Source organism: Pieris brassicae, chromosome 4 (genome assembly GCF_905147105.1).
Source record: "Pieris brassicae chromosome 4, ilPieBrab1.1, whole genome shotgun sequence".
Taxonomy (NCBI): domain Eukaryota; kingdom Metazoa; phylum Arthropoda; class Insecta; order Lepidoptera; family Pieridae; genus Pieris; species Pieris brassicae.
In genome coordinates, this window is record NC_059668.1 from 6,230,737 (window position 1) to 6,351,259 (window position 120,523).

Here is a 120,523-nt window from a genome sequence, read left to right on the forward strand (position 1 = left end):
ACTCTATTTTATTCCACTGAAAACCAGGCTTTTTAAAATTAATTTTTCATCATATATAACAACGAATTCAAACAAAACTATATTCACATTTTATAATAAAATGAAAATTTTATTATAAAATGTGGTAAACAAAAATTAAATACAATTATTTAAATTAAATTTTAATTACCCCAACTATTACATACTTAGAAATAATATAATTTTTTAATAAATAAAAGGTTAAATTTTATTCGCGCATATTTTAAGACCTTTTAATCCACTCGTGAAAAACGAGTCGTAACATTTTTTAATAACGATAAACATTAATAAAACATCACTGCTAATTGTAATGTATAAAAGATTCTGATCGTAATAAAAAAGCTTCAATAAAGCTCAACTGAAGCTGAGACATAATTTCCTGTGTAATAACGAAAAGACCTTGAACGAGACTTTTCTTTCGATAACAGCGAAATTAGTGCGTGAGCGAATCGTAAGGGGATCAATTCGTAGTGGCCATCAATAGCTTCTGAATACCTGCTACAGGTATGGATACATGGAGGCTGCCGCGGGGCGGGCGGTTAAGGGATCAGTGCAAACGCAGTTGTACAGTGGGCAGGACGTTCGCTCGCATTGACGCAAGCGCGAACGAACTTGTGAACAATCCATATACTGTGTTTTGTGTAGTGTATCGAGCTTAATAAGGATTTGTGTGAAGTATGCATTTTTTTTATTCTTAATATAAATATCTTCTAGCGTCTGCTTATTCGCGCTATTTTAAAGGTAATCTGCTAACCGTTTATAATTAAGATGTAGGATGGTAATTTACTGTCGCTTTTAGAATAGGATGCTGGAATGTTTTTTACATTAGAGTAGGTGGGCATCAACCGATATTTTACTTGTTGCGTTCGGGGTGTATTTTAACAAAAGCGTTTAATTTTCTTTCAATACCTGTTGATGTAACCTTTTATGATTTTGTTAATTTACCACAGTATGACCCATGTAAAAATTTGCTCACCAATAATATAGATTTTTGGTTAAAAATCACGTACAATAATGTGTGTGCGGCTTATATATGAATGCAGTCTTAATAAAATTATATAACACTTTTTGTTCGGATTTATGTTAGTTGTGTTAGCAAAAAAATTATTATATTAAACACAATATTTCATTTTAGATAGGAAGTTTAATAACTAGTCTCCGATGATAGAATTCAGTGTCATGTTCTCGCCCACTAAAAACATAATTTTTGACAGTATTTTAAAATAACCTGTCAAAATTTGCTTTTAACATTATAAAAATTGTGTTGGTATCTTTATAGTATGAATAGTGACTGGGAGGACTTTGTTGGGCAGAATTTTACAACTAATCACTAAATATAAAAATTATAGAATCATTCCGTGAATATAAAGAGATTGTCAGCAAAAATTATGATAAACAAAAAATAAAAAAATTCAGACTTAAGAATAGGTGCTTAAACCCATAAATACTATTACATACATGTGACATACTTCGGTTCACCCTTCAAAGTTATACAATAGTGCGTATGCCATTGTTTGGCGGAACCGGGTCAGGGGTGGGAAGGGAGTTAGAATAATATATACCTATTGAATCTTGACTTAATCTTGGAATTCTATAGTATTGTGTCTTTTGTCCAGCCATTCCATAGAATTTACACAAGTTGAAATTGTATCAATTGAAATAGCTTTTATAAGATAACTATATGTACTAATGAACAGATACGTTTAAACTTCTCTAAAAATCTTACTAATGAGCAAGTAAAGAATACTTTACCTAGAGTTAGAAGAGTTTACCTTTTTAATGAAAACATCGCGGATATTAATAGAATTCACGAAATGAAACGAAATATTTAGTGATGTTAAATATTTACGTAAATAAAACCAATTTTTTTTTATCAGTTCAGTTTCATTCCAGTTTTTATTCATCAGTTCAGTTTCATTTCAGTTTTTATTAATCATTACGTAAATATGCCATTAAAGGTCTATTTTGCAAATATGTTGTCAAAGTTATTTATTAATTGCCTCGCTACGACGTTTATGGGATTACAAAGTTTGCCATGACCTAAGTTCCGGGATATTGGGCAGTATGCCATGTGGAACTTATATAAGGTGGTGCGTAGAGCGACGTCGCCGTAGAGGTCTCGTAGACTCGTAGACACTATCGTTATGTTAATGTAGACAATTTTACGATTTTTCATTTATAGAAAAAAATAAGACATGTCCAAACTTACACGTTTATATCAATATTAATTTAAACAAACAATATTAATTAAAACCTACTTGATATAATAAATAATTTCTAACGGGACTTCAACAGTTTAATTAATTGTGATTGAACTGAATCGGACGAAATTTAAGAATAAAAATAATGATACCTTTAAGAAATTTATTTTCGCAGGTTAAAAAAATATTTATATAAGTTATTAAAATTAGCGAACGCCTGTGGCCATTTAACTGAAACTTGTTATATAAAGCTTTATCATTCTAAGAAATTGTCTTAAAATATCCTACAGTTTCGGTAACAATGAGACGCGTCTACGAATTTTTATTACCAAACTTACTTTATCTCGGAATTCAGTTTCGAAACAGAAAGATCTCCTTAAGATTGAAATCTTAAAATACCCAGTAACCCAAATTGAATACGTTTTTGGAATCTTTAAACTATACAGCTCCAATTCTAAGTATAGCATTAATCAATTATTATGTTATCTGCTAATTTAATTTAATGGAATATTAAGTAAAAAACATAAACCATTAATAAACTGAGTATCAGTAATCAGTAGTAGTTTTGTGAATCGAATTATTACGATTTTAAACGAACAGACCTTATATACAAACCTTTGTTTAGCCTTTGTTAACTATTGAGGTAACATGTTGTAATCGATAATCAGTACTTTAAATGCAACGAAATAAAAATGTACAAGCAATACTGATCAGTAAATAAACAAATGTTTGTATTTCAATCGTTATTTTAACATTTAAATAGAAGAAATCGATCAAAGTTCACAATTGTGTGAAAATGCTTAGAAACATTCTATTAATTTCTTTTTATAAAAGGTCCTGCAGAGCACTTTGTTAAGTGACCATTGTTCACCAACAAAGAGAGACCAAGTCATTTTGTATTCGTAAACATTTCTTTATCATCCCTTGATTATAAATAATTTTGTGTGTTTATCATGAAATTTCAGAGTTCAAAGCTATTGAACGCTAAGTTTAGCTTATCGAAACTTACGCTTTGACAAAACTTGTTCTTCAAAATTAAACCGAGAAAGACTAGGCGATTAGATATTATAATGTCTCAAATATGCTTGCGACCTAAAGATGTGTTTTGTATGTTGCAATATATAATAATAATAAAGGTTATATATATATTTTTTATAAAACAGGGGGCAAACGGGCAGGAGGCTCACCTGATACTATATATATAGGTCATCAGTGCTATTCATATTACACTATCGAATCCGATAGACATTCTCCTGTACACACGTCTTACATACTAAAAGAATCTAATAATATAAATTATTCTCGTTCCACTTGAACACACAAATACAATTTCATCAAAATCTGTCCAGCCGTTTAGGAGTTTTCGAACATATGCGCAGATGATTGTATATATCCCAGCTGTTTATTTGCTATATAGATAAATAACCTAGATACCGACTAAAGCGCCATTTGCCGAGCTGATTAATGAATCTAAACCATCCAGGGTACCACCCAAACGCTTACAAATAATTCAAATCATTCAAATCGGTCCAGCCGTTTAAGTTCAGTTCACAGATATTGTTGTTTGAAATTCATACTTCTATATGAATGATGTCTCAACAAACTTACTCAACGTACTCAAAAAAAACTCACGAAATATAGTTTTTAACCAGCCCAAAAATATTTATTTATCTACTTCTTAACAATTATTCTTATTTTTTAATTTACATACACTGCTAAGTTTTACTACTATTATTATTATTTGTTTCTACTAAGTAATAGTATTATTGGATTATTATTCTTTTTTGCGACTGAGGAGCAAACTAGCTGCTGTGGTCTCTGGCAGAATAACCAGCGCTGTGGAACAACTCTGCTCCTCAGCATAATGTTGAGCCAGGGCCAATTACAACCACAGCACACACGCATTACACATTTAAAAAGTACCTTTTTCTTAAAAGAATAATTGTTATCTCTCATTCTTTTTTTTCTTCTTTGTTAGTAATAAATTTTATGTCTATGTCTTAACTAAAACTTATCCTGATAAACATACTTGCGAGTGCACGTTCGCTTACCACTGAGCCACGTAGTCTTCAATTTATGTAGTAAAGACGTGTTCGGTCAAATACAAAATAATCAATAAATAACAGCTATTAAGTTTTGGATAACCAAACTTTGTTTATCACAAAGGGACTTCTAAGACTAATCTGAGTTGGCTTCTTATCAAACGAGACTGTACATTTAACGCGGTTTTAGCAAAAAGTCAATCTGTTAGTTATCTATTTGTTATACTTAGAGTATTTTTCACAATGTATGGATAAAGTTCCAAATAGCTATGCAACACATAAATTATTTGGATGATAAAAGTTCCGAATAAGAAACTTCGCGTTTTATCGGACTCATAACTTATGATGGACTTTATGTGACGAATAGCGCTATGACTGTCGTGAAACGCAAAAATAGTGTTTTTCCTACCAATAACTAATAATTAGCTTATTTGGAAATTATATAGAACTTATCCGTACATTATGAAACAGATCCTTAAACTGTCAGAACTCGCTAAGTTAAACCGTAATTGCAAATTGTTTCTCATTTGAATTATTTTATTAAATTTTGAAATTTTCTAGTAATTTAACATAATCAATAAAACTATTTTCTGTTCCCACCCTCGGTTTTTTAAGCCTCTATGTGTATCCTGGTACACTTTTTATAGGTAGTAAATATCTTTTCAGTTGGTATACTGTCGATGATAGAAATTGTTAATTCAATCGTACGATACATTAATCTATAGATGAAACTTACGTTAGTCAAGATTTTTCTGATTCATCAGTGGTATTTATAAGTAATGTCATTGTTTTATTGAAGATTGCTTAGTTTGATCTTTAACTCAAGTATTTTTATTCATGTGATTACTATTTACAGTTTTTATAGTGAAGCACTGTATGAATTGGAAATAGTAAGTAGTATACACATACAATAATTAATTTAGTATCCATCACGTATACAAACACAAATTATGGTGAACGTAGGTTTTTTCTTATTATGACTGCATTTGTCTATCTATTATAAATAATATACAGAGAAAGTGATAAAAGTATCTAGATAGTTTAGACTGCAAACAAAAATCAGTAGACTTAATATTAGATTAATGCAATTATCAACGCTTTGTTTAATCGTTAATTTCCTATTTGTTTTAATTATACCAAACCTCATTATGAAAAATCTAATTAATTACAGCGGGTATTCCGTTACATTCATTATAAAGATTAAACGAAATAGCTGCTCTTGAAAATGTCCACAGATATTCTGTAATTTGAGTCTGCAACGCAATTAAATTACTATTGTACTATGTAGTACCTTTTTCTTTTTAAAACAAGCCTTCTAGTAGCATTTTGTTAGTCATTCTATACAGATTAAAATTTAAAAACTGCCTTTTAATAAAGAGATATAACGTGATTTAACTGTATTAATTGTAAAAACTAAATGTGTATATACTCACTTCATTCACACTGTTATATAAATGTATCTCCAGTAAATAAATTTTTTAAATGTTTATTGATTGGAAATATAAAATGTTTTTAGTATATTTGTGTGCTTAAAAGTAAACTTGACGATTTAATATAAAAATAATGATAACGATCGCAGCTTCAATTCTTTCACAAAAAAAGAATCACACAATTCGTTCCAAATTGAAATGCTCTTCTCTATTTTTGTTGCCCCGGTACCAAAACAAGCTATGAATATATAAAATTGTCTTTGGTCTTTGAAAAACATATTTGTCGTTATAATTATTTAATATATGTTAGAAATAGTAGCTTAGTCAACTATCTCCGTACCTCTACTGTTGTATATCAGGAGGTTTTATAATTACCAGCGGGAATGTTGGCCACCTAAGGAGGATATTCGGCAATAGTCCACCACATTGTTGAAATACGGGTGAGCGAATGACGAACGATTTTTTGAACAAAACATACGAATTACAATATTTTTGTTTCATCAAAGTAAAACTTAATTGTGTGTTAATAAAAATATATTCGTTGAGAATCGAACATACTGGCATTGGTATCATTACTCAATCAATGTCTTTTATAATAACAATCTCATTACATTATCACATCACTCACACAACTTTGTGAACATTATATGTTAAGATGTTTTCGAGTATATTTTATAATATTTCCGTCCTATTATGTTGCTAGGCAACCAGCTCGTTGTTTTCTAATTATTAATATTTTTAAGAAGCTTCGTGCGTTAAGATTTCAACACATCACATATTAAGTAATGCTCGACTTGAAATACAGTGGCATATGTATTATAATTATTAATGAAAATCGGCTTATGTTCCATTCTACACAGTCTATTCAATTTAAGCATAATTATTATAGTTATTACATACAGGCCTAAGCCGACATTTAGGGCTAAAGTTAATCTTTTAGTCGTTGAATTATAAATGAAGCCTCAAGAAAATGCACTCAAAGCCTTCGATTCTAACCCTCGGGACAAACCCAATTAGTTATTTAACACCGATCCTGAGAAAGATTTTGGAGTGCGTTATGAAATATTGTCAGCGTCGATTTGAAATGTTTTCTACTATCTTCTCTAAAGGCTCACGGATAATATGTGGCTTCTTAATGCTGCTACAAAATCATAAATAAATATAATCTATATTTATTTATTATATTTTTGTTAACGATTGGAAATCATTCTTAATATGGATTTTATTATTGATTAATGTGTCGTTCTCAATCATTCTCAAATTGTGTATAATGAAAAGAATAGTGTTTCTCTTATAACCCTGTAGTAAGAATTTATTCTTTTTATGTATTTGTACACAGGGGGGTTGTGTTCACCTAACAATTATGTAGAAGTAAGCATGTCCAACTTCATAAATAACAGTATTTTGACAAGGTACAAAGTATGTTCCGGCTACGTACTTGGGAGCGTTACATTAGGGATACATATTTTGGAGAAGGCCTAATGCCAGGAGTAGTGTTTTTGACCTCTGGAGGTAATCAACATCTGGAAGGAAGTCCTTCGACGGTAAATTTTGATAGAATGGAGGGACGAGTTAAGTGTTAAGCTTCGGGCTTTCGCCATTGAGCTTGATAGAAGTAAATTATTTTTTAACTTCTATACTAACTTAACTTATATACGGTAACTGCCGAATTACCCGAAATAAGTATTATTTTACTGGGTATGGGTTGTCATACCTTAATTTTCGATTTAATTATATATTAAATATACATCATATATAAGCTATGAAACGTTTTATGTAAACAAAAGACGAATGCTTCTATTGTCACAAAAAAATTGCCGGGACATCTCGTAACACATAAAAGTCGCAGAAAACACGGTAATAATTGTAAAATACGTGGGTACCCTGAAACTCGTTATCAGAGCCATTACTGAGGTTCTCGAAGAAAATAGCCGGTTAATGTGGAAACAGTGGACTTCAAGGACTTGTTTAGTTCATGGTTTCTTGGGTTGGAGCAAATTAGAAAACAATTTTTCAGTTTAACTTTTGATCTTTCTGAAAATAAAGATTTACAATTGTTTACAACCACCACACATACTTGTGTTACATTGATCATTTTTGAAGGTATTTATTGTTTATCTATAGAGAATAGAGGAATTATAGAAATCATAGAGACGGATGCAAATATAAAATTATCGTATGTGGTAGTTGCTAATTTTAAATATAAATTCTTTTTTATATCTGCATGAAATTTAATCCACGTGAAGAGTTTGTTGAATGAATTCAGCCGATTATGTTTTTTTTCAATTTATTCCAAAAATAGATTGGTTTGGACTGATTTAAGCTAGTCTTAACGAGAATGTAGCTTTTAAAACTCGTATATTCATACAGATTTTAGGTAAAGCTCCTAATTTTAAATATAAATTCTTTTTATATCTGCATGAAATTTAATCCACGTGAAGAGTTTGTTGAATGAATTCAGCCGATTATGTTTTTTTCAATTTATTCCAAAAATAGATTGGTTTGGACTGATTTAAGCTAGTCTTAACGAGAATGTAGCTTTTAAAATTCGTATATTCATACAGATCTTAGGCTCGATGGTGTTTTGTTAACCAAAATTATAATACTTTTAAAATGATATGAACTGCATGTCTTTAAAACGCATTAAACATATTTATTTTATATAGAAAGCGCAAAGTATCGCAGCTATGATATAGTGATTATGACAATAAAATATCACCACAAAATTCAACTCACTTTTTTGTCACACCGAGCTTTTGTTATCCCACGCGTCAAAACCTGAGAAATACGACGCCTTTACTTCCGCTATAGATATAATAAAATACCCAAGATACGCCGATTTATACGTCATTTGTCGTCGACATGGTATTCAGGGGCTATCAGCCTGATCTATAGAGCCATCCCGTTCGAAGGGTTTCGTATAAGTGAATATATTTTTCCAATTTCGCCCGAAGTCACGCTTAGAAAAATGGCCTGAAGCACTCGTTCCCGCTTGATGTTGGGCGCTTTACAAATATCTAGGTGCTTTTATATAAGATTATTTAAATACTTATTTATTTAACAACAAGGTACGATTTTGCTTTCAAGCAATAATAGTGAAGACGCTACGACGTAGACAGATGTTTGGAAATAGTGAAAATATTCATTTTAAAACAAAATTCTTCCGATATTTATTATGCGCTAACGCTGAATTTTAGTGAGAAACTTGCGTAAATCCTTCTGAAGGCTTTGTGTTCACTTACGGGCAATAATTGTGTTTGGCTTAAGACTCTTTGATTAAAAATCAACGGAAATATTCTGGATATTTAATGGGTCTAAATCGATTGTAGTGGTACAATATTAAAAATAATAACATAATAAAATATTGAAAAATCCATGGCACTACAACCTTTTAGGTCTGGGGCTCAGATTTGTGTACCTATATATTTCGTGACCATTTGTTATGTATGTGGTATACGCCGTCGACTGCTTTCGGCCTAAGGCTTGTCGGTTTCCTCACTAAGCGTTACTTCAAGTCCATACGACAGTAGTGCATAGTCGGGGGTTCGAAACTATGACCTCCGGGATAGTCACACACTGAAGCAGCTAGGTCAACACTGCCTGTTCGTATTATATGTGGTTAGTATAATTATCCTTTTATCTATTAGGATAAAATATACTCATATAACTCAATTGTAGTACGCCTTTGGATGTTGTCCAGAATATACATTTCCTTATTAATAGATAACTCTGAATTGACTAGATAAATGTTTCGTACTTGGAAATTATTTACAGTATACATATTATTCTAATTAACAGTAAAATATTAGCAGCATTTTGTCTGCCCTGTCACCCTTTGACAGTTTTTGTATTTTTACACTCTTTGTAATTAGAAACCTAAACAACCTAAAATTATGTTTTATTCCTTATTTTCTTTTTTAACAGTGTTGGTTGCTAAACCCGTATATCTTGACATATGTCAGGCACAGAAGCCTGAAAATATACATAAAAGAAAAGAAAGAAATCTGAGATCAAAACTTATATAGGATTGTAGCCCCACTTGTTGATTATTGTATTATAGTCAATGTCAATTAATGAGCAGTGTTTTCAGGGTGCCATTCTCATCCCTGAGGTTGTAGGTTCGAACCCCGGCTGTGCACCAATGAACATAATATTCTATGTGCGCATTTAAAGTTCATTCGTATATGCCTTAGGTCCAAAACGTCGATGACGTGTGTCAGGCATGGAGGGCTACTTGTCTATTAAAATTATCATGAAAATAAAAGCAATCTGACGCCATGACCCATATAGGGTTGTAGCGCCACTGGATTATTAATTTCGTTTACTATATTAAATAATAACTCGACGAAATGAATAAACTAAAAATATATGTAACGTCGTTGTAATACTTATAGTTCATAATACGTAAGTGGCGGAAACAGTGTTAATTAACATTACTTTGTAGAGCAACATTAATTTTCATAAAATTGTGCCATTGTCTCAAAGAGTAAGTTTCTGCTACGGTAAGAATATTAATTAAGCATTTCTTACCTATTTTTATTAAGAACCTGCAATATTTTTTACAAATACAAATAAGTGAAACAACATCTGTCTATTTTGTCAGTTCACGCTTCATAGGCTACGCCGCTTATAGGATCAAACTTATTGATTTCGTGACTCGATCGTACGACGCGTCGACGCGTCACCACTTCACGATAAAGAAATAGAAGTGATGAAATCGAAAACTGTAAAAACAAAACTGCCCTTAGAGGCGTAATAAATAGTCGTATGTAGTTTTGACTTATTCTAGGACATTAAATACAGATCAGAAAGTAATGACTGATAGTGAGAAGGTTTAGGCCAAAGTGAGCAAAGCTCTCGAGGAAGCGTGGGACGTTGGCTATGTTACCCGTTTTAACTGTTCATTTTAATATACAGCTATTTTATCAAATAGATAGGCAATCCGGACTGTGATAACAACGTAACTCACAACAAGGTGACTAACACTATAAATCGACAATCACTTGTAGAATTTCAGATATATCATTAATTCGAAAAAGTCTTAGATATTATTGTTCTTCTAAAACTTGCTATGTAAATACTTGCTTGCTAAGTTTTTAATCTCACACCATTCTAACATCTTTTTTCATAATTACAATTAGATCTTTATTTGTTAACCCTAATGTCAATATACATACTTATGCCAATTCTTGCAGATATTTTAATTTAGATTCTTTGGTTTAGCGAGATTTATTATTTTTCTTACAATGTCCTCCCCCGTATGCGGCACCATATTCACAATTGTTCCATGTGCCTCGTGAACATGAATTATCTGCCTAATTCGTCAATCTATCAGGATTTCGCTAACTACAATACAATTTATGAAGATATAGACATTTTCCACCTTACCATAGAGGGTGTGGGTTTATATTTTGGGAAACGGAAGACTTTGGCTATATTTAGTAGTGGTAATAATTTCTTTTTTATTTAAAGTTGTAGTTTGTTTAATGTCTAATTTCAGTTTTCTTTTTCATAACATAATAATGTACTTAATTGACTTGTTTCGTACATTTTCTTTATCAATGCAATCTATTTTGGCTTTGTATATTTTTTTAGTGTTTTCTTTTATAATATGGATATGTGTATCTAATAAATACGACATACTAAATAAAAGACCAAGAGACATTTTTGTCTCCAATATAATGTGAGTAAAACAATGGCTTAATTTCAACAAGTAATGACCTATTTTCAACCGTAGCCAAAGTCATGACCAGACCTAGTTATAAAATATAAGTATGAATGTTTATTAAAACGAAACACGTACAGTTGAGAATATTCAAATTGCAAACTCGTTGAGATTTGCAATTCCGTCTACAAAGACTTAGCGCTTGTTACAGCATCTGTTCTACTTGTTGCATCATGTTGTATTTTGGATTCAACTTGTAGGTTATGGTCACGATATATCCGAGACGGGAATAAAAAGTACTATAACCATTTTGTATTAAAATTAATGTTTTCAATTCTATCCTACCATTTCACACGTACACAACAACTTGTCGCTTATGTTATTACAAAATGGCTGGTTTCTATACAATAAGGAGTATTAATGCTCCTTTTTAAAAGTCTATATGAATTCAGTGAATAAAAAGTCTTTCCAATAAAAGCGCATTTTGATATATATGTTGTTCTGCATTATTTACGAAGTACTTTACTTTGGAAAAAATCGAAACGGAAATTGTTTGTGAATAAATCTGTCCCGTCAATAATTGTTTTATTCTGTTGCACGTTTGTAAACCGTTCATTTCACTCAGTTGATTTTATCGTTTCGCTGTCATCGCTGTGACCGCATCGCTAGAGTAAAAACATTTGCTGATTAAGCTTATCAAACAGATTTGAATCGCAATAGATTGATTTAAAACATTTACGAAACAAGTTACACATTCACCAAGGTAAGGCAAGATATACTTCACTCCGGGCCATCGCTTGCAACTGTATAAAGCACAAATTCCGCCACACGGAGTACAGTTCACATGTCTGAGTGGAAGCTTCCAGTAGCAGCCCACTTGAGCAGCCGTATTCAATGAAGAGCTTTTCTAATTGTCGACGACCAGTGACTTTCCGAGCAAGTTGATCCCTTTCCGCTGTGTAGAGATGTTGGGTCTCTTTGCATCATCATCTTCTCTGGCATTTTTTTGCCGCGCGAGTACAAATTCTTAAAGGCCGGCAAGTCACTCGCGAGCCCTTTGCCATTGAGTGTTCATGGTTGGCGGTATCACATAAAAGGTGAGCCCTCTCCCTGCCCGTTTACCCCCTGTTATAAATAAAATCTCAATAGTAGAAGACTAAGTATTTTGTACAAGTGTTTTCACTCAATCAAGATATAGTTATCTAATGACGTATAATGGTTATTAACACACTGACATGCTTATAAATACTAATGTTATTTTTTTAAATTGTCATGAATTTAGAATTAAAAAACGACATAATTACAGTGGTATGTATAAAGACCTTTTAAAATCTTTCGACATTCAACACAATAGATTCGGAGTGCGCTTCTAGTAGCCATAGTTGGTTGAAGTAGCTATAGGCACTGCGTAGTATTGATTGTCTGAGCAGCAGGGGATCTGAAGTAAGTTGAAGACATTTTATCTGAAATAAAATAATTATCCTCTACTTTCCAATTAAACTGAAGGACCGAGGGACATATAACTTCTCATTCCATATAAATAAATCAATAACGATTTCAATATTTTAATTATATTATATAAACGAATTGACTGATTTCAAACTCAAAAAAACCTATTATTTATTACATGGAGCTTTTATTTTAAAGTTACATTTTCCTAGTTAGCAGCCTTAAAAAAAATTATTTAGTCATTTATTAGAAAGAAAATAAATGCTTGTACTAAGTTGTAAAATAATGATTTTTACAAAAAAATGTATTTCAGTGAAATTTGTAACGTCTTAACCCTGCCAAAATATTTTTTTACTTAAAAGAATCCACAAAGTAACAATTGTACCGGTATTGTATATAAAGCTAAATGAAATTGTTATTTATTTAATGTAAGCAAAGATTAAGTAACTAAATAGCAGATTCTATATATTAAGTAAAACAGATATGAGGCAGCGGATTCTAGAAAAGCAATCTCACGTTATTAGCAGAATACTGACCTTTGTTGTGACTAAGCTACCATATCTATTATACTCTAACATCTGGCTAATGATTCAGCAATATTCGTGATATTCATGTTCACGTTTAATGCTTTCCTGTTGGAATTCTTAGAAGTTCCTTTCTTCTGATATTGTTCAATGTTTGCAAATGTGTCGGTTTTTGCTAAAAGTCTGTGTATAAAAGAATATTGTGTTTATACCTACTAGGAATGTGCTCTCTTTCCGTTCATGTTGTTTACTAAATTAATGCGAAAATTGGCAATGGTATGTCAACAATTTCTTCAGCCGCATTCTTCATTTCTGGAGGTCGTGTTAGCGGCGCCGCTATCAAAAGTTTCGTAATCAGATACATTTGTGCCTAGGTTGAGAGCTTTTTAAGCAAGCTCATGATCAGTTTAGCTTTACTACTTAAAACAAATGGAAATACACCCATGACCTCCGTAAGCCAGATCTGATACTTACTAAAGACTGTGACTTATTATATTTGCTTTTCATACTTTTACAAACAATACCGAACATAATATAGTGATTACGAGTAAAGTTCTAAATTTAACAACAAGGCAAGACTAAATAGATAGTAAGATTACAATGGATTTACTTTTTACCAATTTCCGATACTTGACTGGAATTTGCACACAATAAGGAAGTGCCGATTCCAATAAATATGACATCTTCGGACAAAAGATAGCTTCGATCTGGTTATTTATGGAAGCGTAGCTCTGATAAGGCAAACTAGATATAAATAAAATACAATGACAAATTAAACAAATATATTCCCTATTTCTTTATTTACTATTCTGGAACTATCACTTCGCTTGTTTCTTAAGCTAAAAAAGCAAACTTCACTACTGCAGACTTAGTTTCACGAAGATTAAATTACTTACATTTAATAGCATGAACGGCCATTGTAATTCCATCTTCACTTTAGTAATTGATTCGCCTAGGAAGCTTTTTGTAATAACGTTATGAAATAGCTTAAAGCTCTTTCAGTTTCATAACATGGTATTCACTACAAGTGTATCGAAAGCGATTTTACTTGTTACGTTTTAAATTTTTCTAAAACTTTATGGATTCAGTTTGTCCGTAAATATGTGCAAAAGGATGAGCGTCGTTTGTATATAAAATTGACCAATCATAACCAACAGGGTTACTCTATCATATCAGTATTAATTATTATAATAAAGAAACCCTGTTGACTTAACACTGATATTAACGAAGTGCCTATTCCTAGAATGAAAGATACCTTCGATGTGGTTAATTTTGTGAAGCTCGCAATAGCTGAACTGAAAAACTCAATATTAAAATCGAACACGGGTTTGCCGGCGTCATAAAAATTATAGGACAAAGCCTTATTAAGAATTACTTTGAAATATTATTTCACTCATATCTCACCTTCATAATTAGTACATATACATATAGTTAGTTTTCGTTAATATTGATGGTTCCTTCAATAACGGTTTTTATTATCACACATCCGTATCTAACAAGTAGATAAGGTTTTATTAATATTATGATTAAATTTTAACTTTTTATATGATGACCTATATTACAAATGGATATGAAGTAATAAGTGGTTTCAAGGTTAATAATGAAATATTCTAATATTTACACGCGTATAATTTAAATAATTTACAAAGAGTCCTTTTAAAAAAGTACCACTTCTTAAAATGTGTTACACACTTGCGTGCCCTCTGGCAGTGTGTGTATCTATCGGCAGATCACTTAACATCAGATAAGCCTCCTGCCCGTTTGCCTCTGGTCGAAAATCAATAATTTGACATTTCACAACTATACAATCCTCTCCAATATTAGATTTATCGCACTGTATCAAGTCCACAACCCAATTGAACGTCCAAACAATATGTACAAATCGAGTTGAGTTCGGAGTTGTTCATATTGATTCTATCTGCAAACTAAAATGATTACGTGCCACCCTGAATTCATTTAGCTTTGATAGACTCACCGTACACTGCGTAAAATTAGTCATACGTTTCTCATTCAATCACCGGTAATGGTAGCTTTGAAATTTTGCGTATGTATTGTCGGAATGCACAACAAAAATCTATATATAAATATACCTGTTTCAGGCTTTTTAATATTAATTAAAATTTGATACTTGTATACACTAAGGTCTTAAAAACTTCCATTACGCCTTCAATCAAAGGGGTAAATAAGAAAAAGTATAGTACATATAAGTAATTTTCATTTATCCTTATTTGTAAGGCGACGTCAACAGCAAACTTATAAAACGTATATTTACGTTAAATACTGATTCTAATTACAAAAGAGCGTAACAAGACTCTCATACTGAAGATTTGTCAATTTAAATTACACCATCTAACCTAAAAATCCCGCCCTTTTATCCATTTAAATAATGAGTACAGAGTAATAAGCCGTCACAATTCAAAAATGTATGTACAACTAGACTTAGTATGTGCATAATAGTCCTCAATGTTTTCGACCTTTAGCTTTGAGTTCTACCTCGTTCCATGCCTCATAAGCGACTGTATGCTACCAGGTCTGTGTAGGACAGCTACACTCCCTTCCTTGTGCATTCATGGACCACTTTAATTGCGAAACTTGATCACGACATATTGATAGCTACACGTAATATTGTAACTAGACTGTATGCTCGGTGGACCTAAAACAAAGCGCATGAAGCTCTTAGATTGAAAATGCAGTGATAAATCTCCACTATGAAATACAAATACACGTTCGATAAACTAAATACGAGTGCTACTAATGCTTGATAACTAAAAGCATCGTTGTACGTCACTACGTAAGCCGAATGAAGGCCTCGATATAATTCGTGTAACCTTTTGAATGTATTGTTTCATTTTAGTGATTTGCTGCTCATATTAGTATAAATGTTACACGTATCAAGACACGTGTTTTATATATAGTATTAACTAATTAATCCGTATTGAGCCTTGACCACAGGTTTTAGCTTTGTCATTGCTTGTTCTTTATAGGCAAGTAACATTTATCTTTGGTTAAGGAAGCTTATATAATTCACCGTAAGTATTGCGTGCATAGTATTACGAGCTAAGGGATCGGATAGAAAATGCCGTAGATTTATTCAAGGGTTTATTTCTTGGTAAATCAATGAGGAATTTATGGGCACAAATTAACCGCAGAGATGCACTAATTACACACACAAAAAAAATACCTAATTACTTCACTTATGCACACTTCACACTGTAATTTATCACTTGTATTCACTTTGTTCGCACTTTATCGCTTCGGTGTTTTGCTCTTGTTATCGCATTCCAAACTAAAGGCGACTAGTCGCGTTTCGGCTCGCTTATATATCCCTGGGAATAATTCTAAACAATATTCGAGAACTTTCTAGGCGGGCTTGCTACTGAGTAGCGATTGCACAATTCTAGAACGTCCGCACTCTTTGTCTCTTTTGCACGTTGCTCCGTCCTTGTCGTACGGTGGTCTAGAGTGCTCAGTCTAGTTTCGAGAAAGTTCTGATCTTCTCGCTCTTTCTCTCGTATCATTTCGTCCTTGTCTCATACCTAGAAAGTTCGGTCTAGAATATTCCTTCATCAAAGGGGTATAACTAGGCCTGAAAACGCCTGAAAACGGTTCTCCTGAAAACTGCACCACTCGACTACATATGTTCTGAAACTGACTGAAGAAAGGTTTCAGCTTCCTGAAAACTAGGGTAACATTATGGAAATTACAATTTTCTAATATGTGATTGACCCTCTCCTGAAACGGTCAGAAATCATATTACAGCCTGCTGAAAAGTTCTCTAACTAGTGGAAAAATCTAGAAACATTGCAATCGGCCCGTCTTCGTAACAATAGAGAATAAATGCACCCTAGCCGAGATTCGAACGGATGTTCAATCACAACGCAAAGTATCCCCTACTGAATCGCGTTTAATGTATAATTTATCTTAATTACATTACTACAGTTTTATTATATGTATACATATGTACCCATTTTGAACATGTATTGATTAAGGGATTAATTTTCATAGTATTAATACAAATTAATTACGGCGACCATTCCGCCTGGAAATAATAGTAAGGCGATATTATGGTTCAATTTTCAATATCCTTTATATTTACCCCAATTTTGGGGTGAATAACTAATAATATTTTGTATTCGGTATGCGCCTAAACTGTATTTATAATCCTTACGATTCCAGAAATCAAAATTTTCTAAAAAAGCCCTAAAATCTTGTGTCGAATGTTTCTTACTCTTTGGTCTACATTCATTAAAAATAATACTTTTATGAGGTGCCAAATACGATAAAACAAAAGCCTTATCGTTTATGTGCCCTATCAGGATGGTATAACCATTAACTAAATTAGTTTCCGTGACATGAAGATTTCATTAAAATATTAAAGGGTTGAGTTGTGTAAGGGGTTATACGAACGTAATTTGTACTTTTGAGAGCGAATAAAAGCAAAGTTTAGAATCAATATTATATAATTACTAATAAACACATTAGAACAATGGTGTATTAATTTATATAGCATATACAGATTACCGATTAACGATTTTCATTCGAATGAGATTCCTTTACCGAATACATTTAATATGGAAAGTTTCTTCATCATATGGGTTAGGTTATGTTAGGTAACAGAGACCACCTGATGTGGTAGGTCACAAGTCAGATTTAAACGATTCTCCGGTACCATAACTTTCGATTCTTTCCGAAATATTTATACATTAAATATATGTACCATAAAAGCATGAAACGACTCATTTGTGGGGATTTACGTATTGCGTGTCTGATTTCTATTTCAAATAAAGTGTCAAGAATATTACAGTGTGGTGTTTTTCGTGAATAATTGATTTTCTCATTATCTCTAGCAATTATGAACTCAAAGGGAATTTCGTATCGCGGCTTTCAGATAAGAGCTGTGTAATATTGTTATGAGCTTATATTGGATTTGTTACCGGCATTTAGTGTCAAGTGGGTAACATTTGATATAGCATTGTGCCTCGGCAACATGTCTGGATTTCAAGCTTGGTTAGGATAATTGAAGATACCATTACCAAAGGCTGAGAATGATTGAGAATTGGGTCCAACCAATTTATAAGCAATTTCCAAGCGTTTTCATCCAGCATTTACTCGTTTGATACGTTTCGATGTAAGGGCAAAACAAGGAGTTTCTTCATCACTGCTTCTTAAGGAGCCAATGTACATATTTTAGTCGTGATTTGCATTAGCCTGTATCTAACTTTCCTCTAAATAAAGCATGTGTAATTAATATAAATAAATATATATATTTTATTTCAGATTAGTGTCGTGTTAACAAAACAAAGGCAGACTTCAGGAAATTAGAGAGACTATCCCAGAAACATTTTTATTAAAGTAAGTATTGGTAAACTATTTTATGTATTCACACTGTCATAGGCCATTGTATGTACCTCTTATATAAATATAATATTATTAATTTCCAGTCCAGGCGATTTATTTTTGTTTTTTTCCATATCTACAGCAAAATAAAAGGAATAATAGTATATGAACATACATTTTATAATAATAGTCTATATAAAATCGTCCGTGTGTTTACACAGTCAAAAGTTTATATTACCAATAGATTAAGAACAAACTTTGATTGGATTTTAAGTGTTCATCTAACATAACATCGATATTGAAGTCGATTAAGCTTAAGTGAGCTTAGTTAAACTTCACAATCGGATATTACTTGAATTTTGATTAAATTAAAATGTCCAAGTAACTTTACTAATTGAGGTAAACCGGCTGATTTCTATGTCAAAAACTGACTAGATTTAGCCTCAACTCGCATTAATCACACTGATTTAACACAGAATAATGTATATAATAATTTTTTACAACGTGAATGGTATTGATTACTGAGTGCGCAATCACTATTGGGTTAACTATGTTATTCTTTAAAATAATATGAAATAGAGGTTTCAACTTAAATGTAACCTCCGATAAAAGGCGCGGAAAAAACAGTCCTAACAAACGAATTTTGTCAATTGCGTTTTTTTGATTTTCAGTTTTTTTAATAGTCACAGATTTTAACACCTGTATCATGACTAACATTCAATATATGTATTAGAAGATATATAACTTATAAAGTAATCCTAAGGCAAACATAAATTAATATAACAAAAAACAATAACTAACCTTTAAATATAATAACTAAAATATATTATTAAAAGGAGAAGGAACCTTTCGGCAAGGTTCCGATGAAGCTAGCTACTAGCAGCGTTCCCTCTTTGAATAGCTAGTCTAATTCTTTGTCCGAGGTAGCTGCCAGCTCTTCGGTCTCCTCTGATGTCGACTAACCTTTTTGCTATTTCCTTTAAAAGATTTTTAGCGCTTGGACCTCACGGATGAAGGGTCTCGACACCGAATGGGACAAAATCATATTCGAAGCCTAGATCCCTGTATTTCTATACTTTAACTTTTATAGCCGCTTCACAAGCCGCACCAGCTCCGTTGTTGGTTCCATGTAGATGAGGCCCGCGTGTCTGAACAGGTTGTATCCCGTATCAGCACCGAGCCCATCTTCCATGTAATAAAACTCATACCATCCGGTCTCTTGCCATAGTCTCTTGCAATACCAGTCGGCTTAATTGTCGGCATGTCTCGAAAAGCGGCCTTCACTGTTTTGGCATGACAGTCCATGATGTCCTAGCTTGTCCACAGGGACATTTATTTATTATTATTGTATGTTTTGCTTATATGTTCAGTTGTTCACGTGTAATAGGACATAATAAACATCCATTACCTTTAAGTCTCATTTCATAGAATACTTTTCTGTATCACAGCTTATTTAAAACTAAATAATTCAAGCGAGGTATTACGTTGCACGCAAACAAAAGCTGTCTAGTACTGTATAATCGGAACACGATAAAGCCGAGATACGGAGCGTACTAGTGGCCTACTTACCACCACTTTGCTCGTGAATCTTTCTTCTCAATAACCATAAATAGATACCCGCATCAGCTCTGTTTACATTTATATTATCAAAAGATTTTTGTTAAATGCGCGATCCAGGACCACATATGTTTATGCTTGATCTAAAGTACTAGGCGGGAAAGTCTTTATTTATAAAAACCAAAGAATACTTTAATAAAAAGGGGGAAAAATTTATTTCTGAAGTACTCTTACGTCTCTTTTTGTCAAATTATAGTTGTGAGAAAAAGAGACAGATGTTTTGATTAAAACTGTGCAATTGGACTGTTTCATTTTAAATGCATGTGTTGTGTATACATACTGTAATATATTCGTTTATATAATAAATTTAAACCTCATTATTTTATTGTAACAAATTTCGCAACGCTGAATTGTTATGACTTCTTGACTTGCATGTTAATAATTTAATTAATCCAGCTTCCGCCAATTCCTGTTTAAAACATGTGAAATGTACTGTAATAAATTGTGTAAACAAACAGATAATTCATGCGATGCACATATTCACACAAAGGTTTTCTTTGTACATTTTTTTTATTCACTGTAAAGACTTTATTATTTCTATTCTTCCTGTTTGTTTAAGCGCTATTTCAACGAAGTATTATAAATCACCATAATTTTCTATTAAATCAGGCGTTTAGTTATGTCAATCTAAGACTTAGGCGTTAGCTATTCCACCAAGCGCGCTCAACTAGGCTACAACATTTAGAGAAAATATAATACAATATCTTATAGTTGACAAATCTATGCATTCTACTGGCGCTATGAATATTAATTGGATAAGGAATAAAATCAAGTTAAACAGACTTCAACTAACTGTACTACTTTATATTCGCAGCTCTTGGCAACTTATTTACTTTTAATTTACCCTGTAAATTATTGCTTTTATCAGATTCAGGTGTTCAGCTACTAAAACAATTACCATAGATTCATTCCTTGATTGGGGGATTCGAGGTCTATCGTATTTACGAGGTATAATAACTTGAAAGCCAATTTAATGGAACTGTCAGTAAACGGTCGCCCACTTACGCCCTCTATCGATACATTATCGTGGCACTAATCGTATGAACCACAGAATATTATATTATGACACTTAGCTTATCTCAATAGTATTACGAGGTTTAACGTACTGAGTTGAACATAAGTTTTAGTAGAATTCACGTATGATTTCTCTGGTACCGATCTGGTACTGGTTCGAGGAACGTATGGTTTCTCGTACGTTTATAAACAAAGATAAGTACAGATAATAAAGTAGTAATGTAGTAAAGTAGATTAAATAATTTTGTTATCGTTAAAGTAAAATAACTAAGGTTCGCGTATGTGTTCTTTAAAACTAAAATTATAAATTAGTTATAATTACATTATTTACATAACTCGGTGTGTTAAAGAAGTTTGATTTAAATGTGTAGTACTCGCCGAAAACATTAACTTATAATCTAGTATTTATAAATGACAATAATTATGTTCTCGTGTATACGTTTTTCAATTTTGTGCTTACATTCAACCTATATTTAATAAGACCTGCAATATATCAGTCTTTGGGACAACCTCACTTCTATATGCAAAGAGATTGCTCCCATTTGTACGGATTTAGTAGTTTCAGTCGACAGAGGTCTGTCACTGTTTATTATTAAAGTAGAATGCATAATACCCATTCACATACTAGTCGTTATATTGCATGGACACTTTGAACTGAATAGGACATCCAACTGATAATTGTTAACCCCTGCCACTGTTTGTTTGTTTGGATAATAAACAAGAATTTTGGATGGCTTGACAGTAAGTAAAAATAAAATTTACAAATTAAAATATTCAATTATTGCAAATGTTAAAACATTTTTGGACATCAACTTGACACGTTGAAATTGTAGGTTATTGATCAGCTCGTTCTTGAATCTAGGTATTTGTATTGAATTTGAGATTATAACTACCATATTACAATGGAAAGCTGTTTATAACAATCCTAGAATTTATTATTCTTCTTCGTAGTCTTCTACTGTGTTGAAATGCTTTAACCAATACGTCGGTACCTCGAACCACCTTTATCATTCGTTTGTCTCTGGGCATTAGACATACCGACCACAAAGATTATTATTTGACAAAGAAAAGAGTTGGAGCTTAGTTTTTTACAAGAAAATATCGCTGAATATATTTAAAATTCAATATACAACTTTCACAGCGAAATATAGGTTGTCCAACGATTGAAATTGTAACCTTGATTTTTATATAAACCACATTCTTGTGAGAATTTCAATAAAGCCGCAGAAAGTAGAAAATGTGATAGTCACATACAATAATACTGACTCTTTGTAAGTTACTGACCAACATTTTTTTAATATATAAAATATAAAGCGAGCCCTACGGGACGCCCAAAGAGGGCAGTCATCTCAGCCCATGGACACCCATTTTTAGTGTGTGTGTTTCTGGAACTGTTGTTGTTTTTCTATGTGGTTATTAGGTAAAAAAATCGAACATCATGCACGGTGCAATTTAAATTAGATTTAAATTAAAAATTTTATAACAAGAAAATTTTGAAAATTATTTCTACTTAAAGGGTTTCAGGGCTACTTTATTGTATGCATTATTAAGTAATCTTCCAAGTAAGCCAGATTGAATCACATTTAAAAATGAAAGTTTTATAACAGAATAATACTATTCCCTGTTATTTTATTAACAAAGCTAAACGCCGTTTGTGTTGGACATCCGTCCCATGCACACACTTAACGGAATGTTTAATGCAATCATATCTACATACTGAAATATCACATACACTATATTATGTCTCTAAGAGTGAGACTAACTAGAGAGATTAGCTAACGTGTGACCGAATCCGATGAATCTGGACTGAAGATCGATACTATTCGAAAGGAAATGACATGCGTTCATACTTACGTTTTCCGTGTAAATTACTATTAACAATTTAACGAGTGTTACTCCTCGATACCGATTTTGGCGGAATGTATGAATGGACCGGAGAAGAAAAAAATAATATTTTTATTTTCTAAATAATGCTCAATTGATTTCGCAATACACAAGACTCGAAAAAAACCGAATATAGATAAAGGTGTTAACGAGTATAACAATTTGATAAGGATTATAGTGTGGAAACCAAAAAATATGTTTTTATTTTCGAATGTCAATGTTTAAGTAGATAAAGATAAATACGCGCATATACATAATGAGTTTAACTATACGACAAAGATTCTTTTATAATGCTAATTATGTAGAAAAGTAAAAATAGACTTTTAATTTTCGAATATCAACTAGCAATAGTCAAGACTTGAGCAAATAAAGTAGATATACATAAATATTGAAACGCAAAACTATGACTTGACGATAAAAAACAACTTATGCAATTTTTTAGCAGTGTTGGCCTAGTGGCTTCAGTGTGTGACTCTTATCCCTGAGGTCGTACGTTCGATCCCCGGCTATGCACCAATGGATTTTCTTTCTATGTGCGCATTTAAGATTAGCGAGAAGACGAACGGTGAAGGAAAACATCGTGAAACCGGCTTGCATTAGACCCAAAAAGTCGACGGCGTGCGTCAGGCACAGAAGGCTGATCACCTACTTGCCTATTCGATTACGAAATGATCATGAAATAGATGCAGAAATCTGAGGCCCAGACCTAAAAAGGTTGTAGCGCCATCGATTTTTTTATTTTATGAAATTTACCAACATATCTGTATGATTTTGAGATATAATTAAAAACAAAAGTTAATTGAATGTCGGAGCTGACAAGTAAAAAAAATAAATCTCGACCCGACTTCGAAATGAGGCTCCTCATATTCAGCAATATTGAATTTTCCGAAATGTGCTTCAAAATCGGAATCACGATAAGATGTAATTGGATGTTGAGTTGAAAATTAAAAATATCAGTCGAAGAGGTTATGAGTACATTAAAATTTAAGAAAATATTTATCAAATTTTATTGCATATATAACGTGACCATTTCTTTATAAAGTTTTGTGATGTTATACCGAAAATATATAAATATAGAGTACATATCTGTAACTCATAAAGTAATAACTAAAAACTATTTTAATTTAATTATTCTATTAAAACATCTAACTAATACCATTAAATTGTTTGCCATTTCCATTTCTGAAATATCTTCATACGGACAATGTCTTCAATCTATTACTTTATAATCATAATCCACTCATTATATATTTTTTAATTAATTGATTAAATGTCTTCCAAACAAGACAAGTCCTTCAGTTAGATTAATAGAGTATAAATTTGACGTAAGACAAGATAAACTTATACGACTTCCCGCCAAAAAGTCTAATGAGTGGACTTTTTACTAATTGGAATGTTGGAATGGTCTTAATTGAATTGAAGGTTTAAAATTTGTTTATTATTAACAAGAAAATAGACTGGACACTCGGTTTAATTTTTATGTCCTTATTTCTCTTTTTACGTTGTAGCGAGTAACTTCACCTACGTACAATTAGACAAATCTGGTAAGTAAGGAAACCTTATATAAATATAATATATATAATATATAAATATGTTGCGATAGATTGTATGTGCCTGTTACGACGAAAAATGCAAAAAAATATAACCACCACGTACAAAGAAGTATTGCAAATCAATTAATTATATATTTTAAATAATATTTCACCCATCCAAGTGTAATGCAGTGAAAAATGGAATAATATTTTACTCAAAACTTTCGGTATGTTTTTCCGTCGTCCGCAACTTTATACTTTATTCAAGTGCATCGGGCTGTGAAATTGAAAGAAATGGTAAATTCCTTGGTTTAAAATAAAATAACTTGTCTTAAACTATAGGAACGTTTTGATCAAATCGTCAAATCGTTCCTTGCAAACATACGTCGTGACAGCTGTCAATTGTCATTTGTCATTAAGAAAAGGGTCTATATAACGTCATTTTACAATTTCAGTATTAGAAGGATAGTGGAAATTTAATATTCAATCCTTACTGATTTTATTAATATTTTGTTAATGGAATTTATATTTTTGTCTACATATTCTATAAATACATCATACTTTATGAATGTCTATTTATCTGTGGTTGAATTAAGTTCGGTCGTTTGAACTCCGAAACATAGATGCGGGCGCGTACAGTGAAACGCTTTTAGTATTTTTTGTTGGTACTGTTGTGGTGATGTTTTCACAGGAGGGTCTTCTATAAATATTATCATTCGTCATACGAGGCATAGTACAGTTTATTTACAGTAGCATAGAGTTGTTTTGATGGAACCAGTATCTGTATACTACATACAAATTAACGCGTTGGAATATCAGTGTCACTTTCACGTTTGTCACTTTTCATCATAGTTAATTAAAATAGTTTTGGAAGTTAAAACTATACAGATTTTGATTTCATGTATGATAAATCTTAAAAATTTATACTTAATGCGTTTCAGATTTAGCCATCCATAACGCTACATTAACCAGATTATCGTGAATTTACGGCCCCGATATTAATAAATGTACAATGAATAAATCGCTACATTTGCTTACAGCTTAATTTGAAGTTGAAAACTCAACCCAGATTACTCTTAATTCACTGAAGTCAAACTGCTTACAATTAGTTATATTTAGCTTAACAACAATTAGCGTCAAATTACAAAAGTTTTACGTCAGCTTTATGTGAGTTTATTATGGGATTTTATCAGTATTGGATTACGAGAGTTTGCTGTAAGCTGATATATTGCTTGGTCCACTTTTTTGTTTACTCTGCCTACGCTTCTACTAAGGTAGCTATAAAATATATTAAAACATATGTGCTATTTGTGAAACTTTCAAGTATTTTTTGGATAAGAACAAAAAACATCTACCAAACATGTTCTCTTCGATGAAGTTTTTTCAATTCAGATTACATCTTAAGTTTTTATTGTTATCTGTAATATATATTTCGCATTTTCTCTTAACAAATATTACGAAACGCTTGCTGTCAAAATATCAATATAGAGTTTTGAAATAAAAAAGCTTAGCATAGTATCTAGCAAATTCGAGTTCGCGTGGACACAAGAATGTGTAGACCTGTAACTGAAAATAGACGCGACGAGAAACGGTCTAAGTGTATACTATAAAGATGCCGTCTGCATTCAGGAAGATCTTAACATACTTGACGCGTATTGCAAACGCAATAAATTATACCTGGCATATAACAAGTGTAAGCAGAAACTATCATAGTGACTCAATTTATCCTAGGAAACCAACAAGTTCTCTCAGTTGCTACCATCAAAGATGTTACTTAGGCCGTATACTTCCGTATCATACCCTTTACACCAACATAGACCACATGGTAAAGCTGCTCCTATTTAGGCATTATAACTCGCGTTTCAGACCCATTTAAAGATATTTTATATCGTATAGAGCTAGCTAAATCGCTTTTTGTTTAGAACACTCTAGCCAAGTATGGAATCCTTATTAAATATCGAATATAAAGAAACCGTATCCACTGCCATAAATTATTGCGGAAATATAATTTTCTAACGTTAAGTCATCGCTGATATTTAATTGATTGCACTACCCTTAGAAAAATTTTCACTGGCGAGCTGACATCTTCCCCACTCCTCGGTCTAATTAACTTTCCTAGCGAGGTCTCTTCAACCTTGCAACATTTGATTTACCTATTACGCGTACTAATATCGGGTCCCCCAAATATAGAATGTTTATATAATATAGAATACCTTTATCACTCACTTTTTAATATTGATACGTTCTCGTGCTACTGCTTTCTAGCCCTTTAAAATCTAAAATTAATATTTAAAAAAATGTTGCAACTGTTTTGCCTTTGTATGTACTGTAAAGTATATATCGGTATATATCTATTTATTTTTGTTGTGTAACTTAATAAAATTCTTTCTTTGTCTCTGGAACAATTCATGGACGCTTCGATAATAATAACTTGTGTTTTATTACATATGAACTTTCTTGAGTCACTCTTTCATTTGATAAATCATATTGACCCCATTGCATGTTTAAAAATGAAATATTATTTATGTAGAAAGAATATGTTTAAAATTGTTAATACATAAGTTCTTGAGTTGAACTGCTCAGTCGGCTGGCTTTGTTTAGTTAATTCTATAATAGGCCGACAGTGAAGTGTTTGCGTATCGGAAGTTAACTTAACCTGACAGCCTCTCCGCGCGTTTATTTACTATGCAAATATACTTTATATAGTCTAGTGGCTAGAATACATGTTTGTATATAGATATCAAAATATTTGGCAAAAAGCCGGTCAAATTCTTTTTTTCGGTATAAGGACAATATCCCACGTAAAATTAGTAAGTAAAAAAAACCCTAATTTTCATATTATCTCCCACAAATATGTCCTGATGATAATATAATTCAATTGATTAGATAAAGTACCTAAAATACCAATTTGTTAAATTTGCCAGAATTCTTTAATTAACATTACAATTTATTACATAAATTTTAATTATCAATAAAAATTTGAATTAGCCATTCCAGGGTTTTAAATGTTAATGAATATTTCTTTACTTGGTGATTTATCAAATCTGAGTGAAATTAAAAGCGGTACAGAACACAACATCTATTGTTATATATTGTACAATTGCTAAGATAATAGACAACGATGAATCAAAAAGCTTAGAAAGCCGTGGTGAATAACAATCGTATAATTAATCTACATACATTTGAATAATGATTATAAATTTGTACTATAAATACAGATTTATTTATTAAATTGTGACAGCATTAAATATTAATTTTACACAATATATTAAATTGACATTGTGTGTAAAAATACACCTTGTCCTACCTACGCTAAGAAAGCGTGATTCTTTCTCTTGCTGCATCCTCCCTCGCGAGGGGGTTGTTAGGCCCCTTCGGGGCGTATGCCCCCTTCGAGTGTGTAGGTTCGCGCCCTGCTAATACATGGTGGTACGTGTGCGGAGAATTTTAGCCCTTGATGCGGCTGCGGCGCGCGAGGAGACATAGGGCTCGAATCGCAGCGCGCAGCCGGCTAAGAGAGCGGAGGTGACACATTGCACTATATAGTGTGGTAGTTTTCATTAAATTCAATTTTGACAGCTGCAGTAATGTCTATTGTCAATGAGTGACATCTATTAAGAGGTTGTTTTTTAGCGATAGAGCAGTTTAATTGTTGTTAATGTTGTGATTTTAACATTTCAGAATTCACGTAAACCAGAAAGGGTATTAAATGTTGTTTCTCGGTATTTTTTTCAAAGGAACGCAATTTTGTATTTTTTTTAATCTTGTTAGTAGCATTACAGGCTTTGTTATAAAATAATGTAATGTATTGTAATAATATTATGTTTAAAAGAAGACTTTAATCGAACGATTAAATTCTAACAAACATTCTAAAAACCAGCGTACGCGATATTTAACTCTGATTTAAATTTTAACTTATCAACCTTTACGGTTACGATCGGCCAGGGTCCAGATACCAATAAGGGCTGGCGATAATATCCGTTCCATTAAGGTAAAAACATCTTGCCTCGGGGATCCACTCGATATTTTCAATTACATCTACATTTATCTCGATATTATACTTGTTGTATAAGTTTAGTCGTGTTGTTGATGTAATAGGACGTGCAACGTGAGGCTTAGGGCTGAAGTCCCGTAATTATTAATGCAAAATGTTTAATTCTCGAAAAGGCCTGCCAATGCTAAACTAATTTCCAAGTGAAGTGTGCCCAGAATTTTCCGGGTTATACGTACGGTATAAACTAAGCCACGAGCGACTCCAAGGCGAGGTTAATAATAAATAAAGTGTTCGTAAATGTTGAATAGACTATAAAACAAAGGAAACATTCCTGAATAATATTTGATCGGAATTTATTCCAGTCTTAGAAATAGTTGTAATATCGTATTTTCTGTTTGTGACATCAAAGAAAGCTTTTGATGAAAATTTGAAAGGTTTATTGATGCTGAACATTACAATGAAAGCTACGTATAAATAGCTGAAACTTTGTTAAATGACTATTGAATGAAGCAATTTTTCTGTTAAATACACACTCATAATAAGAGCGACTTATTATTATAGACAATACACGAAAAACTTTATTGAAATTAGCACAAACAATACGTAGTTGATCCCAAAGTTCTGACACTGGCACATTATTTTTAAATTTCGAACATGATTTTATAAAAAAATGATTGCATTCTATTTTTACGTTCATCTAAACAGTAAGAAATTGAGGAGGTTCTATCTAGTTCTCAAATACTGAAGCAGAAATAGGTTGTGGAGTTCCATTATGTTACAATAGTTGCAATTATGATAAAGAATGGTAAATTTTTTGTTGGTCAGCTAATAGGAGTTACTAAAAACATTGCTTAAAAAAACGTAAAAGTATTATAGTAGACTTTAATCTAATATTTGATAAAAGCAATTAAGCTTAGTTAAAAAATAAAAAGATTTAACTTGCTAGTATTATTTTGTTTGCAAAGAATGATACAAAATAAAATAATTTATTGAGAATAAAATATTTAATTCTAACATCCAACAAAAGGTGTCTACAGTCCCAGTGGATTAGGGAGTAGATAAGCCAACGTTGATATTAATAGTTACAGCGACACTGAGTTGTGGAGAAAATACGAAACATTTCTCTCTGGTACACTATTAATTTAAGTTTTCTACAAGCTACGCTCAGACCTGACAACTTAATGACTCCAACTAACAATAACCAGTTACTAAACGTTGCTTTAATAAATAAAAATCCCAATAGCAATAATTGCTGCGATCCAGTGGTAGATTTTTAGTTTGATATGTATGTACATATACATTATTATTTCCAGAAAACATTTTTTAGTTCAATAAAAATAACCTATCTATTATAATAAAAATAGGGGTTGATCGTTGAGGGGTGATAATTAAGGGTTGTATATATTTTTGAATGCTGTATCATAAAAAAATAAAATCAAAAAAATTGTCATCACTTAGGGGTTTGAAAGATAGATAGTAGCCGATTCTCAGAATTACTGAATATGCATAAAAATCATAAGCATCATGCAGCAGTAAGAGGAGTATGGGAATGAACATTGTGACACAAGAATTTTATATATAGAGATAAATACTAAACTTGTCATTAACGTTTATTAATTTTTTTTTATATAAAGTCCAGCCATAGGTTCCGTTACAAATAAAAATGCATTTTTTTCAATATGTAACACATATTACATACATAACATATTTATTAAAGTCTCATCGAAAAATATTCTATTCGCTATGGCCACTTATGGCGTTTATACATCGGCCACGAATCAGTCGATTTACGCAGTGTTTCCACTACTTGTTCCAAAGATTTTTTAAAAGACTCAAAGTCACTGTGTTGTGGAAGCAGGCCATGTCCTCTGATCCATCATAATTTAAGGTCGGAAGGGTTGACGACTGGGCTAGATGAGGGCCAGTCTTTAGCTCTCATAAAGTCCAGAACGTTGGTTGCACGTACAGAATCCTGCTATCCGTCCACGGTATGTTTTTAAAAGTGTATTGCTGAGAGGTTTCACAACATGATTCAAAACTGTATCTTGATACACTTTGGCTTTTTATTTTTTTTGCGTCTGAGGCGCTAACTTACTGTTGTGATCTCTGGCAGAATGACCACAGCTGTGTGCAACAGCCGCAGCTACTGCCCAGCAGGGCCAGGCCCAGTTACTACCACAACACACACATTACACACTTAAAATGTATCTTATTCCTTTTTTTCCATATATTATTATTATTTTGTGTGTTTCTGTGTGTGTTTCGTAAGTTATAAACTGTCACACTGCTCTACACTGCAAGTATTTTTATTTTATTACAAAGCATTTAGTTGCTTTTGAATTGTGTTCATACAAAATCGTAATAATTTCAGGCATTTCTACTTATCTTATTTTTAAATTGAATGTGGCAACATTGAGGCTGCTTAATTGGAACGACGTTACGTTTTCCAATTAGTCTTCAGTACCTTTCAACATTGTTTATGAGAGTACACGATAACCACATATTTCAAATTTGGTTTATATTTTTTATTTTAATGGATCATATTTAAGATGGTTTTAAGACAACGGATGCGTGTTTTATTATATAAAATCGAACATTGACATCAAGGCTTGATAATTATCTTTATATATTATAAATTTTGTAATTAATTAATTATAATTAATCCTACCACCAAATTTGATTATATACTGACGGTATTTTATTTTATGACGCAATATTTATGATAAGATTATAATATTACTACATACATAATGTGGACATTGTCATTAAATGTAAACTATATGTTGTTTCAGAAGTCTAACCTTCCCGGTTTAACTATGTGTACAATTTTGTATATATTTTAAGTATAATAAAAATACTTTACCACGTTATAAAGTTAGGTTACATACACACTGATATTAGGTAGTTCACCCACATTTGACTATATTGGAAGCAGTTAAAATTAATTATAACGTCATTAAAGCGCTCGATATTTTCGTCCGTAAAACGTGTAATAGGAAAACAAGTTCATATGCACTAAACCGTTTTATAACTAATATTAAAATATTATTGACCGACGGTATTTGACTTTCATTTCTCGGCAAGGTCAAGGGATGTCTATTTACTGTATATTTAAATATATTAAGACACAGAACTTATGATATATTAGTTTGTCTTTGCTTTCGTTACTGTGTTATCGAATTTCGTTGAAATTAACACACTGATCGAAATTTATTCCCTTTTTGCAAATACAACAGAGGTAGGATTATAAGTAGGACTGTTTTTCTTTCCTTATGTTAATAATATAATATTTATCATAAATACAGTACAGTTACGAGTTCCGAAAGCCCTTATTACGCTGTTATAATAGAAACGTCTCCATTCATCGCAGTACTAACACTATTTAACCAATGATTTGAGCGCCTATACTCTTGATGAAGATATCAGTGCAGCCAAGTGGTTCCTACGAAAACGCATCGTAAGATGATCGACTCGTGAGTCCGAACGACTAAATACGAACTGTTACTTCCGCATGTCAAAATCCTACTGTTTTTTTTTACATATTTTACGTGATTTTACCATAATATATGTCGATTACGTCAAAATTTATTGTTTCTTGTGATAGCGCAATCTCATCTTAAACCTAAAACCTAGAAAACTGCTTCCTAACTATAAAGATAAACGCTGGATTATAACAATGCTTGTTTTAAAGTCCAGTAAAATCACTAAAAGTCTTCAACCATTACACTGAACTACAATTGACTTCAGTGTCGAATAAAAGTCTTATCCGGATTATTTATAGTAGTTTTCCAGACGAACTTGTTTTTATTAGAAAATAGTTGTTTTAATAATGATCTCATTGCTTTGGAACTGGCTATTTAGATTACAGATATCAAGTTCATTCGTTAATAGTGTTCGTGAAATCACGTTTGCAAGACACATACATAATCAGATAAAACACATAATGCTCACTATTTCGAGGCTTCAAGTATGTTTAACTACTTTATAAAGTAGATATTTGTGTAGAATATTAAGTATTTATTTACTATATATCTGGTACTCGATGTAGAGAACAAATTTTAAAAGCAGAAATCTAAAGCGGTTGTTAGTAGCAAGCAAAATGACATAATTAAATATATTAATGTCAAAGCATAATTAGTCGATTCATTAAAATGGTTTCTTGCCGGCTGTGTATGTGTGGTGTTTTGTTTTCTAATTATAACTTTTTGGAACTATGGATTTTTTAAAGTCATTATTACTATATATTAAAATTGTCCTTCCTTGTTCCTGCCTACCAGACTCGTAGTCGTACTTTGTTTCATATTTCATCAACACTAACTATGCAAAAAAATCAGTTTTGTTGCAGCCCGGACATGACCAATACTTGCTTTGACTTGTTTGAGCTCTGAGTATGGTTAAAAGGAGTATTTAGAATATCCATAGCGCAAAGTCAAAGTCAAAAATAATCTATTCATATAGGTAACACAATGTACATTTATGAACGTCAATAACAAATAAATATCCATTAAATGCTTCTAATTTTACATTTACTGCCAGTTCTTCAAATCAAGGGCGTAGAACGGAAGAGAAGAACTGGCAATAAACTCTCCGCCACTCATTTTAATCGCCAAGTTTTTTTTGTATTACACAATGTTTGTAAGGAGCTGCAACCAATACACCATGTTCTACATGACATCTTATGTAATGAATAATAATAAAATAAATTAAAAACAAAGATTTGTCTCGGATTGTCAAAGATCTTCTATCAGCAGGAGGCATGGTGAAATAAGAGCAGGCAGATTTTCGTTCTCAGACATTCTCGTGGGAACAACAAAAGCAAATACATAGTCGAAATACCTAACATGACCGTATACACGAATTTAAGTACGACCAGTCACCACAAGTAGCACCCGTTCACGAGTATAACGCATGACCTGCCATCGGCCCCCTCGCTATATTTTAGGAGACAACCCGACGCATGGACGCCTAAAAAAGTCACCTGTATCATGAGCATACATACACAACTTTACTTATCAACTTACCCTCACTTTTACACATATTTATCACACAAATTTGGGATCACTTAGTTAATTTTATTGAATAATTTTTATTGTTCGTTCCCTTTAGTAAATTTTTGAACCTTTTTGTAGGTAAATATTATGTATTCCGTCTCTAGCTATATTTTTAGTTTAATTATTTTTTATTATATGTAATTTTTGTTAGCTGTAGTATTACAAAATAAATAAATTAATTATTTATTAAAATCGTACTAAAATGCTAAATATATATATGCTTCATTATAAACTTATTTAGAATTATTTTTAACATTATCACACGGGAACGTAGACTACTTTCAGATAAGTCATCCTAGTTATACTCTTTTATAAAGAATGAATCATAGACAAATAACAGATAATAGTTGCCACAGCATCAGTCACAATACGTATTAGTTATCTGTATGCAGCGGTTGACCTGATTTTACACATTATTTACCTATTTCAGAGATACAATGGAAGAAACACTCATAAAAGATGCGCGGTTAAGGGCCGACCTTATTCCTTAAATAGGACACGGTCCATTATTTTAATGTTCTGTTTTTTTGTAAATGAGCTATGAATTTCGATAGCGATGAATGTTAGATATAAATAAGGGAGTGTATAGACACTCCCTTAAGTTTTGCTTACGTGTGGTTCATTACAAATAGATTATATTAGGCCATAACATTTAATAATTTACTAACGATTTCTTTGTATATTTATGAAATATATGTATGAAGGAAAAAATGTACTAATTGAGCATCTAAATGAGGGTGTGATATAAGACTATGGTTGCATGAATCTGACGATGTGATGAGAATAAATAAGACAGTACATAGGAAAATTAGTTTAGGCGAGCCAGCCCTTGATACTCAACTCGTAATTGTATAGTTTTTCAGAAAACCAAAAATGAGTTTTAATAGTGGATAAATTATGGCTGTGTAAATGTCTGGTGCACAGACCAATGAACAGCAAGCTGGCGCCAGGCAATTGCGATTTTTTGCTCTATGACCCTGAGTTTGACCTAATTTAAGATTCGAATGAAAAATACGTGGTTGAAACTAGACAAAGAAATTATAATTGCTACTTTACGTAAGATTTACATAGATAAGCTTCAATCCAAAATACTAATGTCCTGCTTTTATTAATTGTTCCTAAAAAATAACTAAAAACTTTATACTATTCCTTATACACACACACATATATAAAACAGTTGCAACAACAGTTTCAGTAATAGTTTTATATTAATATGATAATATCAGCTTTTGATAATTCTACGCAATTTACCTTATTTGAATATGTTTAAACTACTTAAATCGTTTACTAAACAATAATTTTATTATGTAATAGGAGGCTAACGGGCAGGAGGCTCACCTTATGTTAAGTGATGACACTCAGTGCATTGCCGGCCTTTCCAGAATTAGTACCCTCTTTTTTTGAAGGACCCTAAGTCGAATTGGTTCGGAAATACTTCAATGGGCAGCTGGTTCTACATAATAGTGCGCGGCAAAAACTGCCTTAGAAAACGCTCAGTTGTGGAGACGGACGACTAAGTGATACGGATTGTGATTTCTATTTAAACGATTTAGATCCAAATACTACCACGAAGCACTTCACTTTTCCAACCAGAAATGTACCGTTACTATACTACTATACTCGGTAATCAGTAATGGCCTCGAGCCTTGAACGTGAACTTTAAATGTTTCGGGACCGGTCGTGCGTTCAAATCACAGCTGTGCACAATTTTTCTATGTGAGCATTAAACACTCGCTCGGATGGTAAAGGCAAACATTGTCAGGAAACTGGCATGCCAAAACAGTGAATAAGAAACCAAATAAACAAGAAATAGATACAGAAATCTATAGGGTTATAGCGCCGATGTTTTGTTTTATATCTATCGAGCGTTATAAGAAAACACAGTTATGTAAACTGTACCTTAATGATATGCAATACAGCATACACCAAATTCGCGATCAGCTAATTTTATTATCTCAAGAGTTTCTCCATAACTTACATAACCTCATTTGATTTACATAAAATACATTTATATTCAGGAAACGTAACCTTTTCTATGAAACGTGTGATACGGATAGGAAATTGTTTCAATATTTGAACACTCAGACGCGCTATTGCAACTGATAGTTATTTAAATCTTAAAATATAGAAGAGGTTTATAGAATTTGATTTATGTAACGATAGCAAAATCGCTAACGTAATACTCTCAATTAAAGCACTCATAACCTTCATAGCAATAATATTTTGAGCTAACCAAACAAACGAGAAACAGCAAAATTAGTTCCCATATATCATGCCTCACTCTCATTGCAATGCAGTCATATAAATAACAGTTATAAAAAGACTCAACTAAAAATATAATAGAACCACGTTTAAGAACTGAAATGAAAAACTAGGTCTATTTTTTTAATTTGTAATATGTTTAATCAGTGACAATAATTAGTAAGACAATAATAATTGAAAAACGTTTTGCTTTGGTACAACGTTATAACACAATTTTGATTTCTGGACACGTTGCTTCCTTGTTGTTTCCACTCTAACTCTTTTTTCTAGTCAAACAAACTTCACTCAACTTTCATCGATTAAAAAGTGCATTATAAAACTTTCTATTGAAGTCAATCCTTTTAATTTTATTTTACATCGTTGTACAGTAGATAGTTAGAATATTCTTTATTTAAACATTTGTATTTCGAAGGCTAGGGACAAAGCAAACTTAACAGTCTGCCAAGATGTATTGCCAAAACACACTTAAACTTAAGATTTAATCGCCAACTTTGAATAGTCCTTGAGATAGAAAATTTATAACTACGAACTCACTTTAGTTTGAAGTCATTTGGAAACTTACGACATACTTGTATTTTAAAGTACCTATTAGTATTGTTATGTACCAACATTGTGTTATTAATGTAAGTCATTTCGCAGAGCAGTGGATTCTCAATATTTATGTTGGTACTTCATATAAAATAATAGTGTTGTAGGTGGTAGAAATAAGTAGTTTGATGTCCATCCTTTGACGCCAATTAAGAAAATACATATTCTGTAATACTAAAGTCAGACACAATGATTGAATGCGAGAAATTCTTGAGTGAAACATTATTACAAACTTATCAAACATATTTTAATATTTCTTAACATAAACATTGAGTTCACACAATGTCTTCTATACAAAGAAAATCATTTTCTTTCCTCTGACGCTGAAAATATCTTTCCATTTCCTTTCAAACAAGCAATCAGGGTTATGTCAAAGTACCTAATATAATATTGAACGAACAATGTACACCATTGTTGCATGGAAGTCAATGGCATATGGATATATCAATTGTTTAAAATTGTGATAAATAATAAAAACTATATAAGTGTTATAAATAATTTGGGCAAGGAGTCTATATATAAAAGCAAGGAAAACAGAGTTACCGTCGAACTCTAGGTTTAGCCAGTACACTAAAATAGAATTGTCATAGTAATGTGTATGCTTCCTATACTTCGCGTTCCTCAACTTAAAATACTACATATATGTATTTATTATTATATTAATCAATGGCGCTACAACCTTTTTAGGCCTGGGCCTCAGATTTCTGTATCTGTTTCATGATCGTTTGTGAATTGAATAGGCAAGTAGGTGATCGCCTTCTGTGCCTGACACACACCGTCGACTTTTTGGGTCTAAGACAAGCTGATTTCCTCACGATGTTTTCCTTCACCGTTCGAGCTAATGTTAACTGCGCACATAGAAAGAAAATCCATTGGTGCACAGCCGTATATATATATATATATATATATACGGCAATATAATGTATATATATATATATATACATTATATTCCACTCTTTGTATAAAACCTAAAACTACAATACCTAATTACCGTGTAAAATCAAGTAAATAGGTGAAAAATGTCAAGCGGTTTATAGTGGCCTAGAGAAGGTTAACTGTTTTTGTGTTACTCCTAAGAACTTAAGAACACTTAAGCCAAGTAAACGTTTGTATAGCTTAAGCTTAGAAAACATTTCAACTTATATATTAAGTTTTAGTACGTCCGCAAATTAATATTTAAAATTGTTTAAACAAAATCATTTTTAAATATCATGTTTTATTTTAATCCGATAGAGAATTTAGGTTTAGGATATTAAATGTTCCATTGTGTTTATTACAATGTACATCATACAAAAGATTGAAAAGTTATCTGTATTAAAATTCAGTTCCTAAAATCTGTAATTACACACCAACATTGTGACTAAAACAAAGGCAAATAGAACCATACAATACAATTCCCACATCGAAATACATAGATATTCTTACAGTTTTAAAGCTAAAAGATTAAAAAATTCTCGTTGTCCATACACATTGATAATATATGAAAGATACATTTTGTATTATTATTACAATAACAAAATAGAATTTAATTTAATTAAACGAAATATAAAAGCAATGGTAATCAATTAGTAAAACGCGTTTATATGTTGTAACATATAAACGCTATACAATTTCTTGGCTAGTTGTGACAAGTTAATTAAAGTCTTCATATACATATAAACAGGGCAAGTATAACTTGAACTCTGCCAGAGTTACGGTAGAGGCCATGCTCAAACATTTACAAAGTGCATCCACTCAGCCGTTATTTACTGAACAATTTTACTACCTAAAGATATTAAATAGTATATTACTTATTTATATAATACTACTTGTTCCAAACTTATAATTTTAACGTTCGATACATTCAGAAACACATACATTAAGAAGTATTCCCATTTCTTAACCCATTATTTATAAAGTTAAAAATATGAATCTCTATTGTTAGTTTTTTTTTACTCATTTATGCGAATACATTTTTATGAGTTTAGTTAAATTTTGTATAGTACGGCCTAGATTTATTTTTCATTTATTTAAAATAAAGTGGGAAATTAAATAGAAAGGATCTTCCTTTTACTTTTAACTTAAAGTAAAATGAATATAAATCTTAAGCGCACGACTTCATGAAAATTTAATTGTGCTGTCCATACCATACTCACGTGATCTTTAATTTCACATGAATTCAAATAAATATACATGTACATAGTATAATAGATGTCTTAACAAGATGCGTTTCTTAAATCATAAGTTAAAACCCTTTGTCGCCTTGCATAACGTGAATTTAGAATTTATTGAAAATTTAAATTATAATTTAATTAACGCCAATATTCCCTCGATTGTTGCTATGTTACGTAAAATCTGCGCGAACGCAATCATTTGCCACTAGAAGGTCAAGTTTCGGTGTTTCATCGGATACAAGTCAGCGAGCGTTTTGTCCGCAATTGTTTATTTTATGTTCTATTTTCGCTGTCCATCATCTGGGCATTGTTAGCGTGTGTTTACGGCGAGCGGGCTTCGAGAATGCTTGTGGTCTTACGTGTATTTTGTGGTGTAAGTGGAGTTAATAACTGGGCTATTATGTTTTTAATTTATAGTTTGGGGATGCGCTCTTTGAAAATGATATATGGTTAGTTAGCCTTGTTGAACATAAAATATATAGCTCAGATTCGTTTATTTGTTCCCAAGTTTATCTAGAATCTCTTAATGAACTCTAAGTACGACTTTAAGGTTTAAAGGCGTAACTGAATTTCACAATATACATATAAGGAATATCTTACTATTTGAAAACAGAACTTGGTCTTTAATTTGTCTATGTCTATGACTTTCGTATATATAGGTCAAATGAAAAGTCCCCAGCAATTCTGTTACGGTACGGGTGGAATTCTTTTTGCGTCCGAATTGTCGAATGTATAGCCTTTTTTAAACCCAAGCAACTATAATGCTAGAACTAGAAGTAAGTGCTAAGTTTAAATCTACACTATACATCTATCATACAAGAAATATTGTTTTCTACATACGGATAGTATAATATAGTAAGTAATATAGTACCTAAAATATCTATGGAATATTTTATCAGTTGCTAGACATATGTAGAATACCTCTGTTGGTCTCTGATGAAACTAGTTACTAGAAGCTGCTGGTACCCTCAACAAAATATAATAATTAAAGTTTATAGTACTTATTTAGTACAGGTCTTATTCATGTTCATGAATAAAACCAGTTTGAGCTATGTATATAATACTGATTTTTATAACTACGTCCACTTTATACATAAACTTATAAAAATGCCTTTATTTGAGTACTATAATTAAGTTACATTATGGTTATATTATTACTATATTTAATACTGGTTAACGGCCTCCGAAGGAGTGAAGGCATCGTGTATTAACAAAGCGATTGTTTGAAAAAAATACAAATGGGAAAACAGCGCGCAATTTCAGTTGTCTTTTTTAATGTTTGCTTTCGATTAAGCTCGGCAACTTTGACTTTTGTTTTTGTACTAGTTATTTAGATGTTGGGATTCGGCTAATCGCAATCTTTAAGTTGGCTTTCGGAATGTTTATTTATCCAATTGTAATTGCTACGAGTTGTAAACATTTGGTGACATGTATTCTTTTAGCGATTTCTTTCACGCAAACCTATTTTTATAGATTAGGACGGCTATTTGGTTTACGCAAAAGGCGTTAAATCAGACCGGGTTGATTTCTGGAACAATAAATATTCAGAAGGCTAAGTAGATGGCAGCCCGAATTAACCAACTGAGCAGGAGGATCTTTTCTTCTTCTCATGCGCTTAATAGGTTACGAAATTGTTTGCCTATCCCTACTAAAATTTCTCTAGCTCATTGTGTTTTACTTTCTATCCTCTTCTTATCCTTGATAATGCAGATGTGTGTTACCCAGAATTTAACTGTGTTGCAGTTTGATCAGTTAGAGCGCTTACAAAATGTTTGCATCAGATTCATATTTGGACTTCGTAAATTTGATCATATTTCGGAGTTCCGAAGAAAGTTTAATTTCTAATAAAGGCTACCCTTTCGATTGCGGCGTAAGAAGCACATTTTACAACTTTTCTAGAATGTTCTTTTTAATGCTAGAACTCCTAGTTACTTAAAGCAAAATTTTATGTTCCTCTCTGGCGGTAGTTTTGATTTGCGTTCCTTAGATAATCTAATTCTTGAAACTCCTATTCATAAAACTGAATTATATCACTCCTCCTTCACTGTGCAAAGTATCCCGCATTTACCATGGAGAGTGTTCAGAGGAGTTGTTCGGATTAATACCTGCAGCTGAGTTTCAGCATCGGACGTCGAGGCAAAATACAAAATTCCACCCGTATCACCTCGACGTCCGACGTTCCACGACTGAGCGTTTTTCAAGGCAATTTTTGCCGCGCTGCCCACTGAAGTATTTCGGAACCAATTCGACTTAGGGTCCTTCAAGAAAAGAGCGTACAAATTCTTAAAAGGCCGGCAACGCACTCGCGAGCCCTCTGGCATTGAGAGTGTCCATGGGCGGCAGTATCACTTAACATCAGGTGAGCCTCCTGCCCGTTTGCCCCCTATTTTATAAAAAAAAAATAACCTTTGGCAGAGCTTTTACATGTCTGTTTATACATATTATAATTTATATAATTTCTTTGGATTTTATTTTATTTAATTTTAGTTATAGTTGCATGTTATTTTGAGTTTTATTTTTTAAATTAATTATGCACTTCTTGTACTTTACCCTCTGTAGGTTTTTCTTTTTTTATTGTCCCATATGAAGGATGCCTGGAAGAAATCGCTTGTTAGCGATAATGCCGCCTATTGCCTTATAACCTATGTAACCTATTTACTTTTTGTTTTTTTTTATTTGTATAATTATGTATATTATGGTAACGAAGTATAAATAAATAAATAGATTATTTTTAACCGAAACATGTCAAGGGACTATACTTTCATTAATAGAGATCACTTTACGAGAATACGTAAAAAATATGAAGAATAATGAAAAAATTACAAAATTCCACGACCGAATCACGTGAAACGCAATTAATTCGGACCATATAATTTTACACTTTGCTCAAGCGAACCACGTAGTCTAGAGATTGCCATGTCATAAAATTTAAATTTTCACCAGTGTCCGGACTACAAACATAAAATCACTGCACTGTTTGAATTTTTTAACGACACATTGAGACCAAATGAATATTGAATTTAATTATATGCATAATGTTATATTAGGTCATTTTTAAAATTCGAGTTTATGACGATTTCTTACGATAGCAGCAGAGTTTTTTGATATTATATGTTGATGAAATTAGATTAATATTTATTAAAATCGTATTACAGATACAAACTGTAACGTGTGTGTTAAAAACAGAAATTGCATACCTCGCTTTTCACTTACCTTAATATGCACAAATTTGTGTTGATTTTTGAATTTTGTATCTTTACCTGATCATCTCATACAACTCAAACTGCACATCAATGACAATAAGGTAGTCTTTGAACCAAAATTCTGTGGTTATGTTGAGTCACTTCTCATCTCAGGTGAAACTCGAATGAAATTGAGCGTACACTAATCGTGTTAAAACACAACGGTTTTGGCATTAGCATAAATTTTAATATTATTTACATATTTCGAATATCAATACCGTGAAAAATGGCAACATTTCAATAGTCTTCAATCATAATATCAATTAGTCATCCGTCATTTCGACGTAGTACTTACTGTCAGTGTCATTCCTAAATTCTGAAGATAATAAATTCACTGCTTTTACACTAATGACAATATTTAATATTTTAAGATAAATAGGAGAGTGTACTGTTTAAATTGCTGTTAGAAATCGGTATTGCCTTAGATCTCGCCTCTCAAAGGCGGTTGATCTTAACGTCCCCGAGGGTCACAATCCTTCTGTAACCAGTTTATTATTTAATGAAGGTTCTCAAGAGATTTCTTTTGAAATTGATCTTATTTTTGTTTACAATTATTTCAAACTCACTCACCAATTCAAATTGTGGTTTTTAGAATACTACAAAACACATTACAAATATGCTTTAAAAGTTATAGTTTGAATAAGCAATCCAAGCTACAAATTGACATATCAATTGTGGACTTATTGTCACATGCAGAAATATTCCATGTAAACATATAAAAATGCGAAATCGGCGCAACTCTCTACGTACAAGAAACTGTTATACTATACGTATACGGATTATTTACAAAATACAACATGTCCGACTTTTCTATGACTGCTCTCCGAGATTAAATCTATAACTCATAGCAAAACAGTCTATAGGTAGCATAATTTTGGAAATAGAACCCGTTTGATAAATGATTTTATCCAACCACTTGTCGTAATCTATTAACTGTCAAATGTCAAGTGTCAATATTGGAGAACTGAAACAGAACAATTATAGCGAGGACTCAATCCAATAATTCAATTCTATTTGTCTACAATAGCACAAATAGTGCGGTTTACGAATACATTTTGTAATTTAACCGAAACATTGCTAATGAATTCACTAATACAGTAGGATTAATAATGATTTTGTTGTATTATTCAAATGATCTATTGTTTGCTATTGCTGGTATTCATTTATATTGTACGTATTGTGTATGACTGATTTGAACAAAGAATTGATTAAAACGTAGCACAGATAACAAATATACAAAAAGTTATGTATACATACATGTAGTGAGCATATACAATACGTTATATAAAGGTCTGTATAAAAAAGTAGTGAAGGAACTCGAACACAAGTTCACGTCAGCCGCCATTATTTTGTACCCATACATCAAATATAGATAACAAAGTACATTTTTCAGTGAGCATATATTTCACTCTTTTTAATCACGTTAAAACCCCTAACGGCATTAATGAACAATGAACATTCCAAGCATAGTTTTTTTAGTTTTACGTCACAGATTTTAATTACACTAACGAATTCGTAGCTAGTTATAAAATATTCAATTTAGTGAATCTCTCACTTATTTTATAATAAACATAATAAAAAGTCATTTCTAGTAAAGTATTTCAGTACAGAATTCTTTACATTAATTTGTTAAAGCGTTTACAAATTCTTTTCATATTTTGATGAAAAAGTCACTTTTGAACCTTAAATTCAATTCATGCTTCATGCTTCAGCAGTAACCCTGTTTTATTTATAATTGAAATTATACAAAAAATTGCTAGACCGCATTATCTGGTTTACTAGATTATTAGATATAATTTTAAGTAAATTCGTTATATTTTTTTATGGCCACCAGCTTAGGTAACTTTCGCTGTCAAAAAGCTTATTACTCATTATTTGGTAAGAATGTAACATTGGGCGTTTTCCTGGAATTGGAAGATGTAACAATACAAAACATTTTGCATCAAATTGTATTTGGACTATTACCGCTATTAATGTTACAGCTATTTATTCATTATATTTATATGTGTAATTCTGAACATAGTCTAACTTAATAATAAAAAATGGGACGACATTTCGTAGTCTGTGAATCATGATGAAGTAGAAATAATAACTCTTGCCATACACATATTAAATTCAATTTGTTTAAGTAATTTCACGTTTATGTTGAGGTTTTAACCTAAGTAAATGGGAAACATTAAGTTATATGTATAAAATAGTTAAAAGACTTTTTTCATTAATTTACATTAAGGCATTATTTGCTGAGGTGATTTTATTTTTTATTTTAATGATTTGGAGGAGAGAGAGAGAGAATTTGTAAGGAGCGCGTTCGACCTCGACTGTGTGTTTTTCTGTCAACAAGAAAATTAAAAAAAAACCATTGGCACTATAACCTGGACTTCAAATTTTTGAATATTTCTATTCAATAAGGTACAAGTAGGAGAACCACCTTCTGCGCCTGACACATATCGACGTATTGAGTCTAAAGCATGCCGGTTTCCTTACAATGTTGTGAATACGTACCGAAAGTCCATCCATCCATCATCAGTCAACGAAACGAACGCAAAAACCTGTTTGCTTTTTGCCTGGTATTTCGAAACTATTCACAGAATTCAATGAAAGTAACATCAGCACATCGTCATACGTACTGTGCCGGTAGACATACAGAAATATTTATAACCTATTGTCGTTTTATTTTTATTCAACACTATGCGTGACTGATGCTTGAAACGTGCGCGAATTCAAAACTATTTGGATTCAATCCTTTTGATTGTATAGTTAAACAGTTCGAATAAAACTCATACCTCTGTACCATAGGTGTTAAAGTTTTATTGTTGAAAAAATCTCATTTCGATATAATTTTCATTTGTTTAATTGAAGAAATACCTGTAATTTTTTTAAAACAGACTACATTTATATAGTTTGTAAAGTTGTAGGTAATATTATTATTATTAAAGAAAATATTTATTTACACTTATTTACCTTAATCATACTTATAAAAAACACGCTTAATCAATTAGTAGGCAACGGGCGTCGCTATCGCTTACAAGCGATATCTGCAAGGCAATCCTAGAAAAATAAAATTACATGTAATCGAATTATACAATACTAAGCGGAAATACAAAGTACTATACAAATATGAAGTTACTTATCCGTCCGCTTCTGGGGTTAAGGCTTATACACCCTTTTAAAAGCCGAATTATTTTATAACCTTATTACGTACATCAAAAGAATTACAATGTGGTTGTATTAATAGAAGATGAATAAAATTAATCGGTCTCATAATAGTAACAGTTCAACAACCGAGACAACTTTCATTTGGCTAATAGCAGGTATTGAAATATCTTTTGACGTTCGACCTTTATCGGGAATGCTTTTGCGGATTGACGAGCAATGAGGATGCCTAGACTAGATCGAAAACGTTACTATGTATTGGATAATTGAGATAAACTTATTCCTTACCTTTGTTAGAGCAGCCAGGTGATTTGGCCGGCTTTTATTTGTAAGGTATCTAAATATTTAGGTTATAAAAAATCTTTATGCCGGATTTGAATCAACGTAAGCGTCTAGCTAATAGGTATGACTATCTGTTCACTACCATAAACAATGAAATTACTAAAAATATCAGCTGTCACCAATCTACCCAGTCATTTAATGGCGATTCAAAGGAGTGAGAGTTTATGCCTGGAAAAAAATCGAAACTTAAAACCAAAATTATGCACTCTGTGTTATTTGACATCTAAAATATTGTTATTATAAGCGAAATATATAGCTTATACCATATTGTTCCATAAAAAAATCCCGTTTAAAAGCCAAAAAGGACGGTATACATAAATCTGACAAAATTTGCAAAACACTTACAGTAAGTCATTATTCCGTCATGGCGTCGATAAACTATAACAATACGGGAAATACGAGAGTTCAGTAGCATTTTGCATTTGATTTATTACTTCGGCGTGTAACCAAGCGCCAGGATATATTAGAACTCGAATAGAGATGTGTTTGTCAAACAAATGATTGATATAGCATGCCTTACCCTATTTACATCAGTCATAACGTGATTAATTACATCACCTGCTTTTGAAGTTCTACTTATATGTATACTATAATTTTTTTAAGCAAAAGCAAATCTTGAAGAAATATTTGATTATTATTTGAATATTTTTGTATATCATGGATATTTAAGTACCGATTGACACGTAATGTCACAATTACTTGTAAACTTTTATCAAGATATCGTCAAGCCACGGTTTTATTAGAAGTTGTTGATTGACGTATATGACTTTAAAAGTTAAAATATTTATCGAGCGTATTGTATCTATTATAAGTAGAAGTTGGACACACGGACATAAACAATACAAATATACGCGTCGAATAATAAACCTCGAACATTCTAAAGTCAGCTAAAAGTTATGAAATGGGAAACCTGTCTTTACGTTTCATGAATTCGTAAATCATACTATTCAGTGTTAGTCAGAATTTTCATATCAGACTTAATTGTCGGTCCATCGTAATAAAACCCAATGGGAATGTGTCTATTATAGAATATAGAATACGAATTACATAATATATAATAATAAGTATTATAGAACATAGAATTTTCGTAAATACGTACATTTAAGACCAAGTTTTAACTATTTCTATTAACTCTACCATCTCCATGATGTCCACGATTTCTTCAGAATATTATATTATGTTACGTGAAAGACAGCAACAAAGATCATTTATAATTCTACGTTGAAACGCGTCAGTACATTATCTAGAAAGCGTTTTATTAGAACAAAAGTTGAGCACGTTAAATAATGAATCATCCAGTTCGCTTGAAACCGTATTGAATGCTGTTGACGCGGTGTTCAGTCATACCGTGTGACTTTATAGCTCCAATTCCGACGTGTTCCCTTCCATAACGTCGCCTTGCGTTGCCTCAGTTATGTTAATTGCCATACCTTTACGGCGTTTGCCAAAAGCACTTCGGTTAATGAGATGCTGTATACATTGTCGATTTCATTTCGGATATTGAATTTGGTGACAAATATTGATTTTGACAGTTTGTATCATGTTAAGTAGAAACCATAGCTAAAACATTGGTGGAAAATTTAATTTTTAGTGATTACTAAAAGCGATTTATGATCTGTATCTTGTATTTAATTTTCAAACATTTTTATTTTATAATTTATTTATTTCTAACACAAATATACAGTAGAACTTCTATATATATATATAGAATATGAAATAAGACAAATTTCTAAAGTTTGGTCCCTGAGTACCTTAAATGCTGGCAGCATTCCCTCGCTGTATCGCGATACTTATTCGTAAGCGAGGAAAGAATAAATATTCGATTTTTTATATTAGTTTCACCTAAAACTTCGGCTTAACAACACGCTTAACTCAATGTATCAAACTTAGACCGGATTCTGATCTTGCTTAGAGCAATCACTCGCGGGACTGAACTTTTGTTCCGTTGTGTGAGTTTCCGAAGCACATCTTCGAAATTTCACGTTTTGAGGGATGTAAAGTTCTAGAATATTCTCATACAAGTTAAATAAACTTTAATTAGGTTGCTAAATACACGAGTCAATTTACTAAGACAACTTTAAACATGTTTCAAATTAATGTAAGGCTTAACTAATTTGAGAGCAGAGGCACAAAGAAAACAATGCAATATTAATATAGTTTATGAAAGTATGAACAGTGTTGGCCTTGTGGCTTCAGCGGGCGTCCCTGAGGTGGACTTTTAGTCTATGTGTGCATCTCACTCGCTCGTACGATGAAAGCAAACATCGCGAGGAAACCGTCATGTCTACAATCAACGATGTGGCATACAGAAGGCTAACGGTTGCAATCTGAGACTAGGACTCTGATATGGCTGTAGCACCACTGCATTATTAATATTATTATTATTATTACATGAAAATTATTTCAAGTTGACTAACAAAAATCAAACAATTTATTAAACAAATCTACGATATTGTTTACAGATTTGAGTCTATTTAAATATAATTATCACCTATGAAGAATTCATAGTTACCGTATCTGTCAAAACCTATGAACACAATTTCCTACAGTAGGTCCGGTCCAATTTAATGGATCGCCTCATAAAATCAATAGCTTTGTAACGGCAGACATGGTAGTTATTTCTGAAATTAGAACTATACAATTACCTTTCTTAATTCCGATTACATATTTGTTGTTATAACGATGTACTTTCACTAATAAACTATTCTAAGCATAATAAACAATTTATGTTTTATAGAGTGAACTGTAATTAAAAATTAAAATGTTACGTCAGGGAACTATGAAGCTATCAAATGAGACCTATTAAATTAGCCTTAAAACGTCTTCTATTGCCGATTCGAACTACGAGCCCATTTCGTCCCCACCGCCATTGTCCTGATATCGTCACTGATTTTAGGGCCGTATGTAGACGCTTTTACTGTAAGATGACACACGTGGAAACCGATGATAATTGATATGCTTAACAGAAATAATCTAGTTTAAATGCAAAGTTATTTCGCACTGTAACTAATAAATTTCTGATCACTTCCGAATCTAAATACGAGTATTATCCAAAAGTTTATTTCTCTTTGACTGACACCTTCAAACATTAAAAGAATACGGAACAATATAATAAATACCGCTTCACGCTGTTTACCTCCGAATACGCGATATAATGGCCCAATATTTCTCAACCACGTTCGTACAACATAAACCTGATGCTCAAGATATCTTTATACATATTTAAATAATGTTTTGTCATACATTTTGGGCTTAGACAACAAAACGAACATTTGTTTCGAACATTAAATTTTCTAAGCACTCCATTTTGTTTTTCATTTGTTTTTAATGTATGGCTTTTTTGATTGAAAAACAATGGTATGAACATGAAAATACTTGTTACTGATTCGGGTTCCAAATACGAATCTGGTGCGGAAGTCACAACTGTTGGGTCACCCACCTAACGAGGCGCCGCGCCGCCCACGCGAGCGATACATTTAATAAATAAGGTTTCTATGTAGGTAAACTTATTTGGTGTTACCGGCTGAGTCCATAAGAGTGCTTGTAGTTCTTGTTTCATTAGTAAATTGGTGACGTTTAAATTGTTTTAACTATTTTTTATATAGCAGATCCGTTATAAAAAAATAATGACGCTAATATACATTTTAAATAATAAAATTTTCACAAACATTTATTTACATAAAATAATTCTTTTATTAATATAAAGGTATAGTACCATTTCCATTTAACGCAATATTATGTAATATAAGATTATTATTTAGAGCAAAGTAAGAAAGCGAAACATTCCATCAAAATTTCTAAGAATCCTCCATCAGATTTTATTAAAATATTAAATATAAAATCTAGTCGAATATAGTCTCTGGTTGCAAACAATTTTTATGTGAATATCAACATCGCGGCAGTAGTGCTTTATGAAAAATTTATCGTCCACGCTTCGCTCAAACAACAGTTTTATTGGTCTATCTGACTTGCTTTGTTTGTAACATACATACAAGTAAATGCTACATATTTCTATTCATTTCAATTACCATTCAGAGCAGTATTTGCCTCGTGGCTTCAGTGTGCGGCACACGCTTGAAGTCGTAGGTTCGATCCCCGGCCCTAATGAACATTCTTTCTATGTGCGCATTTACCATTTGCTCGAACGGTGAAGGAATCGTGAGAGAACCGGGATGCCTTAGACCCAAAAAGTCAACGACGTATGACAGGCGCCTCTCATCACCTACTTGCCTATTAGATTGAAAAATGATGATGAAACAGATCCAGGAATCTGAAAAGGTTGTAGCGCTACTGACTTATTATTATTTTTATTCGTTTAGTATTGATTATCTTAATATATATAAACCTCCTGTCACTATGTTTGTCCGCGATGGACTCCTAAACTACTTAACCGATTTTAAAATAAATTGGCACACCGTGAGCAGTCTGGTCCAACTTAAGAGAAAGGATAGCTTAGATCTTTAATTATAGTCGCAATTTTATTTTATTGCAAATTATTTGTCTATAATTAATTGACAGTCACAATTATCTGTTAACTCCAAAAGATTTTAACAGATGTCGATACTTTTCGACTGGATTGAGTAAATAATCAATAGATTGCACTGCTATGGTAAACCGATAAGCTACAATTCAATATCATGATTACCACGTGTTATTGAGGCTAAAGAATAAAATTAATTTATTTTGTAGTAAACGAAATACCACGAAATTCAATTATTTCTACTTTTTTAATTTTTGGTGTTAGCATAGCCAATCACGTGTCACTTAGACCGAAGTGTAAATCAAATTCAAATTATAGTGACGATAACACAGTGAAATTATTCTTTCGTGTCACGGTATTAAGGCTAACTAAAAACACATTAAGGAGAAACGAAGTTCGCGGGGGCAGCTAGTTTATTATAAAAAGCTGTTGTAAGCCTAACCTGCTAAACAGCTCCTAGTTCAGATTACTCTTCAGAATTCCAGTGCACTGTCGGCAAAAGAATTCGTAGAATCGGGATAATATAGGCTACCAATGTTTGATGAAACGAATAACCCGAAAATAACCTTCTATTTTATATGTAAGTTTAGTATATATTTTCCTAATAACTCGCTATTACGAGGGTTTAAAGCTTAGGTCCTTTTTATTATGTTCGCAATAAACTTCAAAATGAGGTGTATGTAAAATTGGGCTGCGAAAGTAATGGTTATATTTTATTACAAATTCATATGGATTTTTATTTGATCCAATTTCGAAGGAATATGGCTGCTGTATCCGTGTCAAATCATCCAAAAGACATATATTATAAAAAGATCACATTGGAAAATTCTAAACGTTGAGTTGAAATGTACTAGTAATGTACTCAAATTAAGAAATAAATTTGAAAAAAAGGTTTTTTATTTGAATAATCCAAGTTCACAAAGTAAGTTAGATGTCAGACGATAGATATTAGATGAAGGTGTTTATTAACATTCAATATAACTCGTCATTCTGATTTCACCTGTGTACAAGAAAACAATATCTTTAATTTATAATCCTTTTATTCTTATAAAATAAGTTATTCTTAACTTTTCTTTTATCCTGCATTATCAAACATGAGAATTTGTCAATTAATCAATGTTTCGCTTTTCGCAGTAACCTCATCGGGTATTATAATTCCATTAATAAAAATATGTAAATGCTTTTTAAATACTTAAAATGCTTTTTAATGCTTTTTAAATAATAATAGTTTTAAATAATTATTGATACATCAATTGCTTAATAAACATATGTTACTGAAGCGACCGCTTTTAAGCGCACCTATTAAATAGATATAAACGCTGGTTATTAAGCTCTCGACATCGTTTTAATGAAGATGGAGCGGTTTAGTTCATTCTATGTTGACTCAAATATTGACTTGAGCTAAATTTATATCCACAGTACACCGGGCGCCTTTCCAGTAATTGTCATTGATCTGACATAGATATGGGTAGTTCAATTGTTTTAACTTTGATGTCTATGATTTTCGTTGTATCTAATATTGTTCGAAAACGTTTAACATTAACCTTGTCCGAGTTCTAATTTTAAAATTAATATACAAGGTTTAGGAATATTGTTATTTCTCGTATCTCAACGGATAATAGAAAATACATTCAAGAATACTCATGCAATCTCGTATCGTAATTCGAATTTTGAATAAAATGTCAGATTGAATTAATTAATGAAATGTCATTATAAAATTGTTGCTCTATTTAAAAATATTTTGTTCGCTTCTAGACGCGCAAGTTCACTGCTCTATATTCTACGTTCATTATGACATTATTATCAGACGTTTTCATTCGAACGTCGAGCAGATCGTAAACTTTCATTATTATTTATATCATTATTAATTATTGCTACAAAAAGATAAATAATTAACAATTATAATTGAAAGATTATTTAGAGAGATTTAGAAAATTATTTATTCTATACCATATAAAAACTACAATTGTATAAATACAAATTACTTGTGCCAGGTATGTAATATGCGAAATTTAAGAAAAACATACCATACATAGAAATCGCAAATGCTACATTTTGCGTTTTATAAATATGAAGCTTGGTTGTGATGCAGCTTGATTAATTGGTGAAAAAGTATAATTATAAAATCAATATCCGACTGGGTAAATAAAAAAACATAGTTTACACTTTATACTGCTTGTATGTTTGTATGATACCGTGTTTTCCCAGGCACCTTTTTACCGTTCACCACAAGTACCTCCTAAATTTAAAAAAAACTGCCCGTTTCAAAAATTCCAATATAGTTGCTCAACAAAATAATTTTACATAACGCTTCTCTTTGAATAGCGCTGCAATCCGGCCTCGTGCAAAGAGTTCTTTTATGTTTCAAGTGCGGTCCCGAATATTTTATTGTTCTAATTTTTCGGGTCACATCTCACGGAGATTTTAATATTATTTAGTTCATTTGATCTTGTTTATATTTATGATTCCTATAAGTAATTTAATAGGAGCAAGGGTCGGATACCAGTGTTGCTTATGGACCAATAATGGACATAATTGTGTCGTACTGTAAGTAAAAAAAATCTTTGATAATCTTTCACAAACTTCTTTATTACATATTTAATTAAATCACTAATAATAATAATAAATCTATAATATAATAATAAAACAAACCATTAAATATTTGCTAATCTTAAACATAGGACAAAAACTTAAACAAACTCGAAATTAGTTAGGATAAGTATAAAGGAAGGAATATATGTATTATATTATAATAACTACGCGAAAACAGGTAGCAGAAAGTGCCTTCTTTATAAAATAAACAACATTAAGTAGTCGATATTTGAGATAATATACTTTTGAACATGACCGTAACTGACAAGAAATCTCTCGTAAATGTATTGAAAATACCAATTGCATTGTAAAATGTTAATTATACAACTGATTTATCCCTTTAATACCCATTCGTAAATCGAAATAGGCAAGGAATTCGATTAATACAAATCGAGTAATCACCTCATACGTGACAGAAACGATATTTCACGTCAAAAACTATCGACGCATCCGCACGCAAAATGTTATAAAACAAATCACACATTTTATATTCAAACTTTCCACATTCATTAATTTATTCGGTGCACGATCATCGTAGAAATCCAAATTTATGATTGAAGCGATTGTATGCGTCATTTTATATAAAACTAACAGGATGATACAGCAGTGTTGGCCTTGTGGCTTCAGCATGCGACTCTTACCCCTGAGGTCGTAGGTTCGATTCCCGGCTGTGCACCAAAGGATTTTCTTTCTATGTACGCATTTAACATTAGCTCGAACGGTGAAGGAAAATATCTTGAGGAAACCGGCTTGCCTTAGATCCAAAAAATCGACGGCGTGCGTCAGGCACAGAAGGCTGATCACCTACTTGCCTATTCGATTAATAAATGATCATGAAACAGATAAAGAAATCTGAGGCCACGACAGGCTAAAAAGGTTGTTTTTATTTTTTCAATAAAATGAGACAATTCTATATGTTGTCTTTTCACTTTATATTTTAATGTAATCGGAGTCTCATCTGATGTTAAGTGATACATTATTAAATTGCCAGAAGGCTCGCCAGTGCGTAGCCGGACTTTCAAGAATTGGTACGCTCTTGAAGGACCCTAAGTCGAATTGGTTCGGAAATACTTCAGTAGGCAGTTACAAAAGTTGCAAAAACTGCCTTAAAAACGATTAGTTGTGGAACGAAGGACGTCAATATGATTCGGATTGTATTATATATTCTGTCTTGACGTCCGATGATGAAACTCAGCTGCAGGTATTAGACTGAACAACTCTTCTGAACATTCCCCATGGTAAATGCGGTAGAAGATGCAGAGAGATCCCACATGTGAGAACAGTACTGCATTTGGGGCCGAATTTGCGCTTTATAAAGCTATAACCGGTGGCCCGGAGTAAAGTACAGTCTCGCCTTGCTGAGCACGCCAAGCTTTTTCTAGGCTTATCACGTTATATGGCATCTTTAAGGGAATCACCAATTCAGATTTTATGTAAAAATATTTTAATAATATGCAGCAATGTCCTTTATATATTTGACTTCTATAATGATAATTGAGAGTGGACATTTACGGTTAAAACTTGTAACAAGTTTTGCGAAAAGGCACTTTTGAGGTGCCTTACGCAATGGCAGTCGTATAAATAAATAAGTAAACATACGAGGTTGGTCGTAGAGAAATACCCTTATTACACGTTCAATCTTAGTCACGTTTAATATTCATAAACTTTGCAGTGAAGAGATCCAAGATATAACTAGATATTTGTATGAAATATATTTTTAAGATTGCCATCACCACAAACAAATCTTTTAAGGTATTATGAATATTATTGATATATTATGTGACCTTAAAAAATAAAGGTTTTTGTATATTAATAATATTACAAGAATACGTAGAATGAACTGCATTTGGGACCAGCTAGTGACAATAGCTTTGTTCACGCGTAAACGTTTACATTTACTTTCAAAAGTTCCTTTCGATCAATCACTACCGCGAAAAGCCAATTACTCTGACGTAAAAAATTAAAAATACATTTAATATTAATTATTATACATAATATCTTCTCTTGTTACAGATAGACACGAAAATTCCTCGACTATGGAGCCCCGTTTCAACAACATAACGGAGCGAGCTAACCGCGCACCGCCTATCTTAACCGACTCATACGTGTACAGTTGAAACAGCGATGGTGAAATAGTGTAGTGTACAATGAGCTTATAAGTGTTTAACGAGTGACGTGATGCCTTACTACGGCTATCGGGAGGGGTCGGACTCTAGTGGGGGTTGTTCGGAATCGGACGGGGGTGAATCGGACTCGGAGGGGGGGATAAGTACCGAGAGTACGGTGGGCCAGGGGCTACCCTTTCCTGGGTTTACCCCGGTTGCACTTCGGTATCTGACGCAGGACACCAGGCCGAGGAGTTGGTGTCTCAAGCTGATTACCAATCCATATCCTTTTTAATATAAACTAGAGTTATGACTTAACTTAAGTGATCTTTGACACAATTCTAAGTAAATCAAACCTTGCAAGCATATGGTGACAAAATTATAACTTTAATAGCTAAATTTAATTTTATTAGCTTATAAACTCGCTATGTATACTAATGACGTAATGTTTACTTGTATAGCAAGTTCCAGTATGAGAAATTTTCTAGATAATAAATAAAAAGTAGAACTCGTAGGAATCTTTATTTTGTTCCGCGTATTATTCATTGTTTACCCTCAACTTTCGAAATAACACCTAACAAGCAAGGGCAAACCCTTAAAAGGACAACCTGAGGTGGTGATATAAATCGTTTCTTTTCTCTTAGTTTGTTTAATCTCTGTGTATTTCTATTTTTTCTCTGAAGTATGTAGTTTCTAAGTTACAAAATTAGTACTGTGTGGCGCTTCAATCCTCATTAATTAGTTAATAATAACCACCCCTCAGTGGGTTTTTAGTAGTTAGTGGCTTAAAGATTATAAGTGATACTAATAAAACAACTCAACCAAATAAAAGTCCATACAACATATATACCTAACCTATAAAAGGTTTAAAATAAATCAACGTAACGCTTAAAAGCCTGATATCCTATTTGCCACAAGTAGATATTGGTCTGCTACTGTAAGGTTACGGTATACACGCCCACGTTGTGTATTTGTCAAACATATTACCTTTACATTAGTTACAATTGTCATTTAAAAAATTGAAACGAAAACAAATGAAAATTGGCAGACCTTTGACATGCTAATCATTCAGAGCATCAAAGGGTGCGGCTGTCATTTAGACTGACATTAATCGTATGCAAAGCATTGAATTGCTCATTTGAATCAGTTATCGGAGCTCGTGACGTATGATGTGGCTTCTAAAGATTAATTATTCCTGTCGTGGAATTTGTTAAATCCCTTCCATTTCTTCAAATAAATCAATGAACGTACGTGACGGGTGAGTTTGGTTTTATATAACGCCCAACGGTTCGAACAATACATATTTACCGTCAAATATATCTGTATACTATGCAAAGACTTAATAATTAGTAACCAGAAAGTCTTACATTTCAACCTCAGTGTTATATTTTTTTATTGATAAGATAAACTATATAAAAGCAATGAGTCCGTCCTAAGAACCGCGGTGATCTTACAGGACTTCAGACATTATTTTTTAAAAGTAATTCAAAACCCAATGTTACTGATATGCACTATTCTCCATATGTTACTGTAACACTAAAAATCATTTACTTTATAAGAATTTGTTTACATAAATTGTGGAATATGTGTATAAGATAGAGATAACTATAGCAACAGATTACACCAAAATATAAAACATGTTACACAATATTAAAGGAACAGAACTTTCCATTAGCCTTGATACTCAATATTAATACTCGATAAAAGCGTTCAAAACATCTGTATCCTTGTTAATAAGAATACAGCGATGACTAAATAAGCCAGACAAATATAAATCATTTATAACAACGCGTACTTCAGTTCAAACAAAAACCTAACAAAATGCGTTGAGAAGTTATAGATAGTTCGTATAGTTGCGGCTAACTATCGTATAAATTATGAAAAACGTATCTGGCTTGTTTCATCGTAACAACATGTGTACAATAAAGCGTGGTGTAAGGAACAAAAGTAAGCGGGATCTGTAGTAGACATCTGATATAGTACGCTATATAAAGAAAATTAGAATCATTTCTTTAACCTTGTTGAATTTAGTATGAAAATACTTTAAAAAATTGATATTACACTAATTATTCTATTTTGAATTATTCTAACCTAATTTCAATAACATTTATAGTAAATGAAATGAAATCAAATAAAAAGAAACCTCGGCTGCGTTCGTGGGATGTAGTTGTTAAGGACCTTGAAACAAAAGGTGTTCGAAGTTAGACGCAAGAAGCACGAGATAGATTGCGATGGCGAAATGGCAAGGCTAAGGCCCACAACGGGCAGCAAAGCCATTGATGACGATATAGTAAATCATTTAAAATAAATAATAGTGAAACCAGTTCGATAACATATAAATCGAATAAGATTTTTTCGTGTCTCTCACCTACCGACCGTAACCGCCTAACGTTAATAAGAACGATGCATCATTACAAAATGTTGTTAAATAAGCTATATCAGCTTTTCTATTGTACTTTAATGGATTTATTCGAAATTTAATTCACTTGGCTCCATATCCCACATCAATCGCCATACTTTTGATCGGCGTTGAAAATGAATTTCCCAAAGCATTTTCGAGGTAAGTGAATTTTGCAGCACGCTATAGAAATATTTGTTCATGTTCAGAAATCACACAGAAATGAAATATACGAAAGTAGTTGTCTTTATTTCTTATAATTTACAAAAGACGACACGTCAAAAATACAGATCTAATGAAAACAATAATTATGTATTACAATTATATACTTGGGCCCAGCGGTTGCAACTAACAGCCTATACTTAATGTAACGCAAAACTTCAGGACTCCATAGGACACTTATACTTTGGCTAATGTATAAATTAAATCAACACAGTATGTAACGCAGATAGAAAGTCTGTCATATGTACAGTTAAAAATCTTCTCTGTGGTTTAATTACGTATCAAATTGATAAACTCCTCGTTCGGCTTTATCGTAACTTATAAATAACATGTTTTTTATTCTGCGCGTGAATGCCTTTGTTAAGAAAGGTTGTTTAAAAACCCTCTCAAAATTTACCTTAATACCCTTGAATGAACTTTTGAACTTTACTGTACCGTATATTAATAAAATATACGACGTTATTTTATTAAATTTATACAATTTATGTATGTTGCAATATATAGTTAAATATGGAGGTGTCTTGAGGCCTTAGCCGTACATTGGTTCACGCTTAGTTCACTCCTTTGTGTGCTGTTAAGGATATGGTGAAAAACCACAGTGTATTAATCCGAAACATAACAATTTTAAGACATTTATTTGAGTAGAAAATTATGAAAATATATAGAATATGTGTGTAAATGGTTTTAGCGCAGTGGATTATAATTAGTTTTAGTAAAGAGATCATTTCTATGGGATAACAATGCCCTCCAAATTATTACTATCCACATGAAAAATTATTTGCGAAATATTTTGCTAAGCTCAAAACACGAAGACTGCTGGACCAATTCAAGTATTTTTTTTTCTAATCTGAGGTAGAGTTGGAGTTGGTATGTAGCTACTAAAAAATAGGCTACATAAATAAAATCATATTAAGAGGAAACGAGGTACGCGGAGGCAGATAGTAATATGTTAAATGGCGCGATGATATTAAATAGTTATATGTAAAAGCAGTGTTGACCTAGTAGCTTTAGTAAGTGTCCCTCACTGAGGTCGTAGGACCCATCCCCGGATTTGTTATTATCTTTGGAGTTTCTGTCTACGTAAAAACATTGTGAGGAAATAATCGACGGCTTGTGTCAAACAAAACCTGATAATTCAATCCAACCAAGACCCATATAGAGTTGTAGCACTTCTGGATTATTATTATGTTAAATATAAAACATATTCAGTAACATATTACAAAAATTGCAGCATTTTATTTCCCAGCAACAAAAGAATTACGTAGCTGTAATGATTTATACAATACTTTATTTTTACACGTTGACTCGGTCTATAAAATTGTAATAATAAATAAACATTGCCTGGCCTATTTCCAAGATAAAAATCGACATGAAGCTGGGTTTATCGCGTTATTGACATCGGTGGATGAATGAAATTCTTTAGGTTCGCGTGTAATGATGTAGCAATTTTATTTGCGTGGAAGTATTTTTACATATGATGCTACATGAATTTTTTTTATAAAATATTGCAAAGAAAACAGGCACCTAAAGAAATTTACTTTCTAATGTCGATTTCAGGTAATTGAGGGAAATTTAAATATCTGACGTAGTGTGTATACTTATAATCGTGTAAATTGATTAACTTGAAGTGAATTGTTACAATTTTTTATAAATTTTTAAGAGTTTCAAATATATACAGATGTACACGGCCTACGACGTGGTCCCAAAACAATATTAAAAACATTGTGGAAAAGCATGCGCAGAAGAATTCAAACTGTGATTTTGGCTGGGTAACACAAATACCGCAACCGAGCAAGTTAAAATAGTAAATTCCGCGATGTTATTAGTTATTTTTGAAAAAGTCATTGAAGTGAAAACTACTAGTAAGAAAACTACTTTTTGGTTAATTCGTCGTAGAACTAAACAGTACTTACAATAAAGTTATATGTCAGTATTATTTTGTATGCATATCCTGGTAATAGGCATTAAATTTACTTACATAAGATTATATCTTCGCGAAACTAAACGCAAATTAAGGGAAGATATCAATGTGAAGCCAAATTCAACTAGTTTGTTCGTAAACATAAAAAATAATATATTCAATGTGTGATCATGATTTAATATGCTGTAAATGGAACATGTCAATTTTATAATTTGATTGGTTGAAGTGAAGGTGATTTAACTTAAAACGAAGTAATATTCATGGAATATTTATGGAATATGTTTAATTAGTTAATAATTTAATTAAATTCAATTTAATTCTTTGGGAAACATAACATAGCCCAATAAGAAAGCAACTGGCGAGCTTCAAGATCCATTTCAGAATTAGTAAAGAAAATTACTAAAACATACAATATTGTGTTATCTAAATAATTGTTTTATAACCCCAGATATAATAGAACCCTGTTTTTTCCAAGTTAAACGTTTATGGGAAATGGAGAAATCGAATTACACGCTTCGGAAAACGGAAGAAACCGAGAAACCATCAATTGTATTAAGTTGTTTAAGGTCGGATACGTCACTTTAACCACTGTTGGCACTCGGCCAAAACATTGTGTCTTCTATAACGCGTCATCCAGTAATGAATGGATATACAATATTCCATTACTCCTGGGAGAATTATGAAGCCATAACTAACAGTCAATATTTTTAGCTGGTGCACGATCTACAAGTTCTAGGGCGGATATAATTTTCGTCAGGGTCACATAATCAAAATCATTAGGAAACCTTACCGTTTTGCTAAATACTATTTATTTTTTTGATGAGGCAAGACTATGCACAGACACTAGGTTGATCCACAATTGTAGCCCGCCAGTTTTAACGAAGGTTCTAAACAATATAAAATTATAATACCACTTCAAAGTAACTTATTATTAATTGAATTCAGTAGTATTGCTATCTATAAATTGTATAGAGGTAATACGGTTGTAACCGAATGAACGCTCATGTTTTTTTTATTGTTGTTAAAATATTATTAGTCAAAATAAATCAAAATACATTGGGTATAAATTTTCTCTTACAAAAGAGGAGTAAATATCATACATTATGCGCAAGGACAGTACATTCATTCGAATTTTCGCGTTTTAACCCCTTATAAAGAAAACACGAAGATTTTATGCATACACTTTAATATAAAATTCTGCGCTCTCGGCCCGTTTTAATTTAAACTTTTCGGTATATTTTTACGGCTTCAAAATTCAGCACGACTCGAACTCAGTAAATCTGCATCTTTTGAATAGTAATAAATATTTCTGCATCAAGAATTAAGTAAAAATCGTTCTACAGAGTTTTATTTATTTATATTTCAGTATTACCATAGCATCACTTATAACAAATACATTTACGCAATATATAGAAACAAAAAACATTAAACACACTTTTAAAAACCGTTATATTTTAAATCTTTTGTGCCTGTGTTTGTCCATCAACTACTAAACGACAGGACCGATATTGATGAAATTTGATGTGTGTGTTCAAGTGGATTCTAGAATGGTAAAACCATTACAATTAGATATATTTTTGCATGTGTCATACGTCTGTTGGGTCCGCTATTATTATATATAAAATAAAATATACTTTTTACTATGTAGAAATTATAAGATGCATTGCTCGTTGTAGAGGGTGAAAAAATACGAATGAACAAAAAGATACCAGAATTTTTTAAGTGATTTTTCAATCTACTCAATTAAGTAGATACACATAATTATGTGTTGATAGTTTCTGCTATAACTTAACGTATACAGTACAAGGATTAGTTACTAACACTATGATTGAATATGAATTGAACCGTTGAATTTTTAACAATGTGATATGTTTATGCCACAGTACGTAGTAGTGTTCATTGTCTTACAAATATAATAGCGACACTTTTATAACCTGACAGGAAATACAATACTTTGACTAAACATTTCACTAGCTTAGTTCACAGTTAACTCAAAGTTAAGATAATTATATTGAGTACGCTCAAGTTTCAATAGAGCTCTGGAACTGGAGTAAATATCAAAGCAAGTTCGTTGCAAAGAATTTAATTTTTCCACGGAAAAGGAAAATTTCACAAAGAATCCTTTTCCACTTTATAATGTAATCAATATATATACATTGTGAGGAAACCGGCATGTCGATGACCTGTGTCAGGCACAGAAGACCTATTTGCCTCTTAGTACAATCCAATTATCATCAAACAGATACATAAATATGAGGACCAGACCGTAAATGGTTGTAGCGCTATTGATTTATATGTATTTATAAAATATAAATAAATGGCTGAAATTAACATAGGTTAATTTCCTATTATATACTGTACAATTCCAATATGATATATAGCTATTACTAACCAAACAGAGAAAAGACGCTAGGTCTTCCTTTTGACCAAATTCAGCGAAGGGCTTGTCAAATTATCAATCTCCAATGTATCGGCTTGATTCTTTCTCCCTACGCAGAGACAGTGCGTCCTTTGCGTTGTGTACAAAGTGTACCATGGTGAGTATTCTGAAGAATTGTTTGAGTTGATTTCTCTTGCTTCGTTTCAATACCGTTCTAGCCGTATCAATGCAAAATCAGCGTCACTTCGATGGCTGGAAGTCTTCCACAGTCCGTCCGAACTGTGGAATCGACCCGGTGAGGGTCTTCCCTGAGAAGTACGACCTGCAACTATTTAAAGTCAAAGTGTACTCCTCCCTCAAAGGCCGACAACACACCCGCTAAAATTGGGTATCCATGGACTGCGATGACAACCCGCATATTATATAAAAAGTGGCTACCAATAGACTTCGTGTTAAACATCACAACATTTTTTTAAATCTTAGTATTTTGTTGTAAAGAGGTAGGGCCGTGTAGAGCGCGAATACTAACCATTCAATTGATGAACATAGAGCTGGTTCTAAATTTGACAATCTGAACAGAGCCAAACCTTCCTACCCTCATCCTCATGATCTTTCTAGAAAAACGTTCGAACGAACGAACGAACATTTTTCACCAAGATATAGTTTAAATTGACTATTAATAAACATTAAGCGAAGGTCTTTAATTAATAAATCTGTCATGAACCTTGGAATAACTGAAGTCCGCGTAAAATTGAGAACAAAAGTTAGTCTAACTGTGTACCTTTATCCCGACACCGGAAGGGAATGCACGTAGAATTTACGGAAACTGCATATCTGCCGCGAATCTGACATAATTGTTAACTATAAACAAAACTTGGTAATCATTTTCGCAGTCATAAAATTTAGATGTATATTTTTTGTCCACATATTTTCAGACTAAATAACAACATCAATACGAAGGCTAAAACAAAAGAGACCTTTCCAGTATGATTTGATGAATTAAAAACAGAAAAACAAGATCAAGTTCAAAAACATCTCAGGCCCTAGAACCATTTATTTTATGCGGCAAAAAATTTATGGAAAGCAGAATAAAAAGGACATAAAAACATTCAAAGTGTCTAACAATTTTTGTGTAATTACCAGATTCATACATTTATCCAGCAACCTTCGATTTAATTTGACGACAACCAAAAGTTGTTTACCGACAGTTCCATATATGATTTTCTTATGGAAATAATAATTTGCATAAAATTGCATGCCAGGAAAACGCTGCTAACAAATAGGTAGCGATTTAGACCGAGTTATGGTTCACTATTGTGATTCCGACAACTCCAATGTTGGTAATGTTCCAAAGATTTTTAAATTTAAACAACTTACAGATATAATTTGACCTATTATAGAACTATTTGTTTGCTGTCGTTTCCACAGAGTAGATCAAGGTTCCTCAAACTCTTATTATTTTAGACACTAATATTTATTTTCAAATTTCGAATCAATCCCTTGAATCCGAATATATTAGTTTCTCTAAGAGTCTAATGCCACGTATATTAAATAAAGTAACCCAACAATTAATCTAAGTCTATTAACTCAACCGCCTTTATCGCTTACTATTTAAAATGGTTAACGCAAGTGGTGTATAACCTGGATGAAGCTCTTATTATAAATCCTGATTCAACATCCCATTACGGTGAATAAAAATAAGTCTCATAAAACGATAAAATTTTGAATATATAATAAAAATAATTTTAAACCATTCCCATTATAAAACTCTTGTACGTATTTTTCAGTGGAACAGTACTTGTTAGTAATGTGAATTTGTTGTGCGTGACCCAGAGACAGCCTCATCCTCTCAACTCAAAAGCTCTCTGTCTGTACTCGTCACTCTGTATGGAAAACAATGCCGTCTTCCCAGCTAATTAAAGGCCAAAATACCAAGGCACAACCTTTCTAACAACAAGCGACACTATAAAACCTTCAAATGATGTCAGAAGTCAAAAATAGGAATATACGAACAACTTATTTTTCAACAATTTTTCTGGTCCATTAAAACATCTTAACATTTTAAACAGCTAGCATTTGTCAAGAGTTATGACGTTGCATTTTAAATGCAGAAATGTTTTCTGGCTGTACTTGCTAAGTGTATTCTGCAATTTCAATCATTAATAGTGGTTTAGTAAATTACAATAAGTAAGAACCTATCAATATTACATCTATATACGTATGTCCAGCTTAACGGTTACAAGTTAGAACTCGCAAATTCATTCAATGAAGTGTGGCAGTGTAAGCTTAGTGCCTAAGCCATTTCTTAAGATCCTCTAACCCTATGAGGTTGTTAAGCCCAGGATGTATAAGAAAAACATCTTGAGGAAACAGGCATATCTTAGGCATAAAAAGTTCGATATATAACCTAGACTAAAAAGGTTATAATAATAATATTTTTAAATGTATAATATCAGGTAAATGTTTTGATTTTACATTCCGTCTTCGACATGAACTTATTTATTGAAGTTCACCATATCATACATAATGTTCACTATATCCAGCAGTCTTTTCTAAATCATATGACAATTATGGTAAACGTTCCTGTTACAAAAAAACTAAAATGGACTTTCACATTTATAAAAGATTTCAAAATATTCTTTTTAATAATTTAAATACAATTCGTGGTAGTACCTTTAGTCTAAAGTTAAGAACTATGAATGGAGTTTAAAACAAAATTATTTAGTTACATATGGGTTTAGTTCATAATATCAAACGAATACTTGAACATTGAGAATTGGGCAACCTTTATAAGCAGAAATATGGCAGATTGATTAAAATTGTGGTTGGATTGTTAAAGACTTACTAGAGTTAGACATATTATTAAAGACTTTTCAATAAACATCGGTGGTTAACTTTGAATATTAATATTTCTTAAGCATTTTATAATTGCAAATATGTGCTAGATATAGCCTTATAAGCGTTCAGATTCCATGAAGGTCGATACTAAAATTATTGCTTTGTTTATTAAGACGTTCAAAACGGAAAAGAAAACAGGAAAATGAATATATTCGCAGAAAAACAAAAATAATTGATGTTGAGCAACATGCCCATGCCTTAAATGCAGTTGGGCAGGCCACGCAGGCCGTTATACAGATGACAGATGGTCTAAAACAGTAACCAATTGGACTGGTCCAGAAAGTAAAAGAAACAAAGGGAGACCAATAGAGCCATGGACCGACGGCATCCAGAGGATGGCCGGAAGAAATTGGATGACGGTGGCACAAAATAAAATAAGGTTGAAAAGTTGGAGGAGGCATTCTTCTGGACATGGGCCGCATTAAGATAACATACGCAGTAACCCATGAGTAGTTAAAATAGTATTTATATTTATTTTGTTAAATATAAGTTAATAAGATGTGGATGAATAAAGGCTTATTATTATTATATGAAGACGGTACATGAAATGAGTACAAATTTATATGACGGCCTGACGAAGTGAAGTTATTAAATAAAAAATAAATCAATGGCGCTACAACCTTTTCAGGTATGGGCCTCAGATTCTGTATCTGTTTCATGATCATTTGGTAATCTAATAGGGAAATAGGTGATCAGCCTTCTGTGCCTGACGTACCCCGTCGATTTTTTCGTTCTAAGGCAAATCGGTTTCCTCACGATGTTTTCCTTCACCGTTCGAGCTAATGTTAAATGCGCACATAGAAAGAAAATCTATTGGTGCACAGCCGGGGATCGAACCTACAACCTCGGGGATGAGCGTCGCACGCTGAAGCCACTAGGCCTACGCTGCTCTGAACTTATTAAATACTCAACTTTATATTCAATTTTAATAAAGACGAGACTGTCTCCTAAGAATTTGTAATCTATCGAAAATATCTGCGTCCTTTCTTTTCTCAGCTTGATGGGGAGTGAAGAGGCACTTTCGATGTACCGTAGGGCACCTTTATTATAAGATCTTTTGTTTAATTTCAGAAATTCAAACTTGTTTAATAACGAAAGTTATTTAAAAATATCTTTAGACAAAAAATCAACAATTTTGGGGTTTTAGGTAGATTTCAACAATCCCAAAATATCGACCTATTATAATTTATCAGTCACACAAGAGTGATAAATTGAAATAAATTCTGAAGCAACGTATAAAAAGTCGTTTTATTACGACATATTTTTATTTAAAAAAGGTAACTATGAGATTGTTTCACATTTCTCAACATTCATAAGCAATCGACCTTTTAAGATATGTGTTTTTTTTTATAAAATAGGGGGCAAACGGGCAGGAGGCTCACCTGATGAAGTGATACCGCCGCCCATGGACACTCTCAATGCCAGAGGGCTCGCGAGTGCGTTGCCGGCCTCTTAAGAATTTGTACGCTCTATTCTTGAAGGACCCTAAGTCGAATTGGTTCCGAAATACTTCAGTGGGCAGCTGGTTCCACATAGCGGTGGTGCGCGGCAAAAGTTGCCTTGAAAAACGCTCAGTCGTGGAACTTCGGACGTCGAGGTGATACGGGTGGAATTTTGTATTTTGCCTCGACGTCCGATGCTGAAACTCAGCTGCAGGTATTAATCCGAATAACTCTTCTGAACACTCTCCATGGTAAATGCGGTAGAAGATGCAGAGTGACCCCACATCTCTACGCAACGCCAAAGGATCGAGCCAAACGCCAGAGGTGAGAACAGTATTCCATTCGGGGCCGTATTTGCGCTTTATAGAGTTGCAAGCGGTGGCCCGGAGTGAAGTACCGTCTCGCCTTGCTGAGCACACCAAGCTTTTTGGAGGCTAATTTAGCCTTTCCCTCCAAATGACCGCGAAACTGAACGTCGTTCGATATGTCAACGCCAAGTATTCCGATGCTGGCTGTGGCTTCAAGAAGAGTGTTTTCGAAAAGAGGAGTAGCGACAAAGGGTATTTTTTTCGCGGAAAACGCGCAAACTTGTGTCTTCTTAGGGTTAAATTGGACTAGGTTTAGTCTACCCCAGTCCAAGACTCCACGTAGTAGAGTTTCGACTTCAGACACAAGTTTGTTCCGGTACCCGGTGTGTAGATTTACTATTCACTAAAACGCGTCGTAAGACTGACCTGATGGTAAATGATACCGCCTCCCATTGACACTCTCAATGCCAAAGAGCACAACGCACTCGTAGCTGGCCTTTAGAGAATTGATACGCTTATGCCTTGTAAGACCCTACTAAGGAACCTACCCCATTGAAAATCGAATTGGTTCGGAAATATTTCAGTGTTCAGCTGGTTTGACATAGTGGTGACGCGGAAAAAGTAGCTTAAACTCAGCTGTAGAACAACAGACGTCGTGCTGATATAGAGTTTTAATGCTAACTTTATGCAGAAAAACATCTAAACGTAGTTATATTTTCCGCTTTACGGAACGTTTTTAATACAACTTTTCCATTAGCGTGGAGGCGAAATGTCTACAACATTTTATAACGAAATTTTAACTTTAACCACTAATATCAACATGCAAACTGCGCTTTCCTTGGTTGGAAACGATCACGTAAACATAAAAATGTTGGCAAGCACAGCTTCCTCGGTACATGTCTGTTTATACACGCAAATTGTTTTTTGGAAAGATCGTTAGCAAATTTTATTTACCCTTTTTACTCTAATGACCTGTAAAATGAATCCCAAAGCCCGCTTGTATACCTTTTATGACAGCCGGAAGTCATAATGTTTGTATATATTAGTCACAAAGCAAAATCCACGTTGTTAACCTTTCTAGAGGTTTTTTAAACAAGTACACTTTAAGCGACCCCATTCTCCTTTTCGGAGTCTGGTGAAGCACTAAAACCTAAATTTGTAAACCACTACCTTGTTTGAGGTAAACCACAAGCAGAAACTTGAGTCTATAATACCATCGCAGTATTATGATTTAAGGATAGATACCGTTAAAATTAAAACAAAGTGTGAGATAAATTAGTTTTAACAGATTATGGTTCGGAAATCTTTCAGCACTATAGTATTCGTAAAGACGGTGTGTCTTACAATTGAACGTGCATGACATCAGCTATGTTGGCGTCTTTACCAACCTCCAGTGGTGAGTTATATTCTTTTTTCCTTAAAATCACAGGGCGTAATTCTTCCGCTTAACTGCTTGTTGTTCATAAGAGTGAGGTGTGACGTCACCGACTTCCGGATGTACTGGTGTTAGTTAGATTTTCCAGTACACACGGTGATGTTACACCGTCTTTAAGATCATCCGTTAATCGTCTTTTCTTCCATTAGATAACTGAAATGCTGAACTACAATATAATTTGATTTTTGAAGTTAAATTTAATATTAAAATTACTACTGAACTTTAAGCTTAACGCCCAATTATAGAGCAGGAAGTCAAAATCCCGACTCAGATATTACCAATATAATTGACAAAGTAGCGTATCTAATAATACAACGTTTGACCTTAATACAGCAGCGTATTTACAAAATAAATATTAGGAACGAAATCAATATTTCGCACATACCTTGCATTACAAACTGGCCAGATGTAAACTTCCTTTAAAATTAACGAGGTAGTGGAAAATTTTCAATCTCATTGGCTTTATATTTTAAACGCTGCCCGCGTCTGCGTAATGTGATAAAAAGTAGCTTATTTTATTTTAACGATTAGACAATATTTTAGTCGTGTATCACGCCCCGAAACCTATAGGGTGTCGGGCAGTCATAGTCTTTATATATTAGCAAGAACTTTCGAGCCAGAGACACTGTATTATATATTTTATAGGCAAGTAGGTCATTAACATTAAGGAGACTGGCAGACTTCATACATGCTTTGAACCCCCGTAAAAGATGTGCACATCGCTACCATATAGTCTATACATTAGTAAATACACAAAATCACAAATAAAAAAATCCTCTGACTATTGATATTAAGACAATTCTCTGCAGTTTTGGTAATAGAATTTACAAGTACAGATAAAATTCAGAAGATTAACAAGTTATAAACAAAAGCTCACAGCAGTGGCTTAAATATCAGGCAGTCGTAGGTTCGATCGTAGGCTGTGTATCTGTCTGTGCTCATTTTAAACTCGCTAATGTGGTAAAGGAAAACAACATAAGAAAACGCACACCAAAAATCAACGTATGTCATGTACAAACGGCTATTAAAAAATACAATAATCAAAAAAACAGATTCAGTGACCTGATGCCTAAACCTTAAGCACCAGTGTTTTTTAAATAAACAGAAGTTTACCCTTTAATAGATACACCATTCATTCAATCGTTGACAAACAAGGCGACCATTAGCTAAGAAACGGTGGTCGATCGCAAAGAAACTCCAGTACGTGGGTAAACATTGCATTTAACGACAGTTTTATGGGCGGTCGGAGCCGAAAGAGTCAATGTCGGTGTCACATGTCTGAGGGCTTAGCGTGATCTCAGTAAATAGGGGACAATATTGAAACCCTCACTTCATTGTCTATACTATATTACTTATATATAAGCTTATGTAATCTGTTGAGTATTTCTATATAGTATTATTTATTTATTAACACTTCGTTACATTACAATATAAAAAAAATTGAACGTAATTAAATCAAACGGAGGGCAACTGGCGGCCTTATCGCTTTCGAGCGATCTCTTCCAGGCAAACACTGTGATTAAAGAAAAAAAATTTATTAAATTCGTATTCGTATTCGTAAAATCGATAATATAACTATTTAAATTCTTGTAGTAACTTCTACTCATATTTTTAATGTATCTTTCAGTTTAAAAGTAAATCCTACATGCCATTTTATATTAGCTATGAATGTTTTGGTAACATTAACTAGAAGTTCTCATCGATATAATTAAATTGTAAACTTGAAATAGTTTATTTATAAGCTCTGAGCTATTTAATTTTCATCTTAAGTTAATTTATAGGTATAATCAAATTCTATTAAAAGTAGACAATTAATTATCACAATTATTTATTCTAAATATTTTTTTAAACGGCAAATATCGGAAGAGATTTATCATATTATAATCTAATGAGGATGAATAATGCGTAATCATTATATTGCTTATACTCGAGTTTAACATCTAATTCTTACAAGAATTGTAAGTGTTAAAATAAAAAAATACCACTGCGGCTTTTGTTTGTGAAGGCTCCTCCAAACCATTTTTATAAATTGCATACTTTGTTGGCCGTCGGAAAGAACGACGTTACTTTAACGCAGAATGTGAAGCAGTAGGAACAGTATCCTCAGTACAATTAGACTGTACCTGCTCAGTCGCAAATTTTAAGGCAGTTTGTGCCGGTTGAGGGATTTCCCTCATAGGGGATAGGTATATAGGTAGGCTGTTTATTTATTTATTTTATTTTAAACTTATTTTTATTAGTTGCTGATATTGGTACTAAAATTAGTCTAATTTTATTACTAAAATGCTGTAAATAACACTAATTAAGTTGACGATTTTACGTTATTTTATAGAAAAACGACACACATACAAATATTGCTTTAAACAGAACGGTACACTAACCGTTTTTCATGTTATTAAATTAATAAAGTATATAAACATGTATTGCAGTCTGCCACTGTTATAAATAATAATAAAAACTTTAGAAACTTATTGGAAGAAAGGATAAACGTCACTTCCTTTTGCTTTACGAGGTTATTAAGTTTGCGGATAAAATATTTCAAAGCACGAGCAATCTCTTTGATATTTGCAGCTCGTTATATGAACAAACATCCGTCACAAACCAAAGTTAATCCTTTTATATGACTTCACTCGTTTTAATAACTATAAAGACTTTACATTTACAAAGGGTTCACAAACAAGATAAATATGTAGAAATATAGTAAGTATAGTATTTAAAAGATCGTGTGGCATGACGCTCAACATTCTAGAAATATATACTTTTTAAATAGACTTTTACGTTAATAAATAAACATCATTTGTGCAATGTAGGCTTTACTCTGCAGATAAAGCCGTGAAAACTAATTATAAATAATTATTTTGCTACCGTAGGTTAAATGAGACACACAACTAAATAGAACAAAACATATATTCCTTCAACAAAACAAATTCCATCTCAGAACTTTTTTTTGGCGAATCCCACGCAACGCTATTGAACACACTTCCTGACCTATAGGTTCTTCACTGTCGTCGTTATGTCTCTCATCTTGTCTATCGCATTCGTTACTTTTAAAGTATTCTTGTTAATGCAGATTCTAGTTAAAAAAAATTATAATGTACATTCAAAATTAAACAAAAATCTAAATCATTTATTCATGTAGGTAACACAATGCACACTTATAAACATCAAAACAGAAATGTATAGCTTCTAAATTTACATTTACTGCCAGTTTTGAAATCAAGGGCGTAGAACGGAGAAGAGAAGAGCTGGCAATAAACACTCCGCCACTCTTTCATCTCTTTTTTTACTTTATGTTTTAAATGTTGTAATTTCCCATAGTACGTATTGGTAGGATATCTCACGTTTTGAAATATAATTAGATATATATGAGTACTACTTCTCCTAATAAAATCACAAAAATAAATCTCGGAATCATGAAAATCAAGTTTTGCTCGTGCAAGCAAACTCGCTGATATCGCTGGAAGACTGCCAACTTAATCCCCTGTATTTAAGATATTTCACGAAGACAAATAATATTATTTTGAAGGTAATAAAAATCGCCATAACACAGGGTCAATGGAGATTAGAATTTTATGCCGCGCATAACATCCGCTTTCTTATCGTAACTACTTCCGTTTCCGACATTTTTTTTGACAAGTTACATTTTAATTAATAGATATAATATGTTTATGTAATGTATTAGCTACTGTTCATGTATATATATTATATTAGTTGATAATGTAGGTTTCTGGGCTGATTATCTGTGTTTTATTTTCTGGTATGGTTTATTTTTAATTTAACTTCAGTAACGATGCTACGTCTAAATAAGAGTATAGCTGAAAAGTTAGTTTTTTATTTATTTTCACACAAAACCCAGTAGAGGAGGAAAGTCAATATATTAAGAAAGGTGAAACAGAGCATAGCGGGCCACAGCTAGTACGCATATATTTCGGGCGAGTCACACCATTACTAGTGGGTTTTAACATTTTTTACTATCACACCGAGGCTACGTAAAAAACTTCTGGGCTCTTTATACAATACCGTTAGCGATATATCACGTTTTATCCTGATGAAAATAGGCGCACATGGACAGGCATGGCAGGAATTATTTAAATATTAGGATGAAGATTATTTTGCTAACTTAATCTTATTGTTTACAGTTTCACCTATATTTACCTTGACTTTTTAAATTTCGTTTTACATTCAACTTGACCAATGACAGATTTTATTTTAACTCGTCATTGTTTCGCCTTGTGTATTATATATACCTTTGCACCGCTGTACAAGCCGCATCCAAAAAGTCTAGTCAAAATTTACGCAGTTAATTCGTGTTCAGGTAATAAATCATTTTTAAAAATGGAACATATTCCGAACCAATCTAGTAAGAAAATATTTAAGTTTAAAATTAAACAGGTAGCGAAGTACTGAATGCTAATATCGAAGTTAACAACACCAATGAGAGCCGAAGTAAACGATCCTGAGATTCAATTAAATAGACTCGAGCGTTCTTTACATTTAATTAAAAATTCAAGTTGCCTATTAACCCATCTGTGGAGTGTCTATAAACTTTGTTGAAGAACGTTTTTCCTCTAACTTTGCTATAGAAAACTGATTGAAAAGTTTTAACACTCCATTTTTGGATTTCCTGTAAATTAATTTATGAATTTAAAACTTATCTATTAAAACACTGAAACTGAAAAATTATTGTATAATACTCAAAACTTGATTCACCAGTTTTCTATAGTACAAACTGGAAACGTCCTAATTGCTTATGTGTTAAAATTTAAAATACTATATACTTATATTTAAAAAAAAATATTCTTAACTCCAATGCACATGGTTCGAAAGAATTTCAATGCTGGTGATTTTCCTTAACTGCGTGACCCTCGGCATGTACCAGCCCTGCGTCGATGACCAGTGTGTAACAAATAGATGTAAAATACTACAGGTAAAATATAATCATAGCTATAAGAATTACTCTTACAGATCATACTGGCTGATAACAAATATTTTATCGGAAATTCTTTGTTTCAAATATTTTTATTGAAATTTGAAAAGAAAAAAACAAATATATCGCATTCCAAATTCGAAAATGGAATACTTCGTAGAACGTTGTACTATATCATTTTCTCAACATTGTAAATTACGGCATTTTATATAAATTGAGCTTAAGTTACATTTAAGACTTACTGCTATATTTTGATATGATCATTAAAAGTTTCAAAAGTGTTGTTATACGAGTAATGGGGCTGTAACAAATACATCTTAACTTCGCAGGTTTTTGATGACATAATATTCGCTTTTTTCACATTGGAGTTGACTATAAAAATGGTTGCAATGGGTGTGTATGGCCACGGCACTTACCTCGCGGATTCATGGAATAGGCTGGACTTTTTCATTGTTTTTGCTGGGTAAGTTAAGAGAAGTATAGTTTCCGGCAAATAGATTGGCCAGATCAATTAGAGACTTTCTTAGATGAATTTTTACTATTTTCCGACTTTTGATTACCGAGACATTTAACAATTATAGACAATTATAACACCAGATATATATATATATATATATATATATAAATTATATATTAAACTCGTCACAGTGTTCACGTCACAGAGGTCATACTCATGTCATAGTGTTTGTAACCAAACTCCTCCGAAGCGGCTTGACCGAATTTTATTTAAAAATATAAGTATATATTCCGTAGATCTGAGTATAGGTCGTAAACTATTTTTTACACCCCTAAGTAATAAAGGTGTATTTATGATTTGTCATTAAAAAGTCCTTTAACCCTTTTACCAGCAACCCTCTTTTTTCAAAACATATTCGTACTGTAATGTGTAATCTTTATATGGAAGAACTGCCAGGTCAGTAACATATAAAATATTGTCTATACATATGTGTTGCTACGACCAAATCTGACGAGTTTTATTATTATTGATTTTATATTAATAAGTACACAAGTAAAAAAGCTAGGAGCAATATTTATAAACTGTTTTTTTTTTTATTTACAGGGCACTAGAATATGCGCTGAACGTGGAAAATATAAATCTATCGGCAATAAGAACTATCAGGGTACTTCGACCGCTTCGAGCTATAAACAGGATACCGAGTGAGTACAAAAATCTTACGTAATCATTTATTATTTATTTGTCTATGGTGTGGTCTATGGCTTACCTCTGCGCGCCATATTAAAAAAAACAACTATTCGTACAAATAGCAGAAAGCGGCTTGTTTTATTATATTTGTTAAAAATTAAATAGTTATTCTTTGTAAATAAGTAAATTTAAGGAAACACGCGTACTGATAACAAAATTATAACTGAATTATAAAAAAAATATTTGTCATCTCTTAACAAAATGATTTGATTTTCAGTGTCATATTATTTCTAAGTACAAATTACGGGATTAACATATTATATAATTTTTGAATACAATATCATAGTCCAAATCAATATCTCGAATTCCTACTTTAATGTCAAAATTACCCAAACCATTCCATAAATTTCCATTTGTAAAAAAATGCAATTTTTTGAAAAACAAACCATAATCTATAGTGATACATTATTTCCAAAATCAAACATGGATTAAGAATGTGAAATGAAATAACCTTTGCACGTTTTGCGTGATTTTGTTTGGACAATATAGTTCAATCAGTCACGGAGCGTTCTTTACGATTGACCTACCAAACGATACGTAATTTTGCATATTTGAACAATTTAATGTATATCAAATTTGTATACATTAAATTGTTGTTGTTGTTGAGCAGTGTTGGCCTAGTGGTTTCAGCGCGCAACTCACATCCCTGAGGTCGTAGGTTCGATCCCGGCCGTATACCAATGGACTTTCTTTCTATGTACGCATTTAATATTTCACTCGAACGGTGAAGGATAACATCGTGAGGAAACCGGCTTGCCTTAAACTCCAAAAAGTCGACGGCGTGCGTCAGGCACAGAAGGCTGATTACCTACTTGCCCATTAGATAAATACAAATAAATAATGAAACAGTTACAGAAATCTGAGGCCCAGACCTAAAAGGTTGTAGCGTGATTGGTTGATTTATTTTATTTTAAATTGTTTTTGTTTGCACAGTTTCATCAAGAAAAATAATTTTCACCGCAATAAAGCTCAAGTCGCAAAACGGTTCTCTAGGAAGCTTTAATTTCTATTCTTTTGACATTTGAAGAGGAGTTTGTAAGTTCATATTGGAAATTATTTCATTCGTTAGTTTTTTTTTATATTCTACAACACATACATAATATTCTGCCTATCTACGTTTGTCTATAAAAATGCAATATTGCTCCTCTTCAACAAGTTTTGGTAGAGTACAAAAATGGGTTTGGTTAATAGTATGGAAATTTACTTATTACTTTAATCCGTTCCAACACCGACTGTATTTCAATAGATAACTCAAGATAAAATAGTTTTACATTGTCAAATATGTTAATTGTTGTACGCAAAATTCTTTAACAGTTCATGTAATTAAATGTAGGCTTGATACAGTAGGCCTCATCCTCGGGGTGTTATTTGGGGACAAATTATAACATCATTAGTAAGGTCGCCCTTGAGGTTAAAGGTCATCTCTGCAATATGGAGTTTTCTATGTACGCAGTTGAAAGCATGTTAAGTACAGAAAGATGATTCTGACTTACTTGCTTATAAAAACTATTAACAGTGCAATCTAGGGCCAACAAAAGATTGTAGATAGTGAAACATTGTATCTGTCAATTATTATTTTTTGTATATAATATCTTCTTTAAAAGCAATGTACCCAAAAACTTATTAAGATTTTGCAAAGCGTCGTGGTCCTTAACCTTGAGTCGAGCAACAAGTGTACTTCAACTTAATCCCAAGTTGGAAGCTCCCATCCGTAGCCTCCATTGAGGCGATATTAGATCACGTGATTCAGCAGACTTTCGTTCTGGTTTTGCCACAATGTAGATATTACTCTTATAATATTAATAAATTCCGTATAGCCAGATAATATCCACTATGATTTTCTTTGACTTATACCAAAATTCGTTACTCTACGGTGATATTTTTACACATTAATAAATAATTAAAATATAAAAAAATGTATTACGTTTTTATAAATCACTTTGTGTTTTTCTCAAGGTCGTCCCTATGGTAATGCAAAATAATTACTTTCATGAAATATGAATATAGAAGTAAAGTTGTATGTAGCGATTGCGACTATATAATCAATAAATCTTTTAATTGCGTAATAACGTTATAAATACTTTTATTAATTCAATAATTAATACTTCAGTCAATTAAAATTTATCAATGGAATTTTCCCGCCACATTAATCATATAGGTTTATTGGTCCGTGGAGAAATCAATTGCAGAATCCAATCTGACGTTATCAGACATCTTATATGCACTATAACTTAGGGTATATATAACTACAATTCGGAAAAATAAGGGTTTTCGGATTTTTTACATTAAACAATCGATAAAGCCTTAAAATTATATAAAAACAATAATATTATGACATAGACCTATAAACGATACAGATAAACATATATTTTGTTTGGGATTTAATTTTAAGAAATTTAAGTGCGTAATATATTTTATTCTAATATGGGGTGGATAAAAATATTAAATCAATGGCGCTACAACTTTTTTACGTCTGGGCCTCAGATTTCTGTATCTGTTTCATAATCATTTGTAAATTGAATAGGCAAGTATGTGAACGTTCTTCTGTGCCTGACGCACGCCGTCGACTTTTTGAGTCTAAGGCAAGTCGGTTTCCTCACGATGTTTTCCTTTACCGTTCGAGCTAAGGTTAAATGGGCACATAGAAAGAAAATCCATTGGTGCAGAGTCGGGGATCGAACCTACGATCTCAGGGATAAGCGTCGCACGCTGAAGCCACTAGGCCAACATGGGGTGGATATAATATCCATTAATATACAACGTTTATATATATTACAACGTTTTTTCGCTTTTAAAACTGTCTCAATAAAAGTTTAATTCATATTATGGCAAAATAACAATTCAACCAACGTGAAAATCTTTCCAAACGGTACAAAAAGGATGACAAAAGATCTAGTTTTGTCGGTACTTGAACAAACGAAAGGGTAGCAAGAATAGTTTACACGGATCTTTTACTGGCGCTTGCCGTCAATTTAGAGACATTAACATTTTTAAAATAATAAAAAAGAATGTAGTTTATCAATTTATATTTCTTATAATAATATTTTTTTTAATACTTTATTTGACTCAAAAAACATTACATTTTGTACTTACATTCTAAAGGTTGTAAACATACAATAGGCAACGAAACTTTGAGATACAATATTCATTTTGGTTAACCTTTTACATGATATACTTCTATGAGCACTAGCGTTTAAACTCGGCCTAGTATCTTACACGCTAGTTCCTTCCAGTATCAATAAGAAATTGGTTAAGTTGTTTGTCATTAGATGTTTATTAATTTTATTGTTTATTAAAGTAAATGAGGGTAGGTAAATGTGAACTTCGATAAAGATTTTTAACATAGTATTGTCTAACAATCCGCGAAAATAGAGGACACCGTGAGTCATTTCTGCAAAAACCCGTCATCTTTTAGTCGATACCAACTCCGGGGAAATAAATACAGATAACACAACTTTCTCTACAGCTGTGATACTTTTGACATTCAACAGCTTTTGTCTTCAGTCACCGTGACCACGTACGCTGTAAAGCACACGAAACGTTGGAAAAATTTAAATTTAAAATTATGTAAATAATTATAAGTTTATAATAGTACAAATAGCTTTTATCTGGTTAAAAAATTGTTTTTAAGTCTGGTGCATGAGAAATTTGAATACGAGATATGAATTTAGTGTTTATTTAGGTAAGTATGGAAACGAATTAAACCTCTATCTAAGCAATTATTTTCTTACGGCTTCGAATGAGCTTATTAATAATTCTAAGTAAGCATTAAAAAAAAAGTTTATTATTGACCCCACTGAAAACTAATATAATTATTATTACATGTTAGTAAATTATGTATACAAATTCGCCATAACCAATTCAAACAACAATTCCCTAACAACTAAGTACATTTTCATAAATCACAGTTCGGTGACTTTGTAAATAGCTAGTTTGTGGGTTTGAACAAAAGACGCATAGTAAAGTTTAAATCTCGTCTGGGACTTGCAAACAAACGGGACAATGCAACGCCGCAAATTAAATCCACCGAGCGTTAGACATACCCACTAATTTGTCCGCCAACAATTTATCACTTGCGTACTATGTTTATTGCTATCCTTTAACGTATGCTATTTACATTATATTGACTATTTAATCTCCACTTTATCATTATTTAACAGTGATGATGAATCCATTCAATTTGTGTATTCAATTTAAATGGATAATGGATTCAGTTCCCGGGCAAAACAATTTAACTGTGTCTTTTAAAAGTTAAATAACTTCAAGGATCAAATTAAAAATATTTCTATCGATTTTTCTACCGTACCTTCCCTATAGACCTCTAACCTGTATAAAATATAGAGATTATTTATGGTATAATTGATTTTGGTCCAATTGCTAAATGTTTTTTCTTTACAGGTATGCGTATCCTGGTAATGCTCCTCTTGGACACATTGCCTATGTTGGGCAACGTTCTACTCCTTTGTTTTTTCGTGTTCTTCATATTTGGTATAGTCGGTGTCCAGTTGTGGGAGGGTATCCTCAGGCAAAGATGTGAACTTGTTTTACCAACAAACGTGCTTCGGCCCAAGTATGTCACTTTGATTATTTGCATGACCGATAACTTTATTAAACGAAGTATTATTATGACGATATTATAATTCAAAGTACGATTTTTTGTGTCCGATAAATAATTTACTATTCGAATATTCTTAGCTCCAGTAAACCGAAGGAGAATTGCAGTAGTATAAGTAACTGGCAATGGAAATGAAGTTTTTATTTTATACCATTTGCTCTCGATCGCCTTAGAAGCACGTCCCATTGCTAACGTTGACTGCATGCAATATTTAATGCTTACGTAACGGGCACTGGGCTGAATTTCATATAAATCATTAACTTTAACACAATGCACGATGAGGCTTACATTTAACACTTAAATATTGCATTCCGTCAATTTACATGAAATACAATTGTTACACTCGCATGATTCATAATGCGAAAGTTGATTCTAGAGTTATCCTGCATAACCTACACATGGATTTAACTCATTTTAAACAGTAAACAATGGCCGATTTTGATATTCATTAGATAAAACATCCTAAACGCAGTCATACATGCATATTTTTGTTAGAATTCTGGTTTGTTTTATCATGATATATGTGTGATGAATGAGAAACTGGCCATTAATTTGGAAAATGTTTTATAGCAGTTAAAAATATGTGTCCATAAATACGCCAGTAGCAAGTGGGAGTTCTTTATGAGACGTGGAACATATTCTTGACTTAAATAATATAATAATTGAAAGTAGAATATCGTAGGAACATAACATCCGTCACCACATCATCAATTTGTGTTCCAGAGACCTGTCTGAATGGTACAGGGTGCGCGTCCGAGTCAACTCGTAAGAATTTCGGAAAATATGTGTTTCTTTTAAAAACGTTCAGATTTGTTGTATCGTGTACCTATACACATCTGCCGTCCAGATGTGCTTTTGTATCTGCTTCCCTCTCCAAACTGGCAGTTTTATTTTAACATTCTTTCACAACACTTACCTCATCTTTCATTTTAATTACTCAAGTACACGTAAAACTGCCAGTTTGAGAATATATGACAGTTGTTACTACAACACTTTTACTTTTTACCTTTTGTTGGACAGTATACACAAATACTTTGATATTTCCAATTATAAATATAAAAGAACCATACAAATGATATATACTGATATTTTTCATTGTCTTTACAAAAAGCAAGAGAAACAGCGCTTAAAGACGCAATTAGACAACAAGTTCAATTTCAGCATAAAGATCTACTAAAAAAGTCAATACTAAAAACTTTCACCCATTATAAGTATTTGATAATAATACATTTATACTTCTTATACTACTTATTTTACACATCCAATCTAACAATTACATTCTAAACAAATATCTGGAATGAAACCCACATAGCTTTAACCTCCACCAGTTAAAACGTTATATGTTGTGTCTCAAATAACGTATTGTTTATACTTAACGGAAACTTTTGGCTTTCATTAGTCGTTACTATTAAGTCCATAAGTCTAATGTCTAAAGTTCGCTCCAACTGCCATTAACGAGAATCGACTGTTACCTTAATCATTACGACCCAATGTTCACTTTCACCTGGTTCTCCAAATAATCCTTAATCGCCAATTACATTGAAATCCGTTACTAATTATTCTTACCTTTATCCTTCCCCTTCGCTTTCATTGTCTGCATGACCTTTCAGTATGCCATTGAACGTTTCAATAATCGCATGATTTATTATAACGCTTGAATTAGCATAATTGGGTCTCAGTGTATGGCTTTTATTTGATTCATGGATATCACATCGCTTTTGTAAAGCACATTAATTCCTTATAGAAATTTATATTTTATGTGTCGTCTTTCATCATATATCAAAAATATGTCAAACTAAAACCACCACCTTAATGATTACATAATTAATTCTATCGAGAATTGTTATGAAAGTAAAAGCCAGTAAAGGTATTACGCGGCAAGTAGCTATATTCTCTAAACTCCTATTTTGTAATAATCGTTCGATTTCTCTCACAGCATATCCTTCTACTACGAGTTCTCGAAGGAACTAGATTACATCTGCACAACGCCGGCAGACAGCGGGATGCATCAATGTGGAAACTTCCCCCCATACCGATACGGGCCTGTTGTGTGTAACGAGACGGCAAGACCATTCTCTTACAACACTCCCACAAATAATTCATGCGTGAACTGGAATCAATATTACACAAACTGTACCCAACGAGGATCGAATCCATTCCAAGGCACGATTTCCTTCGACAATATCGGTCTCGCCTGGGTCGCAATATTTTTGGTAAGTTTTTGCTAAAGGAAAGTTGTAAAAAGTGAAATTTATTGGTAATCGGATTTATCGCCTTTTTAGGTTATATCTCTGGAAGGTTGGACGGATATCATGTATTATGTACAGGACGCACATAGCTTTTGGGATTGGATTTATTTTGTGTTGCTGATAGTTGTGAGTATATTTCTTGGCTGAAAGTTGTTAAAATTGTTATTATTGACATTTTGACATGAAAAAAATCGAATAATTTAGCAACTATGTATATACGTTCTTACTATATAATCATAGGTCTACAAACATGTTTCTTGTAATTGTAACTTACACCAATTATGTATAAACGAAAATCGAATTTCAGATTGGATCATTTTTCATGATCAATCTTTGCCTTGTCGTAATCGCGACACAGTTCAGTGAGACGAAGAAACGTGAAATGGAAAGAATGCGAGTTGAACGAGCTCGGTTCACGTCGTCATCTACTTTGGCGTCGTCTACAAATAACAGTGAACCAGCCACCTGTTATGCAGAAATTGTTAAATACGTAGCCCATTTGTGGAGAAGATTTAAACGGAGAATGGCGAAGAAAATAAGGTGAGGTTTGAAATAATTTTATTTCATTTCTTCCAAAATTTATAAGCCTTATTTAGTAGCTTTTCTAAACCTGAATTAATATTTCCACTTCTGTTTTGTTCTTACAACTCTAAAGGAATATTGTAATTTAAAAAATTATTAGCAGACAATACGCTAAAATGTAATGTATAAAATGTGTGCAATATGCGGACAGCACGCAAAAACTTTTATATCATTTTCACAGATGCGCTCGTCGCACGCTTATTACAAATTTTAGTCCGTACGTAACTTTACGACTGTAGACATCTACCCTTCAAAGTTTAAACATAGCGTTAAGCAATATACGTATTTCACATTATAACACAGCACTAAGAACATGAGCATTTAATAAGCTTTCCCAACAACCGTTTATTTTTCTATAAAGCTATAGCAATTGAATATTAAAATATATATAATATTTAAATAGTAAGTTTATAACTTTGTATTAGATGTTTACATTCCGTTAATGAATAGCACTGTGAAAGTTTAGCGAATTGTATTATTTTAGAGTATACCGATATCAACGAGCACAACTCCGTTGGCGCACAAGCCGAGAAACTTTGCAGTTGCCAGCTAATCGACCGAAACAACACCACCCGCGCTGTCCTAAACTACATCCACAGGTAGTTTGTGTAAATTGTTTTCTTTAAGCTACCCATGTTTAGCAGTAGTAGTAAGCTGTCTTGCAGTCTCCAGCAGGCATTTACCTATTTCTTTGTCACCTTTTCATTTGGTTTTAAGTATCTGTTGGGCCTTGGTAAGGCCATGAGACATGTGGCAGTAATGCAAACATAATTCATTTATAAATATAGAGTTCAATACTCGACGAACTATAAATTTCCTAATTAAATTAAAGGGCTGAACAACTGTTTAGAACGACTAAGGAAAAATGAGTACAAATAAATAAACATACTCTGAGTGTTACAGAATCATCATCATCCTATATGAGACGCTAGTCTACGTGAACAGAGTATGTAATAATACTAAATTAAATGTGAACAGGGTAATGGAAAAAATACGGAGGACGTAGAGGAGCCACTAAGTAGACCCAGCCTGTTGCGCGTTCCCTCGCTCTCCGCAGCCGATCTTGAGGTAATAAACGAAATAATTTCGTTTATATCACCTGTGCGATAAACGGATCTGTGTGTTAAAACAGTGGTTGTATTTGAGATTTATCTTTGACTATACAATGTTCCATCCTTAGACGAGTATTAATAAATAAATGTTATACATCTACAGATAAATACTAACCAAATTTCATATTGCTTCTTCTGAAATTAATCATGTGGAGATATTTTTTTTAATTCTGTGTTACCACATAACGTGACTTTTTAATAGTGATTATGGTCTCTTTAAAGAGATTTGGATTTGGAATGTATATTGAAATAAATTGACAACGAATTTCAATTAATTTAGAATGCATCCAATCTCTCGCTACTATCGCCGCCTTCGCTCGCCCGACGCCGGTCTTCAGTGATGTTTAGCGATACTGTTCTACTTCATGCTCCGAACGCACCCCATTTGGCTCACCCCAATAATCTGTGCTCCTCGGAGAAAATGACGCAAACCGGTACGTATACTTAAACAATTATCTAAATTCAAAACTGTTTTGACCTTATTTTGTCTTCCTTAATCTTGAGAATTTCATTTCCTATGTTAATAATGAGTACAATTTTATAGATTCATTGAGTCAACGTGACTGGCTTAAGAGCCAAAGTGGTAAGTCTAGAGAGAGTAGATCTAGACGGGCATGAATGTCTTTTCCTTAACCGTGTCTTTTTCCTTTCTTTCTTTTTCATTTCCAAAACTATGCCGGATCATAATGAAAACGTATGGCGTTGACTCATTAAAGCGTTTTATAAAACAATCATTTAAAGATTATACAAAAAATCCTCGTGTTTTACAATGTAAATTAATAGATGTTAGAAATAGAAACGAAAATATGTAATACGATTAGATATGCATATGAAAATAGTAGCATTGCACTGTAGCGACAATTATTTGTGGGGCGTAGAATTCGACCTGCCGGCAGAGTCGGCCGAAGAGAGAGCAGCTGCCGGTGGAACTATGTCTTGTCAGGAGCTTCTGGCTCTCTCTGGAGCTCTATCCGCTGCTCTACCTACGGGACAGGTGGCTTTGGACTCCTTCTTTGAAGAACTTACCAAGGGCATCAGTAAACGAGCTGGTGATGAGAAGTCAGACACAAGGGTAAAACATTTGATATAGTATTTATGTACTTGTTGTATCACTGATTCTTATAATATTCTGATAATCTTCACTTGTAAGTGTTGCAGGTGTCCATGGCCGATGGTAGGCAACTAGTTTTAAGTGACCTACCTGTAAAAAACATAATAATAAAAATGTATTAGTTAGGGACATTACTTTGTGGACTTCTTACAGATCGTGGAAATTGAAGACTTTTCTTGTTGCGCTGACCTAATAGCAGCAGACGCCGCAGCCAAAGAAACAAAAAAGAATCGATTTACAAAAGCTTGCTCCCGTCTCTGGAAACGTTTCAATAAATTCCTATCGCTACTAAGGAAGCACATTAAAGCGATTGTCAACCACAAATACTTTCAGCAGGGTATTTAACATAAAGATATTTTAATGAAATAATATATGTATCACTACAAGGATTTTAATTATTAAATCTAAAAATTTCAGGTATCCTCCTAGCAATTCTTATAAACACTTTGTCGATGGGAATAGAGTATCACAATCAACCAGAAGAACTGACAGTCATCGTGGAAATCAGTAACGTGGTGTTTTCAGCAATATTCGCTGTTGAAATGATTCTTAAAATAATATCAGAAGGTCCTTTCAAATACATTTCGAATGGGTTCAACGTGTTTGACGGTGTCATAGTAATATTGAGGTATTGTTCTTAGAGGTCATTCATTTTTTACTATTTTGTTTTCATTTTTAACTCCCTTTAATTTGTGCAGCGCATTTGAGCTTACACAAAGTGTGGGACATGAGCAAGACTTAGCAGGAAGTTCAGGGCTATCAGTGTTGCGTACATTTCGATTACTTAGAATATTGAAACTAGTCCGTTTTATGCCAAATTTAAGAAGACAACTCTTCGTCATGCTGAGAACAATGGATAATGTCGCTGTGTTTTTCTCGTTACTAGTTCTATTTATCTTCATATTCAGGTAAATATTAACAGCCTTTAAGGCTTCCATTTTATTAATGGGGATTTAAAGGAGCAATTTATAAAATTAATATAAGCAAACGATAAAATAAAATGCATGATATAAATACCAATAATAAAACAAAAACTTCATTTTAATATTGAATTTTAAAAATCTTATTAAATTACATAAAACTGCTGCTATATTAGTATTTTCAACTCTTAAGGGGAATCTTCTACTCCGCCTTCAAATCACTCAGAACTATCTAAAATATCCGGACTTTGTATCTATATTTACGTATCAACAATATCTTCAAAAATTTCGACATCCAATCACAGCTTTGTCTCCTTATATTAAATATCATTTATCCCTGTAGTTACTACTTGCTTCAGTAGAATAAAGCAGATGGTTAAACCGATCGCTTTACAGCCAATTCATTCTTTCATAGCAAACGAAGATTTATATGGATCCAAACATAAAATGAAATTTTCTACTTAACTGTTACACCCGCATCCTTTAACCTGTGCACTATTTAACTGTGAGTGATTTCACCTATTTCTTTCTATCCTGTGTTTATATCTCCTAGTTAAACATGTCTACTAAACACTACTATTCACACTATTTACAATATTCTCTTCAATTTATTATAATTTAGTTCTACTCACGCTTTAACGCTTTATCTACGCTAGTTTTATTTTCACTATCACTAATCATTTTAGATATAATTATTTCGTTTCTTTCTGTTTACTGTATCAAAAGAAATTAAGTAACCGTTCCTTTATCTAATGGTATATTGCGTGATAACGTTCAGCATCCTCGGTATGAACCTCTTCGGGTGCAAATTCTGCAAGAAAGATGAAGATGGCGATCTTGATTGCGACAGAAAAAACTTTGATACTCTCTTGTGGGCCTTTGTCACGGTATTTCAGGTATTGAACATTTTGAATTAAAGATCCTAATAAACAATTCAAAAACAGACAGAACTTGCAATATACTTAACGCTTACCTTCGGGTCGGTCAGCAGTCCACACTCACGACAGACCTTCCTTTTAACCATGAATTGTCATGTGATGGCTAATCTACTAACCACGCGAGTACACAATCTATCCACTATGCTGCAAGAATAATTATCTAATTCTTTTTGAATGTATACGTATCCTATCACAAACTTATACCCTTGCACCATAGTGACAGGCGTTCCGTCGCATAACAGCTAGCATAGTGTCGCATAGAAAACAAATAGCAAAACATTTATTACGAATTGCTCCAACATCATCTAGTATCACAATCATATAACGAGGTATCGTTCAGTAATCCCATACACGTTGACGAGCACATAATATATTAGGTAGCTTGGTTGAGTAGTAGGGTAGAGTGAGGTCGATCGAACCGAGTCGCGGATAATACCTTTGTCAGGTCTTCTATGGCCACTATTACAACTGTACTCAGGTTTACCAATTTTATCTGTCACTTCGCATGCTGCTTCTATTATTTTACGTCTATTTAAAATAATCTTATAAAATTAAATCTTGAAATAGCATCACTTCGCATGTTTTTATTTTAAGACAATTTTGTTTCCGAAATTTCTCCTGCATACTTGCCTATTTCAAAATTCCTTTGATTTCCCACCTTATTTGAAGCCCTTAAAATTATTTAAATTTTTATCTGCATTACGTTAAACTCACGAATGCAATTTGAATGGCAAATCACTATGACTGAATTTAAAGAATGAACTCTGCACTTTCTTTTCTATACTTTTATGGCATCTATCGTTTTATTTAATGAGGCAGTATATAAATATGAATGTTAATATTAATATTTTATTGGGGAAGTTGCACAGAATAACATTGTAATAATTACGTTTTTAACAATATTTCATAGGTATTAACTATACTGTTGGTAGTCAATTTTAGCGAGGGTAACACGCTTAAAAATATTTTAATCTAAAACCGAGAAAAGAAATGTTCTGAAGTTTTTATGTAAGAGTGTTACCATCGTGTACACAAAAACATCATAAGTACGGTTCGGTCGCGGCGTTTGCGCCTAGCATTTTGTTTTTCTTTCATTTTCTCATCGGGCTCACCATGCAGTATTCTGGGCATGTACTTGTTCGGTGGTAAGTTTTGCAAGTTCAACGAAGACAATGGCACCGAGAGGGATTGTACTTGCCCTGAGATCATATCGAATCATCCCAAATGTGAATGTGACAGAAAACATTTTAATAACATCTTATGGGCTACGGTCACTGTCTTTCAGGTAAGCTTTGAAAGACCGGTAGACAGTTACACTGTTGATTTATTTGCGACCCCTTTCGATTTACATAGTTAGATGCGTGTTTCTCGTAAACTTTTACTAAAATATTTAATTTAATTTCATCAAGAATGCGATAAGACACGAGAAACTCGGATTGGTTGATGTATTATGTTTGTAATTAGACTGTTAGTAAATAGAAACATTTAGTGAGGAACGCTTTGTAGTTAGTGCATCTTGCTTCGTAAATTGTAAATTAGGTAATGCCCCCTTTTACTTGTGTACTCCAACCGCCGTCTGTGTTACGTTTCAAACTATGTGATTTTAACACTAACACTGGCAAACTTGATAACACGAACACGCTCAGTACTAACAATGATTTTATTTTTATAATTTTTATTTGGTTAATCGTTTTAATACTTTACAATTTATACAACAATGAGGCACGACTTGAACACAATGTGACGACAGCACACCTCGCTTATTATTTATTGAAATTTTAATATTTTTTGGATAAATGTTGTGGTAGAATAAAGGGCAAATTGAACAAATTGTAATCCCCCTCTGCGATATTTACAGGTGTTGACACAAGAAGATTGGAACGTTGTTTTATTTAATGGAATGGAAAAAACAAGCCACTGGGCCGCGTTATACTTTGTCGCATTAATGACATTCGGCAATTATGTATTGTTTAACTTACTTGTTGCTATTTTGGTAGAAGGGTTTAGTTCAGAGGTATGTGTTGGTATTTATTTTTCATAAATATAAAATATCACATTAAAATATTTTAACTTATAACTTTTAGAGAAATGAAAGACGGGAACGGGAACAACGGGAATTGGCAAAATCGAAATTATCAAGCGAATGTTTCTCCGACAACAACGAATTACAATACAATGATTCAAACTCCGGAGAGAACTCGAGCGACAGTTTTTCTCAGGTGAATTATTAAATTTATATAACATCAATCATATAAAAAACTCCTCTATTTTTATTTTATTTGCAATAATAACTGCTTATTTTTAATAATAGAATGAAATTAAAAACTTCTGGAAATCTGCGGATGATATTCGAAAAGCCAAAGATGACCCGAATAATAAAGAAAAAGTAATGAAATCAAAAAAAAGAAAACCAAAACCCGCAACGCATAATCCAACGTTATGTAAAGATTGTGCCCACTCCAACAAATGCAATATACAAAAGGTTTGAAATGATTTATAAAATCTTATGAAAACGAACATGATAACTGGTTATATTCATTGTTATTATTAGTATATATGTCGTCTGCTTATGTGTAATCTACTTAATATTGTATATTCTACTTGTCTACAGTTCTGCTGTCATGTTTATATTTAATTATATTTTCTGATTTCTGAATTTCTGAAACTAGGTTTCTGTCTGTGAAGCTTCTAAGATACATCATATAAATAATAAATACCATTTGTTTTTTATTATTTTTGTTTATATTAAAGGCATATATCTGTTTGTTTCTTCTTAATAAATAAATAGCAAAATTATGTGTTAATAGTTTTATAAATTTTAAACTTTTAAAAAGTATCTAAAAAGTATTTTAAATTCGATTTCAAATAGTAAACCAGACGTTGTCAATTAGTAACGTAGCTTTTAATTTATTATCAAGATGAATCATACAATTCGAGTTTATTTAAAAATTTCAGGAATCTAAATTGCTAGCGTCAAGTTCAATTAACGAACACAGCAACAGCACAGTTGTGCCTATGATCACTCACACAGCCGCGACACCTCAAGACTCGCCGTCCACTACTTTAGAGCCTGGAGCATCATTCAAAGATTTCAACGTAGCTCTTAGCTTGGAGAGATCATCAATGTTATCTAGTTTGGATTCAATCGACCGAACTTCCGTAAGTTTTAGTTCTAATATGATAACTCACATACATTTGAATAACACGAGAATCCTAAAAACCACATTTGACAGCTCATTGGGGCTTTAGTACGTCTTTCTATTGCTCTTTAGAATTACTGTCCCAGGTTCTCGAAATATGAAAATTTGTCGTTTGGACATGTGAACTGTCGACGATTCGAGTGATTTTGAGCAATCGTGGGCAGCAAGACTATCTCTAAGTTTTATTGAAATGTGTAGTACTCGCATAAAGACAATGTTATATTCTAAAAAATATCACTTATTTTATAGAAATGTATTAAAAAATGGATGTTTAAATTTTTATTACATTTAGTTGGACTTTTTTTTGGCATCACTAGAGTTTTTTTAATATATTTCAAACGAACCAATCTTACGTTACGACTACTCAATATAAGTAAAGACATGTATTGTAATGTGTAAAATTATCATATATCCTTTATAAAATAATAAATAATGATCACATATATTCTTAATGGAAGTAACCTTCGAGATACGTATATAACATTGCCCTGCCCTTTTGACCCGTTTAAAAAAAATATATTTATTATTTTCTACGTATACTGTAAGCGAACGATATTTAATAACGGCGTTCTATATTGTTACAGTGTACCAGTATACCAGGTTTACTAAAGCCTCCAAATAGTTATACCCTAACCCTACATTCCGCAGCAGCCGCTTTAGGTGCCGAAAAGGCCAGACTCCCTATCTCTTTAGCCCCTCCACCTCTCACCCTAGCACTACCGCCATCCAGAGCCACTTCGCCTGGTACTCCAACAACACCAAGGTCGCTCCCTTCACCGATGATACCGGAGAAGAACCTGCAAGTTACAATAGCTAAAGAGGGTAACTGCCTCAATGTTAGCGATAAATCCAGCTTGCTGAATTCACAAAGGTAGGATAAAGGTTTTTTTTAACTTTTAAAGTCAAAATACAATATAATAATACAAATAATGTACGTTACAATTTATATATTTTTAATTTAAAGTCAAATTAGATCAGCCTTCTGTGCCTGACACACTTTACCATGCCTTTATTTATGCACTGGTGGTGCATAAATAATGGCTGGTGTGGCCATAGGTTACGCAGACTCAGAATGATCCTCATGGAATGTACCTATTTCTGTAACTAGTTTCTAAAAGATTAATGTAATATTATTAAAATGTATACCTACATATATATTAAAGTCTCAACATAAAAATTTAAAAAAATATTCTATTCGAAATCGCCATCTTTGGCTTTTAAACAGGCCTTTAATCTGTTTGGCCACGAATCTATGGTTATACACTGTTTCCATAAATAAATATTTTTTAGAAGTATTACCATAACAACCCCAACTGGAGAAGATAAATGTAGGGTACAGCGTGGATACAGTTGGAGGTTGTCCAGGCCAAGTTTAAGAAAGAAGAAACCAAGAACGGGCTCAGACTCTGACGCTGTTGTACTGAACAATGGACGAGATCACATTGCTTGCAATGGTATTATTATCTTTATATATTATTCTAGTCAATTATTAGAACATTAGAAACTGGTATTGTTTTAAGTGACATGTTAATTGGTCTCTCTCACTCTAAAAATACATATTACATTCCACTTGCAATCTTCTCTTTTATACATACTAATATAAGTAATATTCCAGGTTCAAGTCTACGAAGAAATGACATTCTGCTTTCATCGTCTATTGTCATAAAGAATGATACGCAGTCTGAGATGCCTTATAGAACTCGAGGCCAGCTCCCAGTGCGAGTCTTGGCTCCACCAGCAAGAAGAGTTTCCGCCCATGCAACACCAATACTACCTGACGTAAGTGTAAGGTTTATTTGTGTTTGTTCGACGTATTTATGGCGCAGCAGAGTTATCGACCTTCTATTCTAAATATTGAACCCACAATAGTATAAAGAAATAAGTTAAAAACAGTCTAGATAATATTCCGATACTACTAGGCTGTAAATAAACCTTTTATATATTTTCGTTAAAACCAATTACTGTTTTAATTGAAACTTCACTCTGGCTATTTTTTATTATCACGTGAAACATTTATATTTCCTCATATATACGTATGTAGTGTCAATATTTTAAAAGGTTATAACAATTTATATAATATCTTATATATTTCTTAGGTATCGTGGAAAGCTCCAGAGGCGGGTTTTTCGTCGGATTCAACTGTTCGATTAGATGCCAAAGCACCTCCCCACAGACTGTCTTTAACTAATGACCTTTTGACAGGTAATTCATTTAACTATGAAACTGTAATCTATTGCTTAGGCCGCACAGCGGGTAAACGTCTCTCCTTCCAGTGAGTTTGTATAAGAAAAATTTTACATGGCGGTTTTGACCTGTAAAGATATGAATGTAAGATTTACTGTGTGGGCCTGGTTATCCGGAAGCTATATCCAGGATGCTCCCTTCCCTCTGTGAAATAATATGCGCTGGTTTGGCTGTCGCGTGTCAGTATAATAAAAAAAGAAATCCAATAATCGATAAGACTAAAACTAGCACTTACCATCAACGGTGGCGTATCTCACTAAAACACTGGATACTTCAATGATGAATCATAAAAAAAGTAAATGTTATACGGTAGCGGTAAATATTTAGTGCGCACGCGACAGCGGTTAAAATTTAACTCCCTTGCGCCATTACACCGGGACCACCACCACCACCACCTACCATCTCCGGTTCGTGTGTCAAAGTCAAATCGACAATTGTCATCCTTCTTTGATTGACACCGATTTAGCGCGAACATATACCATTTAATAAGATAGTTTTAGAACAAAATTACATACTGTTTTGCTCTTTCTTCGTCTGCGACTGGCAGATTCAAGGTTTAAATAATTTGGTATATAATCACCTCAAGCGGTTTTATGCGTTTAGTTTAACCGAACGCGGGAAAAGTTTATTGTACCGCCTAAGCGTAAGATCAAAGAGCTAGCCTAGAAATCCCTTGTGCCGTAACCATCCATCTAAAGTGAGTAATCGGAGCTTTGCGACCAAACCAACAGGCTCCATGGAGTAACTTCAGCTTAGCAAGTGACAAATTGTTGGTATACATATATATACAAAATTCACATTTGTGTTGACATTTATACTCTATTCCAAACTTCCTAGTATAAGTACTTGGTATATGTGATGTTTATCTATGGCATATTAAACCTTTTCCTTATCTGTGGCCGCGCCCGCTTTGCGCGGCATTACACGTTTTATTGCTTTTAAAACACTCCCTCAACATGTTTTAACAACCCCTTATTATGCAACAGTATCAAAAACTACCATATAGAGTTTTGTATAAATAACCCACGCTAACATATCAATTAAAAGTTAAAATATCGATTTTAGTAACAACAGTGTCGGAGGTGAAAGCGAGTAATTTAATACCAAGCGGTCAACAGCAATTACCGTCCCGAGCCCTTAACGAAGCATTGCCCAGAGCAAATAACCAACCTTTGCCATTAATTAAACAAATTAATGAAGAGGTAAGTGAAAACTATTATTTGTTCCTTACATATAATCTATTCATTGCTGACCGTGACTGCACCCGCCAGTAATCTCTAGTGCCTAAATTATTTTCGTGAAATCCTTGTTAAGTATTATTTTCTTTCTAATTTCAAGTGAAGTTCATGTGCTATATTATAAATTATATACATTGTGCATTACTGGAATGATTATTTTTTCTTAATTCCTTTAACAAACGTACTATATATGGAAATGCACTCTCAAATGATTTAAAATTAACTATAACAAAGCTATTTTCGACAACTAAAACATTTTATGCAAAATAGTTTAACAAATATCTGTATATGTATATATAAAAAACATGAGTGTAACGTCACTCAAACGTCAAGGGTTGACGAGTTATTAGGAACAAATATCGGGAGGCAGCCAACATTTTCCTTTCCCTTACATTGTTTACTTTTAAACAATATATGACTTTATATGAAAAGTAAAATATATATATATATATATATATATATATATATATATATATATATATATATATATATATATTTGTATTCAGTTGAGGATAGCCGAAAGTACGATGTATGTTTAGTTTTAATGTATTATTAAACTGGAATCAGAATCAAGGTCAATCTACAATAAGGAAATATTACAAATAAACTCGTACACAAGGGTGTACGAGTTTCACTTACGAACTTAGGTTCACACGAACCTAAATTTCACTTTAAGTAAGCTACTGAAGAGACGATGATTGTCACGCTATCTCGACCTTTCGTGCGCTTTAAAAGAATGGAGAAACTTAAATGTCAGAAAACCGTTTAACCAATTTTCTGAACCGCTAGACAAATGACCGCTCACTAATGTTTTACTTACAACTCTTGTCTGTTACTTATTAACGACATAGTATGTTTTTTAACAAAAATCGTAATACATTAATCGAATTACAACTTTCTTATTTCGTAAACCTGGATTTATTACATTACTCGACATTTCGAGTAAATTTCAACAGTCAATCTCTAAAGACGAATGTCAAAAATGAAAATTAACAACCAACCAAACAAAAACGCAAGATTGAATAAGTATTTTATTTTTTGATCCTATCTCTTCTTACAGTTTTTAGCAAGAAGAAGTCTTCAAGTATCTCTTCCCTAACTTGTAAAGTTCCAGCTTGGTCAATAAAAAGTTTTTATAGAATTAGTGTTATATTCTCACAGGTTACGGTCTGGCGTAAATGGCTGACGTCATATAATGCCGTCCTGAAATTAGTAGCTTTGAATACATAAAGAAAGGCTTGACTGTAATCGTTATAGTACATAACAGCAGTGACAGTTAAATTGCCGGGTTTTATTCAACGGTGCTATAACGTGAAAACAATGTAATAGACTATTAGCAATTTTTTATTAATTTGAGAAAAAGAATAATAATAATCGTTTATTTGCCAAGATAGTGGTACAGTGGTTAGATCGATCAATTACAAATATCCGCAGAATCAGCCATATATAAATAGGCACGCAAATTTCATATAAATTTTTAGAATGTCTTATTAAGAATATAAAATAATGTCAAAGAAATATTATGTACAATCGGTGTCAAATCTATGGTCCAAATACTCGCCTACGCTATACAAGCCCTTTGCCTTTAAAATGTAATCATAATTATAATTTAATTGATGGAACAAATTACTATTTTCAATAGTAATCAAAAGTATGTAAAATAATTACATGTTTATTCATTCACATCTAATTGGATGACTTTGTTTTTTATTAAAGCTGTATACACGTTTCGCTACTCGGCTAATAAAATTGACTTTGTACTCAGGGTTCTCTTTTTAATGACTATAAATCATAATGCAACAAGCAAACATTTTTGCATATTAACTTAGGTTATTACACTATATCTGTGTCAACGCTTACTTTCGATTATAAATATTAAATAAATGAAATGAAAAAGCTTACAATGTTAAACAAAGAAATATTCTTGTTACTCCCACGATGCTACATAAAATTCGTTGTTAATACTTGAGAAAATATTTTCCAAGTTTAAATTACTTACAGGTGGCGATAAACAATGTCTGTATATTCTCATCGAGGTTTGACCGGAGCAGATTTAGATTTAAGGATCTTTTTCGCTTTATGGAGCCGACAGGGTGTCTTAAAGAAAAAGAGGATTATTCTCTTTACATATTTTCTCCGGGTAATTGGTAAGTGTTTCGTTTTTATACATAAGTTAATAATTTATAAGTATCACTTTATTTGACTGGCCTTTGTAATACTAGAAATAAAATAAGCGGTTCTTTATAAACTATAAATGAAATATGCAGATAACGTAGACGTAACAGTCGAACTAGGCCCTATTTTATTTATTCTACGTATAGACAATAAGTAGCCATGCATGCATGAATAGTGTACATACTTACTGTATTCATAGTAATGTGTCTGTACTAATAATAATTTTACTAATATAACACTACCTGACAAATATGATCCGTGCGATTCGTATATAATGCGTAAAGGAACACTTTTTAATTTTTTTTTTTTTAATATGGATTTTATTATTACTATATACGACAAGTACTTAGTTAGTTTACCCAACTTTGAATTTACTCTTATTGTACGTAAACGGTCTAAAATTACACGTAACACACAATATTGTAGGAATTTCAATTAACAGAGATTGCGGATTCTGAGAGGTAGCAATAACCTCTTAGAATTCCTTTAATCCTTATTAGTCCCTTTCATAATTTGTCAATAACACGAAACTGCTTTACCCTCCTCATAACCTTGAGAGGCAATAAATTGTTTACTTTAGATGTCCTTATTTGTATGAGTTTTGGTAAACAAATTGTATAGATCTGTGATAATAACCGCCATTTGTGTCACAAGCGTGTAGGCGAATAGATTTGTAGCCGAATCAAAATGAATTTGTTAATATTACTATATTTTTTTTAGAACCAATTCTATTATTATTTTTTATAAGAAAACTTTTTAGAGATTTTATTTGAAATGGCCCAAAGAACGTAATTTGTTTTCATCATACGAGTTGTACATATAATATGAGTAAAAAATGTAGTAAGATGTAAATATCTGCAATCGGTGTCAGTCTCATTTTGGTTAGGTAAAAAGTTTAGCCAAGGGAGTTGAACTTTTCTAATATAAAAAGATCATCCCAAACGTAATAAAAATAAAATATGCCTGTAGGTTTTAGATCTAAATATTTGATCTTCGTTTAGCAAAGAACAAAAACATATTAAATTAATAACTAACAAATTATGTGGTCCCTCGGCGAGATGTTGGTTTTCCTCGAATTCGATCCTATCAAATTAACGCTTTGCTTTTATTTCAAAATCGTTATTCAGGATAAGAAGATTTTGCACATGGATGGTAACCCGAAGTTGGTTTGACAATATAGTGCTATTATTCATTGCCCTTAATTGCATCACACTTGCCATGGAGCGACCGAATATACCACCAGACTCTAAGGAGAGAGCTTTTTTATCGAGTGCTAATTATGTCTTCACTGTGGTCTTTGCCGTTGAGATGTTCATAAAGGCAAGTTTCTTTTACTTACATTACTTGAAAGTGCATCAAATAAAGAATATTGTGGACCACATTTTGTGGGATCTAAAACTCGCTACTGGCAGCGAAAACCGTGAATTCTCATGGAATAGAAATAAAAAGATTTGTTTCAAACATTTTGAAAACAGTCATTTTAATTATATTATTAATTGACGACAAATATGTCTTGACATTTATGATTTCACGATAATTTAATTACTCTAGAATCGATATATTATATTGTAATCTGATGTAGGTTGTGGCATCTGGAATGTTTTACGGCTCTGAGGCATACTTCACCTCGGGGTGGAATATTATGGATGGCTCATTAGTCATCATATCTATTATCGATTTACTTATGTCTCTAGTATCAGAATCGAGCCCAAGGATATTTGGAATATTACGAGTAAGTAAATGTGGGATCTTATCGCTTATAGTCTGGTACCTAAAATGTTATTGGATAAGTTCTAGATTTTATAGGTATTCCTGACTTTCTATAACTTTCCTGACTTTTAAGATGACAAGATACCAATCACAAGCAGATCACTACACGCAAAAGTGTTTGTTATAGTTTATTCATCTTAAATACATTTTCTACAATTTAAAAGAAAAGAGTCTATTTTTAATTTGGCAATGCCTTGCTTTCAATAGACATAAAGTGTGAGTTAGTCGAGAAATAAGCACTAAGATATATAACCGATAATATAACCCTATCTTTAACTTTTAAAGCGATAAAATTAGTTTTGTTTGACCTTTTAATTTTACAGGTCTTCAGGTTGTTAAGATCGTTACGACCTTTGAGAGTGATCAATAGAGCTCCCGGATTAAAACTGGTTGTTCAAACGTTATTATCATCATTACGACCTATCGGAAATATCGTGTTAATATGTTGTACATTCTTCATTATATTTGGCATTCTCGGAGTTCAGGTAAACATTATTGATTTTCATTCGACGTTTTGTATATCAAATAATTCATCGTGAAACGTTCGCCACTGTTTTTTTAATGTAGATATTCAACAATAAAATAATATCTATTAGTATTATATAAAAATATAAGTGTAAGTTTTAATTTATTTAGGTGTCTCCCCGACGCTTGTGGTGCGGCATCTTATTATATTCACATGATTTGGATACTTATCTAGTCTTCTCTTGTTAGGGAAACTCGCGAGAAGACTGACGTAATTTCTTCTCCTTCTCCTTCTCAAATAAAAAATAACGTATGTGTACTTATGTACCCGCGTTAGAATTTATACTTCTTTGGCGTCTCAAGATAAATCTTCTTTCTTCTTCTTCTTTCTTCAGATCTTTATCTTTAGGTTTATTAGTAGAAAAAACGACACTAACAATAGAAAAAAAATACTCTCATCGTTTTCCCTAACGCGCCAAAAGAAATATAACTTAAAATTTTATTAAGAACATCGTAATAATTTTATATGAGACCACTACTAACTATATAATAATAATACAATTGTTATTATATATATTATTCTATTTTAATAGGCTTCTATCACTATCGGCTACGTTTCATTAGGTTCTTAGCGATAATCCTCTTTCCTTTTAGCTGTTCAAAGGGGCGTTCTTCTATTGTGAAGGCGCCAACATCAAGACTGTAAAGAACAAATCCGATTGTCTGGCAATAGAGGGGAACGTGTGGGTGAACAGGAAATACAATTTCGATGATCTCGGGAAGGCTTTGATGTCGTTGTTCGTTCTCAGCTCGAGAGATGGTTGGGTCAATATCATGTATACAGGGCTTGATGCGGTCGGCGTTGATCAACAGGTTGGATGATATAGTCGTTAACCAATATTTATTGCTAAAAAAGTTTCTAGTTAAAAAGTTATTTTCTTATTTGAATAAAAAAATTGCTACATTTGTATTAAATTGTATCGAAAAATATATGTTTTATAGAAGAGTATTACCCACATAAAATGTATTGCATTTAATTGTGTACGCAGGGCACACTATAATCTTATTTTATCAACAGCCAATAGTGAACTACTCAGAATGGCGCCTCCTTTACTTCATTGCTTTTATCCTACTAGTGGGATTCTTTGTTCTGAATATGTTTGTGGGAGTTGTGGTTGAGAACTTCCATCGATGTCGTGAAGAACAAGAGAAAGAGGAAAGAGTGAGAAGAGCAGCGAAAAGAGCTTTACAGATGGAGAAAAAGAGACGAAGTTAGTCAGTTTACTGTTTTAATTAACGTCTCTATAACGTACTTTATTAATTAATTATTACAAACCTAAAGTTTTAAATTTGAATACTGGTGAAAAGTAATAAAATACCGCTCTTAAATATTTATGCGAAATTCAAAATTCAATTTGTTTCCAGAGATGCATCAAAGGCCGTACTATTCCGACTATTCACAAACACGCCTGTTTGTGCACAATGTTGTTACTTCGAAATACTTTGATTTAGCCATTGCCGGAGTCATTGGTCTGAACGTTGTCACTATGGCAATAGAATATTACAGAATGCCACCCGCACTGCAGTACGCTTTAAAAATTTTCAACTACTTCTTCACTGCCGTATTCATACTCGAGGCGGTGATGAAACTCGTTGCACTCGGCTTCAAAATTTACCTCAAAGACAAGTGGAACCAACTGGATGTGATCATCGTTATACTATCCATTGTTGGTATTGTGTTAGAAGAGCTAGAGACTAATATAATACCCATAAATCCAACAATTATGAGAGTTATGCGTGTTCTTCGGATTGCAAGGGTATTGAAGCTATTGAAGATGGCGAAAGGCATACGAGCATTGCTGGACACAGTAATGCAAGCTCTTCCTCAAGTTGGGAATTTGGGATTATTATTTTTTCTACTCTTTTTTATTTTTGCGGCTTTAGGCGTGGAACTGTTTGGCCGTTTAGAATGCTCAGATGAAATTCCCTGCCAAGGTAATATTTTTTACTATTAATCCCTCTAACTTTGGCTGAACTTTTAAATAATTTGCTTAGCATAAAGTGGGCCTAAAATTAATAATAAATAACAAATATGATTCACAATTACTGTACTATTATTTTTAGGTCTCGGTGAACATGCCCACTTCGCTAATTTCGGAATGGCATTTCTAACGTTATTCCGGGTGGCGACCGGCGATAATTGGAACGGTATAATGAAAGACACACTGAGAGAAGACTGCGACAGTTCTGTTGACTGTGTACGAAATTGTTGCGTCTCTACTATTATCGCACCCATATTTTTTGTTGTTTTTGTATTGATGGCCCAGTTTGTCCTCGTCAACGTTGTTGTGGCTGTAAGTATTTAAAATATAACTTATAATATTTCGTTCGAACACGACTAAAGGTAATTATTTATAACTCTAACAGGTACTTATGAAACACCTAGAAGAATCTCACAAACAAATGGAAGATGAAATCGATATGGACGTTGAACTCGAGCGTGAACTGGAAAGAGAAGCAGATGATGAAGAAGACAGAGCTCTTTGCAGAGCACTTGAAGAATGTACAGCTCCCCCTCGGCCTTTAAATAAGGTACCTTCTTTGCCCGCTAATTTTACATACAGCGAACCAAAACATCAGATCATACCATCTCCACGCCGCCGAAAAACATTACATTCTCATCACGCTTTATTGCCAGTTGCTCTTCCACAAAGAAGAGCCTCACTATCTCCTCATGCCTTTAGCAGACGGCGACAGGAATCGACAACAGATGCTCCTGCTTTATATGAAGAAGATGCCCGATTCATAGATGCAGACGATGTGGATGAATTAGAGCCAGGAAGCCCACCAAGACGAGACTCTTTCGCCCAAAATCGTAGACAGCGAGTTGATAAGAGAAGTTCTCTACGGAGCGAGGAAGCCAGATTGCTTCGTCCAGCTCCAGTGTTACTTGCAGTTCCTTCTACCAGACAGAGCTTAAGAGATAAAACAAAGCGTAGGCCTTCCACAGAATCTGCGACGCCAAGTGAGGTGAGTCGCGCTTCATTTCGATCAAACACAGATAGGTCCGATCCTTCTATAACAGAGGAAGAAAAAATAAGAAATGTCATAGCGGAAAGAAGGAAAATAGACCCCACGCGACCAGAACCTGATGACATAGTGGAGTTATCAGAGCGCGGTTCCTAGTCCAGGCATGGCCGGCCGCAGCAACACCATGAAGTCTACATTTAAACCCACCCCATTGCCCGTGGACCCTCTTGCTCTTCCTGATCCTCTTCCTATTCAAGGATTTGCAGTAAAAGACTATAGAAGCTTGAACTCGGTTGCCTCAACTTGTTACGGAGATTTTGTGAAATGAACATTTACGAGTGGTTTTGTGAATAAGTGTTATGTCGTTTGGAATCATTTACACTCCCTTTTTACCTTTACCTTATCTAGTATATAAGTTTTCTACTTGCGGCCGGTTCAAGAACAGACTTTAATAAGTTTAAGTTGAATAAATGTATAATTAGGTAGATAGCTATTAGAACTAGTCAATTTGTGGTGGTGGTATATTTTCTATTGATGCTGGAGTTTGTTTGAAACTTTCTCTCGTTATTTAGTATGGTGCTTGTTGTTATTTTTTTCGTTAATTAATGTAAAGACATTAAATGAACCTCAACGAATCTGATGGTTTGTAATATGTTACGTATTAACTCTCAGTGTATTGAATGAATGTTTGTTAAACTTTCTTATATCTGTGTATTTTAGTTTGCATGTACTTAGTCAGGAGACTAAATTAATACAATATATGTGACGGGTTTCTGATCATTGAAATTATGATTTAAGTCAACGATTTGGATGAAGCCTATAATATATTACTATTGTTTGTGTATATTTAGTGCAAACTTCTAGTAAACGACTGTTTAGATTTGTAGTAAATAAATAAAATTGACACTATTATTAATGTACTTAAGAATTAATACAAGAACCAAATGTTCGCGAATTGAAAGGTAATATTTGTCTCACTAACAAAATTATATTTTCTGAATATAAATGAATTCCTATTTTCATACAGAATTATGTATTTTAACTTAATATTTACTATGAATACGCACATACTTGATTTAACTTAAGAAATTTCAATATTGCAATATGTCGAGAAGCTAAATCGATTTTACAAATTCTCGAATTTACCTTCTTAAGAACTCAAATGTGCCAAATAATATTAGAAATCACTACAAATGACAATTTGTATATAGCATATGGTTAAACATTTTCTCCACTGTTTTTATTTGTCTAATGTATTCTTTGTTAGGATTTGAAATTAATACATGAATGGTAATATTACATCACTGGAATCAGAGGGTTTACTATGAGTTTTTTACAATTTATAAGGAACGATACAATACTGAGTACACAAGATTATTTGAGTCCACGATGACCGAGGATTTCTCGCTTCAGAAATCTTATTTGCATGCAAGTAGGTGGGTGATAGTTAATAGTAAATAAAATTCGATAGTTGAAACATTTGATAATTCCTGTTATAAAACTCGAGGTTCCATCTGTGTAACCTATACTTTCCTATAGATATATTATATGTGTCGGTAGTAATTGTTACGAATAGTCGAGCATACTAGTTAGGGATGTCAGCAATAAATTTTATACTTCGACTGTGCCTTTCCTATTTCTAATAATAATATAACTTGCGATCAATTGATATGGAGTTTTATGTGTGTAGAGTAGGCGTTACATAGAAACATTACGATTGATGTTCATTAGTTTAGCTTATTTAATCAAACACGAAAGCTTAAAAAGTATCATTCCAATATGTTCTTTGACTTCTATTTCTCCTGATACTACGAACCCTCTTCAACTATAAGATCCCATCTTACACACAACGTCTTCCAACCTTTAATACTTATCTAAGAATTTTAGCATTTTCAAAGAATATATTAACAATAGATATTTATCACAAATCATAATGTAGTTCTTTTCTCACAAGCTCTTAAGAATTGAGTAAAAGGAATTTAGTAACATTAAGAATAGTATTTTCGTGATAAATGAAAGTTTCGTGATAATGTTTATTTTTTCGGTACTGACTGTAATAATTATAAGACGTATGAACAATGTTCATTAGGTAAAGTACATCTGTTAACGTAGCTGCTGATCGAGTTACGAACATGTTAGGTTGAAAAATAAATTATAAAAATTAATGGGGTTTTATTTATATTGCCCAGATTTTTAACAATACCTGGTACGTTTTTTTTCATATAAACAATATTATTATTTTAAAAACACAGTTATGCATGATTTTAAAAACCTATAACAGTTTTTAGTCTATATAATCTATAAATTATCCAACGACCGTTAAACGTATATTGTTAAATGACAGATTATGTACTCTATCATTATCATATACATCACAATATCAACCATTACATCGTATTAAAAATATTATCAATTCCTCTGTTTAAAATATATGAACATATTTCATTAGTCGTGTTTTCATTACTAATGGACAAAGTCATCGGTTGCTGGACGGTTGATTGCGGCGTGATGAACAGTCGTGCCATCGATCAAATATAGGCTATTAAACTTAATTGTCCCTATATTTCGTTAAGGATAGTAAAGTTGTTTTAAAATTAAAAAAGAAGCACTTCAAATCCTTTTTTTGTCATTAAATCCAATTACTGCGACACCTATTGAACAGTTTATATCATATGGTCTATTCGAATGTGTCTACAATCACCTTACAAAAAGTAAAAAATCAATGGCGCTACAACCTTTTTAGATCTGGGCCTCAGATTTCTTTATCTGTTTCATGACCATTTGTAAATTGAATAGGCAAGTATGTGATCAGCCTTCTGTGCCTGACACACGCCGTCGACTTTTTTCGGTCTATGGCAAGCCGGTTTCCTCACGATGTTTTCCTTCACCGTTCGAGCTAATGTTAAATGCGTACATAGAAAGAAAATCCTTTGGTGCACAGCCGGGAATCGAACCCACGACCTCAGAGATGAGAGTCTCATGCTGTAGCCACTAGGCCAATACTGCTCCACAATCACCTTACAACAATTATATTTTAGAATTAAATTAAAACCACCTAAACCTAAGCAAAAAAGCCATACAGAATTGTTTCAGATTCATAATAATATGAAAGAATTTCGAAGTGACGAAATAAAACGTACCTCGTAAGACAATTTATAAATAATAAAATTGACTGTTCAACAAGGGACAGAGTTTTCCGCCAAAATTGAGTTTGGCAAAAATCTTTGCCAGCGACTTACTTTGTTATAGGCTCTAACAATCTTATTTGCATAATTCTTTCAAATTCTTTATATTATACTATACTGTTTAATACACCTAATTAGCTGCATGACCTAAATTCAAGAACGAAGAACTAAATGGTTAAAATTCAATGAAAAGGATAATAAAAAAAAATTATTGCATTTATGTTTTTAATATTATTGCTTATTTAAATGCCTTTAGCTTTATCTTATTTGTACTCATTGATATAGATTGCAAAAACATGAAAATCATGCAAATTTTAAAAGGTTTATTAGACATTTCAGCTAAGATCTCTAAAGTATTTACCCAATTTACAAAAAATAACTTTCTATTGGTCCATTTATCGGGTCTAGGAATAACTTCTATGTTATGGTCGCATTGTGCTACCGTCCTAAGGGAGATTTTCAGTAAATTAAAGAAAGTTTTGTAACAATCCATTTGCCTTTCCCTGCCAACTACTTTCATATCTTTAATTCGTTGTTTGTTGGTCGCCTGCCTGGAGCCATTGCGAATCTCACGGCCTTTGACCTAAATACAAATTTCAATTGACGCGTAACGAACGAAAAGTTTGAGTTGCAGCATCAATCATAAAACATAAGTACACCGAAAAGGTATTTATACATTAGGTGAAGTGAAAATCCGTGTCAATTAATGGTATATGTAGAATTTTGTTCGCGTATTCCTAAGGGGAGACTATTTTAACATAAAAGATATTCTAAATGAATAGTGATTCATGGTTGGTTTACTTTATTAATAACATCACAAATAAGTGATTTGGGTAGAATATTTATGAATAATGTAATAACAAAAGTATTCTCAAAATTACCACTATCAAGCACGCACATTAAATCCCTGAACTCTCAACAAAAGCGTCTATTTAAGAGAGACAGCAATCCATCTGTGCCAGTTCTATCCAGTTCTTCCGGGTAAAACGTATTGAATAATCAAATCCATTTGGAGACTAATCCGTTACATACAATAACGTTACATCTCAATATACGTATTACTTCAAGATTTAGTATATATAATAATTATTATTAAGATTTACTAATAATAATTTAGATTTGTAATACCCTCTCGTAAATAGGAAAAATATAAATATTTAAAAGAATTGAAAGTTCCACTTCCATCGTCATCTAATTAGTTGGAGCTTACAAGTCAATGTTAATTTAATTAATTCCTTAGCCGTGTGCTGCTATGATTTCTCTAGAGACTAATTTAGTCGAGTTACTTTTGTTTTAAGCCTCATTATAATGTCTTTGCGGAGAATTTTCAATTCAAATTACAATCTATGGATTCATAGACGTTGAATCAACACTACAATATAGGTAGAAATAAAAACAAACTATTCATTTTTGCGCAACAACCTTTTAGTTGCACGAACAGATACAGAAAATCTGTTTCGCGATCATTTGTTTTTTTTTTTGAATGCATGTCGATGATCAACAACTACTGACAATGTTTCCCTTAGCCGTACGAACTGTGTGGATGTTAAATGCCCACAAAGACAAAAAGTGGACAGCCGAGGATTGAACCTACATACTTATGCATGCTAATCTGCGCATGCTAAAGACCAACATCTCCCTCGTATGAATTGGTGGTTTATAATCTCTATGAAATAAATGTTTTAAAATTGGATAGGAACAGAGCGATCGGAAGCAGACCTCACTTGACACAGATTGCCTCATAATAAATTCATGTATTCACCAAATAAATCTACAATATGGATTTGCGACTTATCACCTTGATCGTAAAACAAAATATTATTTTATACACTGTGTAATTTCTAATCTAATTTTGTATATCGTTTTGTGTAGTGCAATGAAGCGTGAATAAATAAATAAATAAAAACGCGCTCAGGTCTAAAAAGAGCTTTTAAAGATATATCAAAGTTATAATATAATTTGGGCTGGTCACGTTTGAGCATACGTGACTTCTGAACAATATTTCAGTTGCACTTTGCAGTTCGCCTGAATCCACCAATTAGAAGACAATTGCAATGAGGGTGAATTTCGAGTCTGAAAATGGTATCAAATTTTTAAGTGAAATATCAGCGCCATTTGTTGCCTATTGAAAAGCTTTTGAAGTAAAAAAGAGTTTTTCCTTTCAATTGTGTTCAGTCAAAAATTTGAGCTTTTGATTAAAATCAACGACAGTTGATACGCATTTTAACTATCAACCAATATTATTTTATAAACTAGTATTGCTACTATAATTGCTAAAAAATGCTTTGTTGTCTTTTGTTAAAATAGCTTTTACACATTAAGAAAAACACTTTTTGAAAGGATTAAAACTATGTATTATTATTAAAAACATATAATTATTTACGTAAATTAAAAAAAAAATCTGACGTTTCGAGTGCGTGGTCACTGTAACCACGCACGCTGAAATTTAAAATTTAGAATTATGTAAATAATTATAAGTTTTTAATAATAATAGATAGCTTTAATCCTTTCAAAAAGTGTTTTTCTTAAATACTTTGTTATATTTATAATATTACACTACAAAAAATTTTTAGTCGGAAGTGTAATATTTTTATTGTATTTCTTGTATAACTTATGTTCACCGTAATTGTCATATTTATTTAGAAAAGATAAATTGTAACTTATACAATACTATTGGACCCGACAGATGCTGCCCTGTCTAAAATAAAACTATGAATATTGATTTCGAATTGGTATAATCAACTAAAAAAATATTTCAAACTTACCAAAACTCCATATTTAATTGAACTTTTAATATGAGCCGTGATAGCGCTGAACTAACGGTGATGTACAATAAGAAATTCTTTTTTGTTAGAAATCATAAATTAATTACTTTATATGTATTTTAACAATATGATAACTCCGATTGAAGCATTCGTTTTGAACGATATTCAGTTTTCTTACATCCTCTGACGATATTTGCACGCTTTCTGTCAATTCAAACGCTATTGGAATCCATTAAAAAAGTTTGGTTTGTAAAAGCACTATGCACTGAAAAAATAATTGATATTGTAACAAAAGTTATGATTACTTAATATGGTGGTTAAGTATTCTTAATTTTTTTAATTATCCGCGCAATTTTCTTATTTTTCATAAAAACCTTCTCCTGACTAACACAACAAAAAAGGGATTAGCGAAATCAGTCCAGCCGTTCACGCGTGATGCCCTGACCAAGGGAAATAGGGATTTATTTATATTTATATATATATATATATATATATATATATATATATGATGTAGTGTATATACATCATAATGTAATTCATTAAATAAATAAATACATACGCAGGGGGTATACAAATAAAAGCTTCTCAACTTTAGGATCAATTAAATTTTAAATCAAACGATTTTTTTTTAAATTTCAACGAAGTAAAGAATGCGATGACCCCTCATTAACAAAATATATAAAATTTAAACCTATTAAGAGAAAATGTCAAATGCTTACGATTTGATGTGTATTCTTAATTAAAATTTATTAAATTATTTTTAAACGGAGATGTATATGTATAATGAATAATAAAGCATTGAAATAGATCAGTGTTACCTAGTGGCTTTAGCGTGCGACTCACATCTCTGAGTTCTTGGTTCGATCTCCGGCTGTGCACCAATAGACTTTCTGTCTACGTGCGCATCGATAGGCGAAGGAAAACATCGTGTAGAAATCGGTGCCTTAGACCCAGCGAGTGTCAGGCTCACTACTTGCCTATTAGATTAACAAATGGTCATGAAACAGCTACAGAAATTTGAGTCCCAGACCTAAATAGATTGTAGCGCCACTGATTGACTGATTTATTTATTTTGAGATATATTGAATGGAAATGACAATTATAGGATTTCGTCTTCATGTGGACTAATTTATTGATAAAATCGTTTATAAAATTTGTCACGTGACAAAATTGATAGGACAAAATGTTACATACATTTAATCGTTTCGGTCCAAACGAAGGCACGCACAGCTTAGGAATGGCCAAAAACGTCGAGTAGAAATTTTGCACGAACTAAGTAAACATTAACCCGTAGTGGTTAGGAGAAGAAAAGATAAACATTTCGAAATGAAGCATAACAAACTTGTTTAGTTTAGTCCTTTAACAGGTTGCGGCCGGGGTCGGGTCGGTTATATTACGTTTACACGTTAGAGAGAAAGGCAGTCTATCTCATAATAACGATATGAACCTGCATCGGTGTGATGTAACTCCCAGAAGCCATTAAAAAAATTTATACAAATTTTTGACATTCAATATAATACATATCAGTACGGACTAACTAGGTACAGAGACAATTCATTGAAACAGAACGTATTTCAAGTAAGAACATTTCCTTGGTTGGAACTGCGGCTCGTTACAACACCATTTAGCACTTAATTCATTATGTATGTACCATCATACGGTTTGCTTCTAAATGGTTCTTGTTTGTGGGATTCTTACATTGATTTCGATAAAAATACTTCACTGTATAAGAAACAAGAAAATAACACCGTATTAAAATAGATTTTTCCGTCCACTTCATTGTTCAAAGTGATGCTTAATGGGGTTAAAGTCCGTAAACTTAAAGGAACAACACTATTAATATATTTCATACTAGTATCAATTTATATAAAAAAAAAGCAAAAGTATGCTGTTACAAAAATACTTTAGTATTTTATAATTTTTATCTAGGTTAGACGTCAACGCTTGAAGTGACTCCTGGTAAGTTTATATTTAAAACTTTTATATCGTGAAGTTTCTACAATCCTTATAAGTTAACATAGAACAAGGCTAAATGTAATTTTCACATACCCATCTTGTTCAACGTTATATCATATTTCCTATAGAAACAAGAACTCGATGAACGTTTTCCAATTATGTTCATATGACTCGTAAAACGAGTCGGTTAACTCAATAATAAAAGCCACCATATAGCGAAAATTTTGTAATTCTCTTATACATTGCGGAAATCTGTCAAAACATTGGAATGCTTAAAGAAATATCCCTTCATACGCAAATTATTATAAACTTCTACGTAAGTTTAATTAATAAATCTATATTTATTCTAGTTTTTCACATGGTAAATTAAGTGAGGGTCTGGAAATGAATGAAAGTTTTTAAATAAAATTAAATCGAATAGGTTCAGATTCTTGCGTCTTCCAATCGATTCTATATAGAAAAATTATAATATATTATTGGGTATTCCAAGCCGTGCTAGAAAATAATAATATAAGTATTTAGGATAAAGATATTATACGATAAAATAGCTCAGTATGTAGTGAAAAACAATTTTTTTTATATTATTTAATTTTCGTACACAATTTCTCTAATTTATCCAACTTAACATTTGCCGTCGTAGAGTTTTGAACTAACAAAAACAAAAAGTAGCATACAATCAACTAACTCGATGAAATTGTAATGGTTTAAATCAAATAAAATGAAGCGTAGGCAAGTTAAAATGTCGATCAGGATTAAGGCAAGTCGACCGGAAATTACAACTCATGTTGCAAACGGAAGCCCGCCCATCGACCTGTCGCCGACACTAACGATAAACTTCCTAAATTCTACAAACTTTGTGAAATATTTCAGATTTTTGTGATAAATTGACTGGAGACTGCCCTAACTTTACACTTTAACAATGTATTAATATTTATCGAACTTTTTAAAACCAGTCAGTCCTATGTTACAATTTATTTTGCAACTTTGTTTATTTTCTTATATTATCCTTTACCAATCAAAAACTATATTTAAAAATACTCGAAGTTCTGTCTTTGTGACTTAGTGCCTTGTGGTAACGCACCGGGTTGGCCTAAGATCCATAGTTCGATAACTTTGATTTAACTTCAGCTTCAGTTTAAGAAGCCTAAAGTCAGTAAAATGTATGAATTCTCCCCCCCCCCCCCCCGCTTTCCTCCGCCCGCTTTTGTGACGAACGCAACCACCGCGGCGCAACGGTCGCGCATCCAAGGGGTTGGGCCACTCGAGGGCGTTTTGTACGATGCCTAATTAGATAAAATATTAATATTCGATTTACTATTTATTGACGGTCTAGAGTTGGTGAATATAATTTTGTAATTGTCAGAGCCCAACAAGACCTTTAGTAATTTATTGCATTTATTAAGCACTAACGAAATTCTAACCTACACATGGTATAATAACGTATACTGTAAATATTGAGCATTACATAACTATAGTTGTGCTTAAAGAATAACGAAAAAAATTGTGGTAATTGTGGGTTTTCTTACAGCCCTCTACATTTATAAAATTGTATCACCTACACAGCAGTTTTGTTAACAGAAATAAATTGTACCTAATCATATTAGATACAAATGCTATTTTACTTATGATAAAATCTATGCGCATATAAGTTACCCAATATCGACGACAGTATAGTTGGGGAATTAGCCAAAGCAATAATATATTTTTTAATCACTTTTCGATACGTTTTCCTATTTGAATTAATGAAGACGGGCGGGAGCTCCCCAGTACCAGCTCCTTCCACTTGACCGTCTTCAACGAAGAGCGATTCCAATCGTCGACGACCAATCACTTTCCGTGCGGTTTGATCCCTTGGCGTTGCGTAGAGATGTTGGGTCTCTCTGCATCTTCTATCGCATTTACCATGGGGAGTGTTCAGAAGAGTTGTTCGGTCTAATACCCGCAGCTGAGTTTCATTATCGGACGTCAAGGCAAAATACAAAATACCATCTGTATCACCTCGATGTCCGTCGTTCCACAACGGAGCGTTTTCTAAGGCAGTTTTTGCCGCGCACCACCACTATGTGGAACCAGCTGCCCACTGAAGTATTTCCGAACCAATTCGACTTAGGGTTCTTCAAGAAAAGAGCGTACCAATTCTTGAAAGGCCGGCAACGCACTTGCGAGCCTTCTGGCAATGTGAGTTTACATGGGCGGCGGTATCGGTTCACATCAGGTGAAGCCTTGCCCGTTTGCCTGCTATTACATAAAAAAAGATATTGATCAATATTTAGAAATTGTTATCGAGAATCTCATTAAGTCGAGGCTATTTTCAAGGATTCTAATATCAAATGTTCGTCCCTTACAGCAGGTTGCTCCGGATATTATAACTCGTGCCGTTATACCCTTATATTACATCGGGAATACAAATTCAGAAACTGCGTGATTTTGGCCAATTGACTTGCTAGTCAAAAGTTGCTTTTGGTTCAATTTTACTAAAAGCTTTCACATTAGCCCTGTTTTTGTCTAGTATGGAACCGCAAAGATACATTTTAATATAAAAAGTATTCGTAATATAATATATATCCGTTTTTGTTGCTTCTTTAGCTTAAATCAACCAAGCTTTCATAACGCATTGTACAACAACTATTATATTGAAAATAAAATAATGTATTCTATGAGCCAGCCCATATCCGAAACCACATAATACAATATTAATGTGAAAATGGTCGTTTATAGCCGAATATACTCATCAAAAAATATTGTTTATTATCAGAATAGGATCACAACGTACATTTATTGGACGGAGTAGTATAAAAACCATATATTACTACAATATTCTTATCGAGAAAAACCCATACGCACTGAACATTTTGTTTAACTGTCAAAATTTTACTAACGATATAAAAATTCTGGAAAAAGAAGTCATTAGAACGCGTATTTCTCTTTTGGTGTTCTGTCTTTATTCTACACAAAGGCCTTTTATGTGCGTAGTATTTTTTCTTTTTAGTACCCAATGCGATTTCTAAATAAATACCCATGAATTTTATCTAATAAATACAGTAAGGAAATAATAATAATAAATCGTTATTGTATTCATTCCAAACAACAAATATAGAGTACATTAATATATGTATATACTTTGGTACACATAACATTTTATAGATATATTGTTAAGTTACGTTTAATTAAAGGTATGTCAGTTTTAAATATTGCTATACACACATCGTATTGCAAATGAAGTAATTATAATGTGGATAATTTGTCTTATTTCTCATCGGATGATACTGGAGACATGCTGGCTTTTTTGAAACTTTTGAAAAAACCCGAAAAGTGGTTTACATTCTGATTGATTTGATATACTTTTATGTGTATTATATAACTTTTCCATTTGTAAACTGATTTGGGTGCTTAATCTAAAAAACAAATTTATTTACATTTTGAAGTTTATAATTAATGGCTCAAATATATTAGTCCCACATCCAACTTCGATTTTGTTCCCTTTGGAGTGGAGACTCTTGGGCCATGGAGTTCAAGTGCACAGACGGTAATTAAATATTTAAGTTGGCGCCTGGTAGACAGTACCGGTGATCTCAGAGCTGGTGCTTTCTTCGCTCAACGAATAAGTATCGCAATACAGCGAAGAAATGCTGCCAGCGCTAAAGGTAAACTGTCACTGGGAAAAACTTTTTAAATTTGTTTTAATTTTCTATTTATTAATTTTTAATGATTTTTATTATTAAGTAGGTACTATGGAGGTCAAGAAAATTGTAAATTCTATATATTTGATTGTTATGATTACTAATAAAGACCTTATTTTTACAATTTATGTATTTATATAACTATAATAAATACATAAATTTATAATTAATTAATTATCTAGATAATTTACGTTATGTAAAAAGTATTTACAATCCTTAACCTATAATATATATTTTTCAGATTATTGAATCTTTGAATTATTGAAGATAACACTACTTCAATCGTTTAAGAATATGGATTAAAAGAAAGAATTTATATTGGCACCCTTGCTATGTTTCTTTATAGTGACGGTTACAATCCTCCCAGTTTTTGACGTACTATTTGAATGATCAAGTAATTATTGCGCTCATAGATGCATAACACAAGCCATGTAATTATTTTCCTTTTTAATTATTGTTCTTAAGAAAAAATCTCATCAACATCAGTAAGCTCTTAAACACACAAAAAATAAAACAGTGCTTAAAAGGAACAATACGTATGGATTCCATGATACTGTGCACATTGTTTATTCATTTCATTTTGGCTCGGAAGAATAGCTTTTTAAAAATTAACGTACAAGTCAAGCCAGGTATTCATTACATTGTTCCCTCTGGCTTTCGAGATTTTTTAATATAGGTATCACTCTAATTATATATGAAAAAAACACAGCCTGAAGAATACAATAAAGTCATGTTCACTTTTGTTTACGTTACAAAAGTAGTTTATCAACAGGTTTCGTCTGAAACCAGTTGATAAACTATTTTTATATTATTTACGGCAAAAGTGATTCAATATTTTTATAATCAAAGTAAGACGCAACATCACACAATACATCCTGCATATAATAATGAAGTAAAGGCGATACTTTGGTTTAAACATCCAGCTGTAGATAAACGTTGACCTATTAATATGGTTTGATATATATCCCAGCAAATAGCCGTACCTAGCGCAGACATAATATGTATAATTTTTTGGAAATTAAAACTGTATCTTTTAAGAAATAATATAGCATTCTAGTCGGGAAAGATGTTTACAGTAATTTTAATACATATATTTATTTTAAATATACAAAAGAACAAAAGTATTGGCCTCTTTATAATATTATACATATGAAATTGGCATTTTGGTGTACGTCACTTTGACCTCAAATGTCAAGGTCTCCTCTTTAGTTAGAAAATTCCAAATTAAATTTTTACAGCTTTTTATCGTGCATTTTTTAGTCGAAAACCATGAATCATTACATATTCCCGTTTTAATTTTTTACTTTGCGTCACTCTATTTATAAAACGAAAAACATGAAATATCGCGTTTCCAACATTTTCGTTCTGGAAATTTCGACCTGCAGGAACAAGCCCCGTGGACGGCCCGAGATCAAAATTGACAACGAAGGCTATTGTGAGAGCAGATCCATCGCAAACTGCGTTTGAGTTAACTCCAGGCTGCGGTGTTAGTGATAAGACTGTATTAATCCACTTCAACCAATTTGGGAAGGTGAAAAGCTTGAAAGGTGTGTTCACGAATTGAGTGATGCAAATCTTAACCGACTCGAAAGCCGAACCAGCCAAATCGTGCCCCAAGCGACAATTGACTCCGAAAAAGTTACTTGTAAGCGTTTAGTGGCAGTGCCAGGGTCGTTCACAATAACCTTAAAATGAAATTTGGATAACTTCTAGCAAGGTAATAAGCTCAACTTTGATGGGGCAGTCGAAACCGTCTTCAAAGATTTTATTGATTTCCGTCCGAATGGCCTTTTTTTGGTAAAGGCATCACGGGCTATGTATAAGATGGCAAAAGTGTATAGATAGCAATGATACATACTTTGATTCATTAATTTTTTTTAAAGGTCTTTTTGTACCTCTCATACAAAACGCCAATTTCATCACATTCAGTACATTTCTCTTATGTGTTATTAGAGAAATTGGTCCGTGTTTATACCGTGTATAATTGTAATTATACAATGTATATTTCTACCATTTCTACACTTTGCTTTTCGTATCTCAGTTCTAATAAGGTTTTATTATTGTACTTTAAACCACATTACCGTATCTTTACCGCTTTACGATGTACTGAAGATTTTATTTACTCCAACATGTCGACAGGACTATACCTGATGTTATGTGGCTTACGGAATAAAAAAAATTGCTACTGGCGTCAGTTTAGTCTTCACTCTACAATTATGAGCAATAATGGTCAATACAATTAGAAAACGGACACATACACAGTTACGACGCTATACTATAAACATCAATAGTTAGACACTCCATAAAACCAAATATGTATGTACATGCGAAAAAATAATTAACATATAATTTCGAAACTATAATATCATAATTAACAAAAAAATATATGGTCCGAATTTAACACAACTTCAATACTGATTTGGCACCTCATTACATTTATTTTATTATATCATATGAATACAAATATAGCTTCACCGTGTAGCGTTCTAATGTTGAAAGATTTGTCATTCGTTTTTAGAATTTATATATTAGAAACACAAACATATAATTTATACATATAAAAATATGTATAAATTATATGTTTTCCCTATTTCCCTTGGTCACGGCATCACGCGTGAACGGCTGGACAGATTTCGCTAATTCTTTTTTTGTTGTATTTGTTATTGCCATGAGAAGGTTCTTGTGAAAGAAAAAAATTAGAAAATTACACGGAAAATTAGAAAATTTAATAATTCTTTTGTTACGACAGCAAATTTATTTTTCAAAGCGTCTTTACAATTCAAGTAATTTTGATGTAACCTTATGACGTTTGACATAACATTGACAGAATGCGTGCTGCAATATCGTCAAAGAGGATGTAAGAAAAATGAATATCGTAAAAAACAAATGCTGAAATACATATAGACTAATTACAGTCGCTAATTGTTTGAGGAATTAATCTTGAAAATGTTTTTCATGTTTTTCACATATGTCCCCTGTTCCCATGTCGGAATACCAACAAAACTATTCATATACGCGACAGAAAAACAAACAAAGAATGTTGTTTATCAAAAAGTATTAGAATAATAAACACTTTGTATCTAAAATATTATTTAGTTATTATACCAATTCGAAATTAATATTCATAGTTAAGACAGGCAACATCTATCGGGTCTGCTAGTTTCTTTATAATATTCAAACAGATAAGAGATTCAAAATTGGATTTTTGTTGCAAAACAAAAACAGAGAGAAATCTGAGAAATTGGTCGCTTCGTATTTTATAAACGCAATAAAATATTGAGTCTGGGCAACAAAGGGCGGCAGTGATTAACGAGGTGGGTAATTTGTGTGACAAAGCCTAAAAACATTAGATTTAATGGATTAATCACTAGCATTATCTTAGAACAGTGTTAGGCTAGTGGCTTTAGCGTATACTCACATTCTTTATGTGCATATAACACCGCTGATACGGTAAAAAAAAACATAGTGAAGAAACCGGCTTGCCTCAGACCCAAAAAGTCGTCGTGTGTCAGGTACAGGAGGCTGATCACGTACTTGCCCTTTAGATTGACAAATTATCATGAAACAGATACAGAAATCTGAGGCCCAGACCTAAGAAAGTTGTAGCGCTACTGATTTTTATTTTATTATTATCTGAAGGTATTTTTTAAATATCGGTCTACTTAAAATCACGCCAATTGGTTTTTTTCGCAAAGTTCTACTTGCTTTGAGGTTGTTTTTGTAACTAAAGTTATATAATATTTAATTTTCGTTTGAATTATTTCACCGTCACTAATTTTAAAAACAGGAATTTGGTGGGATTTCTTGTCAATTAAATAATATTTAATTAACTAATTTTCCAATCACAACTACTACAGTTGTAAAGTAAACATAATTATGTAAAATATATGCTTACGTATGACATGTGCCTGCAGCTCCTTGCCTGTACTAAAAAACCCACCTTAATGTCTCTTCCTCCCTCTTGTTCTCATTATGGTAATATGACTTCAGGGACATGTTAACGACATATTTTCGTGGAAATCTTGATATACGGCGCGCGAAACTTTATGTTTAGAAAGACTTAATTCGCACCACAATAGTGAACCAAAGATAATTCGGGACAAAAGTGTTGCTGAAAAATATACACGTAATTTAATCTATAATAGTTAATAAACCCAGAGAAGATTCCAGGTAAACTTATGTACATATTGGTGCTACAACAATGATCTCTTATTATATAACCTATCAGATTTAAATAAAAGAAAAACTTAAGGTTGGTAGTAATCGTCTAGGCATTTACATCAAAAAGCAGTTGAAGCATTTATGATACTCCAAAGTTAATAAAACACTTTATAGTTTTCCAAAGACATCTTTCAGGCGTTCAGAATTAAGCGCAATGTTTAATACCAGCGTTCAGCTGACGATGAGCGTAAGCTACTTAAAAATTAAATCTACGGTCCGAGAGTAATCTTCAAAAAGACGACACGGATGTTAAATTCCATAACTGTCGTAGTCATGCTTAATATTTCAACAAAGAATTATGAGCACTGTGAATTGATAAATTTATGAGAGGCCCTGTCTCCATAACTTAAATTTGATTGTAGCAATATGCGCGTTTTTACAACCTGACCAATGTCAGGTTGTTTACATTGGAAAGGTTATATACAATGACAGCTTCCATTATTAATGTTCATGATATTCAGGTAGAAGGAACTGGCTTTGATTCCTGACGGAAGAATAAGTTGATGGTAGGCAAAGACGGCACTTGACTAGAAAGTTATTAATATGACTAGCCAAATTGAACTACCCCATGTGGGATTACGGGAATCTAGATGTTTTAACCAACTAAAAAAATCGATGAAGGATGTTATTTACTTCTATCCCTGTGCTTATCTCGTAACGACCAACGACAGACACGAGGTCCTGGGGTCGATCCGGCGTAACAATAATGGCTTATTGTAGGTACGCACAGAAGAGTGTTCACATGTCTATTATAAATACTCTAACATAGTCTAATTCAGCTAATACTTTAGGCATACGGGACGGTTTTGATATAACATAATGTTCTACAGAAGCTAATGAACCAATCAACTGCTCACTATACCTATATAAAACTTTATTAGTTAGGAAATATAGTAGCAGAGTAGTATATTCCTAAGCATGCTAAGTAAGAGATAAGTGATGCGACCCTATTTAGATATATAATAAATGTATAATTCAATTTATCGAAGGATCGTCCAAGCCTGTAGCCTAATAGATTGTTTTATCAGTTTACGCAATTTACATTTTATCTTTCCGTGATGGAGCAAATATAGTAAAATATTAAACAATAAAGGAACACAGAAGACATGTTTCACAAGAAATACAAATAAAATCATTTTAGACGGAATGACGGGATAACGATATTAGATTTAATAAAAGTGGAATGGAGTGGAAAAGTAATTGAGGAATTGTAACTTTATAAATTATACAAATAATTACTGAACCGCTTAAGAGTTCTTATATTTTCCCAGCTCAATCTGAAACTTTCTAAATCCTAAGCTTTGTAAGAACAACTTGAAATGTTCACAATGTAGCACAAATCACCCGTTCAACAGGTATCCACTTACAAAACCTTGTGTAGTCTGAGACGCCCGCGTTCCCGACTTTTTGTACATTAGGTAAGTTTTTACTTACATAAACAAAATGTGCCGGTTTTTGCCTAACATCACCTGTTTTAGTTTATCGGTATACAACAAAATTTTAACGAAAATATGTCATTGATTTGTCTATTAAGTCACATTATTAATAAGGCAAGAAAGAGACACATTTAGGGTTTCGTAATATTTTTTGTACAGGCCGTAGATAATTGTTTTGTTCTAAGATATCTTGGTGTCTTTACGATGTACTTGTTCACCAACCAACAAGTATTATTAACACATAATGAACATCCAAATTGGAGAATATCCAGGATTCCTTTACATTACTTGTAATTTGAGAATCCTCTGTTAGCCACTAGTTTTAGACCTAGTCAACCATGCTTGCATTAGGAAATCTAAGATGTGAATATTTTAGTTCATACAATAAAAATACCAGTTTGCGTGAAAGTCGAGAGAGAAAGAATTTAATTAAGCAAGTAGAAGTTTTATCATTATATGACAATTTAGATTAAAGGCTAATCCATCTTTGACTACAAAGTCACCCAAGGGTCGGATTAAAAAGGTTAAGAGGACGCAAACAAATATTGATTCGCATTCGTAACTTCACCCTTCACAAACAGACCTACAAAAGGCACAAAAGGAAACTTAGACGTGGTCCTATTAAATGGAGCTCAAAACATGTTTACAAAATAATGAAAATTTCAATATAGAAAACATTATATAAAGTATTTAAGCAGTCAAAAGTAATGGATGTCCATGGAAAATAATTTAACACTGTGAATTCTTCTATTAAAAATGGGCCGTAGTTATAATGTAAATTAACACCAATTTCAAAGTTCGATGGAGTTTAATATAAAATCGGACATAATATTAATTCATATTTTGTCAACGGAATAATTTCCGGTTTTTGATGACTAACTAAGCAGCTTTCATATAAAACCAAATTCTAATAGATGAAACAAATATAATGATAAAATTTGGATATTACATAAACATTCATTTTAATTATATAGTATTTCGATATGAGTTATACATAAAATTATTAATTAGTTTATACATATTTTCCCAGCAATTGCATTCATAAAACTCATAATAAAAGCAGTAAAAGCGACTTCACAGGACTCCATTAATAATTTAATTACAAACAAGTTTTATCCGTCTCTTTGTTCGTTTCTCATAAAATATATATTAAGTTATAATATAAATGATCAATAACGCTTTTTGTATGACTGGCAGAGCGTATAATTTCCATGTTTCAATTTAATTTATTACAATTAATTATGTTTAATGTACATATTATCAAAATTTAAAAATCACAACTTAACGTCAATCAAAGACAACCTTGACGCAGAGCCTAGTATCAGAACAGATAAGACAATGCATTGACACTCCACAGACGTAACATACTACGAGTCATTTCGAGTGATTAATCTACTATTGAGCAGCGATTCATTCTGATTCTACGACGCATTACGTTCACTTTCGAATAGTATTTGTATAGAAAACTAAATCAAATAAAAGGTAACATATCATTATATATCAGATATGGAGTATCAAATGTCGTAATAATCGCAATCAAGCAATTGAATACTTAACGATCTACCTTTAAAATTTTATTCTTAAGTTTGGCCTTAGACGGGTGCTACTTGTGGTGACTGGTTGGACTTGAATTCGTGTATGCGGTGATATTAATAATTTCAACCCTGATTCAGCTTGATCCTATTTCACCATGCTTCTACTGATATATATTATTTTAAAATATTTATTATAAGGCTTCTTTCTGAGTCATGTAGAGCAAGGTAATTGTTACAACTACTTAAAAGTACGGTGAAAAATATTTAGTATATTTTTAAACAGGTAATGATTGTAAATTTATAGTAATTTCCTAATGTTTTATGACATTCATATGTGTATATACATACGCATACACACAGGAACATTTCCCATGAAACATAATGTATAATCAATATTAAATGCTTTTAGTTTCCATTTCCGTTCTATTTTTATAAAACTTTAAATCTAGAGCAAGCTTAAATGTTGGGATTTAATTAGGGCGGTACACAATACCTACTCATTTAATGTTTTCAGGTCGGAGCTCACATCGACACGGGTTTATAAATCAACTATGTACAAACGCATTTTTTTCATGTTATGTAAGTTAAAAGTTGTGTTGTAAAGGTTTGTTGACTTTGTTACTTGAATTAATTATGTTTATTTTTAAAAAATGCTTACTTTTCTAAACAAATGATATGAATAGAATTATATATTTAAACACCAATTTAGCCGACACCACGGCGAGTAACATAAAACATTAAAAATATTTGGCGTTCCTGAGTGCTTCGAGGAACTCTTCGAATAAATTAAAGCTTTTTAATAATTTAAGCTAAATTTCGTCATCGGACGTCAAGACTGAATGCCACCCGTTCCGTTCCTTCTTTACGTCTGGCGTTCCACGACAGAGGAAGAGTATTTTTAAGACACCTCTTGCCGCGCACCACCACTTCATGGGCCTCACCAACAAGAGAACGGTCACCACTCAAGAGAACGGTGCACCACTAACTAAAAGGCTACGTACGTTAAACCTCTTGGTGTTGTTATCTATGGGCGGTGGTAAACACTTAACTTTAAATGAACAACATGCTCGTGTGTCTCCTGTTGAATAAAAAAATACAAAATAATCTTTATGTATGATTAAGATAAATATATTGCATTTAATTCAAATAGTGGCCTTCATTAATCTAAGATGTAACATAATAGAAATATTACACGGTCCTACGACTTTTACATGTGAATATAATTATTTACTGCATGAAATTACACAATTTGTAATTGTGTATATTACAATATACAAAACATTATAAGCGATCAGGCTGATTCTCACATCTTACATAATATTTAGGTATACGTTTATTTCGCTATTTTTGTACTGTGTACTTAGAAAACTTTCTGACGAGCTGACGAAACATATAAACGCAGTTTTATTTTGAATGAAACTTATTTTATAACAAGCTAAATTAATTAGAGATAAATATCACATGATATACTTATATTAAGATTAATGTAAATATAATCACCATGGATTCAAAACTTCAGTGGCCCCCTCATATTAACGGATTGGCGAAGAGACTTAGTTCTGCAGCTTACGCGGTTTGCTTGTTTATTTTAGTTACTTTCACAGCTTAATGACCTATGGCTTATTATTATGGGTTCATGCTGCTAATGTCGAAACTATTTTCATACTGCAGATGGCTAGTCGTGCAATCTATAATTTAAAATGTAGGGAATCTCTGAGAGATAAATTCAAGAAAATTAATATACTTACTATTCCCTCGCAATATATTTATGAGAATATTATGTATGTTTACAAGAATAGTGATAAGTACAAGGACAAGAATACTCGGAACAAACGCAGGCTGCAATTTCCCCGTACTAAACTATATAAAGTTAGTTTTTTGGAAAAAGGGATACTCTTCTTTAATAAAATCCCCGGGGCTCTTTTATCTCTGCCTTTTAATAAATTTAAGAAATGTATCAAAGAAAAGCTGTGTAAAAAGGCTTACTACAAAGTTAACGATTATGTAGTTGATAAAAGGGCCTGGAACTGGTGCTAGACAAGGTACTTCTAATTAATTTGCGATATTTGTTTTAATAAAAATGTTTGATGGTTTGATATTTTAAAAGAGTACCGAGAGTTTTTTACGCCGGCTTTTTCTCTCGGCCTACATCCTCTGTCTTCTTTACCGATGAGTTGGGATGTACCTATTCAAATTCAATAACGTGGAGTAAGTGATACTTGTATCTTATGTTAGATAATAAACATATGTTTTTATTATAATTACCTGAATATTTACATATCTGCT

General features: G+C 32.5%; 1 protein-coding gene across 1 annotated transcript; it reads left to right on the top strand.

Annotated features, from left to right (window-relative positions):
- Positions 1-598: 598 nt before the first annotated feature.
- On the top strand, positions 599-99,339 carry LOC123708665 (voltage-dependent T-type calcium channel subunit alpha-1G). The gene is made up of 37 exons (XM_045659484.1): positions 599-693; positions 18,607-18,681; positions 54,584-54,957; positions 72,495-72,606; positions 72,936-73,069; positions 73,667-73,764; positions 78,209-78,380; positions 80,362-80,638; positions 80,708-80,800; positions 80,982-81,214; positions 81,741-81,855; positions 82,235-82,324; positions 82,649-82,802; positions 83,247-83,440; positions 83,633-83,816; positions 83,897-84,107; positions 84,178-84,387; positions 85,178-85,295; positions 87,196-87,351; positions 87,422-87,556; positions 87,649-87,819; positions 88,293-88,496; positions 89,122-89,408; positions 89,828-89,991; positions 90,153-90,316; positions 90,634-90,739; positions 91,847-91,983; positions 94,021-94,166; positions 95,322-95,514; positions 95,777-95,926; positions 96,288-96,449; positions 97,084-97,302; positions 97,508-97,700; positions 97,855-98,424; positions 98,554-98,783; positions 98,857-99,021; positions 99,177-99,339. The coding sequence occupies exons 3-37, from the start codon at positions 54,749-54,751 to the stop codon at positions 99,216-99,218; spliced, it is 6,198 nt and encodes a 2,065-aa protein (XP_045515440.1). The 5' UTR covers positions 599-693; positions 18,607-18,681; positions 54,584-54,748; the 3' UTR covers positions 99,219-99,339.
- The last annotated feature ends 21,184 nt before the right edge of the window (positions 99,340-120,523 follow it).

Coding starts and splice junctions, on each gene's coding strand:
- LOC123708665 (XM_045659484.1), top strand. CDS start 54,749: ATGCCTTACTACGGCTATCGGGAGGGGTCGGACTCTAGTGGGGGTTGT. Junction 83,817..83,896: donor CCACAAATACTTTCAGCAGG/GTATTTAACATA, acceptor TAAAAATTTCAG/GTATCCTCCTAGCAATTCTT. Junction 89,409..89,827: donor AGCTTGCTGAATTCACAAAG/GTAGGATAAAGG, acceptor AATATTTTTTAG/AAGTATTACCATAACAACCC.